The sequence below is a fragment of the Prionailurus bengalensis genome, chromosome D2 (assembly GCF_016509475.1).
Source record: "Prionailurus bengalensis isolate Pbe53 chromosome D2, Fcat_Pben_1.1_paternal_pri, whole genome shotgun sequence".
Classification (NCBI taxonomy): domain Eukaryota; kingdom Metazoa; phylum Chordata; class Mammalia; order Carnivora; family Felidae; genus Prionailurus; species Prionailurus bengalensis.
The window spans coordinates 6,864,614-7,008,792 of record NC_057351.1 but is presented as its reverse complement, the minus strand read 5'-3'; the positions used below and the strand labels follow the sequence as shown (position 1 = coordinate 7,008,792).

Genomic DNA, 144,179 nt, shown 5'->3' with positions numbered 1-144,179 from the left:
TGGTTTCACTCTTATGTGGATCCTGAGAAACTTAACAGGAACCCATGGGGGAGGGGAAGGAAAAAAAAAAAAAAGAAGTTAGAGTGGGAGACAGCCAAAGCATAAGAGACTGTTAAAAACTGAGAACAAACTGAGGGTTGATGGGGGGTGGGAGGGAGGGGAGGGTGGGTGATGGGTATTGAGGAGGGCACCTTTTGGGATGAGCACTGGGTGTTGTATGGAAACCAATTTGACAATAAATTTCATATATTGAAAAAATAAAAATAAAAATAAAATTTAATTCTGGCCTGTTTTATATTGTGCAGAAAATATTAGCGCAGCAGTCGACGGATATAATTCCTAAATATGTAAATACACATGTATTGGAGATTAGTGCACAAGGATTTGTTATTGATGAGAGACACAATCAACAAAGGTCAGAGATCGCTGCCTTGATGTCTCGTTAGAGGACAGTCAGGAAAAAAAAACTCAAGAAAGTTGATGTAAGAAAGTCATCAAGGAGTACTGACCTATCAAATTGTAGCTTATTTTCAGTACTCCCTGGTAATTCGTGTATATGATTAAAAATAAAACAAGTCTGAGGGGCTCTACTGGAAAATTCTCTGGACTCATATACACGATTTATGGATTCTAACTCACTTCAGTTTATCATGTGGTGGCAACTTGGCACGAAGCAAATTTCCATTCTGTGTTCCTCCACAGAAGAGGGTCACACCTTATATGCTGTGTACTAAAAATACATCCTTCGAGAATAATAATGTTACAGTTCCTTCTTCAGCTGCGTCCCTGCTAGCCAGGCGTTGGCGCACTTCAGCGATTCGGAGGGAACCGCAGACGTTGTCTGGTCCAGCATCCAATTTCTTTTCCCAGCCTGTCCTGGAAAAAGACAGTGGTGTCCCTGTAGTCTGTGAGCTGTCTCTTCAAATGTTTGCCTGACCTCATTATCCAGAACACTCTATAAATGTAGTCCCCCCGCACAGCACCGAGTCTGTGAAAGGGCAGGATACTCCATTGAAAGTAACAAAGCAAAATTGAAGGATCTGTCTGGCCAGGCTTGCAAAACTCAGTCGCCAGGTCGCTGTTGGCTTAAAGAAGACGCACGAGCAATGTGCCGGCTGCAGCCCTCTGTCCCTGAAGCCCCGGCGTGTGAGCACTTTATACAAGAACCAAACCCTGGGGGGAAAGCCTGCTCCGGAGCTGGCATACCTGCCCGCTAGCCGTCTTCAGGAAGTGCCTGCACCCACCCGCCCCCAGTGCCAGCCGGGGGAGGCCGAACCATCAGTGTCCTTCCTTTCAGCAGGCCGGTGCCGCGGGAGGAACACCAGCTAACGTGGGTTTAAATTCCAGTCTCCCACTGACTGGCCTTGGGAACGTCACGCAATCTCTCTGATCCTTGGTGTTCTCGTCTGTAAAATGGGAACCATAATGGCTGCGGCATATGGCTGTCGTGCGGCTGAAATGAGCTGAAACATACCTAAAGACAGCACAGTGTCAAGCACACAGCGGGTGCTCGACAAATGTTGGATTTCCTTCCCGCAAGTGAGCCAAACCACAAAATGCCCCTCGTCCAATGTACTCGTCAGAAAGCGTGAGTCAGTTCTAGGATCACTTCTGGAAAGTCCTAAAATTGGCTAGTCGTTTAGAGCCCGTGTATCACAAGGGGATCTGTTAGAAACAACTAGGTTTAAAAAATTTTTTTCCAGAGTTTATTATTATTTTTTTAATGTTTATTTATTTTTGAGAGAGAGAGAGTGTGAGAATGAGCAGGGGAGGGGCAGAGAGAGAGGGAGACACAGAATCGGAAGCAGATTCCAGGCTCTGAGCCATCAGCACAGAGCCTGATGCGGGGCTTAAACTCATAGACTGTGAGATCGTGACCTGAGCTGAAGTCAGATAGATGCTTAACCAACTGAGCCACCCATGTGCCCCAGAAATAACTAGGTTTTAATGAAGCAATTCATTTCAGAGTTGAAGCAGCGATGTGGGAAGTGAGCATCTTTGATTTCCGCAGGTTTCAAAATAAATTTTTGAAAAGCTGTGCTCTAACCTGGTACATAGGTTGGTAGAGCCCAACAGTTCACTTAAATAGATGAAAACTATAAATATATTTAACACATATCTGTCATTTTTACCGTACAAGGAATTTTCTAACAAAATGTAATTTTGAAATATCATGGCTAACTTTAATTTGTGGTTTTAATCTAGAAGACGTTTTTGCTGATTCATCTGGCACAAAAGGTTTCACCAAACGCCATGAAAATCCACTGGTAAAACAGGTTTTCCAGTGCACAGGTTTTGAAAGCGACTCCAGGTATGACACACAGCAAGCTCTGGGCTTCTTGGTAAATTTCTTTTTCCTGCCACGACATCTTGGTAGAACAGTTCCTCCAAAGGACACGTAAGAGAACAAAAACCACTGAAGACTGTCACTTAACGCTGCCAACTGATCGTCAGCAACACGCACTACTCTTTTTGTGCTGCAGGAGGTAAGTTACTCAAACGGTATGTGATCTAAGAAAGTCCAAGCAGAGCAAAGAGTTCGGTGGTTTTCCATTAACAAACTACGTAAAAATCAACAACAAAACAGTTTCTCGGACGGGCTTTCATTCGCCAGGAGCCCTGATGATGAGTAGAAGGTCACCACGTAGTCAAATGTGGACACAGCAGCCGCCAGATGGACGCAGGGACCACGTGGTCGTCCGGGGGCCTCCAAGCACTTGGCAGAGGCTGAGCGGCGAAGGGTTGGGAGGGTGGCCAGCAAAGGCCTTGGAGTCTACCACCGGGGTGCTTTTATCTACAACAGCGGAATCCTTCTGACGACAAACGTGTGTGTGAGTGGCAAGCAACTCTTCCGTTCTGTGCAGACACCGACTGGGTGCTCTGTCATTCGCTCCATTCTAACAGTAACTACCAGAAGTAGTGCCAGACCCCACAGGTTACTGGCTGAGTCCCACGAGACTGCTCCCTACTTCGGAATCCTGTCCTAAGTGGTGGGTCCCCTATTATCGAGTTGTCAAACAAAGTTCTAACTTACCAGGGATTACTTCAGCATGTCCTATCTCTGAAAGAAGAAACGAATCAAACCCTCAGCAAAACAAACTTTGCAGGATAAAATATCACTTGGGGCATAAGGGGAAATGGAAAACGGAATTAGCGATGATGACATTATCAAAGCGAAGTTCGTCCTATTTTTGTAACTTGGCCTATCCTAGGACGCTTCTACATTAGCAGTCCTAAATGTCCACTCCACCTAATCAGAACCCACTGTTTCGTGTTTTCTTTTGTTCCAGATTGAACAACAATCAAGCAAAACTCAAGGCTTCTCAATGTCACCTTAAGAATCTCGGATTTACTCATACTCAGCCCGCCCTGCCAAGCTCAGGTTTCAAACTAGAATTCTTAAGGGGGGGAAAAGCTAAATCCCGTCTAAATCCAAATTACAACTTTAACCTGATTACTGATCTCAGATTTCAAACGTTAAAGACAGAGTTTATTCTCATTTCATGCCACTGTTTAAGCTTCAGAATGTTGACCGGTGGACGCCGAGAGTCCTGGCCATTGTGATTTTCAAGGTTTGTCATCTTGGTCCCCCTTGCGATAATTCATCACGAACTTGATCATGACCTGAGCCAAAGTTGGATGCTTAACCGACTGAGCCACCCGGTGCCCCCTGAGCTTTCTAGAGTAAGACTTGAAGAGGAGGAAAAAGGAAAGTAACTTCCCGGCCCCTCTCCAGCAGAATGTAATTTCTTAGAACTATTTCTGAGGGTGCACAGTGCATTTTAGAAACCTCTCCACTTCATCCCCATGGGCTGTCCTGTGAGAAGACGGAAAGTAGAAAGAGAGAAGGGTGTTCTTGGTTCTCCCTCCCTGAGAAGCTTCCAGCTCTTGGGACGTTTATCTCAATTTGATCCAACTCATAAACAAAATTTTCCTGTTTGGTTCCTATGAGTGTTGGGGTAGAGGGTGAGCTCTCCAAGGACGGTATTCTCAAAATCCTCGAAGAAATAAATCGAGGTGGGAAAAAAAAAATCCATAAAACCAGAGAAAGTTTGAAATAAGAACGTGTTAGAATTAGAATCTTCACTGATGAAGATGGGATGAGTGAACCAACATGTCAAACAAAGTTCATCTACTAGAATGTCGCTCAAGGAGATAAAAAGAGTGAAAATATTAAGGAAAAGTTCAGAGAGAAGAGGACACACGCAGACCCTTCAAAATATATTTAATAAGAGTGCCAGGAGCAAAGTGGAAGGAATAGCGAAGAGGTAATATTGAAGAGATACAAGCAAAAACATCCCCAAACTGAAAGGGGGTCAGAAAGAGTCCTCAAATGGAATTATTTCCACTTAGGGTACGGCAGAATAAATAAAGAACACACTCTTAAATATGTCGTGTAATGGGGCGCCTGGGTGGCGCAGTCGGTTAAGTGTCCGACTTCAGCCAGGTCACGATCTTGCGGTCCATGAGTTCGAGCCCCTCGTCGGGCTCTGGGCTGATGGCTCAGAGCCTGGAGCCTGTTTCCGATTCTGTGTCTCCCTCTCTCTCTGTCCCTCCCCCGTTCATGCTCTGTCTCTCTCTGTCCCAAAAATAAAATAAACGTTGAAAAAAAAAAATTAAAAAAAATATGTCGTGTAACATTCCAGAGTGTGAGGGATAAGGTGAATATTCTAAAAGCTATCGGAGGGGAAAGATAGAATATCTAGAAGAAAGCAGAATGAGATTATTAGAAACATTGAAGGCCACGACTCAATGTGCTAAAGGAAAGTAATCTGGGACCCAGAACTCTATTTCTAGCCGAATTATCACCCAAATATAAAGGCAAGATGAAGACATTTTCAGACCTACAAATACTTAGAAAGTTTACTATCCAAAGATGGTCTCTGAAAGAACTACCCCAGGGGGTACTCCAGGGAGAAAAAAAAAGGGCATCTAAAGAAAGGATGCAAAAAATCACCATGAGCAAATAAAACACTAAACATATAGAGGCCAATCAAAAATAGATAGCGGTAAATCAAAATAATACGTTTTAAAATTATGTGTTTAAAAACAAGCCGGGACCCAAATTTCAGAAAGCAGTAACATGAGAGTTGGGAGAAGAAGTGTGTTATCTTTTTGGTTTGGAGAATAAGGAGACTAATTACATTTAGACTGTCACCAAAGTCTGCATAACGTGCTGTATATAACACATGACTCCAAACCTTAGCAACTTAAAATTAAAGAAAAAAAAACCCAAAACAACCTTTTATTTTCTCAGAACTTTCTGTACATCGTGATGCCTTTGGCTCAGGCTCCAGTCACTGTGTCCACTGGACCTGCTCACCCGGGGCAAGTTCCATGTCTCAGCTCCCTCGTGTGCTTGAGGGCGACCCCCGGGCGCTGATTGGCTGGTGGCCAGAGATATTGGCGGGAGGGGCTCTCCACAAGGCTGTGTACCACATGGCAGCCGGCGTTCCCCAGAGTGAGAAACCCAAGAAGGTGAGGGAAAGAGAGGGACAGCGTCCAAGATTGAAGTCACAGTCTTTCTATAACCTAATCTCAGGTCTCAGGTGCAACATCCGTTACGTCCACCATATTCTTTTTAGAGGTAGGTTACTAGGTCTAGTGCACACTCAAAGGAAAACGTGAAAAGCAGCACACTGGGTGGGGCATATTCCAAACAAGCCTATTTATTCCTGAAGAGTGATGGCATAAACTGGAGCCATCTTGGGGCCACCTAAAAGGCCAGGCAAACCTGAAGGCGTCTCAGTGAGGGGCACAGCTCAGAGATCCCTGCTACAGGCTGGCCGGTAGATTAAATAAGAAAACGTGTGTAGGGGCGCCTGGGTGTCTCAGTCTATTAGGCATCTCATTCGATTTTGGCTCAGGTCACGATCTCACTGCCGTGAGACTGAGCCCACATCGGGCTCCATGCTGGGCACTCTCTCTCCCCACTTCCCTTGCAGTCTCTCTCTCTCTCAACAAAACAAAACAAAAACATGTGTGCAACACTCTACCTTTATGTCTTTGCTATTACCCTTCCCTGTACATGGAGGTATATTCTTATATTCTCTCATCATCAAAAACCAATCCATCTGACCCTTTCAACGTCTCCCATTTCCATGAAGCCTTTTATGAATCCTTTAACCGTATGTAAATATTTCCTCGTATAAACCTGTAACATTCGGCTCGTGTCGTTTTCATAATACTAACCATTTTCTGCCTTGTACTTTGATTTCCGCATAGTTGTTTCTCGTTCATAACCTGAATTCCATATAGAACGCTGCCTAGCCCATTGACGCACAATGCCTCTGCTCTCATTAGGAGCCAAATCCTAAGGGGAATGGAGCAAAGTAGGCAGGATTCCACCTTTCTCTGTTCCTCAGGAAATCTGGGAAAATGTAACAGAAAGAAAGCCACCAAACAGACTCCTCCCTAACCCTCACCCCCGCCTGAAAGCAATGAGCAGACCACACAGGGCACCAGGATGTGGAAACACACATGAGCACTTCAAAGGTAAGGACTGAAGTTCCAACCTGACAAAGTGAGTGAGGTCAACGACCGACAGAGAAGGGAAATGTTCAAGAGAGCTGTCCTGCAGGCGGACCAATGGCGGACTTTCGGGTCACATGGAACGAACGGCGGAAGAGAGCTAAGAGGGTGCCGGAAAGACTCAGCACTGGACACGTACATAGCACAACAATGGTATTCACAGATACCCTTTTTTTTCTTAATTTGTCTTTTTATTTGAGAGAGACAGAGAGACAGAGAGAGAGAGATGAGGGAGAGGGGCAGAGGGAGAGAGAGAGGGAGAGAGAGAATCTCAAGAAGCTCCATGCTTCCCAAGCTCCCAGCACAGAGCCCAATGCCGGGCTTGATCTCACGACCCTGGGATCATGACCTGAACCGAAATCAAGAGTTGAACACTCCACCGACTGAGCCACCCAGGCGCCCCTTTATTGAGTTCCACTGTATGCCAGGTACGCTAAATGTTTTCTTTATATCACCTTACTGAATCGTTACAAGGTGAAGAAATTGAAGTTCAGATAGACAGGTACCTCCCCCCAGGTCTGTCGCTGGCAAGTGGTTGACCTGGGATTCCACCGCAGGCTTGTAGGATGCTCAGAATATGTACTCTAAGCTTCCATCATTCATGTTCAGCCAACCAGATAAGATGAAGTGGATAGTGCTTCAAATCCTCTTGGAAGCCTGTGACTCTGGGGAGAGTGACACTTGTTTCATATGTGCATGCATTTATTTTACCTCCCACTGTTTCCACCTTACTCCCATGATCTTTTGCATTTTGCTCTGTTTCCAATTATGACTTCCTCCTTCCATGTAAGGATTGGAGGTATTGCTCAAAAAACAGACTGCATTATCAAGACAGTGAAAAGACAAAGCATGGAATGGGAGAAAATATGTCGCAAGTCATACGCCCGATAAGGATTTAACGTCTAGAATATATGAAGAGCTCCTATCACTGACCCAAGACAAACAATCCGGTTAATAAATGGACAAAGGACTCGAATAGACATTTTTCTAAAGAAGATAGACAAATGATTCATAAGCGCATGGAAGGTGTTCACCACCATTCATCATTAGGGAAATGCACATTGAAACCACAATGAGACAACAATTCATAACAGCTGGGATGTAATCCAAATATGGAAAAATAACAAGTGTTGGCAAAGATACGCAGAAACGAAAGCCCTGCACAGTGCTGGTGGGAATATCAAATTCGTGCAGCCATTGTGCAAAACAGGTCGGTGGTTCTTCAAAGAGTTAAACACAGACTTGCCACGTGGCGCATCAACTCCACTTCCAAAATCCTCCACCCAGAGAATTGAAAACAGGGCCGCAAACACTCGTATGCCAGTGCTCATAGCAGCCTTATTCATGACAGTCAAGAGTTGGAAGCAACTTAAATGTCCGTCAACAGATAAAGGGATAAAGAAAATGCAGCGTTTTTCTTTATGAGATGTTATTAAGATGTTATTAAGCCCTGAAATGAGATGTTATTAAGCCCTGAAAAGGAAGGAAGCCCTCCTACCTGCTACAACACGATGGGACGTTGACAACAGTATGCTGAATGAAACAAACACAAAAGGAAAAACATTGTATGATACCACTTACACGAAGTATCTAGAACAGACACTTTCATAGAGGCAGAAAGTCGATGAGAGGTGACCAGGTGCTACGGGGAGGAGGGAATGAGGAATTATCACTTAATGGTACAGAGTTTCTGTTTGAGTGGATTAAAAAGTTTTGGAAGAGATAGTGGAGACGGGTGCACAATGTCATGAACGTAACTGATGACGCTGAATCGCGCACTTAAAAATGGTTATAAAAGGGGCGCCTGGGAGGCTCAGTCGTTTGAGCATCTGACTTCGGCTCAGATCATGTTCTCGCGGTCTGTGAGTTCGAGCCCCACTTTGGGCTCTGTGCTGACAGCTCGGAGCCTGGAGCCTGATTCAGATTCTGTGTCTTCCTCTATCTCTCAAAAATAAGTAAACATTTAAAAAATTTTTTAAAAAAGGAAATGAAACCTGATATATGCCATTTACACAGTGTGTTCGCATCCAGTTTGATCTGAGCCGACAGCGTGAGGGCAATTAAGTAGCCGTAAAATAAATTAGCCTCAGAGAGCTTATGTTCCAGGTCTAACATGCATAAGATTTCCAAGCAGAGGATTTCCAAATCTGTTTTATTCACATAGGAAAAGACGTCGGTGGCATTTTCTTTCCTGCGGCACTCGGCAGCCGGGAGGTTTTTCCCGGTCACATGGAGAATTAGAAACATTCCCTCCGGGAACCGCTCTTTCTCTGGTTACAGAGAACCTAGAGGCTTTGAAAAGTCCCACCATGGGTTTCTCTCTCCCTGGGGTGGGACTGGCGGTCTCCCGGCCCATTAGATTTCCGGCCTTTTTGCCCAGGGGCTGGGTCTCGGGATGGTTTTATCTCGGTGCCTAGGAAGGGCCTGGCCCCTAGTGGTGGCTCGGTGTGACGAGTGCATGAACGGGGCCACATGCTTTCCCCCAATATGCCTGAACATTTACTCCGTCATTTAGCGCCTCTCTCAGCCCCTCTCTGTCCTCCTCGCTCCTATCTGCTTTCTTCAAGGCCCAATTCCAGCCTTGTTTTCTCAGGAAGACTTCCCTAACTGACCCACCCCTCGGGGACCATCCTCTGCTTTTGTGTGTGTCATCGCTTTTGTTTTACTATTTTCTTGATGGAGGACTGTCCCCAGGCTGCATGGCCCCTTTGTGTCGATTACAAAAAGGTGCCCTTCGGGACCTGGGTGGCTCAGTCGGTTAAGCATCTGACTCTTGATCTTGGTTCAGGTCATGATCTCACAGTTCATGGGATTGGGCCCTGCTGGATCCCTGCTTGGGATTCTCTCTCTCTCCCTCTCTGCCTCTCCCATGTCTCTCTCTCTCTCTCTCTTTCTCAAAACAAATAATTAAATAAACGTAAAAAAAGAGAGCGGAAAAAAAGAGAGAGAGAGAGAGAGAGAGAGAAAGGTGCTCTTTTGGACGGACACACCAGGGCACATGGCTTTGGGGGCCGAGAACAGAGTAATCTCAGCCCTATTCAGCCCGTTAGCTTCACGCCCTTGTTCAGTGCACTGTGCGCCCAACGGCATGAGGCGGCTCTGCTCCAGAGGCTCCTTCCTGAACCAAACCACAGCTGGAAGAGGACTTGGTTGAACCCCCACCCCTTAAGTCTTTTTTGTTGTGTTTTAAACCCCTTTCGTACATTCCCAGCCTTCTGTCTACGACCTTCTCCATTCTCTGCGGTAAACTCTGCAGCAGCCGCTGGTAGTTAGTATATTAATTTGTTGAGTCTTACTAGGTTTCCGACTAAATAGGATAGTGAAATGAAATGCTGACACTATCTGAAAAACAGAGACAAAATTAGTGTAAACGAATATACCTAATCGCTTTTCATAACAGCTTTATAGCGACATAATTTGCTTAACATAAAATTCACCCTTTTTAAGTGTATAATTCAGTGGGGTTGTTTTTTTTTTTTAGCATATTCATAGTTATGGAACTGTTACCACCATAAAACTTCAGAATAAAAGTTGTATTTAGGGGCGCCTGGGTGGCGCAGTCGGTTAAGCGTCCGACTTCAGCCAGGTCACAATCTCGCGGTCCGGGAGTTCGAGCCCCGCATCAGGCTCTGGGCTGATGGCTCAGAGCCTGGAGGCTGTTTCTGATTCTGTGTCTCCCTCTCTCTCTGCCCCTCCCCCATTCATGCTCTGTCTCTCTGTGTCCCAAAAATAAATAAACGTTGAAAAAAAAATTAAAAAAAAAAAGTTGTATTTAAAAGAAGAAACCACCCCAAAGAAACCACATATCCATTAACAGCCACTCTCCTTTCTCCTCTCCTTCCAGCCTCTGGAAACCACTCATCTTCTTTCTGGATCTTTCTCAACGTTTATTTATTTTTGGGACAGAGAGACACAGAGCATGAACGGGGGAGGGGCAGAGAGAGAGGGAGACACAGAATCGGAAACAGGCTCCAGGCTCCGAGCCGTCAGCCCAGAGCCCGACGCGGGGCTCGAACTCATGGACCTCGAGATCGTGACCTGGCTGAAGTCGGATGCTTAACAGACTGGGCCACCCAGGCGCCCCTCTGGGTCTTTCTCTATGTCTATTTTGGACACTTCATACACAGGCAATCACACGACATGTGATCTTTTGTGACTGGATCCTTCCACTTCGCATAATGATTTCGAGGTTAATAATGTACCACGTTTACTTAAGTATTCCATTTCTTTTAAGGCTGAAAAACAGTCCATTGTATGAATCTACCACATTTTATTTGTCCATTCACCAATTGATAGTTATTTGGGTTGTTTCCATTTTTTGGCTATCATGAAGAACGCTGCTATGAATAGTCAAGTCCAAGTGTTGCATGGACACGTGTTCTTAATTTTCCTGGGTAGATACCGAGGAATGGAATTGCTGGGTCATACGGTAGGTAACTCCGCGTTTAACTCCTTGAGCAACTTCCAAACTTTTTTTCCAAAGCGGCTGTGCCATTTCCTAACCCCACCAGCCGTGAGGGTTCCGATGTCTGCTCACCCTCACCTGTACTTGCTACTGCCTGTCTTTTTAATTATCGCCATGCGAGTGTTTGTGAAGGGCTATTTCCCCAACGACGAATGCTGTTGATTTTCATAAAGAATCAGAAGGAAGGTGGGCCAGGGATGCAACGTGGCCTCAGAAACAACGAGAATCAGGATCGCCACTGCAGCCTGGACTCCCTCTCTCTTCCTACCGTTCGCTCCGCTTCCCTCTGCAGGTGAGCTGGGCTTCCTTCCCTCTCGCCCCTGACCAGCTTCTTGCACGTGGCTGCTTCCAGCTCCTTCCACCAGAGAAGGCCTGACTCCCTTTCCTCATCGGCCTTGGGTCAAGACATTCAGGAGCAGACCAGTCAAGCGTGAACAGGAAATCCAGGTGAGAGGAAAACACAGCAGCTCCCAGTGGAGACACATGGCTGGCACAGGGAAGGGGGAGACGATTCCCAAGAATGGGGAGGTGTTATTCCCAGTAGACAGAGGGGGTACTATGAATAAAAAGTAGCGTGTGTCCGTGTCACTATTGACTTTGAAGAGCAAACGGCAAGAGATCATTGGTCTAAAGTTTTAGAATAGCCTTAAAGTATTTTACCGACTTGGACTATTACCAAATATAAAGAAATGTACAGTTACGAGAGTAATAATAGGGGCGCCTGGGTGCCTCGGTGGGCTAAGCATGCAGCTCTTGATTTCGGCTCAGGTCATGATCTCATGGTTTGTGAGTTCGAGCCCCACCTTGGGCTCTGCACTGGGATTCTCTCTCTCTCTCTCTCTCTCTCTCTCTCTCTCTCTCTGCCCCTACCCCACTTGTGCTCAATCTCTCTCTCAAAATAAATAAACTTAAATAATGCATCATTAGGGATATTCCTGGTGTTGGCTACTTCGACAACAATATCCTGGGGCCGATTTAAGGTTATAACAACGTTTTTGAAGGAAATGCTCTTACAATAAAATGTAGCATCATTCTGCTTGTACCCTAATTCTCACTGACTTTATCAAAAAGGATTGTGAGGAAAGACTTAACTCACAAGTCACAATCTGGCAGCTCACAGACCTGATTTCACCTGATAACACTGTTTGGCTTACACAATTTTTTTTTTTTTTTAAGTTTGGATTAACTCCCCATACTAGAAAATCTGGAAATTTCACATAGAAATCCGGATTTCCGGCTTCTCTTGCAAAATCACACCGTTTGGCGGCCCTGGGCCGAATCCCGAATGGAGGAAGTGAGGTGTTAATAGTAGGAGAGATTACCACCCTCATCAGAGCATTCACATCCCAGCTCCCAGGCCTGCCCTCCTGTACCTGCTCCTCTGTGGGCACAGGAGATTGTAACCCCCCTGGAACTTTTGCCATCACCAGTCACTAACGGTCCCTGAGGAAGACAGGGTACAAAGGAGGGATTCACTTCACAGTTGAATGAAACAAAAACCTCTCCTACAGGCACTTAAACTTTGTGATGATTCTAAGGTCAAGCACTTTATTTGTATTTTATTTTAATTTTTGAGGGAGTGAGAGAGGCAGAGAGATACAGAGAGAGAGAGAGAGAGAGAGAGCACTGAAGGGGTAGACAGAGAGAGGGACACAGAATCCCAAGCAAGCTCCACGCTGTCAGCACAGAGCCCGACACGGGGCTCGATCTCATGAACTGTGAGATCATGATCTGAGCCAAAATCGAGAGTCAGCTGCTCAACCTACTGAGCCACCCAGGCACCCCTCTATGTTCAATCTCTTGTACAACATGTAGAGAGACAACAGAGACAACGTCAATTCTCTGAGAATCCAAGGGTCTCTGCATTAATTCTCCTTGTCACCACTCAAAGCAGGCAACACTTACCAGTTTGGTTAAAACTTACTACTAGGGGATTGTATTTATCTAGAGCTATTCTCTTTCCTCATCAGTTGTTGCCAACAAGGTTTTTAGTTAATAATGTAAGTATACATAGCTATAAAAATATAAGTAAATAAATAGGGTTAATAATACTGCACTGCATATGTGAAAGTTGTTAAGGGAGTAAATCTTTAACGTTCTCATCACCCGAAAAACAAATTTTTTTTGTAGCTGTGTAAACTGATGGACTTATTGTGGTCATCAGTTCACAGTGTCTACAAATATTGAATCATCATGTGGTACTCCTGAAACTAACATGTTATGTGTCAGTGTCAGTTACATCTCAATAGGAAATACACTTAAAAAAAATTGCTTTTGGGGACGCCTGGGTGGCTCAGTTGGTTGAGCATCTGACCCTTGGTTTCAGCTCAGGTCATGATCTCACCATTCATGAGTTCAAGCCCCATGTCTGCAGAGCCTGTTTGGGATTCTCTCTCTCTCCGTCTCTCTGCCCCTTCCCCACTTGTGCTGTATGTTGCTTGCTCTCAAAATAAGTAAATAAACTTTAAAAAAAAATTAAAAAAATGTTTTTAGCTTAAAGTACCCTAAACAATGTACGGCCATCCGGTTATTATCTTTTTTAAAAGTTATTTATTTTTTTAATGTTTATTTATTTTTGGGACAGAGAGAGACAGAGCATGAACGGGGGAGGGGCAGAGAGAGAGGGAGACACAGAATCGGAAACAGGCTCCAGGCTCCGAGCCATCAGCCCAGAGCCCGACGCGGGGCTCGAACTCCCGGACCGCGAGATCGTGACCTGGCTGAAGTCGGACGCTTAACCGACTGCGCCACCCAGGCGCCCCCATCCGGTTATTATCTTAACTCTAATCAACTGCAGGAAGTTTATAATCTTGTCCTTTTACCTTCGTCAACCCAGTGAAGATGGCACTCCGTGTCTTTCAAGCTAGGTCCTTCCTTAAGACTTGAGAGGTCAAAGTAGGGGGCTGTCATACCCAGCGATTGCCCAGGGTAGACACGGCTACCCCAGCCAGCTTCCCCTTCGGGAATGAAAAATTTATTCCCACAGCTCCTGGCGGAGTTGTCCACATCTGAACTCAGCTTCTGCCTAACCTTGCTTCCTTGTGTCCTTTCCGCAAGCTCTCCCTAGCGACTTCCTACACCCGTATCACCATCTCGGAGTCAGGTGGGCAGCAGCATAATTGTGCGACTACTATGGAGAGGGTGGCCTGGGAACGCAGGTGGTATTTCAGGGAGGAGGGTAAGAAACCAGGAGAACCGTAGCCCAGGATATGTATCTGGGAGCAGACAAATGAGAAAGTGCGAGAAGTTTCTGAAAGCCCAGCAGAAAAGTCTCCGTTGATTTTTTTTTTTTTTTTAGGTCTCCATTGGTTCTTAACCAAAACTTCCAGACGGCAGAAACCAGGCAACACTGATCACCTTTCTCCTACATCCTATGAAGATACCCATGAACCAAAGAGAGCAGATAAAGTTACAATGACATTCGAAACTAGAAATGCTGTGGTCATCTGCCAGATGTCTCTGTACCAAAGCCTGGAGTGAGACGCCCAGAGACACAACAGAGGGGCTCTAAGAGGAGTAAATACGGGCAGAATGGCCAGAGATTATTCTCCTCCGGGTTGAGGGGTGAATCAGTGTTGAAGACCAGAAGCTCTATCTTGGAAGGGTCAGGGATCTATCCCTTAAAGTGAATAAGGGATAAATGAATCACAGGCTAACAGAAAGCTGGGCCAGGGGGCGTGGGTATCCATTCTCCAGTCTAAGACGCAAATAAAGGATTCGGACACTGACCATCTCGCCATGATTACAGGCGTTCACTGGGGCTGAATACAGCTCTCCTTTTGCAAGGATAATATTTAAAAAGTAGCGAGGGAAGCCTGTGAAACATTAACCTACACAATAGAGAATTTGGCACTTGAGGTTTTCAGCAAAACAAGTGTTTGAAAAATATTTCTACAGAAAACCTAATTAACTTTACAAAACATCAGGGTTGAACTCTCAAGATTTAGGAAGATGTGGATCTTATGAAATAAAAGGCAAAATACAGATGGGACAACAAACAGATGAAAAAGGAGCTCGCTGAGAGGGAATCAGAAATCAAAAGCTGTATGAGCTAATGGGACCACTGTAAAAAAAAAAAAAGTTGGAAATACAGTCACACAGGGGCACCTGGTAAGTGGGTTAAGCATCCAACTTTGTCACCTCAGGCCATGATCTCACCTCATGGGTTCGAGCCTCACTTCGTGGGGCTCTGTGCTGACAGCTCAGAGTCCGGAGCCAACTTCAGATTCTGTGTCTCCCTCTTTCTCTGCCTCTCCCCTGCTCACATTCTGTCTCTCTCAAAATAAATAAACATTAAAAAAAAAAATTCAGGGGCGCCTGGGTGGCTCAGTCGGTTAAGCGGCCGACTTCGGCTCGGGTCATGATCTCGCAGTCCGTGAGTTTGAGCCCCGTGTCGGGTTCTGTGCTGACAGCTCAGAGCCTGGAGCATGTTTCGGATTCTGTGTCTCCCTCTCTCTCTGACCCTCCCCTGTTCATGCTCTGTCTCTCCCTGTCTCAAAAATAAATAAAACGTTAAAAAAAAATTAAAAAAAAATTCAGTCACACAATTAGTCACACATCGATGGGAAAGGAAACCAAGGCAGTGATTTGGAGAATAAGCTTGAGAAGAGGAAAGCATAACAAAAAACAGATACCCTATTTTCTTCTGAATAGTTTGTTTTTAAATATTTTTTTTATTAAAAAAAATTTTTTTTAAATGTTTATTTATTTTTGCCAGAGAGAGAAGCAGAGCATGAGCAGGGGAGGGGCAGAGAGAGAGAGGGAGACACAGAATCCGAAGCAGGCCAGGCTCTGAGCTGTCAGTCAGCACAGAGCCTGACGCGGGGCTCCAACTCACAGACCGCGAGATGGTGACCTGAGCCGAAGTCGGACGCTCAACCGACTAAGCCACCCAGGTGCCCCTTATTTTTTTTAGTGTTTAGTTTTGAAAAAGAGAAACACAGCACAAGCAGGGAGGGGCAGAGAGAGGGGGAGACACAGAATCCGAAGCAGGCTCCAGGCTGCCCGATGCGGGGCTCGAACCCACGAGCCCCGCGATCATGACCTGAGCCTAACCAACTGAGCCACCCAGGCGCCCCCGAATACTTCATTTTTCATCTGCTTACTCGTTCATTGTCTTCAGCCTAAAGTACCTCTTAGAGGCTGAAAATTCAGAATCTATGCTCCGTGTGCTTTCACTGACCAAGCTTCCCGCTAAGGCACTGGCTTTCCTCAGCAAGCAGGGGCGTGAACAGAATGACCCCGCGTAGAACTGTTCTCGGAATATCTGTTATCTTCAGCCTGTGGCTCTGGGGACCCTGGGGACAGTGCTTCGGTGGAGGGTCTGTATGTGAGTGGGAGCGGAGGCTACCCAAGGGGGAACAGAGAAAGGAAAAACGGAGAGGTGAAATGCAATAAATACATGGGGCAAGAGACTGGAGATCCAACAACAAGATAACAGCTATCCCACAGGCCGGAATTAAACATAAGCAGGGAATTAACAACAGGAGAAAACTTTACTGGTAAGAAAACTTACCATGTGGAATCCAAGAGCCCATCCTATCCCTGCAACTGAAAACAATAAGAAAAACATTAACACCTAGACCTACCCTATTGATTTTCTTTCTTTTTTTTAGTTTCAATTTTTTTTTAGAGGTGTTCTACATACAGCAGAAACAGATAATCTACAAAGGAAAAAATGTAGCCGCGAAACGAAATGTGCTCCTTACCTCTCCCATAGAGATTGAGGTCACAGATAGGAAGGAGGGCTAGAGAAAGAACCAAGGATCAAAGCTACGGTCACTCCCTGTCCAAGCGTGTCATGACACGAGGACTCGAAGGACACCCGATCTCCTGCGTAACTTCTTAGGCTCTGACCTGTCGGCCCCTTTCCCTTGTGCCCCCCACCGGTGCGGCTGTCCCCTAACGCACCATCACATCTACACCTGTGAGCTTCGGTTTATGGCCGTACATAGGTGGATTCGTTTGCTATTGCTGCTACAACGAAGGAGCACAAACTTGGTGGCTTAAAACAACTCGGATTTATTAGCTTACGGTTCTGGAGACCAGAAGCCTGAAATGGGTCTCACCGGGCCACAGTGAGTTGCCCCCAAGGTGTCCTCACTGCCTTCCGGGGCTCCAGGAGAGGATCTGTTTTCCTTCTCTTTCCAGCTCCCAGGGGCCACCCACATCCCTTGGGACTTGGCCCCTCCCACCTTCTACACTAGCCACAGCTGCTGAGTCCTCACACACCACATCACTCTGACCCCTTCTGTCTCCCTTTTCCGGATTGAAGGGCTCCTGTGATAATATGGAGCCCACCTCGATAACCCAGGCTAATTGGCCTCTCTTAAAGTCAACTGATTAGCAACCTTAATTTACCTGCTACCTTAATTCTCCTTTGCCAGGCAGCCCAGCAGACTTTCATGATTAGAGAATACAGCCGTCCTAGGGCGCGTGGGGGGCTCAGTTGGTTGAGCATCCGACTTTGGCTTCAGTCATGATCCCAGGGCCATGGGATCAAGCCCCAAGTTGGGCTCCATGCTGAGTGAAGAGCCTGCTTAAGATTTTCTCTCTCTCTCTCTCTCCACCACCCCTCCCCCCTTCAAAAATGAAGAAGAAAGAATTCCCCAAACGGGCAGTTCCTGGCGTGTGCAGCAACTCTGTAAATAAGACTACAGTTTGTACAAGGCAAGGTAAATTTTAATTCTTTCCTTTTAATGGCCAATTTTCAAAGTTAGGTATTAGTATGCTAGCCACCTTCAATGGTGAATGGTTTGTTACACGTTTTTGGATTTCCTTTTTTAAGGATCATTATAAACTCAGAGGTTTCTTTTTTAATTTTTTTTTAATGTTTATTCATTTTTGAGAGACAGAGTGTGAGTGGGGGAGGGGCAGAGAGAGGGAGACACAGAATCCGAAGCAGGATCCAGGCTCTGAGCCATTAGCACAGAGCCCGATGTGGGGCTCGAACTCATGAACCGTGAGATCATGACCTGAGCTGAAGTCAGAGGCTCAACTGAATGAGTCACCCAGGTGCCCCGAAGCCAGAGTTTTCTATATTCAATGTGTTTTAATCGACTGCAGTTATTATTTTTGATGTTCAGATTGTCTCCTCTCTGGCCAGTTAGGAGCTGCTCCAGGTTGGCATGAGTCCTGTTGACCCCCATCGGTCTGACATGTCTGAGACTTGCCTTGGGCACAAAAGATGTCTCAGGCTCATCTTGTGGTTCCTGCCCCAGACCGGGAATCAGCCATTTCTCCAAAGTGCCCTGGTTCCTTCTAGTGGGAAATGGCATTTGGGGAACACGAACTGGTTTTCACTACTGGGTTGTCATTGTTCTCAGGCTTCAGTGGACACAGCTATTAATTATGCATTTTTTTGGAAAAGTGAATCACAAGTTCATACTAATAATTTCAATTCAATTTTAAGATTGCAAAGATTGTACTTAATAACTTCTATTTTATATTCTCTATTTGCAGCTCTCTTAGGCCAAAAAAATTTGATTCCTAACAACATGATAAGCAATATACGTAAATAATAATATCAAATATTTAAAAACCAATATAACCACAAAGACTCCTGTGTATACATTACGTTTCTGTGAAGTTATTTATTTTTTTTACCCTTAGAATATTTCCTAAAATATTGTGCATTTCTTTTTTTTTTTCTTTCCTTTTTTTTTTTAAATGTAAGCTCTACACCCAATGTGGGGCTTGAACTCACAACCCTGAGGTTGAGTGTTGTACACTCTACCCATTGAGCCAGCCAGGCACCCCAAAATATTATATTTTATTACTTTTTAAGTTTATATATTTTGCGAGGGGGGAGGGCAGAGATATGGGGAGATAGAGAATCCCAGATGGGCTCCACAATATCAGCCTAGAGCCCGATATGGGGCTCAAACTCATGAGCCACAAGATCATGACCTGAATCGAAACCAAGAGTCTGATGCTTAACCAACTGAGCCACCCAGGTGCCCCAAAATATTGTGTTTTAAATTACTGTGAAACAATTCTTCTCACTGTAACTACATCACCACCTTAATACCTAGGTAGGTTTTCTTTCGTGTTTGGTTTTGAATTTGAATTTTTTTTTTTAGGTTTATTTATTTTTGAGACAGACAGAGCATGAGCAGGGAAGGAGCAGAGAGAAAGGGAGACACAGAATCTGAAGCAGGCTCCAGGCGCTGAGCTCTCAGCACAGAGCCTGCTGTGGGGCTCCAACTCAGTAACCATGAGATCATGACCAGAGCTAAACTTGGACACTTAGCTGACTGAGCCACCCAGGTGCCCCTGGTTTTGAATTTTAGAGATTGTGTATTTTTCTTTTTAACTTAATTTTGTTTTTAAATTATAACATTTACCTCATCACAAATAAAAATTTTAAATGAAGTATATTTAGAAAAGCCTAGGTTCCCTTCCTCATAGCCAATTCTTTTTATTAGTTTTAGATTTATCTTTCCATTATTTAAATTTTTTAATGTTTATTTATTTATTTATTATTTTTTTCAACGTTTATTTATTTTTGGGACAGAGAGAGACAGAGCATGAACGGGGGAGGGGCAGAGAGAGAGGGAGACACAGAATCGGAAACAGGCTCCAGGCTCTGAGCCATCAGCCCAGAGCCTGACGCGGGGCTCGAACTCCCGGGCCGCGAGATCGTGACCTGGCTGAAGTCGGCGGCTTAACTGACTGAGCCACCCAGGCGCCCCATAATGCTTATTTATTTTTGAGACAGAGATAGACAGAGCATGAATGGGGGAGGGTCAGAGAGAGAGGGAGACACAGAATCTGAAACAGGCTCCAGGCTCTGAGCTGTCGGCACAGAGCCTGACACAGGGCTCGAACTCATGGACTGCGAGATCATGACCTGAGCCGAAGTCAGATGCTTAACCGACTGAGCCAGCCAGGCACCCCTTTAAAAAAAATTTTTTTTTAAATCTTTCCATTATTTAAAAAAATTTTTAATGTTTATTTTTGAGATAGAGAAAGAAACAGAGAATGAGTGGGAGAGGGGCAGAGAGAGAGAGAGGGAGACACAGAATCTGAAGCAGGCTCCAGGCTCCGAGCTGTCAGCACAGAGCTCAACGCAGGGCTTGAACCCACGAACCACAAGATCACGACCTGAACTGAAGTCGGACGCTTAACTGACTGAGCCTCTCAGGCGCCCCATGGAAAATACATTTTAATTCAAGTATGTTTGTGGATTATGGTGGTATTTTCTCACTTTTAAAGTTGGAGAACAAGAGGGGCACCTGGGTGGCTCAGTTGGTTGGGTGACTGACTTTGGCTCAGGTCGTGATCTCAGTTTGTGAGTTCGAGCCCCGCGTCGGGCTCTGTGCTGACAGCTCAGAGCCTGGAGCCTGCTTGGGATTCTGTGCCTCCTCCTCTCTCTACCCCTCCCCTGCTCATGCTCTGTGTCTCTCTGTCTCTCAATAATAAATAAACGTTTAAAAAATTTTTTTTTACAGTTGGAGAATGCAAAGGGAAAAAGAGAGAGAGAGAGAGAGAGAGAGAGAGAGAGAGAGAGAGAAGCAAACCAAGAAACAGATTTAACTACAGAGAACACACTGATGGTCACCAGAGGGGAGGTGGGTGCAGGGTGGGGATTGAGGAGGGCACTTGTCGTGATGAGTACCGGGAAGTGCTGAATCACTATATTATACCTCTGACATTAACATAACACTGTATGTTAATTATACTGGAATTAAAATAAAGTTGGAGAGAACATGATGGGTGTGATTAGAAATAAAACACCCAGCAGAAACAAGCTTATACTGAGCAAAGGTCATGGTCATCGTGGTTTTTTTTTTAGAGTAGAGAAGGTTCTGTAAAGCTTTATGTCAAAGACTGCATAGAGGAAATTTCATCCGTGAGACTATAGCAGGGTCCATATACACTTCCCTCACAGTGGTATGCCTTCCAGGAGATTCCCCAGCTTCAGCTATGCATTACAGTCACAGAATTTGTTTTGCAATTTTTTTAAGTTTATTTATTTATTTATTTAGAGAGCATGTGTGGGGGAGGGGCAGGAGAGGCAGAAAAAGAGAATCCCAAGCAGGCTCTACACTGTCAGCACAGAGCCTGATATGGGGCTCGACCCCACGAACCGTGAGATCATGGCCCAAGCCGAAATCAGGAGTCAGATGCTTAACTGACTGAGCCACCCAGGTGTCCCCATAATTTTTTTTTTTTTTTTTTTTTTTTTTTTAAAGAAAAGGAAGAGATGCCTGGGCTCACCACTGGATGTTTGGATCTGGAAACTCTTGGGCAAGTTCTTGACGGCTGTTTTTTTGTCTTTAGGTGTGGGTTTTTTTGTTTTTTTGTTTTGTGTTTTTTAAAATATTTTTTTAACGTTTATTTTTGAGACAGAGAGAGACAGAGCATGAACAGGGGAGGGGCAGAGAGAGAGGGAGACACAGAATCGGAAGCAGGCTCCAGGCTCTGAACCGTCAGCCCAGAGCTCGACGCAGGGCTCGAACTCACGGACCGCGAGATCGTGACCTCAGCCGAAGTCGGACGGTTAACCGACTGAGCCACCCAGGTGCCCTGTTTTTGTGTTTTTTGGCTGAGGAGATGATTCTGTGCAGACAAATGTACTTGTTCAATGAATACTTACTGGGTGTCCACTCAGTCCCAGGGAATGAGTTGGCTGGTGGGTGCTGGGAACACAGCAGTGATAACACGGATATGACCGCTGCCCTCGTGAACCTAGCCCTCACCGACTGATTTACCATCAGGTGTTTGTCAGGGGGCTGGCTGGGCTCTGGGGTGCCCTTGCTAAGGCTGACCTGGCCTTCACAGGACAGAAGTTCCAGAAGTGACTCGATTCAACAACGAATCTATCTTTCCTTTTGCAGACTCGGCAGCATCGCCATAAACTTTTAGAGGGCAAGGGACTTGACTTATCCCTTTCTGCACCCCCTCCCCAGAGTTCCTGGCGTAAGCTCGGTGTTCTGTCAAGTGCCAGACTCTGGGCTCTTAGCTGGTCTGACGTACACCGTCCTCTCCTCAGCCAAGGAGACCAAGGCCTGGCAGTGCCATTAGGAGAGAGAAGGGAATACATGTGGAGTCTGACACGTTAAGGGCCCGAAAGCTATCTTTATGCCTTGAAAAAGGGCCAACAACTCTGTGGTTCCAGTTTGCTAAGACGTTTGAAGCTGTAAAGTGCCAAATCTCAGATCCTGTTGGCATGGCTTTTAAACGAATGGTTCTCACAGACTTCTTGGTTCTGTTGTTGTTAACGGACTTGAAAAATAATTCGCAAGAGAATATGTTCAAAATCCTGGAGAAGCTTCTGAATGCCCTACATTAACTAATAGTTCTCCCATCCCCACGTATGAACACTCACATCCATATACCACGCAGGGTCCATACTTGTGTTTCAAAACTCCTGTTTACTCCAAGTCAGTACGTCCCAGTCTCAGAAAACATCCATTATGCCAATGACTTATTGAGTTACAGTTCACGTATTATTAGGTAAAATAATATAGGATGCCCAGTTAAGTTTGCATTTCAGATAGACAACAAGTAATTGTTTCGTGTAAGTGTGTCCCATGCAATTTGGGACATACTTATACTTTATTATTTGTTGTTTTATGAGACTCTAATTTCACCGGGTATCCTGTATTTTTATTTCCCAAATCGGGCAATCCTACCTGGCTTGCCATGTGCTATCCCTCGTAACCCCTAAAACACACACACACACACACACACACACACACACACACACACACAGAGGGAGTACCATGCTAATTTGACAAATAAGGAAGCTGTGGCTTAGAGAGAGACAATAAGATCCTCTGGGTTACAGCTGGTACGGGGTAGAGTCAGGATCCGAAGCTAGGTCCGTCCAAACACAAAGGCCCTGTTTTTGGGCTTCTTGGGAAAAGCAGCGATTGCTCTGGCTGTTTTGTTCAGATCTACAGCAAGAGTGTTAGAGTGTTACCGCGGTGAGATTAATAGACACAGCTCTTTGCCATGCTGAACCCTGGTGCCGTCCGCCCCTTCTCATCAGGTGGGTGTTATTCGGCCCTCAAGGCTCAGCCCAGAGGTCACCTTCCAGCCCTGAGGTCAGGAAGCTTCCCCGGCCATCCTGGGGAGAGCTGACCGCCCTGTGCCTTCATTTTGACACTTGCCCAGTGTCCGAGGACCTTCTCAAGGGCCCGTCTCCCTCAGAAGACCGGCAGGGGCCTGTGTCATTTTCTCAGTGCCCAGCATGGGGGTGGAGCGCAGGACACGCGCAGGGAGTGCCTGAGGGATGAAGCACAGCTTCTGGGCATCAGATTTCGACACAGTCCACTCGATCATGTGTGCGGTTACCGACTGGGAACCAGTGGTTCTCCTGGGTCTCTGTGAAAAATGCCATCAGAGGACGGACACCAGAAGCTATGGCAAGAAAGCCATCACCTCGGGGCGCCTGGGTGGCTCAGTCGATTAAGCGTCCGACTTCGGCTCACGTCATGATCTCTCGGTTTGTGAGTTCGGCTCCTGTGCTGGGCTCTGTGCTGACAGCTCAGAGCCTGGAGCCTGCTTCGGATTCTGTGTCTCCCCCTCTCTGTCCCTCCCCTGCTCACGCTCTGTCTCTCTCTCTCTCTCTCTCTCTCTCAAAAATAATAAACATTTAAAAAATTTAAAAAAAAAAGCCATCATCTCTTACTGTTTAACTTGGGAACAATCCTACCAGTCACATTTCTTTTCACAGTCCCCTTTCCCTGTGCCCTTTGACATTCGTGTAACTCGTGTTATTGCACAACCAACCTGGATTATCTGAGAATGAATCAGTCTTAGTTAACATTCAAAAATATACAGAAGGGAAGGAGGGAGAGGAAGAAAATACGAGCCTCACCTTTCCAGCTCAGCAAAGTTCAAGCCAGTCATTTTTAAAAGTCAATTTTATGGGAAAAATGAGGTCATTTTATGTGCTAAAGATACATGTGCTTGGCATGGAAGGATGTTATTCCTTGAAGTATTTCCTTGAATATATTCCAGAGACTTTTTCTTTTTTTTTTTTTCCAGTCATCTAAAAGTGGATGAAAGTTCTAGTGAACACAGGGTTTCTCTATGTGTTTCCTCCTCTGTGCACAGAGCTCGTGATTTCCAAGGGCACCCAATACGATTACTGAAAAGAAATACGGTACCCTTGTCCCTTGGCTGACCAGGTCAGCATCCTGAACTGAGACTCACTTCTGTGCCAATAAAGCACCATGTCGCTGAGAACAGAAATACACCCATTCCCTCTGGCTTTGGTTGTCCGCGCACATCCATGCTCTTTTGTTGAAATAGTCCAGATAAGAATAATTATGGGCCAAGGCCCTTTCCAAAATGACACGTAAACGCTACAAAAAGGTAGCTGTTTAAGCTAGTCAGTGTTTTAGGAATGATTGACAAACTCGTGTTTTGCTAATTTTTTTAAATGTTTATTTCTAAGAAACAGAAGAGACAGAGTGTGAGTGGGGGAGGGGCAGAGAGAGAGGGAGACACCGAATCGGAAGCGGCTCCTGGCTCTGAGCTGTCCACACAGAGCCCCGTGTGGGGCCCGAACTCACGAACCGTGAGATCATGACCTGAGCCAAAGTCAGACGCTTAACCGACTGAGCCACCCAGGCGCCCCAGATTTTGATTTCTATTGAGACAAATAGACCTAAGGGGCGACTGTTCTTTGGCGGGAATGATCCACTCAGAACAGCCAAGTTGTTCTTTCACGATGAGGAACTGATGGATGCAGCCTGGTGGGCCACTCAGTGCACTGGACAAAACTCTAAGTCAGAAGGGAGTCCACCTAATGGTGGAGTCCCAAACACCACAACCACACAGTGTGGACGGTGTCTTGGGAGACAGACACAAGTGCGTATCCGCGAGGCTGGGCCGCGGCAGGCCCGCTGCTGGCTGTTCCTCAGCATGCGGGGGACACACACAGCGGACAGAACAGCAGCTCTGGACTCAGACTGCCGGACTCTGCCTGCTGGCCCTACTGCTCCCCGACCTTGGACGAGGTGCTTCTGTCTGAGCCTCACCTTCCTGGTCTGTGAAATGGGAATGGGAAACGTGTCTACCCCACGGGTTCTCAGGGGGGTTAGTGAGACTGTGGGCGAGTGGCCGAGTCCAGGGCTAGCACCTTGCGGCCACAGGACATCCGTTCCTCTGGCCCGTCCTCCTTGCCCGTCGGCATGGCTGAAATCAGCAAGACAGGAAGTTGGCGCTTCAGACCTCAGCTTCCTCCAGACAGATTTTCATGAACGATGCACGTCGTAGGAAAGAGGAGCGGGATTTACATAGGGAGAGATGGCAGGGACTTGGGGTTTCAAATGCGTCTCTACTTCCCCTTCCCTCCTCTTGGCCTCTTTCCCACCTTACACCCTTGAGGGAAGCAAAAACGAACGCACAAAAAACGAGGCCAGGCAAATGCACCTCATAAGACTTTGGCCCCCAACTGCCCGCACACCATAGCGGGCTGGGCCGACCCTTGTGGAAGGTCCCCTCCATGTGGCCAGAGGCAGGCCAAAGGTCTCCGAGCAAAGGAGCCCTCACGTCCCCTCCCTCCCAAAGCCCAAACCCAGGTTCCTCTGGATCAGAACACTGCAAGAACACAGAAAAGGGAGTGCGGGGAGAACTGGCAAGTCAGCAAAGAAGCCACACGTCCTAAAGAGCATGTGGCCCTACCTAGCGCTCAGCTCTCAGGAGGTGAGAGCGGCCCCGGGACTCTCAGGCTAGGTGAGCCCCATCATCCGAGGGACAGAGAGTCAGAAGACTCGAGAGCACCCACCACACCTGGCTCAGAAGGTTCTCTCGCTCAACGCATTCAACATTTAGTTTACTGAGCCCCTGGCGTGTGGCAAGCATGTGTTCCAAATGCATACACCCCACACACCCCAGTGTAGAAGCCAGTTTCAAAGTCAAAGAGGACACAAGCCCTTGACCCCACGCCTTTCAAACCTGCCCTCTACTCTCTCTGAGCTTAACTCCTTCCCTTGTCAAAGGCTTTTTGCCCTTTGCCCCCGACCTGTGCTGAGGCCAGGGTGTGGAGGAGGGAGGAGAAGGGGCCCAAGGGAGGTTCGAGCTTTCGAAGCTAGCAAGCATCAGGCATCGAGATGGACCTTTTTGGCTGGTTGCCCTGGTTTCTTTCTTTTTTCTTTTCTAATATATATATATATTTTTTTTTTTTTTTTTTGAGAGAAAGAAAGAGCACAAGCAGGGGAGGGGCAGAGAGAGAGGGAGACAGAGAATCCGAAGCAGCTCCAGGCTCTGAGGTGTCAACACAGAGCCCGAGGTGGGGCTCGAACTCACGAACCGTGAGATCATGACCTGAGCCAAAGTTGGACGGAGCCACCCAGGCACCCTGGTTTTACTTTACCAAAGAGCTCAGAACAGGGTGTCCCAGCAGGGTTGGGGGTGGGGTGGGGAACGGGACTGGCTCTCACAAAGCCTCTTTAGATTTGTAACGTCAGGCACAAAAGCCTCAGTTCTTCTCCCTGGGTCCCAAGTCCTCATGGACCTCTCACTGCGGTCACTGGCCTGAAGGAGAAAATCGGCACTTGCTGTGGACTGGGGAGAAAGTGGACAGCCTTGCAGATGAACAGACTGCACTTGTTTGCCTTGGGAAATGATTTGCCTGCTTCACGTCACAAGCAGGAAGATGTTAGCACAGGACTGGCGGAGAGCAACAGTAATCCGCTCAAGTGTGGTGAGCTGAGGTGAGGCCAAGTGCTGGAGACAATGCAAAGAGGCCCGACCAGATGTTTCCTTTCCAGGCCAATCCAGATCATCGGTTATGCCAGTGCGGGTCCCAAAATGCAGCCGGAGGCACAGTGGAGGGAAAGCTGGGCCCAGGCTCGTCTGAATCGCAGCAGGACTTGGTTTGTCCAGCTGTTCCTTTAAATTGCCATTTTCTTATCCTCACCATTTCAAATTAAATCAGCTTTCATTAACACGCTTATATTTTTGCCTTTGAGGTTTTGAAACTGAACGAACTCAGTTGACCAGGACCCCTTTGTGCTTAAAAAAACCAGAGGATGGAATTCACAAGGGAAGAAAGACCCTCCAGATCTCATGATACAAGGGCTGTCTCCCTTGTTCTATCATGAAGATACTCGCTCAGGAGCTCTCTTTGTTTTCCAGAGGAGAAAGAGGTGAGAATCACACTGCTAGGCAGATCCAGAGATCGCACCAGACCCTGATGAAGTGTTGGGGAGGTGGGGGGCTCGTGGGGTCTGGAGCTGATGGCCAAGAAAGAATTCTTCAATGTTTATTTATTCTTGAGAGAGAGAGAAAGCGAGAGAGAGAGAGAGAGAGAGAGAGAGAGAGAGAGAGTTAGAGTATGAGCAGGGGAGGGGCAGAGAGCGAGGGAGACACAAAATCCCAAGCAGGCTCCAGGCTCAGAGTGGTCGACACAGAGCCCGACGCGGGACTCGAACTCACCAACCGAAAGATTGTGACCCAAGCTGAAGTCGGACACTTATGTGACTGAGCCACCCACAGGCACCCCAAGAAAGAATTCTTGAAGACGTCTTTGGTACAAAAAGGTGATTTTATTAAAGCTTGGGGTCAGGGCCTGTGGGCAGAAAGAGCTGCACTTCAAGTATTGGGGGTGACTGTTTTAGGGAGTCAGGGGAGATAGTCAGGAGGGAGTTTCCAAATAGACTTTCACAGGCTAAAGACTTACTGGCGGTCTAGCTATGGCCAAGCTAAGGTTGTTTTCTCCTCTAGCAAAGCATTAACATTAAGACAGTAGGGAGTTCCTGGACTTTAGGCCACTGATGGGATTGCCTTTTCCTTGTAAACGGACAGACTCTTTTTTGTTTCTTGTCCTTTCCTGTTTTGGGGTAGGTGGGAGTGTCCAAGGAATATCACACAGATCCCATCTGATCTGCGGGGCAGGAAGGGGGGAGCTAGCTTGTGCTTCGCCCCTCAGCCTGTCTCACGCTCCCTCATCAGACCCCAGGACTGAACTTCAGTCTAGCACTCTTGTTCTGTCCCCAAACACAACAAAGCCTTCTCATTGTCCACGGCTGGTGCCTAAAGCTACTCTAGGAGTCAGGACCTGAGCCTGGGCTTTAATTGGCTGAAAAAAAAAACGTTAGCAGTTTTCTGAAAGTTTCAGGTTTTGTGGCTTTTAAAAGACTATCTCTTTAGTTTGTCTCGTTGGTAAATGAGAAGGCAACAGGTAGTTTTTGCCAGGCCCCGCTTCCTTGATGGTGTGGTAACTGTGACCGTTTTTTTACGACCTAAGAGCGGTCTGTCACCCTAACTGATGAGGGAGCCTAAGGCAAGTTGACAGGCTGCAACCCCCCCCCCCCCCAGGCGGGATACACGTGATACACCCTCCAGGCTGCCCAAGAAGGAAAGGGGAAAAACAAAGGGTTAACTGATAGATCACAGTCCTGCAGGACCTGAGTCTCCATCTATTGACAAGTATCTTAGTAAATCACCAGAAACAGGCAATCTTATCAATAGCCAAATCTCCAGAAACCTATAGACGCCATTTCCTGGAGCCCCAACATCACCTCTCCACGGTGGTGTGGGGACAGAGGCAGGAGATAATGGCAGATAGAACTAAGTTTCCTTATACCCTGCAGCCCATTGACAAACAATTGAGGCCGGCAGAGCAAACGGCAGAGCAAACGTTTCTCTCTCGGGGAAGGCCCTGCTGTCTCAATGCTAATGCTTTGCTGGAGGGAAAACCACCCTAGTTTCTGGCCTCCACCATCCTGGGAATCTTCTCTAGCATATGAAAATCTCGCTGGAAACTTCCCCTGGACTTTACCTCCCCCAGTCTCTCCTCCTGGTCCCCGGGCAGCTCTTCCTGCCCACGGGGTCCTGTCCCCGAGCTTTCATAAAATCACCTTTTTGCACCAAAGACGTCTTCAAGAATTCTTTTTTGGCCGTGCGCTCTGGACCCCGCGAACCCCACTATCGCCCCCAAACCTCGTCACTAACTACCTATCACCTCTTCCGTTTCAGGCCTGTTGCTTGCCCTGACTATTGCTCCCAGTTTTCTGAGACTGTAAGAACCACACTAAAAAAGCTTCTTTCTCAACTGCTGCCCTTTGCTCTTTCCATAAAAGTCCACTTTTGCGTCAGAGAGGTTCTACTTTTGAAACTCTATCCAACCTGCTGTTTGTAATCATGGCAGCAACAGCTCCGGAGTCAGAAAGCAGAAAGCGTGGTTCCAAGCCCGCCCCGCGGCACATGGTCCCAGTGAATGTGGACACAATCAGAGGCTGCCTGTCGGTAACATCAACCACAGAACTCAGAAGCAGGAGGGACTTTAAAGACCTCGGTCCGAAGACCTCGTTTTACAGAGAAATAAATGGAGGTTCAGAGCAGCTCAATAATTTTCCCCAGATTTGGGAGTACCCACTGGTATTAAAAATACGTACAGTACTTGGGTTTCTGGTCAAGATGGTTCAGTAAGTTCATACTTTGACATACTTCTTCTGCTTAAGTAATAATATGGTATAACATTAAAAAAAAAAGGGGGGGCACCTAGGTGGCTCAGTTGGTTAAGCATCCAACTCCGGCTCAGGTCATGATCTCACAGTTCGTGGGTTCAAGCCCCGTGTCAGGCTCTGTGCTAATGGCTCAGAGCCTGGAGCCTGCTTCAGACTCTGTCTCCCTCCCTCTCTGACCCTCCCTGCGCTCTCTGTCTCTCAAAAATAAATATTTTAAAAAATTTTTTGTGTTTTACATTTATTTTTGAGACACAGAGAAAGATAGAGCGTGGGGGGGGGGGGGCAGAGAGAGAGAGAGAGAGAGAGGGAGACACAGAATCCAAAGCAGGCTCCAGGCCCTGAGCTGCCAGCACAGTGCCCGATGCGGGGCTCCAACCCACGAGCCGAAGTCAGATGCTCCACTGACTGAGCCACCAAGGTGCCCCAAAAATAAATCAACATTTTTTAAAAATTAAAAAAAAAAAAAGACAAGACAGAAGGTCTGAAACACAGACTACATATTCCATGAGCCAGAACAGAAGAGTAACACGGAGTAGCGAGATGGGCTGGCGCTCCCCAGGAAGCAGCAGAGGGGGCTCGGCTTGTAAGTTCTGAAATTTAATGGGGACCAAAAATGTTTCAAATGAGGTGAGAGATCAATGATTTGCTGCTTGAAAGCAGGGTCCTGGGCTTCAAAGGATGAACAAAAGTGCTGTACAACCACAGTCTCCCTTGGGCTGGGAGACACAGCCCAAGAGGAAGGGGTGTGCCTTGGCCCACGGAGGGACGGGACGGTGGGCCATGCTGAGGGCTAGGAGTGGCTTGGTGACACAGCCACCCCCCCCAATATCGCGATAAGTGTGGCTTGGGACCGGGAATCTAGGTTGTGGCAACTGTGAAAACACTAGGCATGTCGAAGTGAGGACAGAAAGACTGGGAAGAGGAAAAGGCAGGCAGAAATAAACACAAGTTCCATGCTAAACAAGTGTGCCCACGACATTTCCAAAAAGAAATCTAACTAGGAAGAGAAAAATAAATACATACATAAAATAAAATCAACAGGGGAACATGAATTCATTCAGGAGGAAATGAAAATTAATTTTAGGCCACAGGCTGACAAAGACTTAAAATAAATGTTCAGAATGGCCAAAGAGACAAACTGAAGATTAACCTTCAGTGTAAGGAACAAAAAGAAAACATAACAAAAATATGGAAATTAAAACAGGCAGATCTGAAAAAGAACCAATTAGAAGTACTGGAAAGTATTTTTAGTCATTGAAGCTTTTAAAAAGTAGTAATGAATTAAAAAAAAAAAAAACCAAAACACTTCACCAGATGGATGTGGTCAGAACATCAGTTGGAAAGCAGTATCCACAGACAAAGGGTTAAAAAAGATAATGCAAGCAGCAGCGAAGAGGCTTGGGGATCAACTTACAGGTGAAGAGATTGAAAGGATCCAACAGAACATCTAAGGGAAGTTCCAGTAGACGGGACGGAGAAAATGGCAGAGAAATAATATTTAAAGAAAGAAAAATCAAGATGGTTCCGGAACCGGAGAAAGACATGAGCTTGGAGGTCTACCCTATCATACTGAACAAAGACAATTCCACACTTACAGTTACACTTCATCAAGGGTAAAGAGAAAAATCTAAAAGCTACCAGAGCCTACAGATTAAAACAAACAAACAAAAAACAAAAAAAGGGCGGATAATCCAACAGAAAAAGGGGGAAAGACTTAAACAGGCACTTCACCAAAGAAGCTATGTAATGGCCTTTGAAAAGCAGCCCAATCTCATCAGTTACCTGAGAAATGCGAATTAAAACCAGAATGAGATAACAAGCCCCGCCCCCCCCTAAATAGTTAAAGTGAAAAGATGGGCAATACCAAGCAGTATTGTCAGCCCAATGGCACTGTCACATGCTGTTGCTGGGGCTGTGGATTAGTACAACTGCTGTGGAAAAATGTTTAGCAGTCACTACCAAAAGTGAACCCAGACATACCCTATGACCTAGCAATTCCGCTCCAAATGGAATCTATACAGATTTAGAAATGCATATATATGTTCACCAAAGGCACAAGAATTTTAATGACAGCACTACGCTCCTAGCCAAAAACTTGAAACAACCCTAATGTCCGTCAAGAGATAAATGGGTGACTTATGGTATATTCATATAATACAATACAATGAGAGTGAATGAACCACCATTCGTGATCCATGAATGAGCCTCATAACATCGTGTCGATTGAAAGAAGCCACATACTAGAACAAAATGTTTACAAAACATTTATTTGATAAAGAATCTGTATTCAGAATCTGTAAAGAATCTTTACACATTTCAACAACTAGAAGACAGACAACCCACTGTTGGGCAAAATATTTGAACAGGCACTTTATCGAAGAAGAGACAGGAATGGTGGTGACCCTCTAAAAGACTTGGGGGGCATCTGGATGGCTCAGATAAGCATCCGACTCTCGGTTTTGGCTCAGGTCACGATCTTGTGGTTTGAGACCCGTGTCTGGCTCTTGCCGAGTGTGGACCCTGTTTGGGATTCTCTCTCTCCCTCTCTCTCTGCCCCTGCCCCACTTGCACCGTCTCTGTCTCTCTCAAAATAAATACGTAAAAAGTTAAAAAAATAAAAGGCTTGGGAAAGAGAATCTGAGAAGATGGCAAATGGTGGCATAATGTTTTAGCTTTCTCCGACCCGTTGACTCCCATAAAAACAGAGCAACAAAGATTATAAAACCAACAGCCCACAGACAACATCCACAGTACAAGTTGATGAAGTAGCCCCAAGAGTTCCCCAAACTGAGAAGGGACACAGAGCCACAGGGCCCATAACCATACAAGCGTCGTCTCCATGGGAACAGTGGGGTAGCTGATGGCATGGGGACTCACCCACAGGTACTCACTGAAAGTAGAGAGCCAGTACCCGAATGCAGCTGGGTTACCTTCAGCTCTGAAAGGACTTGAGCAGAGGCCCCGTGAACCCCTGAACGTCAGCTGCTGGTGCTCCTTTCTAGGAGATGGCCCCACTTTGAGGAGACTCTCCTGGGAATAAAAATCCATAGAAGGTAGAACGGGAGATAAAAGAGAAGGTCCAGATGAAAATGGGGGCTGGGACTGAATCAGGAGAGCTCACGAAGTGCAAAGGACAGCCCTTCTGACCAACCCCCCACCCTGTATACCCTGCCACCGCAGCCTAGGTGCAGGAAAATGAATTAGCAGATTATAGGAAGATCCCACATATAAGTGCACAAGCTCCCATGTGAGGTCCGTGCTGCTGGTCTGAAGGCTACACTTTAAAGTGATAACATGATCACTGAGAGATCAACTTTTGTGTTCAGGTCCTCAGATTGGGAAGTATTTTCTAGCAATGCCTGTATGGAACAGGATTCTGACATAAAACCACCCAGTAGTCACGTGGTCTTTTGCTCTAACCCACGTTGTTCTTGCAATGGGAATGAATCTAAGAGGCACGTTTATATGATGGAGTGGGGCAGAGATCATTGACGGGGCGTAACCTATGCAACTTGCAGTAAATTCTCACCTTTTGCACCTCCCACCCACCCCCTTAGAATACTGCATCACAGATATCTGGTAAAGGATCTGCCCGCTGCCGCCGCTGAGGTGTGCTCAAAGAACCTGGCTTTATGGACTCAGAGGGTAAGTCATGAGAGTGAGGCTACAAGAGTCCATGTGAATGGCTGCTTTCCTGAACGAAGCAATGGAAGGGAAAATAGTACGCAGTGAATGATCATTCCCATTATTTTGGGACTGAAATTGACCTAGAATCTCCAACAGGGTCTGACTTGCTTGAAATACTACAGATACATGGAGCGCCCGGTGGCTCGGTCGGTTAGGCGTCCGACTTTGGCTCAGGTTGCGATCACACCGTTCGTGAGTTCGAGCCCCGCATTGGGCTCTGTGCTGACAGCTCAGAGCCTGGAGCCTGCTTCCGATTCTGTGTCTCCCTCTCTCTCTGCCCCTCCCCTGCTCACACTGTGTCTCTCTCAAAAATAAACAAATTGAAATACCACAAATACAATTTTAAGGGATGGTCTGTGATGCAACAACTAACCCGCCCTTCAGAAAGCCTTCTCCACTAGGTGCGTGGTGCAGTCAGCTGAGCCTGGGGAGACGGAAGGAACCCATCTGTCTTGGGAAAGGTCATCTGAAAGGCTCTGATGACATTTTGTCTCCCTTGGGCCCAGCAGTTAGAGCCAACGGCTTCAGAGAAGGATAGAGGAAGGCAGCATTTTCATTGCACTGGTGAGCAGAATTAAGAGATTTATGTGGTGTACAGAGTGCATGACTCAAACAATCTGCGCACCGAAGTGCCTCAGATGAACTTGGGCGAAATTCCATTCTTACCACTGATAGAACGAACACATCTGAATAGAGCTTCAAGTATTAAAACAAAAAACACAACGAAACAAAAAACCAGGCACTTTCAGGCTCGACCTCATTTCTGCATCCGCAAAATGGATTTCACGCTGACTTCACAGTCCGTAACAGAGATTAAGCGGAATAACAGTAAAATACCTTCTAAAGTACGCGGTAGGGGTAGGTATTTCCCTTACCCGATGGTGACTATTAGTTTACACACTATTTTGTAGGAACCTTGTTAACACCAGGTACGTTGGGAATTATCTAATCTCTCATTACATTATGGCTCTGTACCACGAGATGATTTTTCTCTGAAGGCGAGACTTGGCGGATCCGTTTGGGCAAATGCTAACAAATACGTGCACCCCGATCTACAACAGTGCTTGTAAAATACTGAGGAACCCGAGCTTTTAGACCTGTCAAAGTAAACAGTTCTTTGAAGCTCTTGGAGGCAAGTCTCCCAGCTAGGCTTCTGTTTTTTCAAGAATGAGGTTGCTGACAGCCAGACTTGAAAAGCAAGTACAACTTAATCTCCTCCCTCCAGCAGGTGATGAGGCAAAAATCAGCACTACCTGTTTGGAAAAGCTGCACGGGGCTGGCTGTGCCAGCCCATTTCCCTCTCAGACAGCCCTGAAGACTTGGCAACCAGGCTAACACAGAATCCCAGCAGCTTCCGGCTCCTTATAGGTACCTGGGAGTCTCAGGCACTGGTCTCAGCGAGGAAAAGGCCCCAGGGCATTGCTTCTATCTGTCCCAAGCATCTCAATCTGTCCTCAGACTCTTTTCCAGGCATCTTAGCAGTGAAACGGCCAAAAAGCCTCTGAAAGCCAATTGTTTTTTTCCCCACCAGGGAGAGAACTCAGGTAGGGGAAGGAGACTACAAAACCTTTAACTGTCTAAAAATAGTCAAGTCAGGAAACCGGGCTCTCCTCGTGATCCCCCCAAGGCAAAGAGTGACAGAATGTCAGGGAGCCGCCACTGCAGACAGAAGAAAGAGCAGTCTCCTGTCCGCGCCATCTCGGGAAGGCAAGGGAAAGGGCAGACATCAGGAAGAGAACTAATGGTCTGCCAGGGGAAGAGGGACTATGGCTAGGGCACTGCCAGTGTTCTTGCCATCTCCACGAAGACTGTGTCTCACCAGTTAAAAAGAGCTTTCTCATCTGGAGGTATACAAAGACATACGCCACCATCTGTAGAATCTGTATCAAAACCGGATTTTTATCTTTAAAACAGAGTATCTGTTGAAAAAGTCTCCAAAAGCACCCATATTGTCAACGTTTGGTCAAAAGACAATCAGAACCAAGGTCGGCAGCATGAACTCTAAAGAAAAAAGCAGGTAGTATCCATAGACTTCCACCCCAGCTTGATTTTCCATGTTAGCTATTTCAGAAATCCTGTACAATATTCTCATGGAATTTTCTCATGATACAAGGAGGATTATTGAATTTGGAAGGCTGTCATTTTAGTGAACAAACATTTGTTCTCCCAGTACATCAAACAAAAGCGTGAACACGAACTGCTGGAGTCTAAATAATGGCTCAAAATCCGGGAAGAGATGGAAGGTGTTGAGTTGAGACTAGTTTTAGAATAAGATGAAGAATCCCTCTATCTTACAATGTATTACTTCAGTAATGACCAAACAGTTTGGTTTTTTTAGGTAAACTCTACAACTTGGAGATCAAGAGTCACATACTCTACTTCATACTGAGCCACAAGTTCCCCATATGGCTACAGCTCTAAAAATTAACGTCCTCCCAGGTTGCTAGATAGGATGCTCAAACTACAAATCTTTTCATTGGAACAACATGACTTTTTTTTTTTTTTTTTTTGCTGTGGCATTTTCTCAAAAATACTATTTTACACACACACACACACACACACACACACACACACACACACTAAAAGATAGCTTAACAGGATGTGAACGTGCTTAAGAGTGGCCAGAGCGGCTGGGTGAGTGGAGGGAAATGCTAAGGGAGTGGGAAGAATGGTTAGGAGGGAACGCAGTAATCTGGGAAGTAAGTTCCAGACAGCTACATATAGGCAAATTGTATGGTAATGCAAATATTTATTTTCAGCTTCCATTTGGCAGAAGACAGTCCGAATTCCAAGGATCATTAATGAACCACATGAAATACCCATCTTAGAGAAATATATTCTGAAAACTTACATCTTCTGGTTTGGTCGTATGTGTGGCTCCCAGATATTTAAGGGCATGCATCAGTTCTGCAGGTGACAAGAGGAAAGCAGCCAAGGGAAGATACAAAAGTTGGTTGTGCCTGGAAAAAAACAGCTCTTATTTCTTTACAAGTTCAGTGCTGCCTTCAGTGTTAAGATGACGATCAGGATCAAGTGAATGATGACGGGCTGGAGAGCAGAAACCTCAAAATGATAACAGGACTATAAAAAACAGTAAGTACAACGCACACATACATCAAGTTGTAGATTAGACAGAAAAATGGATCATGGCCACAGCCTGTGGCCAAAATGTCAGACCAAAATCGACCAAAATGTCAGAACCAGCAGTCAGTAAATTTTGGCTTAACTCAGTGATTTGGTCACCTATTATGAATGAACTTGTTAGCCAAAGATCATTTTTCGATGTTCAACTTTTTACATATCCCATCCTGGAGAAGACCGCTGGATTTTACCATAAAATTCTTCAGTTTCAGGCATATCCTAAATGGGAGTAATAGCACCAGAATAAACACGATCTCTGTAGCATTAGCTAAACTGGACCACACTTACCTTCCAGCCTGAAGAATTCACTGTTAAGATGACTATATGGTCCTTTTAGCAATAAAATTAAACGATTCTTAAACATGAGACCTTTAAACTTTCAGGAGAAAGTCTGTAAATCAAAAATTCTTTAGTCGATGTGTCAGACACCAAGTAAATGTTAAGGGCTTGTAGGATAAGCCCCTTGGAAGAACTACGTCCATTCTATTTTATATACTTATATTCTGAGTCTAGTGTACGTACTTATAATGCGTACTCAAGTACTGATGTATTGACAATATTAATTTGTGACAAATAACCAGGCTCGAGGAAAATCTTCAAGAGAAGACACGGCAGTTAAAGTAAATCCCTCATTCAAGAATGAGATGTACCATATGTCCTTTCACAGAAAATTGAGTCCCCGCAACAATACTGCAAGTTTCCACGAGTCAAGCGGCAAGGGAATGGTGAGAATACTAAATTTTATGCTGGTTACCCCGAGGCACAGAACACAAAAAAGACCTTAACTGTCCTTATTTGGATCTACAAACAGGATGACGGACACGAACGCTGGTTATAGTATTCTCTTCTTTGCCCATTTACCAAAAAAAAAAAAAAAAAAAAAAAAAAAAAGAGAGAACACCAGACCTTTGCAGGGACAATCAGAGGCATATTGGTGCACCAGCAGTATTTACCAGCTAATCATCTATTTTATGAACGTAATTCATTTGAGGATCAATCGTCAACAGATGGTCTATGCAACTTCTTTTATAATTTCAGTATATAGTTGTGATACTTCTTATCTAGATTTTTAAGAAAATGCATTTCCATTTCTCTTAAAGAAGTGGAAATTTACTTGAGGAAATTTCTATCAGAATAAAACTGCCTTATATTGCTGGATTTAGTCAAAGCTGCTTGAAAGTCCAACTTTTTACCATCATTTACTGCCTGTATCAACACAGCAGAAAAGACCTGATAATAAAGTCACAAGAATTCTGTTTATTATTATAGCAAACACTTTCACAGCATCTGACAAAACTCAGAAGTATCTGAGAAATGGGTTCAGATCTATGAAACTAAGCCAGCCAGGATGAAATCTTTATGGGGGGTGGGGAGGGAAAGGGGGAGAATGGAAAAGCAATAAATAACCAAAAGATACATTTCACATAGAGGCAAAATATAAAAAGAGGCAAAGTGATAGAATGAAAAAACAAACAAACCAAACTGCGAAGCAACGGACTAAGAAACTTTGATTCTTTCCGTCTTACTCGCTGCTAATGGTCCCCTTTGTCCCTCCACGGTTACAAATGCAGAGCAGCTAAGGTAGTAATTAAAGAACGGCCTCGCGAGACTCACCAGGAGGTCAAAAGGAATTACTGAAAAAGTGTTCAGATACTTTATAAAATATCTATTTTATTATACTCTGTCTTCCTTCGGTGAAGGTGTCCTTTGAAAATCACACTCTATTTCTTAATATCATTTCAAATCCTTAACTAGAGAGGCTAGCTTCTTCCAGAGTGACGCTCCCGGGGCTCCGCCTGTTTTCCGTGGCACACGGATGACAGCAGAGCCGTGCCACCTGCGGGAAAGCGAAGGGCAACACAACCGTGAAGTTACGATCATCCCTGGGGCAGACGCTGTGACTCCAGCACCCTCAAGGATCACTGTGAAATCATATTCTGTGTCAGTGTGGGAGTTCTTCTACAAACAGGAAGAATCTAATTTCTGTCAACACGTGCAGTGCCGGCTATTTTTCCCAACAGACTTTTCCCCTGTAAGACAGCTGCCCCAGGAGAACCGCTGCTTACACATCCCTGTCCAGATTCAAAAAGAAAACTCGACGTCTTTCTGTGAAAAGACAGCAATACACAGGTACTGGGAAAGCTTCCTGCAACCGCGGCTTGCCCAGCCACTCCAAGCGCGGGGTCACTCCCTGACGCACGGAAGATCCCGTCCGGTGACTCATAGCTCATCAGACGTGTTGTTCACCTTTGGTAATTCACACTCGTCACTGGCGCGACAGCTCTGGAGGAGGTCCCTGTAGTGCTCCTTGAGATCCTCATATAGGGAAGCGGTTTCCTGGGAGTGAGCCAATGGCAACACCTTTTCATTCAATAGCATCTGCACCCGGAACTCTTCTTTGGGAGTCTTCGCATTCTTACAATGGTAAAGCACAAACATGAGGTTCGAGGCATAGGGCACAATGTGGCCACTTCGGAACTTCCGATGCATCTGTTCCTTGTAATTGTAAGCTGTCAGGGGCTCCTTGTCTTTGAAGTAGCCCATGAGAGAGAGCAGTGGAAGAAGGGTCTCCGCGTGACCAAACTGCAGGACGACTGGAGAGGAAACTGGCTGAGACCTCGAAAGACAAATGGAGAAAAAATATGTGTATGTATTCATGTCGTGGAGGTAATATCTACAGTAGTGAGAAGGAGCACACAACGTTCTCACCTTTTCAAATCTTTACGTACAGACGCCAACAATACGGCTAAGGTTCTCTGTGGCTGAGAACTGAATGTTTTACACTCAGGGTTAAGTTCCCAGTTCAGGATCGATGTGGTATTGCAAATCCATCGAAAACACTGCACACACACTATTCTTTATATAGAGAGAAGAGAGTCTTTACTAGGAGATTAACGACCTCGAAGCAGATGTGGATTTCAAAAGTGTATGGCCCTTCCGTGAAGGAAACTGAGCACACTGGCCCTTAGTAAACACTGATTACTCCACGGAGGGCTTCTGAACGAACCTCAGGCGCTACCGTATCTATATCTGGGAAATGGGGACAAGCAATACTCAGTCACGGTCTTGGCTAAAACCTGTCTGAACAGTGAATGGTAACTCATGTACTCCTTCAATGTTTTAGAAGACCTGCCTTGGGCACTACATTGGGAGAGAACCGCAAACAGTAGAGAGACAACCTGTTCCAGCCGCCCTGCTGTGTTTGTGGCTGGAGTGGAGTCTGCACAGGGCCAGCAATACAACAGCTTCCCACACCATGAGCTAGGTCACCTTTTTTTACTGCAAGTTTTCTATGCCTTCTATGCCTTTTTTTGGTAAAGGCTTTTCTTTTTAAATATATATACAGCAGCAAATGACTTAGTTTTCCCCCAACTTTAATAGAAAGAATATAACTTTGCTCTTAAACAAAATCTGTAAATCTACTCAAACACACTGAGCCGTCTAATCGATTAGCCTGCCAGCCCCACACCAGATTACACACTTGGGGCACCTGGGTTTCCCAGTGGACAGCAGCATTTGAGCAGGTTTGGACCTTCATGATTCCCCACAAATTCAGACGGAACTAGAGAGCAGATCCCAAACCCAACGAAAACATTTACAAATAATGGGGAAATACAAATAATAGGGAAAGGTTTTCTCAGTGAATCACCAACAGCCTCAGACCTGAACATGATCAGTGTCCGTGTGGAAAAGCGTGTTGAAAGAGCTCACACCTGGTGGGTGCTAAGAGAACTCACACCTGCAGGGTGCAGAGAGAGCTCACACCTGGTGGGTGCAGAGAGAGCTCACTCCTGGAGGGTGAAGAAAGAACTCACACCTGGTAGGTACTGAGAGAGCTCACACTTGGCGGGTGCAGAGAAGACCACGACAGACCTCTCCCAGGGCTGGAGAAATCTAGCCACCAGGAACTCTCGAAACAGCCACTCCAAAGGCCCCATTCTAGCCCACAGGCTGCACACACTAGAAGCTGCTGGGAGGGAGTCAAGACTGAGTCGGACAGGGACAGCAAAGACCAAAAAAAGCGCCAGTCGGATCAAGGTCAGGGCAGCAAACCAGAACCAGGAGATCTCAGAAAGCAACCTGCCATTTTCTGAACAGCACACACATACAGTACCAAAGAAGGGAGACCCAGGAGGTTAAAGAAGCAACCTGACGTGAGCCGCCTTCTAAATATTCAGAGAAACTAAATGCATATTAAAATGAGCAATAGAAAAGTAAATAGAGGAATAAGGAGCAGAAAAACATCCCTACAAAAAATAGAAGTATACAGTACTAGAAATACTCAAAAAATACATAGAAACTGTAACATACTATTTCTCAATTATCCACTATTCTGAGATTAATATTCTCTAAAAGGGAATAAGCACTTTAAGAAGAGGGAGTTGGGGGGGGGGGTTACTCCCTCTTCTTAATTGGTGTATTTTTTTTTTTTTAATTTTTTTTTTTTTTCAACTTTTTTTATTTATTTTTGGGACAGAGAGAGACAGAGCATGAACGGGGGAGGGGCAGAGAGAGAGGGAGACACAGAATCGGAAACAGGCTCCAGGCTCTGAGCCATCAGCCCAGAGCCTGACGCGGGGCTCGAACTCACGGACCGCGAGATCGTGACCTGGCTGAAGTCGGACGCTTAACCGACTGCGCCACCCAGGCGCCCCTGGTGTATTTTTTAATTCAGTCATCTAAAGTATTTAAAATCTGTATTTATTTCCAAGAAGCATCCCCTTAGGCCCAAAGTTACAAAGCACTATCATTTAGACCATAGTTATATTTGGTTTCATCTGCATAACTAGTTTTGAATTTTGCATTATTTGTCAGTCTTTAAAGATTGGGTGGATCTCAGATTCTTAAAAATCCACAGATTTTTGGCTCCTCTTGAAAACCTAAAAGACCTGACAACATATGCTCCCATAAGGCAATAATTAGCTGAACAGGAATAAGGGTTACTCCGGACAGGACATATATACCCACTGCCCAGGACATCCATCACTGCACACTGTCTAACCAAGATGGATTCATTCATTACTTACCTGGTGCCTTTATACATTTGAATAAATGCAAGCCAAAGCTAATACCACTGTCATAATGTAAATATAATGGAACTTAATAGTAATACAAGTAAGTAAGTTATGTAAAAATATAGTTGACCCTTGAACAATGCAGGACTTAGGGGCACCAAACCTCTGTGCTGTCGAAAATCTGTGTACCGGAGCACCTGGGTGGCTCAGTCGGTTAAGCATCCGACTTCCGCTCAGGTCATGATCTCGCGGTTTGTGAGTTCGAGCCCCGCGTCAGGCTCTGTGCTGACAGCTCAGAGCCTGCAGCCTGCTTTGGATTCTGTGTCGCCTTCTCTCTCTGCCCCTCCCCGACTTGTGCTCTGTCTCTATCAAAAATAAATAAATGTATTAAAAAAAATTTAAAAAAATCTGTGTAACACTTTTTGACTTCCAAAAACTTATCTACTAGCTACCTGTTGATTGGAAGCCTTTTCGATGATAACATAAACAGTTAACTGTTTATCATAGACTACTGATTGACTGTATATAATACATTGACTGGAAGCTTTTCTGATAACATAAACAGTTGATTGCTGTTTTTTATAATATGCTATTGACTGTATATAATACATGTAACACACTTTGCATGTTACAGTGTATACATACATAATGCAACATATTACATATTTTGTATGTTATATGCATTACACGCTGTATTCTCACAGTAGAGAAAAGAAAATGTTAAGAAAGTCCTAAGAAAGAGAAATTACATTCACAGTACTACACTGCATTTATTGAAAAAAACAAACAAACAAACAAAAAACAACGCCCATGTAAGTGAACCCACCCAGTTTAAATCTGTTGTTGTTTGAGGGTCACCTGCTCTGGTTTACGTTTTAAGTCATCTAGTACAAGGAAGCAACTGCAAAGCCAGGACAGGCTCTCATCCTGATGCTCCACTGCCGTTATCTACAGGATCCATCAGGATGGGAAGAGGTCAGGAAGGATCGCAGCAATACCTCCAGAGTCCTGCAGAAAGACCAGTCAGCAACTCTCCTCTCTTCCCCACTGAGGAACTCCAACAAATGTAAGACAATATACGATACAAAATTTTCTAGTTTCAACAAATTACAGCAATATTATCAATGAACTATTTTACACTCTTTTTCTCTACCAAGTCTTCGAAATGCAGCGTGTACTTCACGCTCACAGCACCTCTCCATACAGACAGCCCCGTTTTCAAGTGCCGAATGAACGAGCACGTGTGGCTCGTGACTACTGCGTAGAACTGTATACAGCATACACACATAGGAGTATATGACAGACAGTGGTGACGACAGCCCCATGTACTTGGACTCAAAAGTCAATCAGATAAAGAGAAAATGGGAAGAAAGATATGAGACAAATAACAAGCACATGTACAAAAAAATGCGTGCTAGGGAAAGGGAAGAAACCAACACGGCTATGTCCAAATCATGAGTCCAAAGTCGCAGTAATGACACCCAAGCTACAGAAAAAATTAAATTTAGGTTGTGACCCACATGTAAGTTTTAAAACTGAAGGCTCTTTATGTAGAAAGAGCAATCAAACTTCGTTTTCTGTTTTGACTTGCTTTACTGTCAGTTATATGTGAAAATCAGCTATTTTTTAGAAGAAAGTTGAGGAAAACTATGCTTTGAAAATACTCAGGAATTTTATGGGAAATCAAGTTAGTTTATATATTAACAAAAATTAATGTCTTCTGCCATTTGATACATCTAAATTAAAAAAAAATGTTTTACATTTATCACAGCGTTATTTATAGTGGCCAAGATAAGGAAGCAGCCCAAGCGTCCATTCACAGATGAATGGATAAAGAGGTGGTCTATACGTGTGGTATATACACACAATGGAATATTACTCAGCCATAAAAAAGGACCCATTTGCAACAATGTGGATGGACCTAGAGGGTATTATGTTAAATGAAATTTAAGAAACAAATGAACAAACAGGAAATAAAAGAGACAAAAAACCCCAGACTCTCGAATACAGACAACAAACTGGTGGTTGCCAGGGGGGAGGTATGCGTGTGATAGATAAAGCAGATTAAGAGGTACAAACTTCCAGTTACAAAATAAATAGGTCACAGAGATGAAAAGTACAGCATAGAGAACATAATCGGTAAGGTAACGCTGTCGGGTGACAGATGGTGGCTATACTTATGGTGACCACTGAATAAGGTACAGAACTGTTGAATTATTACATTGTACACCTGGAACGAATATAACATGGTATATTAATCATACTTCAATAAAAAAGTATTCCAGGCAAATAGTTAATTCACCAATAGTTAAATTCACCAATACAATAATAATAACTTGAGACAAGGATAACTACTAACTATGGGGCGAAAACTAACATAGCCTTCCCCAAAACAGTCTTAAACACGGAAAACACTAATTTGCTTAGAAATCCAAATGTGTATGTAGGAAATAAGGAACTTACAATTATTTGCAGGTTGTATTTTCTACAATAACCAGATAAAAATATTTTAAGCTTATAGGGGTGACAGGTGTGATCACTCCCTGCCAAGTGCCAGGTACCATGCTAGGTGTTTTTTGCTGTTTGTGCTTATCTGTTTTTAGAAGGGGAGGAAAAAATAAGAAAGGTTATAAAGATGAAAGAACAAAAAATCTGAATAAAACACGTTCCTGGCTCTTGCAGATTAGCACTCGTGTAAGTGTTAAGGGAACTGAACAAAGGGAAGCAAACCCTCCTGGCTGGGGAAGAGCTGGGTGAACTTAGAGGAGACGGTGTCTCAGCAGGGTCACAAATACATTCCTAGTAAGTCTTACAACAGAAATGCTGCCCACTGTGGCTCAGTAAAGGGTCACGGCTGGTTTACCCTACGACGTGGGTATTATCATTGCCCGTTAACAGACGAAAAAACTGGGGTTAACTTACTTATCTAAGTGATCTCTTAACTCGCTAGAAAAACACTAGCTATTAATTTGTTTCATTCATTAATTTGTTTCATCCACACCTGAAAAGAAGGATCATTTCATGGGCTATATGTAAATCAGTCATAAATGTGTGTGCACAAATCTGTATTGAGCATACAAGGCACTTAACTGGTTTGGTTTATGGCTTTTCAAAAATGTCAAGAAAGCAGACTATCAAAAATCTGGCTTAGAGAAATTTTAGCCCATAGAGAAAAAGCTTATTAAATAGAAAAGAATGCCTTAGGAATATTTTATAAAATATATTATCAACATGAACATAAAACTGAAACCCTGAAGTGGCCTAAAAATTCTTTAAGCACTTCCAAGTTTTACACAATTTTAAAAATCTCTTTCTTGATTTTGGCATTAAAAAATTTCAGGGACACCAGCGTGGCTCAGTCGGTTAAGTGGCCAACTTCAGCTCAGGTCATGACGTTGCAGTTTGTGAGTTCAAATCCCATGTCGGGCTCTGGGTCAACAACTCAGAGCCTGGAGCCTTCTTCGGATTCCGTGTCTCCTTCTCTCTGACCCCTTCCTGACTTGTGTTATCTCTCTCACTCAAAAATAAATAAACATTAAAAAAAAAAAAAGAAAAGAATTAAGAGCTCACTAAATGTCTAGGTTGGGTTAAGGTAAAAAGAATTTAACACACTCTTAAATAAGGTAAGAAATCTAAAAGAATGTCAAGTATTTTTTGTACTAACTCAAAAGTAGTTCCATTAAATTATAGCTCACAATATAAATCACTTCAGCTTCCAACATAATTGTTTTTCTTCACTATTTTATGTTTTCCTAGCCAAATTCATCTTAGTAATCCTTAATGGTTCCAGTGTTAAAACTAAATGTAATAATGTAATCTTCTTCAAGACTCCCCAAGAAAGTAGAAGTAAAACATCTAACTTATAATTACGAGGTATAAAATTCCAAAGAATAAAGCCAATAATTTTTCAGCCATTTTATACTCTCTAGTACAAATCAGGTATCTCCTTATAGTTAAGAACGTCAGAATGCTTTTTTTCTTTTCTTACAATGATTAAGCAACAAGTTAATTGATTTTTACTTTATTGTTTGAAACTCAACTGCCAAAATATCAAACTCTAGGTATATATTTTTTTAATGTTTATATATTATTTTGAGAGAGAGAGAGCATGACAGAACCCTATGCAGGGCTTGAACCCACGAACCGTGAGATCATGACCTGAGCCAAAGTTCACAAGGCAAAGTGATACCCCCCAAATTGGAGACACAGGCGGCGGGCACCGGGGCATGCTGGGAAAACCTCGACTGTTAGTGACGAATGGCTAGGGGCTCAATATGGGCGAGTCAGAGTTAAAAACACCGAGGGACTCTGGGGAGCACCCACACTTAGTGAATGTTACCTCCAGGAACCCAGCCAGGTCCTCACAGTGAATCCCTTCTTGTTTCTGGCAGGGGGAGGGGAAAGGAACCACTGTGAAAGACGCGGAGCTTTCTATTCCTCTTAACAAGGCCTACCCTCAGGAGAAACTGTTCTACCAGAGTCTAACTTACCTAGGGGCAGGGAAATACCTGGTTCTAGCCACCTCCATCCGTCCTGTGCCACCTAAGGATGGGGAAGTGAGAAGCACTGGTGCCGTTCACAGCCTGAGCCACAGACTCATCAAAAGGCTGAGACCTCATCCCAGGTCTACAGGACTCTACACCTCACCACCACATTACTAAGGGCTTATCTACCACAGGTCTTTGTATCCAGTACGTCATGTCCACTGTAAACAAAAAAATTACAAGGTATACTAAAAGGCAGAAACATAGTTTAAGGAGACTGAAAAAACATCAGAGCCAGAATCAGGTATGGCAGATAAGGGTGGAATTACCAGGAATTTTTAACTATGATTAATATGTAAGGGCTTCACAGGCGCCTGGGTGGCTCAGTTGGTTGAGCATCTGACTCTTGATTTCAGCTCAGGTCACGATCTCATGGTTCATGGGATCGAGTACCACGTCACATGAGCATGGGGCCTAAGATTCTCTCTCTCTCTCTCTCTCTCTCTCTCTCTCCTTCTGCCCCTCTCCCCAGCTTGTGCGTCCACCCCTTCCATGATAAAAAAGAAAAACAACAACAAATATTAACATGCAAAAATGGATGCATAATGTAAGTAGGGAGATGGAAATTCTAAGAAAGAATCCAAAAAGTACTAGACATTAAAAACATGGTACAGAAGCGAGGAATGTGTCTGTAACCTGGACACAGATAGAATCTCCAAGTTGGGGCATAACAACAGAAACTTCCCAAACTGAACAGTACAGAGAATAAAGACTGGGAAAAGCAGAACAGAATATGCAAGAACTGTGGGGCCATCACAAAAGGGTTAATTAACATGTGTAATGGGAATACCAGAAGGAGATGAGAAAGACAGAAAATGATGCAATATTTAAAGCAATACTGACTGAGAATTTCCCCAAACCACAGATCCAGGAAGCTCAAACGCCAAGCAAATAAAAAGAAAAAACCACAAAAAAACCACCCACCGTACCTGGGCATACCATATTCAAACTTCATAATATCAAAGATAAAGAAAAAAATCTTGAAAGAAGTCATGCAAGCAAGACAATGAAGTATTTTTGTATTGAGAGAAAAAGCCCACCGACATAGAATTTTGCACATGCAGAATCATCCTTCCAAAGTGACGGAGAGATAGCGGCTCTCTCCGACAAAAATGGAGGAAATCTGTTGCCAGTGGACACGTCTCACGAGACATGTTAAAAGAAGTTCTTCAGAGAGAGGGAAATAGTTGTAGGTCAGAAACTCAGATCTACATAAAGAAAAACAGTGAAGATGAATAAGTGAAGGTAAAATAAAAATGTTCATGATTCTTAAAAAAATTTTTTAGCACTTCTTTATTTTTTGAGAGACAGAGTGTGAGAGAGAGAGGGGCGGAGAAAGAGGGGAGACACAGATTCCAAAGCAGGCTCGGGGCTCCGAGGTGTCAGCACAGACCCCGACGTGGGGCTGGGACTCACGAACCGACAGATCATGACCTAAGCTGAAGTCGGACACTTAACCCACTGAGCTACTGTATTTTTTTATTCTTAACTGACCTAAAGATAATAAGTTGCTCAAAATAATAATAGGAATAACACACTTGATTATATATGCGTGCTCACGCGTGCACACACACACACACACACGTATGTGTATGTGCAAGTAAAATGAATGGCAGCAATGACGCAAGGGACAGGAAAGAAGCCTGGGAACAGTTTGTTACAAGGTGCGTGCACTACCCCTGAAGTGCTAACAGTGTTATCTGAAAGCAGACTGAGGTTAGTTGTGCAGGCATATGGCAAATTCTAGGGCAACCACCAAGAAAAGAAATACAGCTGATATGCTACGAAAGAAGAGGAAATGGAACGATACAAAATCCTCAACTGAAACCACAGAAGTTAGAAAAAGTGTGGAAGATAAAATGGGAACAAAGAACAAGGGCAAGAAACAGCTAATAGTAACAAATATGGTAGATATTAATCCAACTGTATTAATAATCACTGGAAAAGTCAACGGACAAAATATACCAACTAAAAGACAGAGATTGGCAGAGTGGACCAAGCACAAAACCCAACTACATGTTACCTACACGAAACCCACTTTCAATGCAGATTAAAAGTAAACTAACGGAGACAGATATAGCACGCCAATGAACACCGATCAAAAGAAAGCAGAAGTAGCTATATAAATTCAGACAGAGCCAACTGCAGAGCAAGGAAAGTTATTAAGGATAAACGGGGCACTGCATATTGATGAAGGGGTTACTACCCCAAGCAGACAGAATATTCCTGAATGTGTATGTAGGTATGTGCCTAACAGAACAAAATGCATGAGGCAAAAACTGACAGAACTACAAGAGTAAACAGATAAGCTCTCTCTTATAGTTGGAGACGTTAACAATCCTCTACCGGAAATGGACCAATCCAGCAGGCTAAAAAGTCAGTAAAGAGAAATTGAGCTCAACAAGACCATGAATCACCGGGATTTAACTGACATCTGTAGAGGACTTCATCCAACAATAGCAGATTATACATTCTCCTCAACTTCACATGGAAGATTCACTAAGAGACCACATTTTGTGACACAAATCACATCTTAAAAAATTTAGAAGAACAGAAATTGTGTGACATTCGCTCAATGGAATGAAACTAGAAATCACTGACAGGACAACTGGAGAACCCCCAAATACTTGGAGGTTACACACCACACTTCTAAATAACACATGGGTCAAAGAAGAACTCTCAAAAGAAATTTAACTCCAAAGAAATTCGAAAACATTGTGAATGAAATGAAAATGAAAACACAACTTATCAAAAATTTGTGGGATGCAGTGAATACAGTACCTATAGGGAATTCTATAGCACTTAATGCCTATATTAGAAAAGAAGAAAGATCTAAAATCAACTATCTAAGCTTCCATTTCAGGAATGTAGAAAAAGAAAAGCAAATCAAATCCAAAGTAAGCAGAAGAAAATAAAATTAAAAATACAAGCAAAAGTCAGTGAAATTTAAAACAGAGAAATCTTTAGAAAAAAATGAACAATATCAAAAGCTAGTTCTTTGAAAAGATCAATAAAATCAGTAAGTCTCTAGCCAGGCTAAAGAGAAGGCACAAATTATTAATATCAGAAAAGAAGGAAAAGAGATCACCAAAGATCCCATGAACATTAAACAGATAATGAATATTATGAACCCCATACCTGCTAAGTCTGATAACCTAGATAAAATGGACCAATTCCATGAGACACAATCTGCCAAAACACAAGAATAGATGATCCAAGTAAGCCTGTATCTACTAAAAACTTGAATCAATAATTAATAACCTCCCAAAAGGATTCCTTCCAGAAGGATTCACCGGTGAACTCTACCAAACCTTCAAGGAAGAAATTCTACCAATTTTCTACAAGCACTTCCAGAAAACAGAAGCAAAGAGAAAGAACTCCTAACTCATTCTGAGACCAGTATTACCCTAATACCAAAGTTAGGCAAAGATACCCCTAGAAAACACAACCAATCACTATACATGAAGACAGAAGCACACAAAAATCCTAAGCAAAATATTAACAAGTTGAATCCAACCAACAATGTATAAAAAGAATTATACACCCCAACCAAGTAGGATTTATCTCAGGTGTCAAGGCTGGCTCAATATTCAAAAGTCATGCGAACAATCACATCAACAGGCTAAAAAAGAAAAATCATGTTATCAAGAGCTTCAGAAAAACCATGTGACAAAATTTAGCACTCGGTCATGATCAAAATTCTCAGCAAACTAGGAACAGAGCAACTTCCTCCACTGCATAAAGAACATATGCAAAAAGCTACACTTAACATCATACTTAATGCAAAGCTTTCTTGCTAAGATCAGGTACAAGGAAGGCAAAGATGTCTCTTCTCACCACTAGTTTTCAACATCATACTGGAAGTCTTAGCTAACACTCCAAGACAAGAAAAAAGGGTATACCTTTTAGGAAGGGAGAAACAAAACTGCAAACTTTGTTTGCAGATGACATGATTGTGTCTGTAGAAAATCCGAAAAATCAACAAAAAACTCCTGGAACTAATAAGTATGTATAGCAAGTTTGCAGGCTACAAGGTTAATACATAAAAGCCAACCGCTTGTCTATATGCCAACAATAAACAAGTGGAAATTTAAAATTAAAAACACATTGTTGTTATATTAGTACCATCACAATGAAATACTTAGGTATAAAATAAAATATGTCTATGATCTATGTAAGAAAAAGTACCAAACTCTTACGAAAGAATCAAAGAGGACTCGATACCGTCAAAATGTCAGTTCTTCCCAATTTGATCTATGGATTCAATACAATCCTAATAAAAATCCCAGCAAGTGATTTTGTAGATAACAACAACTGATTCTAAAGTTTACACGGAGAAGCAAAACAATATGGATGAGCCAAAACAACACTGAAGGAGAAAAAGAAAGTTGCAGGATCGACACTACTTGATTTCAAGACTTACAGTAATTTTACAGTAATCAATATAGTGTGGTCCTGGCGAAAGACAAACAGACCAACAGAAAGGAACAGAGAGCCCAGAAACAGACCCCTATTAATAGAGTCAACCGGTCTTTGACAAAGTAAAGATCAGAAAGCAAAGGTAATACAATAGAGCAAAGACAATCTTTTCAACAAATGGTGCTGGAAGACCAGACGGGAAAAAAATTGCACCTAGACACAGACCTTGTACCCTTCACAAAAATTAACTCAGAAGGATCACAGACCTAAATGTAAAACTCAATACTATAAAACTCCTGGAAGATAACGTAGGAGAAAAACCTAGATGACCTTGGTATTGCAAGGACTTTTTAAATGTAACACCAAAGGCGTGACCCATTTAAGATAAAATTAACAATCTGGGCTTCATTAAAAGTAAGAATTTCTGCTCTACTAAAGGCAATGTCAAGAGAATAAAAAGACAAGTCACAGACTGTGAGAAAATATTTACAAGAGACATATCTGATAAAGGAGTTATCTAAAATATACAAAAAACTCGTAAGACACAATAAAAAAAACAACCAACCCTCTAAATTTAAAAATGGGCCAAAGGCCTGAACAGAAAACCTGAGCAAAGAAGATAAATGGATGGCAACTAAGCATATGAAAAGGTGCTCAACATTATACATCATTAGGGAATTGCAAATTAAAACAATGAGACACCACTCCACTATCAGCAGAAGTCCAGAACACTGACAATGCCAAAGGCTGACAACAGAAACTCTCATTCATTGCTGGTGGGAAAGCAAACTGACAGAGCCACTGTGCAGGTCAGTTTGGAGGTTTTCTCACAAAACTAAACATATTCTCATCATACAATCCAGCAATTGTGCTGCCTGGTATTTATGCAAATGAACTAAAGAGTTATGTCCACACAAAAACCTGAACGTGGATGTTTACAGCAGCTTTATTCATAATTGTCAAAACCTGAAGCGACCAAGAAGGCCTGCTGGTAGGTAAAGGGGTAACTAAACTGTGGTGCATACAGATAATGAAATACTACTCAGTTCTAAGAAGAAATGCAGTATCAAGCCATCAAAAGACACAGAGGAAACTTCGATGCGTATTACTAAGTAAAAGAAACTATTCTGAAAAGGCTAACTATTGTACAATTCCAAATATGTGACATTCTGGAAAAGGCAAAACTATGAAGACAGTATAAAGATCAGTAGTTGCCAGGGGTTGGGGGAAGGGAGGGATGAACAGGCAAAGCACAGAGGGTTTTGAAGGCAGTAAAACTATCGTGTAGGATATTACAACGGTGGGTAGACGTTGGTGTGTATCTGTCCAAACCCAGAGAACGGAGAATGCCAAGAGTGAGCGCTAATGTAAGCGTGGACTTTGGTGACCACGAGGTGTGTCAGTGTAGGGTAATCAAGTGTAGCGAAGGTCCCGCTGTGGTGTGGTGTGTGTTGGGGTGGGGGAGGGAATTTATGGGAACTCTGTACTTTCTGCCCGGTTTTGCTGTGAACCTAACACTGCTCTAAAAAATTAAGTTCGTTAATCAAAAAAAACAAAGGAACAAACTACTACCACGAGAATACGGGTGACCAAAAGAAGAGTACATTCTCCCTCCAGAGAGCTAATACAATTCCCCTTTAAACAGCTGCTCATGCGTATACGTGTTTGCCCCCCTTTTAAGACTTACTCACATCTCAGTTTTCTTTGACAAAGTTAAGCAGCATTAATGTTAAATGGAAAACATATTGTATTTCTATCCTAAATTACATCCACGCACTAAAAGTAGGGACTTGGATAATCTTCAATTAGTGGAGACTAAAGAGCTGTGGAGTTTGTGTGGACATACGCACAAAGGGTTTTTTGTTTGTTTTTCTAGCTCTAAAGATGACAGAGCAAATACCTAAGAGTATTTATTTATGGCCCTATTTTTATCAGAAGCCGTTAAAGATATGTACCAGGTTCTCTAAAGTAAATCAATAATTTCTCTGAAGTTAAGTGGTTCTATTTCAAGAACACCCCGCTCTTTGCTCCGTCTCCCAACAGAAAATAAATCTCAGAAATGCTCTGGGCCGTCCGCTAGGAAAGTGAGGCCCGCCTGCTACTGAAAGAACCAAATCCCCAGCTTCTCCTTGAATACACCAGAGTCCTGAGGCGGCGTAAGAACTTTGGTGGGTTTCATTCCCAAGCTTCTTCAAAGCAAAGCTGGCCTATGATTAAGCCCGAAATATTGGCAACGGGAAATGGGTAGGACGTGTGTGTGTCTGAATGAGGAAGTAAGGGAGTGTGCGTGTGTGTTGGCGTGGGCGGTCAGAACACGAGGAATGAGAGACTATAATGTGCGGGAGGATAAAAGGGGAAAGAATGTGGGGGGAAACACCACTTCTCAGTTTATTCGATTCCTAATTTAAGACCGCGGCACATAATGTTTTTCATTGGACTGTTGAAGGCAATCCAAAGACACTACATCCCACTCTCTCTCTGGTTCCGTGTGGCCTTCTCTGTCGTGACCATCCCAGGAACAAGGTTGGGAGGTTCAGGGTGTCCCCACGGGAGGTACCAAGTTCTGATCTGTAACAAAAGAACGCAGTCTTCTGGCGGAAAGACGTCAGTGTTGTTAGAGCAGGAGCCGCCGGGCCCTCGGTACCGAGGCATGGATTCGATACCTACTGAAGCCGTAAGCTTCTGGGGACACACGACCACTGAGAATCTGACCCACGGACAGGGACTTCATCCCTGAGAAACACACGAACCCACGGAACCGAGAGTACAGCCTTGGGAGCCGAGACTCCCCGCGCTGCGTGTCACGGTCTGACGTCCTGAGGGACAGCGCGGCACGTCCAGCCCGCCCCTGTTTGTGCCTCCTGCACCACGTGGGCTCCAGGGAAGCCTAGTAATCTTACCCTAATGAGGCCTGTATTTCAAATGTCTGAGCCGATGAAATCTTTCTGTATTTTCCATATTCTTTTTTTTTTTTTTTATTTAAAAAAAAAATTTTTTTTTTTCAACGTTTATTTATTTTTGGGACAGAGAGAGACAGAGCATGAACGGGCGAGGGGCAGAGAGAGAGGGAGACACAGAATCGGAAACAGGCTCCAGGCTCCGAGCCGTCAGCCCAGAGACCGACGTGGGGCTTGAACTCACGGACCGCGAGATCGTGACCTGGCTGAAGTCGGACGCTTAACTGACTGCGCCACCCAGGCGCCCCTATTTTCCGTATTCTGATCCATCAACCAACACAGACTTCTTTTCTTTTTTTTTTTTAAATTTTTTTCTTTCCAACGTTTATTTATTTTTGGGACAGAGAGAGACAGAGCATGAACGGGGGAGGGGCAGAGAGAGAGGGAGACACAGAATCGGAAACAGGCTCCAGGCTCTGAGCCATCAGCCCAGAGCCCGACGCGGGGCTCGAACTCACGGACCGCGAGATCGTGACCTGGCTGAAGTCGGACGCTTAACCGACTGCGCCACCCAGGCGCCCCACTTCTTTTCTTTTTAATGTTTGTTTGTTTATTTTGCGAGAAAGACAGCACACGAGTGGGGGAGGGGCAGAGCGAGAGGACGACAGAGAATCCCAAGCAGGGTCCACACTGTCTGTGCAGAGACCGAACTCACGACGGTGAGATCATGACCTGAGCCGAAATCGAGAGTCAGGCGCCTGACTGAGCCACCCAGGTGTCCCCAACACAGAGTTCTATGATACATTGGTCACGTTTGTCAAGTTCACGTCTATCCCTGACTTGTAACAACTATCCTTTAGAATTCTTAGAACAGTCTCCCAAACAACAAGGAATACAAAGACGTGAAATAGGATACCAGTAACTCTGTTCTCTTCTTTTGATAAAAATGCATTTTTATCAAATGCATTTTGGAATGTCACATTTTCCAAAACGTGACAAAACCACTTTTTAAAAAGAGGCACATTTTAGCTTTAAGAAGGAAAAAACAGCATAGAAAATGTAAACTATGAATACAAATATAAGGAAACAAATCAATATTCTGTATTAACAAATATAGAGAACCACAGAAAAAGGCAGGCAGATTACCTAACGCTATCTAGCGAGGTAAGAATGTTCTCCAAATTAACAGCCCCCTTTTACTTACACAAGTTGGTAAGGAGATTTTACTAAATCTTCAATAAAAAACAAAATTGAATTTGAAGTCTCAAATTATGCTGTTACACGAGGGTTGATGACTATGTATGTTCAATGTACACAAAACACCTCAAGAAAGTACTTAAAAATCACACAAAGAAGCTCAATCATAAAAACAACTGATAACTGCAGGTTTTTCCTCTACACGTACTCAGCTTAGATCTTCCTAAACTCTTAATTCATGTTTCACTCTCAACCAATATGACACAGAGTACGTTTTTAATTGCGATCCAGGAATTCAAACCCAGCTTTAGACAACTCGAACAATTCCCATACTTACGTAAGGACACAAACGTTAAGTGCCAGACACAGGAGATGCTCTGGGAAGAAAATTACCAGGGAAAAAAGATATTTTTTAAGTCTGTTTATACATCCGACTGAAACATCAGCCCCGTGAGACATCTGGGGAAGCATCAGTTTGACTGAGAGCTTAGCACAAATGTAGAACTAAAACGGCCTGAGCATCAAGTTTTTTCTCAGGCAAAAATACAACCGAAATAACCCGCTTTCAGCCAAGACAGGGCGACAGGGACCAGATTTACCCGAAGCCTGAAAACCTACAAGGGGCGGTGTTTCTGAGGCGCTCAGCACGAGGCAGAGGAGGAGCGAGAAAAGCTAAGTGGCTCCCCCAGCTCACCGCCCAGGGTTTCCAGGCGGCAGCACAGGGAAGGGGAGCCCGGGCGGAGCGTGACTGCGTTCCAGTGTGGATGAGACAGGACCCAGAGCTCAGGGAGGCCACACTGGCCGGAATTCACAGGACCGAGTTCCAGAGAAGAGAGACCGGCAGGGGCCCACACCTCGAGGTTGCAGCTGGCACCGATCCGCACACACTTGAGAAAACCATCCAAATCCAGGGAAAAAACACTGGGAAGGAACAGGTGAAACCATTCCCAAAGCTAACCCAGGGCCAGGAGTAGTCTGTTTCTCATAATGCAGACTAGGAAAACCTCCCAACGTACAGGGACCAAACACACGCTCGGGGGCACCATCAGCCCCAAAAGGACATTTTTACAAAAACAAAAAGGCAAACCCCAGACTAGGAGAATATATCTGTAGGGCATAAATCTGAGAAAGGACCTGTACCCAGAATATATACAAAGAACTCTGACAACGATAAAAGATGAGAAACAACCCGCTTACAAAACGGCAAAAGGTGGGAAGACACTTGGGCAGATTACACTAGGGTGGTAAAAGAGCACCTGGAAGGGCGGTGCAGGTCAACAGTCTTTAGGGAAATGCAAACTAACACTACAATGAGGAGCTGCGTGCCCATCAGAACTGCTCAAATTACAAAGACCTACCACACCAAGCGTCAGCCAGAATGTAGAGTAAGTCAGCTCTCACCCGCGGACAGGAAGAGTTTGGCCGATTCTCAAGAAGGGGAAACATTCACCGACAGGGGACTCAGCTATTCTCTGAGTAGGTGTCACCCGGCAGGAAAGAAGGCACAGGTCCACAGCAGGACAACCGAAGTTCACAGCAGCTTCACGTGGAATAGCCTTGAACGGGAAACCACCTAACATCCACCGCAGGGGGAATAGATCAGCGAACTGGCGTGTGTCCGTATGATGGAATACCATTCAGCTTTAAAAAGGACTGACTGCCTAACAACCCCTAACAACATGGGTGAATCTCCTAACCATTATGCTAGAAGAAGTCAAATCAAAAAATGTATACAGTAGATGGTTCCATTATCTAAAATCTAGAAAAAATAGGTTAATCTAGAGTGACAGAAAACAGATCAGCGGCTGGCCTGGGGATGGGGGCAGGTGGAAAGAGTCACAAAGAAATCTTTGCACAGGATGGATATTCCGTTATCTTGCTTTCGCTGACGGTTTCACATATACGTACGTATGTAAAAACTCACCAAATTGTACACTTTAAATACGTACCACTTAACTTTACATCAATGATAGGTCAATAAAACTTCTTAAAGAAATTAAAACGAGTATTAAGGGTGGATACACTGAGGTTACTGAAAGAAGCCTTCAGTGACCAACCTCAAGGACTCGTCCCATAAAGCCTTTACCAAATTCCAAAGTTCAAATTCATTCTCCTTGAGCACTTTCTTAAAAACCGGTTTCAGCGCTGTTATATAAATATCCTCCAAACTAGGACATGAGCTCCCTGAGACAGTAACTTAGATGTACACCCTCTACCGCCTGCATAATACACGGGAGTCAGGCGGGCGGACGCTGAGGCCAGGCAAGCACTTAGAAGCAGTTGCTGAAATCTAAGAGAAAGATACTGGCCTGAACTGAGGGCGGAGCGGTGGGGTAAAAAACGTGGAAGGAACAGATCTAAATCTGGAAGCAAAACCAAAAAACCCCACAAAACGACAAATACAGAACGCAACACGGTGAGTAGAGGTAGAAGGGGAGGGAGGCAGAGTCCGGAATGAGGCAGTTTGCGGCTGGGACGCCTGCATGACGGAAGCCCGGACTAAAAGAGGGACAACGGACGGGAGAGAAAGAGAGGACTGCAGACACTCCTGTGATGCGTACCGACCACCTACTGTATGTGCCCCGTGCTCGTTCTAGGCACTGAGGAGCGGACACCGAGATAAAGTTCCAGACACCACACACCTATGCTCTACGGAGAGTCCAAAAGTTTTTCCCAAAACCAGATGGACATTGGCACAGCCAGACTAGTTACATTTTAATCTTTATTTAGCCAGTTTCTTTCGACAGGCAGCACTCCCAGAGTTTGCTGGAACATCCACCTGGACTCCATGGAACCCTGACTGTAGAAAGGGAGCAAAAAGACCGGCACACAGGTCCTGAGGACTTAGAATCTGCACACATTTCCAAGAACTTTAAAAGACAAGCCCCCCTCCCTAATTCCCACGGGCCAAATGACCCAAACAGCTATTTAAAATCACCCGTTGGGACACCGGGGTGGGCCAGTCGGTTAAGTGTCCGACTTCAGCTCAGGTCATGATCTCACGGTTGTTGAGTTCAAGCCCCAAGTTGGGTTCTGTGCTGACAGCTCAGAGCCTGGAGCCTGCGTTGGATTTTGTGTGTGTGTGTGTGTGTGTGTGTGTGTGTGTGTGTGTCTACCCCTCCCCCACTTGTGCGGGCTCTCCATGTCTCTTCCTCTCCCGGAAATAATAAATGAACTTTAAAAAATTATAAAAACTAAATAAAAAATAAAATCACTTGTTGCCACGTGAATTTCAATGCTGCCATCTTATGTTAAAATATGGAACTACACAACGTTAAAAAGCCATACCCTTGTTCAACGGTAAAATCTGAAAATATCAAGATTTGAGAGTCAGTGAAAAAGTAGACAAAGTTAGTTAAGTTTAATGATAGTAACAAATACTGACAGCAGTCAATTTCAGCGTCTGAGATGATCCATGATGAAATGAAAGCTCTCATGAGGCTAAGCAATTACAGTCCAGAATATAAACCTTATTTTAAAAAAGAAGTGACTTATTGAATTACCCCGATCTAAAAAGATAAAAATATATCAACAGAGATAATGGGGAATGGGTACAGTAGAATAAAATCCATATAGTCTCATCCCTTTAGTAAATCCAGTCTTTTTTTTTTTTTTTTAAATTTTTTTAATGTTTGAGAGAGAGAGAGAGAGCAGGGGAAGGGCAGAGAGAAAGAGAGACACAGAATCTGAAGCAGGCTCCAGGCGCTGAGCTGTCAGCACAGAGCCTGATATGGGGCTCGAACTCACCAACTATGAGATCATGACCTGAGCCAACAGAGGACGCCTAACTGAGTCACCCAGGCACCCCTCCGCAATCTGCTTTTCTAATCACAGCTGCTCAAAAGGCAAAAGCTGCTTAAATTTGCTTAAACAGTGAATGTACTGGTTTTAACTTTAATCCCATCACTGTGGTGATGGTTCAAGGAGGAAAATAAAAATCAAGATCCTAATAAGAGTAAAGGACCCTGAGCTTGAAGGGCAGCTATACGCAGCCAAAATGCGGACCCTCGCCAATTAACATTGTTTGTAATCTCCAGTTTTTCTGTGAAGTAAAACCAGGCTCCTAAAATTACGTTGAAGAAGTATTCATAAACTCGGAAGCCGATCTCTGATTGACCATGAACATAAAGAGGGAACAGCCTGCCTACGCAGCAGTACACGGAACGCAAACGTAGCCTGGGGGCTCCACCATGAAGTGAGAGACATCTCCCTCAGACAACAGGATGACAAAATACTGCTCATAACCCCACACACAGACTCTAAACACAAATACAAAAAAGATTTTAAGAGTCGCAAAGAAAAAAGGCTAATGTTCTGATAGAATGGGTCAGAAAAATCTACTGAAGTCTTATCTTACCACCGTGTGTGTGATATTAATGTTGAGGGAGGCTGTGTATGTGGAGGGGAAGGTAGTTGGGAACTCTAGAATTCCCACTCCAAACTGGTGTGAACTTAAAACTGCTCTAAGACACAAAATCTATTAATTTTTTAAAATGCTATTATTCTCTTTGCTGAGCATATGTTGGTTTTCTGTAGAAGTATTCTTTTTTTTAACTGATAACCAATTTATTAAAAGGCCGATTTAAGCATCTGCAATGGTGACTTCCACCTCAACTCCTGGCTCAATACTGATGGAAGTAATCTGTTTAACAATCTCAGATGGACTGTGCAAATCAATGAGCCGCTTGTGGACCCTCATCTGAAAACGATCCCAAGTCTTAGAACCTTCACCACAAGGAGTTTTTCTTGTAGTGATTCTCAGAGTCTTGGTGGGCATCCGAACCGGTCCTTTCACTTTGAGATTCTTTTCCTTGGCGCTTCTGATCAAGTCGGCACACACCTTCTCCAAAGATTTTACGTTGCGGCTGGTTAGAGTGATTCTAATTCGGTGAATCGCCACCTCCGGTTCCACGGGGGTCTTCCCGGTGTCTTTAAAAGCCATGGCTGCGGCGCAGCTTCCTGACCGACTTGTTCCTCGGCGAGAGCGAACAGCGGTGAGTCAGGAGCAGGCGAGAGAGCCTCCAAAGCACCGCTCCGGCTGCGACCGCGTCTTCCTTAAAGAGAGCTGTAGAAGTATTCTTAAATGTAGCACTGCTCCTAAAATCCTATCAATCGGCTTTTTTGGACAGAAATAGGATAGAAGTCTCTAAATATACCTTCTTCCCTCTATTTAAGAAGATTTAATTTTTTTAGCTGTTTTTTAAAATTTTTATTTAAAAAAAAATTTTTTTTAATATACATCCAAGTTAGTGAGCATATAGTGCAATGATTTCAGGATTCGATTCCAGTGATTCATCCTCTACATGTAACACCTAGCGCTCATCTCAGCAAGTGTCCTCCTTGATGTCCCTTGCCCACTTAGCCCATCCCCCCCACCCACAACCCCTCCAGCAACCCTCAGCTGGTTCTTTATATTTAAGAGTCTCTTCTGTTTTGTCTCCCTCCCTGTTTTTATATTATTTTTGTTTCCCTTCCCTTATGTTTATCTGTTTTGTATCTTAAATTCCATATATGAGTGAAGTCATATATTTGTTTTTCTCTAACTTCACTTAGCATAATACACTCTACATTGTTGCAAACAGCAGAATTTCATTCTTTTTGATTGTCGAGTAATACTCCATCACACACACACACACACACACACACACTACATCTTCATTCATTCATTCATTCATTCATTCATTCATCGATGGACTTTTGGGCTCTTTCCATACTTTGGCTATTGTCGATAGTGCTGCTATAAACATGGGGGCGCATGTGCCCCTTCGAAACAGCACTCCTGTACCCTTTGCATAAATACCCAGTAGTGCAATTGCTGGGTCATAGGGTAGTTCTATTTTTAATTTTTTGAGGAACCTTCATACTGTTTTCCAGAGTGGCTGCCCCAGTTGGTATTCCCACAAACAGTACAAAAGAGATCCTCTTTCTCCGCATCCTTGCCAACATCTCTTGTTGCCTGAGTTGTTAACGTTAGCCATTCTGTCAGGTGTGAGGTGGTATCTCATTGTGGTTTGAATTTGTTTTTCCCTGATGATGAGTGACGTTGAGCATTTTTCATGGGTCTGCAAGCCATCTGGATGTCTTCTTTAGAAAAGTGTCTCTTCATGTCTTTTGCCCATTTCTTCACTGGATTATTTGGTTTTTGGGTGCTGAGTTTGGTAAGTTCTTTATAGATTTTGGATACTAACCTTTTATCTGATATGTCATTTGCAAATATCTTCTCCCATTCCATCGGTTGCCTTCTAGTTTTGCTGATTGTTTCCTTTGCTGTGCTGAAGCTTTTTATTTTTTATTTATTTATTTTTTAAATTTTTTAATTTTTTTTTTTTTAACGTTTATTTATTTTTGAGACAGAGAGAGACAGAGCATGAACGGGGGAGGGTCAGAGAGAGGGAGACACAGAATCTGAAACAGGCTCCAGGCTCCGAGCTGTCAGCACAGAGCCCGACGCGGGGCCCGAACTCACGGACCGCGAGATCATGACCTGAGCCGAAGTCGGAGGCTTAACTGACTGAGCCACCCAGGCGCCCCTGAAGCTTTTTATTTTGATGAGGTCTCAATAGTTCATATTTTGCTTTTGTTTCCCTTGCCTCTGGAGGCATGTTGAGTAAGAAATTGCTGCGGCTGAGGTCAAAGAGGTTGTTGCCTGCTTTCTCCTCTAGGGTTTTGATGGTTTCCTGTCTTACATTTAGGTCTTTCATCCATTTTGAGTTTATTTTTGTGGTGTAAGAAAAGTGATCTAGTTTCATTTTGTTGCATGTTGCTGTCCATTTCTCCCAGCACCATTTGCTAAAGAGACTTTTTTCCATTGGATACTCTTTCCTGCTTTGTCAAAGATGAGTTGGCCATACATTTGTGGGTCCAATTCTGGGTTCTCTATTCTATTCCATTGGTCTATGTGTCTGTTTTTGTGCCAGTATCATACTGTTTGGATGATTACAGTGTTGTAGTAGAGGCTAAAGTCTGCGATTGTGATGCCTCCTGCTTTGGTTTTCTTTTTCAATATTACTTTGGCTATTTGGGGTCTTTTGTGGTTCCATACAAATTTTAGGATTGCTTGTCTGGCTTTAAGAATGCTGGTGCAATTTTGATTGGGATTGCATTGAATGTGTAGACTGTTTTGGGTAGTATTGACATTTTAACAATATTTATTCTTCCAATCCATGAGCACGGAATGTTTTTCCATTTCTTTGTGTCTTCTTCAATTCCTTCATAAGTTTTCTATAGTTTTCAACATATAGATCTTTTACATCTCTGATTAGGGTTAGTCCTAGGTATTTAATGGTTTTTGGTGCAATTGTAAACAAGATCAATTCCTTGATTTCACTTTCTGCTGCTTCACTATTGATGTATAGAAATGCAACTGATTTCTGTGCATTGATTTTATATCCTGTGACTTTGCTGAATTCATGGATTAGTTCTAGCAGTTTTTTGGTGGAATCTTTTGGGTTTTCCAAATAGAGAATCATGTCATCTGTGAAGAGTGAAAGTTTGACTTCCTCCTTGTTGATTTGGATACCTTTTATTCTTTTGTGTTGTCTGATTGCTGAGGCTAGGACTTCCAATAGTCTGTTGAGTTAACAGTGGTTAGAGTGGACATCCCTGTCCTGACCTTAGAGGGAAGGCTCTCAGTTTTTCCCCATTGAGGATATATCAGCAGTGGGTCTTCCGTTGAGGTATGATCCTTCTATCCCTACTTTCTTGAGGGTTTTTATGAAGAAAGGATGCTGTATTTTTTCAAGTGCTTTCTCTGCATCTATTGAGAGGATCATGTGGTTCTTGTCCTTTCTTTTATTGATGTGATGAATCACATTGGTTGTTTTGCGGATATTGAACCAGCCCTGCATCCCAGGTATAAATCCCACTTGATCGTGGTGAATAATTCTTTTAAGGCATCATTGGATCCGATTGGCTAGTATCTTGCTGAGGACTTTTGCATCCATGTTCATCAGACAAACTGGTCTATAATTCTCCTTTTTAGTGGGGTCTTTGTCTGGTTTTGGAATCAAGGTAATTTTGGCAAGACAATTTAATCTTGATTCAGCTACGTAAATACTTTTTAAAACTCTGATCAGTCTTTTAGTATAGAGATAACCGGTCCCTGAAAAGCACCTGCCAGTTTCTTCACAATTACTGCTGTCTCTCCTTCCTCAGATGGAAAAGGAGGCAGTGGCCAACATGATCAGCTGTCATACAAGCTCAAACTCTCCTTCCTTTGACTGTTTATACTGTTTCACAATCTCACATGAACAGTTACACCATTACCCGTGAATTTGATACACATTTCTATTTTTTCTAGATTGTAAGTCACAAGCGCAATGAGTCTGTCTTACTCATCATTGTTTGCTGGTCCTGAAACACTGCCTGACATGTATCATAGCAGGTGTTTTAATTCACAAATAATTCACAACTCCACAAATAAAGGAGTAATCATCCAAAAGAGGGTAAAAATTCCTTCATCTTGCTGATGGAAACATCATATTACACTAAGTGCTTTGAAGACATTATCTCATTTCATTATCACAACAACCCTGTCAGTCAGCAGACGCAGCCCCCTTTCAGAAGTGAGGAATCTGCAACATCAATAAAGCAGAATCAGGACTCACACGAAATCCAAGTACCTGCCTACAGCATCACACTGCCTCTGTATTACCGCACCTGATCCCAGGAGCCATGCACGACAATTAGCCTCATTAGCTTCTGAGGACAGAGTTGGCTACTACCTAACGTAATGATTCCTCAATTAGTTCCATTTTTCCATCTGTATTTCATCTGTGGGTAAGATAAACAAATTGTAAGAAAATAAGCTAAAAACTGGAATTTCACTTTAAGATAAAAACAAAACAAGGAAAACCTCCCAGCAGGTCATCTGGATCACTGTAAACAGGGCAACCTCGACTTGGAACGCTTTGTCTACAGATCACATCCAGGAACCAGTGCATGTCAGAGATTGCCTACATGGCTACAGTTTCAATACTCTTTAACAATTCCCGAGAGGCAAACTTCATGACTCCCTAGAAATTCCATTCTGGGCATATACCCGAGCCAAATGAAAACGTGACCACACAAAAGTCTGTATGCAAATGCTCACGGAAACATTACGCACGAGAGCAAAAATGTGGATAGGACCCAGATATCAATTAATGAACAAAATATGGTATATTCATACGACAGAATACTATTCAGCCATAAAAAGGGCGAAATACTGACACATGCTACAACACGGATGAACCTGAGAACGTTACGCTGAGTCAAAGAAGCCAGTCACAAAGAACCACATATTACATGATTCCACTTATATGAAATGTCCAGAAAACCCAAATCCATAGAGAAAGAAAGTAGATTAGGGGCTGCCTGCTGCTCAGAGCGTTTGGGTAAATGGGGAGAGACTGCTAATGGGCATATGGTTTCTCTCTCAGGTAGTGAAAATGATCTAAAACAGTGGTGATGGCTGCACAACTCTTGAATATACTAAAAGCCACAGAACTGCACAATGTAAATGGATGAACTACACGATATAGAAACTATTTCTCAAACCTGTTTTTAAAAAGTAACTCTGGTAGGCGATTGTGATAGTAGGGACGGCTATGGGGAAGGGAATGTTGGGAAGTCTCTTTACCTTCCGCTCAATCTTGCTGTGAACCAAAATGGGCTCTAAAAAACAAAACTGTTTAACACAAAAACCGGCTTGTCCCGTCTACAGTAATCCAGACGATCTCATGGAACTGCAAGAGCCCTGATTTTTTGTTTTGACTCCTCGATTATTTTGGTGTATTTTATCAAGGCAGGGAAGCGAACTGATAATTATCTTAGAAGCCATTCATTTTGCTGCATCTGTCAGTAATTCATTCCTTTTCATGGCTGAGTAGTATTCCATCACACGGACGTAAGACCTGCGTTTACTCATTTATCAGCTGGTGGACAAAGGAATTGTTTGCAGTTTTTACCTACTATGAAAAATACTGCAATAAACAGTCACAGAAAAGTCTGTGCAGACATGTATTTTCATTTCTATTGGGTACTTTTGGACTCAATTTGCTAAGTCATGGTAGATTTATGTTTAACTTTTTAAGAAGCCGCCAAACTTTTCCCAAGTGGCTGTATTAAATTTTACATTCCCACCCGCAATGTGTAAAGCTTCTAGTTCCTACACATCTTGCCAACTTTTAGGACAGTCTTTTTTCTTTTTAACTTAAATTTTAGCCAGTGAGTATGAAAAACACCCAGGCTTCCCCTCCTGTGTTTCTCCTCTTCTCACACTACATACTGCTACCACTTCTGATACCAAACATGTGGGGCTTTTTCCCCACACCCAGCGATTCTGTGATAGCAGCCGGGTATCCTACAATTTAACTCAACTCTGACACCGTGTACCTGGAGCCAGTGTCAGATTCCACTCAGGACTCGGTCCCACGAGACTGCTCCTCCCTCCCCTTCCAGGCACCAACTGCAAGTATGAGTGTTAGTCCCAGGTTACACACAGCTTCTATCCAACTGGGCTACAAATCAAAGGATTTGTAGGTTTATTAACTTGCCAGAGCAGCTCACAAAACTCAGGAAAACACGTTACCAGTTTATTACAAAAGGATATGATAAAGGATACAGGTGAATGTCCACATGGAAGCAATGGGTAGGGCCAGGTTTGTGGGATGGGGCACGGAGCTTCCACGCCCTCTTGAGGCATGGACTACATAATAGTTCACTCTCCCGGCACATCTACTTGTTCATCAACCCAGGAGCTCCCGAAACCACAAACGTTTTTTTGGATTTTTATGACATCTTCATCGCACAAGCATGATTCATCATTAACTCCATTTCAAATCCTCCTTCCTTCTCAAGAGAATGGGGCTCAGGGCTGAAAATTGCAAGCTTCTTCTTACTCAAGGCTTGGTCTTTCAAGGCTCATCCTGGAGCTGTCCAGGGTGCCACCCAAAGTTGCCTCATTAGAACAAAAGATACGCCTATCACCCAGGAAATTCCACGGGTTTCAGGAGCCCTATGTCAAGAACTTGGGGAAGAGACCAATATATATATATATATATATATATTTTTTTTTTTTTTTTTTTTTTCCCAAATCATTTCAAAACCAGTTTGGGAATATACTGGTGGTATTTCACTGTGGTTTTAACATCTAATGATGTTAAAAGCATCTTTTCTTGTACTTATTTGCCATCCACATATCTTCTTAACTGTCCATTTAAATCTTATGCTCTTTTTAAAAATTAGTTTGTCTCCTTATTGGGAGGTAACATCTCTATGTATTCTGGATTCAAATCCTTAAACATATATGTATATTTTGCAAATATTTTCTCCAAGTCTATAGCTTATCTTCTCATTTTGCAAATAGTATTTTTAGAAGCATAAACATTAAAAAAAATTTTTTTTTAATGTTTATTTTTGAGACAGAGAGAGACGGAACATGAGCTGGGGAGGGGCAGAGAGAGGGAGACACAGAATCGGAAGCAGGCTCCAGGCTCTGAGCTATTAGCACACAGCCCGACGCAGGGCTTGAACTCGTCAACCGTGAGACCATGACCTGAAGCCGAAGTCGGATGCTCAACCAACTGAGCCACCCAGGCACCCCAAGAAGCACAAAAATTTTTAATTCTGAGGAGGTCCATTTTATCAATTTTGCTGTAGATTGAGCTTTCAGGCTTTTTAGCTATGAAATATTGACCTAATCCAAGATCACAAAGATTCACTTCCATGTTTTCTTCTAGGAGTTTCACAGTTTTATCTCTTGTATAGTGTGAAGTAAGGGCCTAAGTGTCATTTTAAACACATGGTTATCCAACTGTTCCAGCACCAACTGCTGAAGACTATCCTTTTTTCCAATGCATGACTTTGGCATCTTTGTTGCAAATTGACCATGTAAGGGTTTATTTATGAGTTTATTTATTGACTTGATTCTATTCCATTGGTCTTTTTGTCTATGGCTATAGATTTATAGTAAGTTTTGAAGTGAAATATTTTTAAGTTTTTATTGTTTTTTCTTTCAAAATTGTTTTAGCTCCTTAAGCTTCTTTGCATTTCTGTATAAATTTTATAATAAGCCTCTCAATTTCTACAAAGAGACCTACGGACTGTGATAGGGATTGCATTCAGTCTACAAATGATCAATCTATCTTCCAATCCATAAAGATAGTATATCTCTTCATTTATCTGGGTCATCTTTAATTCACTCTGTAATGTAATATTCATTTTGAAACATGAAGATAGGGGCGCCTGGGTGGCGCAGTCGGTTAAGCGTCCGACTTCAGCCAGGTCACGATCTCGCGGTCTGTGAGTTCGAGCCCCGCATCGGGCTCTGGGCTGATGGCTCGGAGCCTGGAGCCTGTTTCCGATTCTGTGTCTCCCTCTCTCTCTGCCCCTCCCCCATTCATGCTCTGTCTCTCTCTATCCCAAAAATAAATAAAAACGTTGAAAAAAAAATTAAAAAAAAAAAATAAAAGAAACATGAAGATAAACTTAACCTTAAAATCTGGCATCAAATTATAATAGCAAATCTTACAAAAAGTTATTCAAGAATCTTTCTGACACAATTTCAAGTTTCCCAAAACACGTTCAACAATGAGACAGAAACAATGAACAAATAGAAAAGATCCGTTATCTTATGAAGTCTATGGGTTATAAACCACTCGTAAAACTAAGTAGGAAAAAGTTCATGCTTACCTCAAAGATAGAACTTGCCTTGACTATTTTGCCCCACAAAAATCATCTGGTAGCAGAAACTAAATACTCAATTGAGTTTTCTCCCTAACTCCCATCAAACCCAAGAAAACTTCATGAACTGGAGCTACACACACACACACACACACACACACAAATTCTCTCTCTACATGTATATATGAAAAACTTAATATTGCAAACACAATCAAACACACAATCTTCCATCTTTCTGTCTCCATCTTTATAGCATTTTTGTCTCTAATTATGAATGCATAAGCTTTCATGGAAGCATATTTGTCAAATAAAATGGGGTTTAGACTCTATCAGGTTTAAATTATGAGTTTTTAAAAAAAAACTTGAAAAGTATGATTAACAAAAGATTTTCCATGAGAGAGTCTTACTCAAAAACATTTTGCAATTCCTACCACAAGCCATGTACAATTAATTACACTATTTCATAACAGCAAAAAATAGAAACTACCAATGTCCACTGACAAGAGAGCATAAACTGTGGTATTTAGTTACTGAATATCACATATCATTGAATCTTGTACTATAGTAAAAATGTTTATGTTTTTAAGTTTATTTATTTTGAGAGAGAGAAAGAGAGAGAGAGAGAGAGAGAGAGAGAGAGAACGCATACACACACGCAAGGGAGAAAGAGGATCCCAAGCAGGCTTTGTGCTGTCACTGCAGAGCCTGATGTGGGGCTCGAACCCACAAACCATGAGATCATGACCTGAGCAGAAATCAAAAGTCAGATGCTTAACCGACTGAGTCACCTAGGCGCCACATAAAATTGTTTATTTTCTGACTTTATAGTATAGGTAACAATATGATGAACACTGTAAATGTAATGCTGGGGGGGGGGGGGGGGGGGCGGCGGGGAAGTCCCAGAAGACAACAGGCATATGACTCTAAGCAAAACCAAACATATTGTTTGCACACATACATTTACAATAAAAACTACTTTTAAAGAGGCAAAGCATTGATATAGAGCAAATTCAGAACAGTGGTTATAGGGGACACGGAGTAGAGGGAACACAAGGAGGCAGGAAAAGGGAAGCACTGCAAATGCGAATTATTAGTAACGTTCTAGGTCGTGGGTTGAACAAAGGGTATATATATCTCATAACTCACATATGTCATCTCGTTCTTTTGTATGTCTAGTTATTATTTTTTAAAAACACAAGCAAAACCTATTAAAAACATTTTTTTTAATCTTTAGTTTTGAGAGACAGAGAGACAGAGCACAGGTGGGGGACGGAACATAGAGAGGGGGAGACACAGAAACCGAAGCAGGCTTCCAGGTTCTGAGCTGTGATCACAGAGGCCAGCACGGGGCTCAAACCCACGAATCGTGAGATCATGACGTGAGCCGAAGTCGGATGCTCTACCGACAGAGACAGCTACGGGGCCCAAAACTATTTTTGAAATCACCCATTATAAAACATTTTCCAGAAGTTCAGTTGAGCATTTAAGAAGACACATTAAAAAAAATTAAGTTTTTACCTTTGTTTCTGTTCAATTGCTTTGTCCAAGTGTTGGAAGATATCCTGAAACAGGGTGCAGCTGGACCGACTATTAATAGTGTACCCGTATCCTCTTTTCCAATATTGCTTCAGATCATTTAAATATTCTAATACCTAAAAATGAAAATTTCAAAAATCGTTATTACATTTTTTTAACGTTAAACAGATTCCCCGATTTAACAGTGATTCCCAGAAAAGATTACGTTGTTTAACTGCCATGCTACACAAAGTATGTCGAGTTTATATTTGCCATTTTAAGTCCATGACACATACAGATTTATGATGACACAAAAACTCAAACCGTGGGAGTGTAGAGGAGGGCATGCGAGAGCAAGTGAGGAGCACTCATGCCATAACCCAGCACCCAGGACACCGCGGGACAGAGGGTTAAAGACATGCTCACTTCCCCTTTCTGCGAAAATTAAAGTGACAGCAAATATATATACAGAAAAAAGAAAAAAGGATACACATAGGAGGTTATTTATTACAGCGCAGAAAGATGCCAACAGCAGATTAGGAACTTTTAAGAACTTTATGAAGATAGAAACCAGACAGAAGACAAGTTACTTTGGTTCATGTGTCAGTACGGCAAAATTAGTAATGAAATTTGACCAAGAATACAGAAAAGGAATGTACACTGGCATAGTTGTTCTAAAGGGCAAGTCGGCAAACTCCATAAAAGCATACATCTCTATGACCCATTTAATTCCATTTCTTAGGAAGTTTTAGTCACAGAGGAACACAAGAGAGAATGTGTAAGAATGTCTTAACACCAGCACTGCTTATCGAACGGAAAAAAGATTCCTGGAAATACTGACATTTCGTTAATAGGCAGATGGTTGACTAAACTAGGGTATACACATACTATGGAACACTATGCAGTTATTTAAAACTTCTGTATTATAGATCTTTGTGCACTGATGTGGAAGGATCTCCAGGATGTACTGAATGAGAAGGGCAGGTTGAGAATAATAAATACAGTATAATACCTTGTATTACCAAGACATACATACTTACATGTATACATTATGCTGTTTATAGTTCTAAGAATGACATAGATTATCAACAGCAGCACAGAAAAGGGTTAAAAGGTCCATATTAAACTGACAGCAATGACTGATCGCTATGGAGAGAGGTCCTGGATTAGAACTGGTGATTAAGGCAGGCTTTCTCTGAATGTTAGACTCTGCACTCACATATCATTTGATCAGATAAACACCAAAACTAGAGAACTAAAACGTGCAATTAAAAGAGACACAAGAGAAGCCTCTGTAGTAATTATAAGTTATTCTTCTCTGAAAAAGCCCCCAGAGAAAACTAGTAGTAGTTTTATTGTAACTTTAAGAGCAAGAGCCAGGGTAAGTCATTGCCATAATCCAAAAACAAAACTAAAGAGATATTAAAAAGGCAATTAAATCAAGAAGTTAGCAAAAGGGACAAAGTAAACATTTTTTTAAAAGGAAGGAATTAACATTAAAAGAATTAAAGTTCTGTCAAATCCATTCAAGAAAATAAAACAAAAACTGTCAGAAATAAAAAAGGAGATATGACTAAAGATTTTTAAAAAATCATACATGCACACTATTGAAACTTTATCTCAAAAAGATTTGAAAATGTAAATGAAATAAGTGGTTTTTCTAGGAAAATACAAATCACCCAAACTGACTCAGAAAAATCTGATCATACAAAATAGAGACAAAGGTCTACCTAAAACATACCAGGTATATTTGTTTTCTTTTCTTTTTAAATAATTTTTGTTAAGTTTACTTATTAATCTTGAAAGAGAGAGAGAGAATCCCAAGCAGGCTCTGCACGGTCAGCGCAGAGCGGGATACAGGGCCTGAACTCACGAACTACGAGATCCTGACCTGAGGTGAAGTCCAGAGTTGGATGCTTAACCAAGTGACTGGGCCACCCTGGTGCCCCCAGGTATATATGGTTTTAAATAGGAGCTCTACGAAACCTTCAAGAAGGGTTAGTTCCTAATATTTAAATTACTCCAAGGTACAGGGAAAGATGGAAAGCTTCTGAACTCATTTTAGGAAGCTACTAGAAGCCTGTACCCAAACCTGAACAAATAAAGCCCTAAGGAAAGGGGCGAGGAAAGAAAATCCGGACCACTGCACTGCAATTCCTGTGCCCTCCACTGTGTGTCCTAGTCACTGCTACAGACACAAATTCCCCCTCACGTTCTAAACCCATCGAAGGAAAAAGAATGGGCCCAGGCCAGTAGTACCACCCACAAGGGAGAGGCCACTGCCATAAACCAGCCTCACTACAAACAGGCTTTAATGAATCTGAAATAAAACATCACCAAACAACATACAACAGCATATGGAAAGAAATGCCATAATGCCAGGATGGACTACCTGATACCAAGCATGTCCTCTGGACCAAAAAACAAAATATGTAAACTAAATATTTTCAGTCATTGAGTAATCAGCACTGAACTGTGATCACTGAGAGAAGAGAAACCAACCCAGCAAACCCTACAATTTGTCCCAGGTTTGTGCCCAGAGGCACAGGGAAAGGAATGTCAGGCAGAATCCTGCTGAGCAGAGGAGGGAGAACAGACTCTTAGGGAATGGAAGTAGCAGGGCAGAGTATCAGAAAGGAGGAAGCTGCCCAGAAGAGAGCTCTAGGAATCTGGGGGTCCCCTTGAGTCTGTTGCTGAATATTGTGGGCGTTACAAGCTGAATTCCAGAGCTATCACAAAAGTGGGAGATCATCAGGTTCCAAGCAGCCTAAGTAAGAGACTTTCAGGGCACACTCAGACATCCACAGCTTCAACGCAGACCCCAGAAACGTCACACTTTAACAGCAGAAGCATGTTTACAAGATTTGGTTTTGAGTTTTGTTAAGTTCAGATCTAGGGCATGAAACTCAGAAATAAACGTCAAAAGGATCAAGCTGATCCACAAGTAACTAAACTGTAAACTAAAACAAAATTCAAAACTCTTTAAAGTTATATGACAAGGGGCTCCTGGGTGGCTCAGTCTGTTGAGCATTCGACTTCACCTTGGGTCATGATCTCCCAGTCCGGTCCGTGGGTCATGGCCCTGCTTGGGGCTCTGTGCTGATAGCTCAGAGCCTGGAGCCTGCTTCGGATTCTGTGTCTCTGCCTCTCTCTGCCCCTCCCCTGTTCATGCTCTGTGTCCCCAAAATAAATAAATGTTTAAAAAAACCCTGCTACAGATGAAACAGCCAGATGAAAACTGTGAGTAAATAAAGTATCATGAATTCCAAAGGCTTAAGAAAATAAAAAAGTCAAAAGCAAAAAAAAAAAAAAAAAAAAAAAAAGATATGAAAAGAAGCATAATCACAGAAACAAGCTAGAACAACATCAAAAATAGTTTGGCATCACTATCTAGTAAATTTCAAGTTCTCTACACCCTGTAATCCAGCAATTCTACCACACACACAGACAGAACTTCACAAACGTGTGTGTGTATGCCCCAATTCACGTACAGAAGAATGTCCGTAATAGCCCTAAACTGAGAACAACCCAAATGTCTACCAACAAAATAATGGATTAAAAAAAACCTGTGGTAATTCATATAGTGGAATACAATACAACAATGAAAATAAGTGAACTATAGCTACATGCAGCATCATAGGTGAAACTTAAAAACATGTTAAATAAAAACTAGATAGACAAAAAAAGGTGGGTGATTTCATTATATAAACTGTTACTTGTGAAAAAAATGACATCAGTAAATACTAAATTAGTGTAATGATGAAAAATCCAAGCACACAAGTAATAATAGTGGGGAAATAATCTCAGATACAGAGGGGAAAAATTTTGTTTAAAAAACTGCAAGAGGGGCACCCGGGTGGCTCAGTCGGTTAAGCGTCCAACTTCAGCTCAGGTCATGATCTCGTGGTTTGTGGGTTCAAGACCCACGTTGGGCTGTGCTGACTGCTCAGAGCCTAGAGCCTGCTTCAGATTCTGTGTCTCTCCCTCTCTCTGCCCCTCTCCCGCTTGCACAGTCCTCTCTCAAAAATAAACATTAAAAAAATTTTTTTTTAATTGCAAGAAAAATTTGCCAACCTCTGCAAATAAATCTGAAAACCTGAATGATTTTTATAAGAAAATATTAAATACCAAAACTGACTCCAGAAGAGACAGAAAATCAAGATATGCTCATTATAGTATAAAATATATACAAAGTTGCAAAAAGCTATCCCACAGAAAAATACCTATTTCATATTTCATCTATTTTTTTGAAAACTGCCATTAAATCAACTTTCTCCTTTATGTATCACTATCACATATATATATATATATATATATATATATATATATATATATATACAGCCATGTTCTTGTTTCTATTACAGCCATGTTCTTGTTTCTTAGATGCATACCCAAGTATTTAAGGATGAAGTGCTTTGATGTCTGCCAAGATTATATGTGGTAGACAGAATAAATGGCTGCCCAAAGATGTTTCCATCCTAATCCCTAGACTCTATGAATATGTTATTATCTTGCATGATGAGAAGGAATTTGCAAGTGTGATTCAGGTAAGGATGTTAAAATGAGAAAGCTACCCTGGGCTATTTAGGTTGGCCAATGTCATCGCAAACATCCTTAGGATAAATATTTAGCGAGGACAGTCAGAGCGGAAGCTTAGCCACAGAAGCAGAGGTCAGAGTGATGGGGGAAAATGTAGGTAGTCTCTAGAGACTGGAAAAGGCAAGGGACAGATCGTCCTCTTGAGCCTCCAGAAAGAACACGGTGCTGATATCCTGATTTTAGGCCTGTTAAGATTCATTTTGAACTTCTGACTTCTAGAACTGGAGGATAATAAATGTGTATTGTTTTAAAACCACTATAAGTCTGCAGTAATTCATTATGGCAGCACCAGGAAACTCCCATATATGGAGCAAAGGAAATGTGGCAAAAAAAAAAAAAAAAAAAAAAAAAAAAAAGGTTAACAACCAGTGAATATAGGTGAAGAATGTGAATGTTTATTGTACTATTCGCACAACTTCTGTCAGCTTCAAATTTATCAAAGTTGCAGAAAAAAAAAAAAAAACTCTTCACAAGCAATAAACAGATATAAGGATAACCCTAAAAAAAAATAAATAAATAAATAAATAAAACAGGAAAAGCCAAGTAGTACAGAATCTTAGAATTACAGGGGTGTTCCTGAGTAATCCAACAGTTGCATCCTTTAACAGATAAGGAAATCAAGGCACAGGAAGAGGAAGTGGAACGTTACCCAGATCATGAGCTCCAGGGTTTCTGGAGCATGTGACACTACATCTCCCAGAAGAGACAGAGGCACAAAAAGCAAGAGCAAATATTTAAGAGGAGAGGGACTCGGGAAGGGACAGGGAAGGAGATAAGCAGGTGGAGAGAAGATGAGTCAGTGGAGGCCAGGCCGGTTAGGCTCTGAGGCACATCTGCACCACTGGGGGGGGGGGGGGGGGGGGGGGGACGGGGTTTGGAGCTGCACTTCAACCGGAAGCCTCTAGGCCTGGGAAGGGAGCAGGGGGACGCAGCACCTCCTAACCGGAGAAGGATGGCCAGCAGAGGCATGTGGGCACCTGCCTAATAGTCCACCAGCTGTAGTAACTAGTAGCTGTAGTTGTTCTGCTAAAAGGTAAATTTCCCTTTGACAACACTCATCAATCATTTGTACGGCACTGAAAATTACTGCTTTATCGACTTTTTGCCCTAGAGCAGTCTGGGTAGGGAGAAAAAGGAGGTATCTTGACACAGGTGAATGGGGATCAGAAGTTTCAGTTTATACCTATACTGGGCATAATTAATTAATTTTATGGTCCAGAAATTTCTTTTAAAATTTCTTGTTTTTAAGTTTATCCATTTCCAGAGAGACAGAGAGAGCAAGTGGGGAAGGGGGAGGGGGAGGGAGAGAGAGGTGGGGGGGCGGGGAGAGAGAGAATGAATGAATGAATCCCAAGCAGGCTCTGCACTGTCAGCACACAATCTGACACGGGCTCAAACTCACGAAATGCAAGACCATGACCTGAGCCAAAACCAAGAGCCGGATGCTTAACCGACTGAGCCACCCAAGCACCCCAGTGGTCAAGAAGTTTCTAAGTGATGAGTTTTTGAACAGTTACAGGAGAGGAGCAGACAGGGAGGAAATGGAACCCACCCGTCAGCCCTGGTGCTGTGTCCTAGAACAGCCACCCACCCAGGGCCCTCTCCTCTGTTTCCCACTCACCTGCTCTTTCCCGCATGAGCACACTAACACATCACATCACCCTTCATCTGGCTGCTGGTCACCTTGGTCTTTGAGTTACAGAACAAAGCATTTGTTTACCCTCAAATGTACATTAGCTCTCAGCTTAAGAGCCTGTTTCTATCTGGCAAGTAGTACCCTTCTTTTCAAAATTTGAGGTTAATAATGGATTTCTGCGTGGAGTACTGGACGCTTTGTGTGTATGCAGGAGACGATGAAAGTTTCAGACGTCCACGTTCCTGAATGATCCACACAGACACCAGCACTCTACCGGCTGGTGCTATTCTCAGTGCTGTGAAAACAATGAACTCTCCTACCCACCTCTCTGGCTCCCAACATCCCAGAATTGACCAGAATTCACCAGAGGCCTGTCTGCCCTTCTCTTTCTAGAGTCTGAAAGTCCACAAAAAGGCAACATGAATGAGGAGAAAAAGAAGGAAATAGGAAGCAGACAGACAGAAACCATAGAGGAATTACTGCCATGGAACTCAATTTGTCACAAAAACTGTTATAAAAGAAAACTTGGATTTTAACAGCTCTGTAGTCCTTTCCAGAAGTAAAATCTGATGACAGGCAAAATAGATTTTTAACCGGGTGGACCCAGAAATCACATCACCATGGAAGAATGTTTTCCAAAGTTTTCTGAACCTGAACTATTTATAAGTGTGTGGGCCGTATCTGAACAATTCATCTCTTTATGCAAGGAACATTACAAGTAATCAAAGGCAGTTCATGTTCCCTACTCTGCTTATTTTTTGAAAAGCTGCTTCAAGTAACAACAACAACGATAAAAATCATGCAAAAAAAGCAAATAAACTACAAAAGTAATACTTACCTTTGCATCATCTATGTCAAAAACATCACACCAAGGAGATTTAACACCTTTAATTGCCAGGTCAAATGAACAGGTAAAAAAAGCTACCTGAATTAAATCTGGGGGGGGAAAAAGAAAGGTAAAATTTGTGAGTTACTGTTTTCTGTAATCTTCCAAAGGCTGAATGTCTACAGAATGTCACGTGCAGCCAGTCAGAGGACCTGGGCACGTCTAGCATGGAGAAAACACGACTCAGCTTCTTCCTGGCCATCACAGACGACTCACTGTGTACTATCCCTAACATAAGGAACTGTCAGGAAGAAACCATGAGGAGGTACAAATTTCAGTCCAATGAAAATAAGATGCTTTCTCTCTACAAAACGGTAACTTTTTCAGGTTTTACAAGTGAGGTGTTTGTTAAGGGCATATTTGCCTAACGAACCCAACAAGAAGTTTAATCCAAGAACTTATTAAACAGAACTTGCTTTTGTTCGTTTTACAGGGCTGGAGGAGGGGACATAAAGTTATAAGCTTTCAGTCCTCATCTTGAAAACCAGCAATAAGTTCTGAACAGTTCTCTTCATTACACAATTCACACTGTAACTGTTACGAAGGAGCAGAGAGAGGCTATAAAAAGGGAGAGAAGAACGCAGAAGGCGGTGAGGCAAGAACGGGCAAAGTGGATCAGGTCAGGAGGAAGGTGAGACAAAGGTCAAGAAGGAGAGAAACAAGCAGGGAACTCACACACTGGAGAGAGGGGCGGCTAACAGCATCCGTTTTTCAAACTTGGCTGCTCAGTCAGGCAGATTTCCGAGCAAGGTACCTGGATTTTTACGCTGCTAACTAGCCGATTACATTTAGATGCACCTGGAATTTGACACGAAGGAAGAAGGCAACAAGTCCCCAGGCCCTGAAAGGTGGCTATGCCAGTACCAGATGAGAGCAGTGCTCTCCGGTCACGGCAAAATGGGTGACACTCGGTGTCAGAGAGAGAGAGAAAGAAAGTCCGCTGCGAGGCTGCCTCCTACGCTTTACTTTTATTCTTTAATTTCAGAGTCTTTCCGCATTCCCAAGAAACCAGTTTTGATTTTAAAGAACTTCCCTAAAGCAGCACATAGTACAAAAAGAATATTTAATTGAGAATACACGTAGAAGTCACTTAAAACCTTTCTTATGGAAACAAAAGGGTTTATATTCCTAATACCTAACATACCATAGTGACTCCTAAGTGCCAAGGACCTTTGATGAAAGAGCCGGACTCATTCACACCCAAAGTTCCAGTTCTGAAACTGTGAAAGTCAATCCTAATGATCTAGTCTTCCACTAGAAGGGAGTCGACAGAAAAATCTCACCAAAAAACACTTACGATGATGACAAGCTACGGAACCTAACTCTGCCACTAATCATCCTGACCAAGTGACTCCAACCTCTCAGGTCTCAATCTCCCCACCTGCAAAACAGAAATGTGAGGAAGTCTCTCAGGAGTTACAGCTCTGACCCATCTACTATGACCACGCTGATCTCTTGGTCAGTCTTGTGGAACCACAAAAATATTTCAGATGGATCAGAGATTTAAATGTTAAAAAGCTAGGGGCGCCTGGCTGGCTCAATCAGTTAAGTGTCCGACTCTTGATTTCGGGTCAGGCCACAATCTCATTGTTCGCGGGATTGAGCCCCACATCGGGCTGTACGCTGACAGCGTGGAACCTGCTTGGGGTTCTGTCTCTCTCTCTCTCTGCCCCTCCCTGGCTTGTGCTCACACACGCTCACTCTCTCTCTCTCTCTCTTTCAAAAATAAATAAAAATTAAAAAAAATAAAACATTAAACAACTAAAATAAAACAAAGGAGAACATAGGAAAATATAATAATCTTGGGTTAAGGGAGGATTCCTAGGCAAAATACAACACTGAACAGCCATAACAAAAGACATACATGGCTACGTAAAAGATGTAAAGTGTATAATCAAAGGCACCATAAACACAGTTAAAAAGTGTGCAACAAATTAAGAGAAAATGTTAGCAACGTACGATACGGAAAAGACTTATCCTTTGTAAAGCAAAATTAAAGGACATATAATTGACATATCCATAACACATAAAGGGTACCTATGACCGATAAGAAAAACAAAAAACAATCCAATAGAGAATGGACAAGGTAATGAAGAGGCAATTCCCAGAAGGAATGCCAACAGCCAACACACATATGAAGAGAGGCTCATCCTCACAAGTAACCAAAGACATGCAAATCAAAGCTACATACCATTTTTCATTAATCAAATTGGCAAAAATCAAAATGACTAAAGGGGCGCCTAGGTGGCTCAGTTGGTTGTGTCTGACTCTTCGGTTTTGGTCCAGGTCATAATCTCGTGGTTCCTGATTTCGAGCCCCACATCTGGCTTTGCGCTGACAGCGTGCAGCCTACCTGGGATATATTCTCTCCCTCTCTCTCTGCCTCCACTCCCCTACTCCCTCTCTCAAAATAAATAAAAAATTTAAAAAATGACTAATAGTAACCACTGTTGGATAAAATAGGAAAAGTGAGCATCTCATATATTGATATAAATTTTTCTACACTTTCACAGAACAATTTGGAAATATACGTCGAGGTAAAATATGCACTGTCCTTAACCCAACAACTCCAACCTACAGTATTTATCTTACAGATAAATTCTCCAGGGCAAAACCCAGACTGTAAGAATGTTCACTGTAGCATCATTCAAAAGAGTGACAAACTACAAAAAACCTCAGTAGGAAAGTGATTTCCTATAAAAAGAATTTGCACTGTATTAGCTCCAGCTCCCTCCACCAGTAAAATCTGAAGGGTTAAATAAGTTTTTAATTATCACTGACCTAGAAATTCAATTATATAGCCTGCGAAATAACATAAAATTCAGAACAAGACAGATCTGCATAAGACAGATATTCTATTAGGTAAGAATGATTATATACATCATCATCCCTCTACGTTTAAAAAAAAAAAAAAAAAGAAAGAAAAAGCATTTAAATAGCTACAATATTTTTGAGAAGTTACTCTGCCAGGCAGTGTGCTAACGCTTTATGTGAATTAAAGAATCCTTGCGATAATCCTAAAAGAAAGGTACAATTCCTATACCCATTTTACAGAGGAAAAACTACGGCCTAGAGATATTAAGGAACTTGCCAAAGACCAGAGAGTTAGTCGATAGTATAACAGGGTCAAGATTCAAATGGAAACAGTCCAACTCCAGAACCCATGACTTCAACAACCACGCTTAGAGCCTCCAGAGAGAAGTTGCTCTCAGCTACTCCAAGAGTAAAACACAACACCTGTTTCCAGAGACCATTGTTTTTACAAATTTTTTTTTTAATGTTTATTTATTTTTGAAGGAGAGAGAAACAGAGCATGAGCGGGGGAAGAGCAGAGAGAGAGAGAGGGAGACACAGAATCCGAAGCAGGCTCCAGGCTCTGAGCTGTCAGCACAGAGCCTGACGTGGGGCTCGAACTCACAAACGGTGAGCTCGTGACCTGAGCTGAGGTCGGCTGCTTAACCGACTGAGCCACCCAGGCGCCCCTAAATATCGTTTTTTAAAAAATCTTCGGTCTTACCACCCACTAACAGAATAACGGCTAGACACTACTATAGTTATATAATGGAATTCCGTACAGAAGTTTAAAATGTAAGACTAAAATCACACACATTAAATGAAAAATAAAAAGGTGAATTAAAATTGAATTTCAGACTGCTATCATAGTTTGATACCATTCACGAAAGTTTTAAAACCTGCAAAATGATATCCCATTTATGTACAGGAACCTAAATATAATAACTGGCACGGGATGATTTAAACGCTCAGTTCGTGACAATGGTTACCGCTGGGAAAAAAAGAAGAAGAATGAAATCCTGAGAAGGACCAAAGGACCTCAAAGGATTTAAAGCGACTCACTGCAACATGTTAAAATTTGATTAAAACTGAGTTGTGGGTATACTGACGTTCATTAGATTAGACTTTATGACTATTTATATGTTTAAATGGCTTCTCATTAAATAATTGATTGTTTTAAAGGTTTTATTTGCAGGGCGCCTGGGTGGCTCAGTCGTTTAGGCGTCTGACTTCAGCTCAGGTCATGATCTCACACCTTGTGAGTTCCTGCCCCGCGTTGGCTCAGAGCGTGAAGCCTGCTTTGGATTCTGAGTCTCTGTCTCTCTCTGTTCCTCCTCTGCTAGTACCCTGTCTTGGTCTCTCTCTCAAAAATCAACATTAAAAAAAAAAAAAAGTATATATATACAAGATATATATATATATTTTTTTAATATATCTTGTGTGTGTGTGTGTGTGTATATATATATATATATACACACACACATTTTTTTTTTTTTAAACAAGATTTTATTTTCAAGCAATCTCCACATTCAACGTGGGGTCTGACCTTACCACCCTGTGATCCAGTCACATGCCCTACTGACTGAGCCAGCCAGGTGCCCCTAAAATAAATAATTTTTAAAGCTCTATAGGTGATCTCAATGTTTAGCACCTTTAAGGAAAGAGAAAAAATTCAATTTTAAACGCTAGTCTCGCATCTTTGCTATTTTGATGCTTACAAAGCATTCAGGCTCCATGATTCTAATCTTTTTCTCCCTCATCTGCTACTTCTAGTCTTTTGGAAACTTATTTACAACATATGAAATCCACAATCTTTGTATGCACATTTGTCAACTTCTGTAGTGTGATTTATAAATTCTTAGAAATCAGGGGAAAATCTTATTACTTTTTCTTAAGTTCCTATAGGTAGGTGACCACGTGCCCTGGCTTTCCACCTGCGTTCCCAGCATGAGTGTTAATAGTGTCTTTCAAGAGTCCCAGGTTGCATAACAAATTGCCAGTCAGCCCATCCACTGCAATACCTACTGAGAGACACAACTGTTCATTTTTTTTTTTAGCATCTCTAGGCTTAAAAGCCTCAAACAAAATACCCACAGCACTTTGCTTTTCACTTTCTAATACCCTCTTGAAACATTAATCTGGATATACTTCTCAACGGCTTCAAAAGCTGAAAAATTAATATAATATTTCACTTGGGGAGATAATTCAAAAATACATTTTTGTTTTATAAAGTATGCTTACAGTTAAAGCTTTATATACGTCTGCCCTCAATAAAAAAGTTCCAGGATATTGCAAGACTCTTGTATATTAATTTACATACAGTTCAAGGAAGAATATGACTCTAAAAACACTAAGCACGGGACACACAATTTTCTTGACCTAGAACACATTATCTTCTAAGTGTAAAATCAATTGTGGGCCTTTAAAAGGAATAACTTTATGCTTCCACATTTTTTCATTTTCAGACTTCAAGAAACATTTAAATTATTTCAGAGTTCAAATGAAAGATAAGGGCACATTACCTGCATTTAAATTGTTGACTGGCACTTGCAAAGTAGCTGCGACCTTTTTTAAAATGTTCTGCATTTCTGGTCCCGTTTTGAAGGCTTCTACATGATAAAGTGCCGTGGCATTCTTTTCCACTTCAGTTAAAAACTTCTCACAGTGATCGAAGAACCTCATTAATTTATCATTAATTCTTGGAGGTCCACACTCCATATCTGAGAGAAAAAAAATTATTTATTTATTATATATACCCTTGACCTAAATGACGATCTCAACTTATTGAAAATTTCGTTTCAAGTGTGAAAAAGAACACTAAAAACCTGCTGACTTATTGGCGTGTCTGAAATAAGTGCACACTGACCAAGCAAGGGTCAAACTGTGGAATGACCGTAATTCACAAGAGTCTGTGGTAGAGAAGACTAAAGAAACAGAGGATCAAATACAAAATAAAATGTTACCGCATGCAGTACCACACAATGAAAAAAGGTAGCTGAAATAAGTATTTTCTTAAAGAAAACAAAAATAGAGACGAAAATCATCAAAAGTGCAAAAATGTGTTCTATTACGTATTACTTCTGCCAGGCACGGAAAACTTGGGGAAGCAAATTGAAAACTAGCAACATTCTTAGTTACAAAGTGAGAGACGAGTTCAACCGATCAAATCTGTTTTTCTACCCTAAGCCAAAATCTAAATAGGGTGTTTTATTTTCTCGATTAACGTGCCCAACGCTGTTACTTTCCATAACATTCCGCTTTGGACAAAAACTACTGACAACAGCACAAAATACAGGAACTGAGTTTCAGGTCTTCCATTTCACGGTGCTTCTAATTTTGGCTTATTTTATAATGAAAGTTCCCAAAGACCTTCCATTTAGGTCTTGGGAATTACATATTTCGCTGATTTGGCAGTGAATGTGTATTGTAAAAGCATCTGCAATCATGCGTTAACTACCGGGTACCCTTTAAGTTTTTTCGGTCATATTCAAAACACATCCATTTCAGTCCTCATTTCTCCAACAATTTACCATGAAAAGAACACCAAGAATACTACTTCTGTCTACAAAATGAGAAAATGAATGAAGTTATTATTTTGCTTTGGATGTGGGTGTGAAAAAAATATACGGATGGATGTGTGTCTATCCATTTTCAGAAGATCCTGAAATGGATAATTTTGCCCACTTTAACTGCCAATTGGATTACAGTTCCAAAAACATCTTGACTTGGAAGTAAGTGACCTTTGTCATCTTTCTCTGTGGACTCAAAATATGGTTTCCCAAGTGGACCTGGATATTTCATCCTTGCTATTATCTCATTAAGGCTGCTCTTTAAACAGAAAACAAAAAAAGCTATTGTCCCGTTTCTGTAAGAATACAAAACCTAACTCAGTGGCCTCTCTCAAAAGCCTGGATGTACACAACAGGCAAAACAACGGTCTATGGATTATAATGATGTAGCTAGACAAAGAGTTCAATCTCTAAGAACTCATCTCAGGAGGTCCAGGAGCCCGCTTTTGGTATATACTGTATATATTGTGCTACACTGAAGTATGTTCTGCTTTTAACGCTCAGCTCACAGATTTGTGGGGCATCTTCACTCATGTTAATCATTAAAAAGCACAATTCAACAAGTGACTAAACACAAGTCTGCCGACGGTTACCCGCACAGCAGTAACAGGACGCAGGAATGACCTCCTGGAAATGGTTGAGCTTCGTTGAGAGAATGCTACTGGAGAAACGGCAAACCAGTCTACTCCTAATTTACTTTTCACTGGGGTTTAAAGCTAAACAATGTCTCACCTCATCTCTGACCTTAAAAGTGGCCAAGAAAACATGAACACGTGCCCATCTCTTTGGCACAAGCACGTTGTATTTTTCATCTTCATTCTTAAGTCACGGGACAAATGGAAGGTAGAATGCAGGGCATAATGGTTAGGAGCCCACGTGCTGAATCACATCTCCCGGGCCCATACCTAGCCATATGAAAGTAGGCTAATTATTTAGTGTTTCTGTGTCTCAATTTCCTCTTCTGTTACGTGGGGAGAAAATACTGCCAACCTCAGAGAGCTTTTGTAAGGATTTGGTGAAATAAATGTTAGGCATGCCTGGCACATAGCCTACACCGTAGCTGGCCTTAAGAGTATGTGATTAGTATCTGTGACTATTAAAAATTTTCTGAAGGGGGAAAAAAAGGCACCGGTTGGAGGGAGAAAAAGAAGACACTGATTCCTGGCCTGACTCTAGTCCTCAAACTCACCAAGGACAATCAATAAGGCATATTCTGGGGCCCGGCTTCTTCACCTGCGGAATAGACGGTCTCTCTTATTTTGCAAAAGAGTAAGTGATGGAATAAATTAGGAGAGAACTGAGCGCGACCGTGAGTCACAGCTAAGGGATGGTACTCTACATACAAGAACAAAACAGAGAAAAAAGTGATGAGGGAGCCTGGGGCGGGCTGAGGACAAAATGCAAGCTAGCACATCCTCCCCCCCCCATTCTGCCCCCTGCAGGTGGGATCTGTGTGATAATCCTCAGGCTCTCCTGGTGACCAAGGACAAAGGACAGGAAAGGAAACAAATGGCTAACTGATAGAGATCACAGTCATACGGGACAGGAGTCTCCATCAGTTTACAAATATCTTAGTAAATACAAGAAAAAATCTTATCGACAGCATAATCTCCAGAAACCTGTAGACTCAGTTTCCTGGAGCCCCAACACCCCCCTCCGTAGTGATGTGGGGAACAAAGGCAGAAGGAAATGGTAGGTAACATCAAATTTCTTTATAAACCTGCAGCCCATGGGCAAATACTGGAGACAAATACAGAGTAGAACATTTCTCCAGAACCCCCTACTGCTAATGCCTTGCTAAAAGGAAAAAACCTTAGCTAGAATGGAGTCCTCTGGAGCATCCAAGTCCCTCTGGAGGCCTCCCTTTTGACTTTATCTCCCCATCTCCGGAGTATAAAACCAGCCATTCTTCACAACCCCAGTGCAGCTCTTCCTGACCACGGGTCCTGTCCCCTGCTTTAATAAAATCATCTTTTTGCACCAAAGACGTCTTCAAGAATTTTCTTGGCCGTAGGCTCTGGACGACCCCACCATCGCCCAAAACCTCATCAAAAGCACAGCAGTAAAGAAAGTTTGAGAGTAGCTTCCTTATAGCAGGATGTGGGTCAAGAACCAGCACGTAAAAAGGAAAACAAAACAAAACAACCCAATAGTATCAGAAGCAAAGCCCGAGGAAGAAAAGTCCTAGGTTGTATTTACCAAGTGCACGCGACTACACAACTATGGAACTAGCAGCCAGGGAGGGAGGAAAGGCGAAGGTGGGTGCTCAGAGGGTGCGCACTTCTATTAGGGAATGGTGGATCAAAGAGTGCCCCCCTCCGTCTCCTTTCTGGTCGAACGCCCCAACACCTACGGCTGTGTCCCGCCCACACCTGATCAAAGGACAAATGAATGTGTGCTGGAAGCCGGAGGTCGCTAAGTCTTGAAGGGGTGCTGGGTGGGGGGCGGGCGAGGTGAGCGGAGTCCGGGGAGGGGCGGAGGCTCCGGGGCACAGAGGGAGGTGAGGGGAGCCCGGAGAGGAGCCGGGGCTCCGGAGACGGGGGGTGGTGAGGTGAGCCGGCGGCTGGGGAAGACACGGAGCGCGGAGGAACCCAGGCAGGGGGCCCCGCCCCGGGCCCGGGCTGTCACCTGCGACGTCGGGCGGCGGCAAGCCGGGGTGGTAGTGCTCCCACAGCCCCTGCAGGAAGGCGGCGCCGCTGTCCACGCAGCGGTGTTTGGAGCTGGTGACCAGCTGCAGGCGGCCGTAGTTCTCGAGGCTGAACAGGGCCGGGAAGAGGGAGGCCAGGCGCAGCGCCAGCTGTCGCATGTCCTGCCGCCCCTTCTCCACCAGCTGCCCGTCCATCCAGTCCGCGTACCACAGCGGCCAGTCGGCCAGCGCGGCGCCCAGGTCGCGGCCGCCGGCGGGGCCCGCGCGGCCGTCGCCGGACGGGCGGGCCTGCAGCAGGCCGTGCAGCTGCCGCAGTTTGCGGATCTGCTTGGCCGTGGGGTAGCGGGTGCCGTGGCGGATGAGGGCGACCAGCTGCACCGGCGTGCAGGCGTCCTCCAGCAGCTCGGGGTCCCTCCGCGGCGCCTCGGGGTCCGGCAGCAGCCCGGGGTTGGCATCCTCGTAGCGGGTCTTGGTGCCGAAGTAGGGGCTGAGCGCGGAGGCCGCGGGGTCGTCCGGCTCCAGGAGGGAGCAGCGCGAGAGCGACGAGAGCAGCGCCACAGCCAGGGCCGCGACCGGTGCCACGGAGACCTTGAGGAGGCGCGGGGGGCCACGGAGCATGGTGCGGCGCGGCCCGCGAGGGGCGACGTGCGGGCCGGGGTCGCAACTTCCGGCTCCGGCGGGCAGGGGGCGGGTCCGGACGGCGCTTCCGGCCTGCGCCCCCAGGATTCGCCGCGCGGCGCGGGCGCGCGGGCGGGGAGCGCCGAGGGGCTCGGGACGCCTGTGGCTCCGGTGGCGCCGGGACGGCCGCTCGCGGAGCTTCGGAGACCTGTGGCTGAGGGGCAGCCGGCGTCGGCTTGGCCTCCGGCGTGGGCGAGCTTCCGCGTAGCAGGCGCCTCCCAGGATGACTCGAGGGCGCCCCCGCTCTTTGAATTTCTACGGCGGGAATGCGTCGGGACTGAGCCCGAGTCTCCCGAGGCTGACTCGTGCCCCCGCCCCGCCCATCTGCGTGTCTGAAAACGTCGTGTTTGAACCACCCACGGCCAGGGCACCTGAGGCGGTTGTTCAAAAATGTAGCTCCTCGGGCCCCGCCCCGGCGTGCCTCCCGAAGTCCCAGGCTCTTCTCGGGTTGCAGTCTGAAATTAGCACACGGCGAGGCGCAAGGGGGACCCGAAAGGGGCTCTGTCCTGCAGGAAGTCTAATTCCCGAGCCTTTGGTGGTATCGGGACCTGGGCCAGAGGAGGTGACCTCAGCCAGACAGCACCCCGGGATTGTGCTCGTTGATACCAGAGGCTTACAGAGCGGAGACACAGCGACCGTCATCTCCTGGGCGCACTGAGTCACAGCCCAGCAGGTTGACTGCGTTACTAAGTGTGAGCTAACCTGCTATATGGAGCAAACTCTGCGCCCATGTAATTACATACTCCAGTCAGCGGCTGGGTTTGTTCATACGTTCTTGCTCAGAATCTTTGCTCCAAGAAAAAGGCGGAAATGATAAATCGGAACCACACTTTGGTTTCTCCACTTGAACACCATTTCGTGCGCCAGTTGGGAAAAGAGTAAAGATTGAAGAAGTCCTACGGTGATGAAAATTGAAGGAAATTTGGATCCTGTTTTTGTAAGGTCGCGTTTCTTTCAAAGACGCTAGCTACCACGCTGCCCCTGGTAAGCCCGCGTCTGTCTTTACCTCTTTTCTCCTTGCGTAAGTGGCTCTCTGGTTCAGAGAGGTGTGCCTCTGAATGTTCGCCACTGAAGAAAATGGTGGAAAATCACCAATAGATTCTAACTTGGGACGCTGCAAATTTTAAGACATTCGTAGCAGGAAGTCATCTTCACATGGACAAGTGTTCTTTTTTGTTAGGCCATTTTGTAGAACGTCTGAATATTTGTGGCCACTGATCAAGAACTTGACTCAAATTAACATTTGGTGAACCTTTTCTTTGCAGACTTCCTAACCCTTACATTAAAAGCAAAAAAGTTTATTTATTTTGAGAGCAAGGGGTGGGGAGCATGCGAGCAGGGAAGGGACGGGGAGAGAGAGAGAGAGAAAGAAAGAATCACAGGCAGGCTCCACACTGTCAGTGCAGAGCTGGGCTCAGGGCTCCGTGTCACTAACAGTGAGATCATGATCTAAGCCAAAATCAAGAGTCAGATGCTTAATGGACTGAGCCATTCAGGCACCCCTAACCTTGACATTTTATAGGCTGAAATGCTTGATAATACTTCTAAGTGCATTCAGCAAGCATTTGTACCAGATGCATGTCGTTATATTTTGCTTAATATATGCGCCTAATAACGATTGCCTCCCATGACTGATCTTTAGATCTGTATGTGTATGTAACCACATACAGAACCACTGGCATACATTCTTTTACACTAAATTTGTCCCCAGCTTGATTTTTTCCTTAAATTAAAAAAAATTTTTAAATGTTTATTTATTTTTGAGACAGAGTGGGGGGGGGGCGGGGGGCAAGGAGAGAGAGGGAGACGCAGAATATGGGGCAGGCTCCAGGCTCTGAGCTGTCAGCACAGATCCCGATGTGGGGCTTGAACTCATGAACGGTGAGATCATGATCTGAGCTGAAGTCAGAGGCTTACCCGACTGAGCCACCCAGGCGCCCCCAATTTTATTTTCCTTCTCATTCTCATTCTTTATCTGCTAGTGTTATGCTGATTTATGTATTTGTTAAACCTATTCCCATCATTTTGATGTTATGACAAGGTAACAAATGATGAAATTAAGCAATGCCTTCATGGTTTTTGCTAGGAAAAAGCCAGAGATAGTATAAAGAGGACAATGAATATATATAGAAGCTTTAGATCCAGACTCCAAGCTCGGCCCAGCATTAACTGAGTGATCTTGGGAAGTAACTCAAGTGCTCTGAGCCTTAGTTTCCTTATTTGAAAATTAGGAATATTAGAACCTATAGTGTGGGATTATTGTGCGAATCAGAGATGACATTTAAAATTCATATAAGAGGGTGCTATAAATAGTATTTTTATCATTAATAATGGTCACTGATATTATGTATTATTATTCCTGCACTAAGATGCAGAACTCTCTAACAATTACAATGTATCACCTTACTTTTGAACATTAAAGTGAATGACTTTCAAAAGACATGCATCAAAGATCATTTCATAATTTTTTGGGGCGCCTGGGTGGCGTAGTCGGTTAAGCGTCCGACTTCAGCCAGGTCACGATCTCGCGGTCCGTGAGTTCGAGCCCTGCGTCGGGCTCTGGGCTGACGGCTCAGAGCCTGGAGCCTGTTCCCGATTCTGTGTCTCCCTCTCTCTCTGCCCCTCCCCCGTTCATGCTCTGTCTCTCTCTGTCCCAAAAATAAAATAAAACATTGAAAAAAAAAGAATTAAAAAAAAAAAGATCATTTCATAATTTTCTAATAATAAAAATCTCATCTTAATTAAAATGTGTTTCTTATTTTTAAAGCAGTGAGTAGCTTTTGAGAAGTCTTTTTTTTTTTTTTGGCATTCTTTTTTTTTTTACATCCAAGTTAGTTAGCATCTAGTGCAACAATGATTTCAGGAGGAGATTCCTTAGTGCCCCTTACCCATTTAGCCCATCCCCCCTCCCACAACCCCTCCAGTAACCCTCAGTTTGTTCTCCATATTTATGTGTCTCTTCTGTTTTGTCCCCCTCTCTGTTTTTATATTATTTTTGTTTCCCTTCCCTTATGTTCATCTGTTTTGTCTCTTAAAGTCCTCATAGGAGTGAAGTCATATGATTTTTGTCTTTCTCTGACTAATTTCGCTTAGCATAATACCCTCTAGTTCCATCTACGTAGTTGCAAATGGCAAGATTTCATTCTTTTTGATTGCCGAGTAATACTCCATCATATATATATATATACACACATATATACACACACAATCTTATATATGTGTGTGTATATATATATATATATACATATATGTATATATATCACATTTTCTTTATCCAGTCATCCATCGGTGGACATTTGGGCTCTTTCCATACTTTGGCTATTGTGGATACTGCTGCTATAAACATGGGGGTGCATGTGTCCCTTTGAAACAGAACACCTGTATCCCTTGGATAAATGCCTAGTAGTGCAATTGCTGGGTTGTAGGGTAGTTAGATTTTTAGTTTTTTGGGGAACCTCCATACTGTTTTCCAGAGTGGCTGCACCAGCCTGCATTCCAACAATGCAAAAGAGATCCTCTCTCTCCGCATCCTCGCCAACATCTCTTGTTGCTTGAGTTGTTAATGTGAGCCATTCTGACAGGTGTGGTATCTCATTGTGGTTTGAATTTGTATTTCCCAGATGATGAACGATGTTGAGCATCTTTTCATGCATCTGTTAGCCATCTGGATGTCTTCTTTGGAGAAGTGTCTCTTCATGTCTTTTGCCCATTTCTTCACTGTATTATTTTTTTTTTGGGTGTCGAATTTGATAAGTTCTTTATAGATTTTGGATACTAACCCTTTTTCTGATATGTCATTTGCAAATATCTTCTCCCATTCTGTCGGTTGCCTTTTAGTTTTGCTGATTGTTTTCTCTGTGCAGAAGCTTTTTATCTTGATGAGGTCCCAATAGTTCATTTTTTGCCTTTGTTTCCCTTGCCTCTGGAGACGTGTTGAGTAAGAAGTTGCTGCGGCCAAGATCAAAGAGGTTTTTGCCTGCTTTCTCCTTGAGGATTTTGATGGTTTCCTGTCTTACATTGAGGTCTTTCATCCATTTTGAGTTTATTTTTGTGTCTGGTGTAAGAAAGTGGTCCAGGTTCATTTTTCTGCATGTCACTGTCCAGTTTTCCCAGCACCATTTGCTGAAGAAACTGTATTGCACTGAATATTCTTTCCTGCTTTGTCAAAGATTAGTTGGCCATACGTTTGTGGGTCCATTTCTGGGTTCTCTATTCTGTTCCATTGATCTGAGTGTCTGTTCTTGTGCCAGTACCATACTGTCTTGATGATGACAGCTTTGCAGTATAGCTTGAAGTCTGGGATTGTGATGCCTCCTGCTTTAGTTTTCTTTTTCAAGATCGCTTTGGCTATTCGGGGTCTTTTCTGGTTCCATACAAATTTTAGGATTATTTGTTCTAGCTCTCTGAAGAATGCTGGTGTTATTTTGATAGGGATTGCATTGAATATGTAGATTGCTTTGGGTGGTATCGACATTTTAGCAATATTTGTTCTTCCTATCCAGGAGCATGGAATCTTTTTCCATTTTTTTGTGCCTTCTTCAATTTCTTTCATAAGCTTTCTATAGTTTTCAGTGTTTAGATTTTTCACCTCGTTGGTTATATTTATTCCTAGGTATTTTATGGTTTTTGGTGCATTGTAAATGGGATCGATTCCTTGATTTCTCTTTCTGTTGCTTCATTGCTGGTGTATAGGAATGCAACTGATTTCTGTGCATTGATTTTATATCAAGCAACTTTGCTGAATTCATGAATCAGTTCTAGCAGTCTTTTGGTGGAATCTTTTAGGGTTTTCCATATAGAGTATCATGTCATCTGTGAAGAGTGAAAGTTTGACCTCCTCCTGGCCGATTTGGATGCCTTGTATTTCTTTGTGTTGTCTGATTGCAGAGGCGAAGACTTCCAATACTATGTTGAATAACAGTGGCGAGAGTGGACATCCGTGTCTTGTTCCTGACCTTAGGGGGAAAGCTCTCAGTTTTTCCCCATTGAGGATGATATTAGCGTTGGGTCTTTCTTATATGGCTTTTATGATCTCGAGGTATGATCATTCTATCCCTGCTTTCTTGAGGGTTTTTATCAAGAAGGGATGTTGTATTTTGTCTACATCTACTGAGAGACTCATGTGATTCTTGTCCTTTCTTTTATTGATATGATGAATCACATTGATTGTTTTGTGGATATTGAACCAGCCCTGCATCCCAGGTAGAAATCCCACTTGGTCGTGGTGAATAATTTTCTAATGTATTACTGGATCTGGTTGGCTAATATCTTACTGAGGATTCTTGCATCTGTGTTCATCAGGGAAATTGGTCTACAGTTCTCCTTTTTAGTGGGGTCTTTGTCTGGTTTTGGAATCAAGGTAATGCTGGCTTCATAGAAAGAGTTTGGAAGTTTTCCTTCCATTTCCATGTTTTGGAACAGCTTCAAGAGAATAGGTGTTAACTCTTCCTTAAATGTTTGGTAGAATTCCTCTGGAAATCCATCTGGCCCTGGACTCTTGTTTTTGGGGAGACTTTGATTACTAATTCTATTTCTTTACTGGTTATGGGTCTGTTCAGATTTTCTATTTCTTCTGTTTCAGTTTTGGTAGTGTATATGTATGGAGTTTGTCCATTTCTTCCAGAGTGCCCATTTTATTGGCATATAATTTCTCATAATATTCTCTTATTATTGTTTAGGCAACAGGCCCTGCTCATCGTTTCATGTCTGTATGTTGGCTGCTCTTTGAGATAGTTGCCACCCGTACTCAGTCAGCTAGTACCCAGGAGTTTGCATGGTATAAAACGTGGCTGCCCCTTGGCAAAGACCATGGATGGGTTGCCTTCTCTCCTATGGCGTTATGAGCATGATAGCAATGTATTTGACAAATCTACCATAACACAAGAAGTTGAATGGAAAATTAATGGTTTGGGTTCCTTGAAGAGGTGACAGAGCATGGAACCAAGAGCACAGAGAACTTGATTTGGACTGAAACAAGAGGAGACCTTATTTTCCAAGAGAAGATTGGAGGGATGGACGCACAGGTTGATAAATTTTCTTGGTTTAGCAGGAGGGAATTAATGGATTTCAAGCTGATGGCCTCAGTTTCCTCAATGACTTAGGATGCAAGACTAAAGAGATGGGACAGTAGGATTTAGGTCTTCAGAATATGGAAATGGCTTGGATTTACAACTGAGAGGAATGGGAAACACAGAAAGTTAGGTGGTCAGCTCTGGGAATCCCACAGAGCGTAGAAGACTTGAATTGCTTGCGGTAGTGCAATGTTATCCAGAAGTGGACGTTGCCTGTTGTGTCTCCCAGAGTGGAAAAGAAAAAATTTCAATTCTGTTGTTCTACATTATTCTAATTTGTCTTAAGCAGAACTTTTCTGGGACATCTGGATGACTCAGTGGGTTAAGTATCTGACTCTTGATTGCAGCTCAGGTACGGTCTCACGGTTCATGAGTTGGTTCAGGAGTTTGAGCCCCACATCAGGCTCTGCGCTGACAGCATGGAGCCTGCTTGGGGTTCTCTTTCTCCCTTTCTGTCTGTTCTTCCCCACTCTCTCAATCTCTTTCTCTCTCAAAATAAATACATAAACTTAAAAAAATGTAGAGCTTTTCTAATCCATCCATTATATTAAAGAATACGGTATTTTTCCCAGATTATTCATAGGATTTCTAAAATAGTCATTCCACTTTTAAGATTGCATGATGTCAAATATAGTATTTTAAGTTACATCTATAATGCTTTTAAAAAAGGTTCCTAGGGGCGCCTGGGTGGCTCAGTCGGTTGAGCGTCCGACTTCGGCTCAGGTCATGAGCTCACGGTTCATGAGTTCGAGCCCCAAGTCGGGCTCTGTGCTGACAGCTCAGAGCCTGGAGCCCGCTTCGGATTCTGTGTCTCCCTCTTTCTCTCTCCTCCCCCCCTCATGCTCTGTCTCTCTCTTCTCAAAAATAAATAAACATTAAAAAAAAATTAAAAAAAAAAGGTTCCTAAAGAAGATGGCTTTCTGATGCAGAAACAATAAAGAAAGGAAAAGGGTAAATACTATGGGGGGAAGGGTAGACTGTCTGTGTAAGCATAGAAAATATTGATTAAAAAAATGGTTTCTGGGGGCGCCTGGGTGGCTCAGTCAGTTAAGTGACTGACTCTTGGTTATGGCTCAGGTCCTGATCTCAGGGTTCATGAGTTCAAACCTGCATCAGGCTCCGTGCTGACAGTGTGGAGCCTGCTTGGTATTCTCTCCCTCTCTCTGCCCTTCCTCCATTTGTGCTGTCTCTTCCTCTCTCAAAATAAATAAATAAACTTAAAAAAAATTTAAACCGTGGTTTCTGAAATTAGGCTTTCTGGTTTTCAAATTCCAGCTGCATCACTTAATATCTGTGAGATCTGGAGCAAGTTAAACTGTTGCCTCAACTGAGGATAATATCTATATCATAGGGTTGTTGATAGGATTAAACGAAGCAGTTTACATAAAGATGTGCTATAGTTCCTGGCCCCAAATCAGTATGTAATGTTTACTGAGCACAATTAAGATGTTTCTTATTGTCGCTTTTCCTTTAGCCAAGTAAACTGACAATGGCCAGCTTGTCATAGATCTTTGTGATCTCACAACTACATTAAGCAACTAACTTCGTGCCTGTGCCAAGAAAGCTTTAACTCTAGTATCTTACTGCCCTGCTGTTTCACTTTTCCTTTCCTGGTCATTGATTTAGTGCTTATTTGTTTTTTATTGCAGTAGAAACAGCCAAAAGAAGAAGGGACCATATGTATGTATGGGGCTGGTACGATCCATGCTTCAACAGCAGTCCCTTCAACCTTGCTTGAATGTGGAGGTTCGATAGACCACCAGACTCCAGAGATAAACTACCTTGGCTTGAAAGGAACGCTATCATCACTGATAGCTGACCACTATGTTTCTCGCCAGCATATGAAAGCTACGCTGAATTGTTTAACAACGTTGTGTTTCAACTGATGAGTAGAAAACTTCACTGAACCGTGCACAATAATGGAGGTGACCTTCTATTTTACATTCTCTATTATACCTTGCTATGGGAGTTATTTTGCAGTGACAAAAGTTCCCGTCTAGTGTCTTGACACATCTTAAGACTTTGATATTGGGAATTCTTCCTTCCCATCGAATGTTGGTTCTAAATCCATTGAACTATTTTAAGTGTTTAAATTGCCAGTATTCTTTTTGTGCTTTGCTATTTACTTTCTGGTCCTGGTCTACAAGGATTTTCCTGTACATGCCAGTACTGTTGTTCAGAGACATCATTTCCTTGAGAAGTCCCCTCCAAAATGTCTTGTTATCCCATCACAAAGATGAATAATGGGTTCTAAATCCTGGTAAAAATTTCTCCTCTTCCTTGTGTTTTTCAAGGACAAGCATAGACAACGGCAATAATTTAAACATCTTATTTTTCCCCGAAATGTTAGCTTTCCAAAACGGGAAGATCTCTTTGAGTGATTAGATCTTTAAGATAATTGGTTAGCTGACTTTAAAGCCATCGCTATTTCCTTATTCCCAAGAACAGAGAACTTTCAGAGAAAAGTTTATTAGTTCTTCTTTAATACATTAATAAGTTTCACGTTGTCTCACTGGCCCACGCATGAACCAATCTTTCAGGTTTTGTCACTGTTTTCTTGTAACATAAACCCGTATTTCTTGGGTTGGGTTGCTTTGCCTATCCTGTGTATCAGTAGGTGTTTCTAAGCTAGGAAAGCAGTGTAGGCATCTATGAACTCACATACTTGGTGGCAGCATCTTTAGTAAACAGGATAACTGCTCCAACTGAAGCAATCATTATGGTTCCATAAACAACACCCGTCATTCCCCCGCCTTTTTTGTCTTATATCTTGCACTGCCTTGTCTGATTCTGTACTCTAGGAGATAAAGCAGTTACTGCTAAATCATTCATTAGTTAATACCTTAGATGCAAGAGCCATGGTGAAAACTTGGTTGATTCTCAGATATTCATGCCTTGCATTAAGTAGACTGTCAGCAATTATTTGTTAAAAGGGTGTAAGTATGAATGAATAAATGACATAGAGCAGACAGTATGGGAAGGTGAAATGTGGTAATAATATTGCTTTGTATTTATGCAATGTAATTACCTTCCCAGATATCCATGACATTGTGGATGTGGAAATCAAAACAAAGGTTAGGTGCCTTGTCTAAAGTCATCTCATCTAACTACTACTTAGTAGAACCAGTTCTGGAATGTTTCAGTGGAAACAGCCATCTTTGTGTTTCTTTTCCTGACACCTACCCCATTCCTTACAAATGAACAGTGACCTCAAAAAGTGTCATTTGTAGCTGAGGCTAAAAGTATAAATATTGCGTATAACGCTATAATAGTTACTATTAGTAAACCACTCAACATTCATTCTGCCTTTTTTCTTGGAATCAATGTGTGTACGTATTCACCTTCAAGGAAGGTCACTCTGTCCCCACTTAAGGGAAGAGTCCTGATTGGTTTAAACCAATCCTGGTAACTATATTGTTCTTGCCAGTTTTGGTTAAATAAAGAGCATGTCAGGCACCTGGGTGGCTTAGTCATTAGGTATCTGAATCTGACTTCAGCTCAGATCATGATCTCATGGTTTGTGAGTCTGAGTCCCTCATGGGAGTGATCTCGAGCCATGCTTTGGGTGAGCTCATGCCCCACTTCAGGTGAACCCTGCTTCTCTCTCCCTCCCTCTCCCTCTCTGCCTCTCATAGGATTCTGTCTTTCTCTTTCCCTCTTTCTCTCTGCCCCTCACTCACTTGTGCCCTCTCTCTCTCTCTAAAAAAAAAAAAAAAAAAGAACATGTCATTCAATTCTAGGCACTGAGATATGAAGGACCATCTACTGAGCAGTTTCTGAGAAAGTTGTTTTGGTTCTAAAAAAGACGAGTGATGGGGCAATAAACACTCAACACTTTATAGGATCAGTGGATTGGAGATCCTAATGACTCAAAGGAGTATTGCAGTTGGCACAGTTCAATATTCTGGAAGGAAAGAGATGGTATTCAGTGAATGAAATGCCTAAAATGGGTATTTGAAAGATGGTGGAGTACTTCTTATTGATTAAATGAGACAGTTTAGAATATAAGATTAAGAAAACTTAGCCAAGGCAAGTTATAGAATACAATTCTTTTAGAATTAAGGAGATACAAACAAAGAAACAAAAAACAGGCCAAGAAATCCTGACTCAAAATTTTTCCTCCGGTTCCAAATTTCTGTTCCTGCAGGATTTAAGCCCCAGTAGATCCTCACCTTCTAAAAGTCTATGCACTTCTCCCTCTGTGCACCTCAAATCCCCAGCTCACTCAACAACTATTCCGTGAAACTTATTTAAAAAAATTTATTTTACACCAACATTTTGTTTTTGATAGATTGGACTGATGGTTCGCAAAGACGAAAGAGATGGACAGCACAGAGATGCCAATAATTTTAAACATAATCTTAAAAAAAACTTCATTCTTAAAGTGAGTGAGAACAGTATACATAAGGAAGAGGCAACTGCCCTGGTCATTGTCACACCCAGATGTGATGACGGGACCTGCCGCGGGCATCTTGCAAGCAGACAGGAGCCAGCTTGCAGACAAGACCAACACAGCAAGATGGCACGGCCGAATGTGGACCTGAGTCCTTCGTGATACTGTGGAGCTGATCAAGTAACCCAGGAGTGTGCTTACCGTGGGCTTCCTGGCGTCTAAGGTAATACCCATCTTTACTGTTTAAACTACCCTTTGTCTCATTATTCTCCGCAGAAAGTCTCCTAATTGGTATAAGTGCCCATTAAGCCTCATTAGCCCCTTAGGTTAAACGTCCTGTTGTGCCTTTCTTGATCTTGCTGAAGTCACCTCTTGAGAATAAAAGCAAATCCCAGATGGTGACTTTCTTATCCCAGCTCCTTAGACCGAGGTCTCTCACTCAGAATGATCATGGTTTAGGAAGCATGAAGAAGCACAGGGAAGAAGAGGAGGTGTGTGGGCGGTGACGGTAATCTGGGTCAGACAAGGTGAAGTGTGAAGGCTAAGCAGGAGATCCAATTGAACCTCACAGAGAAGGCGACTCTCCCAAGCACAGCCCTAGAAAGCCAGTCCTAGGGACTTATGAGCCACATCTCTGGGGAGAGTGGTGGAATCCACGTTACCGTACTGGCATCACTTAGATCCATGCTTTTCCCTCAAGGGGAGGAATCGTTGTTCATAGGATATCAGACTCTTGTCATGCTTGTCTTCTTCAGAACCAGACCCAGTTATAAGGTGTTTCATGATGACATCATAGTCTAAAAATGAGAGGCTTGGTTTCAGTTTTTCCTGTAAATACCCAAGAGGCTCATGGCATTGGTCTCTCTCAGCTGGACACAAGTCTTAAGCAAATGGCTTAATCCAGTCTGGGGCTGTTCTCTCCCGTGACGTTAATTAAGCCTTTTTTGAACATCTTCATAAAGACATAGTAATATTCTATTTGTTATATGAGAGCTGTTCATGTGGATTAAGCAGTAAATCTAACAAATAGGCTATTCTTTCTCTGATGGCACAGAGGTATTTATTTATTTTTATGTTTTAGGCATTTAAGGAAAAAATTAATTCCTGGATATGTTAAATTGAGTTTGAGGGAAAAAGTAATAATAATAAGGATTAGAGCAGAAATAAATAGACAATGCAAAAACAATAGAATCAATGAAACCAAAAACTGTTTCTTTGGAAAGATGAACAAATTGACAAACCTTTAGTTAGATTAAGAAAGTAAAAAAGGAATACTTAAACTACTAAAATCAGAAGTGAAAGAGGAGATATTACTACTGACTACGGCAATAAAAAAACAGCATAAGAGAATACTAGGAATAGCTGTATACCAAATAAATTGTATATCCTGGAGGAAATGGACAAATGCCTAGAAACACTCAAACTACCAAAACTGGCTCAAGAAGAAATAGAAAATCGGAAAAGACCTTTAATAAGATTAGATCAACAATCAAAAATCTCCCAACAAAAAACCAAAACCAAAAGCAAAACAGAACAAAAAAGTCTCCCAACAAAGAAAGGCCTATTAAATGAATAGAAGAGGAAAACATACTTCTTAATTCCTTCCTTGAGGCTGGCATTACCCTGATATCAAAGTCTGACAAGACACTACAAGAAAAGAAAACTACAGACCACTATCCTTTACAAATATAGACACCAAAATCCTCAACAGATGCTAGCAAATGAAATTCAGCAGCATATAAAAAGGATTATACACCACGGCCAAGGGGGGATTTAGGCAATAGTGGTTCAGCATACAAAATCAATCACTACATTAATAGAATGAAGGTTGGGGAGAGCCACATGGTCATCTCAATTGATGTGGAAAAAGCACTTGAGGCGCCTGGTTGGCTCAGTCGGTTGAGCATCTGACTTGAGCTCGGGTCATGATCTCACAGTTTTGGGTTCCAGCCCTGCATGGAGCTCTGTGCTGACAGCTCGGAACCTGGATCCTGCTTCCGATTCTGTGTCTCCCTCTCTCTCTGCCCCTCCCCCACTCATGCTCTGTCTCTCTCTCTCTCTCTCTCTCTCTGTCTCTCTCTCTGTCTCTCTGTCTCTCTCTCAAATAAAAATGTTAAAAGAAAAAGCACTTGATAACATCCAACATCCCTTCATGATACAAATATTCAATAAACTAGGAATAGAAGAGAACCTTCTCAGCATGATAAAGGCTATATATAAAAAACCTACAGCTAACATCATACCCAATGGGAAAGGATAGAAAGCTTTTCCTGTAATCCTGGGAACAAGACAAGAATGCCTGTTTTTGCCACTTCTGTTCAACATAGTGTTGGCAGTTCCAGAGCAATTAGACAAGAAAAAAGAAATAAAGTACACCCAAATTGGAAAGGAAGAAGAAAAACTGCCTATATCACAGATTACATAAATGTAGAAAACATTAAGAATTCATGCAAATATGCATACATACTCCCCCACATACTCCTTTTAGAGCTAATTAATGAATTCAGCAAAATTGAAGACTACAAAATGACACAGAAATCAACTGAATTTTTATATACTAGCAATGAAAAATCTGAAAAGGAAATTAAGACAATTCCATTTGCAATAACATCCAAAAGAATAAAATACTTAGGAATAAATTTAACCAATGAGAGGCACAAAACTTCTATACTGAAAACTATAAAACATTGCTTAAAGAATTAGAGAAACCGATGGAGTTAAGATTGCAAAGCAGCATGGAGCCTTTAAGTTTGTCTTATTCCTGAAACTCAGCTAGATCACCACCAAATCACTTTGAACACATAGGAAATTGATCTGAGGATTAAAACAACAGTCTGCATAATGTGAGCTGCAGAACTTGGTACATACACAGTGTGGAGAGGTAAACTGAGGGAGGCAAAAGTCATGGAAGATAGGGAGCTATTTTCACAGAGAGAGAAAGAGAAAGGGAGAGAGTGAGGCGTATGGAGATCATGCAAGAAAAGCACTGTCCCCCCCCCCCCCCAAAAGTAGCTGGAGAGAAAGAGTGAAAACACTCACAGGGGACTGAACAAGAAATCTATTCCTAAACCACTGATGGGAAGAAAGGAGAGAGTTTCTGTACCACCAAGATTCTACAAACAGTGGAACACAGAGTCTGAAGTTTTGGAGCTCAGTGCCTGGTGCTGTTCTAGTGAGGAAGTAGGGTGAATCCCCAGGAGCAGGCAGCAGGGTCTAAGAGGTCCACATGCCACACAAGAGAAGTGGTTCCCCTGCTAGGAGGGCATTTGGTAGAGGCCCTATGGCCTCCCCACAGGCAAAGGTTCTAGCAGACCCTGGAGAGCACCCACGTTTGCTGGTATTGGGACAAAGACACCAGAGTGTGGTGAAACCTGGCGCTGGCTGTGTATTGTGGTTTGCCATAATCTCTGCCACTGCAGGATCCCACAAATGTTTTCTGGGGCAAGCTTGCACCGGCCATTGCTCAGTGATACCCTCCCCCAGAGAGTTGGGGGTCCAACCCACAGGAGTCTCTGAAGTGTGGGGTTTTGAAACACAACCCAATCTGAGACAAAACTCTGGAGGGAAGTGCTCCCTGGCAGGAGGATGGCTTAGACATAGGGTAAGGGCGGGAGTGGATGGAAGCCTGAGACAAAGGAGGGATGTGTGATTGCGGGTCAATGAGACCACAAAGTTCCTGTGCCAGAGGCAGGGGAACCGGGTGAAGCCATTTCCACCTTTCCAGTGCATGCACATACATGCCACACTGATTCCACCCCAGTAAGCTAAGCAGTGCCACCCAGTGGAGAACAGAGCCGTTACACCAAATTGCGCCCAACTGCACCCGCCAAGCACATCCCACACAAGACCAGCACAAATCACTCCACCTGCTTAGTATGCGGACTATAGAGGGCTTCATAGTGTCAGTTTTAGGGGAAACTGGATGTAACTTCATTTGGGTTTCATTCTGTTTGCTGGTTAGCTTACTTGTTTGTTTGCTTTTGTTTTTGCTTAAATTGTTTTCTTTCTTCTTTCTTTTCTTTCTCTTTCTTGAATATAGAAAGAAAATTTTGTTTTTATTTTTTAATTTTATTTTTTAAGTTTTTTATTATATTTCATTTTCTTTATTTTATTTTATTCTGTTTTATTATATACATTTAAAAAAATTTCTTACCCTTTTTTTTCTTTCCTTTCCCTTTTTACTCTGTTCTATGAAACTTCTTTCAACAAGCAGACTAAACCACACCTAGGATCTAGCCTCCTTTATTTGATTTTTTGTGTTTTTTTTATTAAAAATTTTCATTTTATTAATGTTTTTCTTCCCCTCAAATGACAAAATGAAGGAATTCACTCCAAAAGAAAGAACAGGAAGAAATGACAGCCAGGGACTTAACACAGACATAAGTAAGATGTCTGAACTAGAACTTAAAACCATGATAATAAGAATACTAGCTGGGGTTGAAAATAAGCAAAGAAGATACCAGAGAATCCCTTTCGGCGGAGATAAAAATAAAACCTAGATAGGCAGAAATTAAAAAGGCTAAATTCAAGATGCAATCTCAAATGTATGCCACAATGGCAAAGATGGATGAAGCAGAGCAGGGAATCAGCGATATAGAAGATAAAATTATGGAAAATAATGAAGCAGAAAAAAAAACAAAGGCAAAGGATCATGATACAAGACTTAGAGAACTCAGTGACTTATTAAAAAGGAATAACATCTGAATCAAAGGAGTCCCAGAAGATGAAGAGAAATAAAAGGGGACAGAAGGTTTATGTGAGCAAAGTATAGCAGAAAACTTCCCTAATCTGGGGAAGGACACAGACATCAAGATCCAAGAAGCACAGAGAACTCCCATTAGATTCAATAAAAACGAAACATCACCAATGCATATCATAGTCAAATTCACAAAATACACAGACAAGGAAAGAATGATGAAAGCAGCAAGGGGGGAAAAAGTCCTTAATGTATAAGGGAAGACAGATCAGGTTTGCAGCAGACCTATCCACAGAAACTTGGCAGGCCAGAAAGGAGTGGCAGGATATATTCAACATGCTGAATTAGAAAAATATGAAGCCAAGAATTCTTTATACAGCAAGGCTGTCATTCAAAATAGAAGGAGAGAAAAAGAGTTTCCCAGGCAAACAAAACTAAAGGAGTTTGTGACCACTAAATCGGCCCTGTAAGAAATTTTAAGGGGGACTTTTTGAGTAGAGAAAAGATAAAACAAAATGAGAAAGAGCAATAGCAACAAAGTCTAGAAAGGACCAGACAACACCACCAGAAACACCCAACTCTACAGGCAACACAGTGGCACTAAGTTCATATCTTTCAGTACTCACCCTAAATGTCAGTGGACTTAAATGTTCCAATCAAAAGACATAGAGTATCAGAATGGATAAAAAAATCAAGTAACATCTACATGCTGCTTACAAGAAACTCATTTTAGACCTAAAGACACCTTCAGATTGAAAGTAAGGGGATGGAGAACCATCTATCATGACAATGGTTGTCAAAGAAAAGCTGGAGTAGCCATACTTATATCAGACAAACTATATTTTAAAATAAAGATTGTAACAATAAATGAAGAAGGGCATTATATCATAATTAAGGTGTCTATCCACCAAGAAGATGTAACAATTGTAAATATTTATGCCGCCAATGTGGGAGCACACAAATATATAAACCAATTAAACACAAACATAAAGAAAGTCATTGATGATAATACCATAATAGTAGGGGACTTTAAGACACCACTTACAACAGTGGACAGATCATCGAAGCAGAAAATCAACAAGGAAACATTCTCTTTGAATGACACGCTGAATTGGATGGACTTAACAGATATGTTCAGAATGTTTCATCCTAAAGCACCAAGTACACGTTCTTCTTAAGTGTACATGAAACATTCTCCAGAACAGATCACAAAATGGGTCACAAATCAGGTCTCAACACGTACAAAAAGATCGAGATCATACCTTGCATATTTTCAGACCACAACCCAGAAATGGACCCACAAACATAATGGCAAACTAATCTTTCATAAAGCAGAAAATAATATCCAATGGAAAAAGACAGTCTGTTCACCAGATGGTGTTGGGAAAATTGGACAGCAATATACAGAAGAATGAACCTGGACCACTTTTTACACCATACACAAAAATAAGCTCCAAATGGATAAAAGACCTAAATTGGAGACAGGAGACCATAAAAATCCTAGATGAGAAAACAGGCAACAACCTCTTTGACCTCAGCTGTAGCAACTTCTTACTTGACATGTCTCCAGAGGCAAGAGAAAAATAAATTAGAGGCAAAAGCAAAAAATAAACTATTGGGACCCATCGAGATAAAAACTTCTGCACAGTGAAGGAAACAACCGACAAGAATGGGAGAAGGCAGCCTACAGAATGGGAGAAGATATTTGCAAATAACATATCAGATAAAGGGTTAGTATCCAAAATCAATAAGGAACTTATCAAACTCAACACCAAAAAACCCAAATAATCCAGTGAAGAAATGGGCAAAAGACATGAATAGACACTTTTCCAAAGAAGACATCCAGATGGCCAACAGACACATGAAAATATGCTCAACATCACTCATCATCAGGGAAATACAAATCAAAACCACAACGAGATACCACCTCATACCTGTCAGAATGGCTAAAGTTAACTCAGGCAACAACAGGTGTAGGCAAAGATGTGGAGAAAGAGGAACGCTTTTGCACTGTTGGTGGGCATGCAAACTGGTGCAGCCACTCTGGAAAATAATATGGAGGTTCCTCAAAAAGTTAAAAGTGGAACTATGCTACAAGCCAGCAATTGCACTTCTAGGTATTTATCCAAGAGATACAGGAATGCTGTTTTGAAGGGACACATGCACCCCAATGTTTACAGCAGCACTATTGACAACAGCCAAAGTATGGAAAGAGCCCAAATGTCCATCAATAGATCAGTGGATAAAGAGTATGTGGTATATATGCACAATGGGATATTACTTGGTGGTCAACAAGAATGAAATCCCTTCATTTGCAACAACATGAATGGAACTAGAGTGTATTATGCTAAGCAAAATAAGTCAGAGAAAGACAAATATATGATTTCACTCATATGTGGAACTTAAGAAACAAAATAGATGAACATAGGTGAAGGGAAACAAAAATAAGATAAAAACAGAGACAAACCGTGAGAAACTCTTAAATGCAGAGAACAAACTGAGGATTGTTGGTGGGGTGTTGGGTGGGGGGATGGTCCGAATGGGCGATGGACATTGAGGAGGGCACTTGTTGGGATGAGCGCTGGGTGTTGTATGTAAGTGACGAATCATTAAATTCTAATCCTGAAATCATTATTACATTGTATGTTAACTAACTTGGATTTAAATTTTACAAAAATAATAAAGTAAAAAAAAAAACTAGAGAAACCTAAATAAATGGAAAGGCATCATGTGTTCATAGATTTGGAAGACTTAGTATTATTAAGATGACAATATTACCCAGAGTGATATGCATATTTGGTGCAATCACTATCAAAGTCCCAACAATGCTTTTGCAGAAATGGAGAAGCCCGTCCTAAATTCTGGGTCAAGGGACCCAGAATAGCCAAAACAATCTGAAAAAGAACAGAGTTATAGCACTCACACTTCCTAGTATCAATACTTACTACAAAGCTATCATACTCCAAACCATGTGACCCTGGCATAAGGAAGACATACAAACCAAAGGACTCGAGAGAACTGAGAACTCAGAAATAACCCTCAAATCTATGATCAATTGATTTTCGGGAAGGTAACTAAGACCATTCAGTGAGGAAAGGACAGTCCTTTACCAAATGGTGCTGGGGTATCCACATTCAAAAGTATGAAGTTGGACCCTTTCTTTGCACCATGTACAAATATGAACTCAAAATGGATCAAAGACCTAAATTTAAAAGCTATAAAATTTAAAAATTAAACACTATAAAACTCTTAGAGAAAAAACATAGGAAAAAGTCTTTATGAACTGAGGTTTGGCAATGGTTTCTTAAATATGAAACCAAAATTACAAGTGACAAAGAATAAATAATTTGGACTTCAACAAAATTAAAAACTGTTGTACAAAAAGAGCACCTTTAAGAGAATAAAAAGACAACCCATTGAATGGGAGAAAATACTTGCTAACCCTAACCCTAAGGGACAAATATCCAAAATATGTAGAGAATCCTTTAACTCAACAAGAATACAAAGGACTTAATTTTTTAAATGGGCAAAGGACTTGCATAGACATTTCCCTCCCAAAAGATATACAAATGGCCAATAAGCATGTGAAAAGATGCAAATCAAAACCACAATGAGATACCACTTCACACCTATTAGAATGGCTAAAATTAACACAAACTAGGGTTGGTTAAAATGTGGAGAAAGTAGAGCTCTAGTCCATCACTTGTGGGTGTGGGGAAATAGGTTTGAGAATTCCTTATACTTACATAAATGTGTTAAGAAAGCTTAGGGCAGAAAGTCACTGCCACAAGGTGAAAGTGCCCGAGGTTACCTAGCAAGATATTGTAATGGGATCATGAGTAACCTGTTATATCACCTGCAGGAAATTACTTTCCATCTGATGCCAATATACTATTGTGCTTTGATCACAAACTCCTCTTGCCCCCCAGATCCTTTGCTTCTTACACACACCAAGTTAATGATTACTGTCTGATTGTTTTCTGAACGTTCACCACGTGTGTAAGGTCTTGTTTTCGTCACATTCACCACATGGGTAATACCTTGAGGGCCCAATAAATACAGAGATGAAACCCCTGTTCAGGGCTCTTGTTTCCTCCTGGACATTAGCCTCTCTCGTATTCAATTCTGCATCTATTCTCTTGATGGACAAAAGAGAACTCCAGACTCATAGTCTGTGACAGTGGGAATGTGAAATGGAACAGCTGCTGTGAAAAACAGTTTGGCAATTCCTCAAAAAGTTAAACATAGGATTACCTTATCATCCAGCAATTCCATTCCTAGGTATGTATCCAGAAACAAGGACTCAAACCGATACTGACATAACAATATTCATAGCAGCATTAGTCATAATAGTCAAAAGGGGGAAACAACCCAAATGTCATCAACAGATAGATGGGTAAACAAATGTGGTATTATATATACAACAGAATATTATTCAGCAATAAAAAGAACAAAGTACTTACACATGCTACAACATATTGGATCCTGAAAACATTATGTTAAATAAAACAAACTAGAAGGAAAGGACAGCTATCATAATGTACCACTTAAATATCTAAAACAGGCAAATTCATAGAGACAGAAAGTAGATTCAAGATTTCTAGGGGCTGGGAGGAGGAGGGAATGGCAGTTAGTGTTTAATGGGTACAGGGTTTCTGTTTGGGGCGATGAGAGGGTTTTAGAGATAGATAGTGGTGACGGTTACACAACATTGTAAGTAATAATAATAATAATGCCATTAAATTGTACACTTAAAAATGTTTAAAATGGCAAAATTTATGTTTTGTATATATATAGAGAAATATATACATTTTCTGATATATATATAGACACACACATTTTCTTACGATATCGATTATATATATACATATATATATATATATATGTATATATAATCACAATAAAAAAAAGTTTGGGGATGCCTCGGTAGCTCAGTTGGTTAGGCATCTGACTTCGGCTCAGGTCATGATCTCATGGCTCGTGAGTTCGAGCCCTGTGTCAGGCTTTGTGCTGACAGCTCAGAGCCTGGAGCCTGCTTCATATTCTATGTTTCCATCTCTATCTCTTCCCCAGTCATGCTCTCTCTCTTGTCTCTCAAAAATAAACAAACATTAAAAAAAAAAAAGCTTGTCTTTCAAGTTGGTGAGTACATTGTTTGGGAGTACGAAATAACTCACCCAGAAGATAAATATCATGATAGCTGTTTGCTTCTCAATTTAGCTTGATTACACAGAATACATATTTGCCATGAAATTGTAGTATGCTATTGTATCAAAACATTGATAATTAACCAAAATAGAAAAAATACATTGAATCAGCAATGGCATTATTTTTATCAACTGGTTACATCTAAAGAAAAGCAAACTTTATTAGTGAAAAATGAGAAAATAGAAAGTTTTGTGTAGATTCTGGGGAAATTTAAGGGCAGTTTCCAGAAGGTCAAATAGCCTGATTTATTTTATTTTATTTTATGTTATGTTATGTTATGTTATGTTATGTTATTTTATTATAATTTACTTATTTTTTTAATTTACATCCAAGTTAGCATATAGTGCAACAGTGATTTCAGGAGTAGATTCCTTAATGCCCCTTACCCATTTAGCCCATCCCCTCTCTCACAACCCCTCCAGCAACCCTCTGTTTATTCTCTATATTTAGAGTCTCATGCTTTGTCTTCTCCCTGTTTTTATATTATTTTTGCTTCCTTTCCCTTGTGTTCATCTGTTTTGTACCTTAAATTCCTCCTATGAGTGAAGTCATATGATATTTCTGTTTCTCTGACTTAACTTTGCTCATTGTAATACCCTCTAGTTTCATCCTTGTAGTTGCAAATGGCAAGATTTCATTCTTTTTGGTTGCCGAGTAATACTCCATTGTGTGTATATGTATATATATATATATATATATGTATATTGTGTGTATATATACGTATGTATATATGTATATATATATATTAGAGGGTATATATATACATATATATGTGTATATATATATGTGTGTGTGTGTATATATATATATATATATATATATATATATATGCCACGTCTTCTTTGTCCATTCATCCATCGATGGACATTTGGGCTCTTTCCATACTTTGGCTATTGTTGATAGTGCTGCTGTAAACACTGGGGTACGTGTGAAATGGCCCGATTATTTTAAATGACTGTGATAGTCTAAATAATAGCCCCAATCATATCCACATCCAAATCCCCGGAACCTGTAAATATGTTACCTTACACGGCAAGAGGGACTTTGCAGTTGTGGTTAAGTTAAGGGAAGATTGTCCTGAATTATCTGGTGTAACCAGGTAATCACAAGGGTCCTTCTAAGTGGAGGCAGGAGGGTCAGAGTAAAGGAAGATGAGATGAGACAACGGCCATGGGAGAGAAGGTGATGTGATGGCAGACACAGAGGCCAGAGTGATGCGGGGCCACATGCCAAGGAATGTGGGTGGCCTCTAGAAGCCAGCCAGAACAGGCAAGGAAGTGGGTCCTCCCTCTAGAACCTCCGCAAGGAAAGCTGCCCATGGATCCATTTACACTTCTGATCCCTAGACCGGCATGATAATAAACTTGTGTTATTTTAAGCCACCAAGTGTGTCATAATTTGTTACAGCAGCCACACGATTAGTACGAGGACAGATTTTACTTCCAAAGTCATTGTTGCTTTTTCAAGGAACAGTTTTATCACAAGCACAATTTTTATATCACTCAGTGAAGATCATGGGTTTAGGAAGGACTGTTACCCTTGTTGAAGATAGTCCTGGAGATAATTCTACCATTTACAGTGCATTTGCCAACAAAGCATTGTGCTAAAAGCTTTGCATGCTTTATTTTAAAAGTCCTTACCACCTTTTCAGGTAGGTACTATTATCTCCTTTTATAGATGAGAAAAAAGTCTCTCACAAGGTAAAGTAATTTATTTAAGATCATACAGTAGTGGTGTAACTGAGCGTGCACTGAAAGAGAATAGACAGGAGCTCAGCTTTTTCTGTTTCTGGTGTAGATTAAAGACAGTTGTTACCAGTAAGGGAATGGAAGTCTGGGAGAAGAGAAAGAAGATGGAAAGAGATGTTGGGTTGGGCAGTTCCATGAATTCAGCATAGCATGGCTGTGGTTCACACGGGGAGATTAGGAAAGCAGGAAGCAACCAGCCCTATGTTGGGCATTTGAAAGTCAAATATTCACATACCTTAGATGTTCTCAAAAGAAAGATTCATTTTCTTACAATTTCTAGAAATAGAATGTTCTTGGTATTAAAACTACATAATGACATCGTTACATGGTACATTAGTCACAAGTGTTATTTGTTGAAGCTTTTTGTAATTGTTGCTGTTCATGTAATTGGAATATATATGTTTTGCAAACAACAGAAAACCTAGAGGACCTTCTTTGTTGTTGTTTTTTTTAGTGTAATTAATTGTCAAATTGGCTAACATACAGTGTGTACAGTGTGCTCTTGGTTTTGGAGGTATATTCCCGTGGTTCATCGCTTACATACAACACCCAGTGCTCATCCCAACAAGTGCCGTCCTCAGTGCCCATCATTTGTTTTCCCTTCTCCCCCACCCCTCCATCCACCCTCAGTTTGTTCTCTGTATCTATGAGTCTCTTATGGTTTGCCTCCCTCCCTCTCTGTAATGATTATTCCCCTTCCCCTCCCCCATGGTCTTCTGTTAAGTTTCTCAAGATCCATATATGATTGAAAATATGTGATTTCTTTCTCCGACTGACTTATTTCACTTAGCATAATACCTTCCACTTCCATCCACATTGCTGCAAATGGCATGATTTCATTTTTTCTCACTGCCAAGTAGTATTCCATTGTATGTATAAACCACATCTTCTTTATCCATTTATCAGTTGATGGACATTTGATAGTTCTGCTATAAACATTGGGGTACATGTGCCCCTATGAATCAGCAATCCTGTATTCTTTGGATAAATTCCTAGTAGTGCCATTATTGGGTCATAGGGTAGATCTATTTTTAATTTTTTGAGGAACCTTCACACTGGTTTTCAGAGCGGCTGCACCAGCTTGCATCCCCACCAACAATGCAAGAGGGTTCCCGTTTCTACACACCCTCACCAACATTTGTTTTTTCCTGAATTGTTAATTTTAGCCACTCTCACTGGTGTGAGGTAGTATCTCAATGTGGTTTTGATTTGTATTTCCCTGATGAGGAGTGTCATCGAGCATCTTTTCATGTGTCTGTTAGCATCTAGATGTCTTCTTTGGAAGTTTCTATACATGTCTTCTGCCCATTTCTTCACTGGATTATTTGTTTTTCAGGTGTTGAGTTTGGTAAGTTCTTTATAGATTTTGGATATGAACCCTTTATCTGATACATCATTTGCAAATATCTTTTCCCCTTCCATCAGTTGCCTTTTAGTATTGTTGATTGTTTCCTTTGCAGTGCAGAAGCTTTTTATCTTGATGAGATCCCAATAGTTCATTTTTGCTTTAAATTCCCTTGCCTCTGGAGACATGTTGAATAAGAAATTGCTGTGGCTGAGGTCAAAGAGGTTGTTGCCTGCTTTCTCCTCTAGGGTTTTGATGGTTTCCTGTCTCACATATCCATTTTGAGTTTATTTTTGTGTATGGTGTAAGAAAAGTGGTCTAGTTTCATTTTGTTGCATGTTGCTGTCCAGTTCTCTCAACACCATTTGCTAAAGAGACTGTCTTTTTTTTCCATTGGATACTCTTTCCTGCTTTGTCAAAGATGAGTTGGCCATACATTTGTGGGTCCAATTCTGGATTCTCTATTCTATTCCATTGGTCTATGTGTCTGTTTTTGTGCCAATACCATGCTGTCTTAATGACTACAGTGTTGTAGTAGAGGCTAAAGTCTGGGATTGTGATGCCCCCGCTTTGGTTTTCTTCTTCAATATTACTTTGGTTATTCGGGGTCTTTTGTGGTTCCATACAAATTTTAGGATTGTTTATTCTAGCTTTGAGAAGAATGCTGGTGCAATTTTGATTGGGATTACATTGAATGTGTAGATTGCTTTGGGTAGTATTGACATTTTAACAATACCTATTCTTCTAATCCATGAGCATGGAATGTTTTTCCATTTCGTTGTGTCTTCTTCAGTTTCCTTCATAAGTTTTCTATAGTTTTCAGCATACAGATCTTTTACATCTTTGGTTAGGTTTATTTCCAGGTATTTTATGGTTTTTGGTGCAATTGTAAATGAGACTGATTTCTTGATTTCTCTATTTGTTGCTTCATTATTGGTGTATAGAAATGCAACCAATTTCTGTACATAGATTTTGTACCCTGCGACTTTGCTGAATTCATGTATCGGTTCTAGCAGACTTTTGGTGGAGTCTTTTGGGTTTTCCATGTAGAGTATCACGTCCTCTGGAAAAAGTGAAACTTTGACTTCATCTTTGCCAATTTCGATGCCATTTATTTCATTTTGTTGTCTGATTGCTGATGCTAGGAATTCCACCACTATGTTAAACAACAGTGGTGAGAGTGGACATCCCTGTTGTGTTTCTGATCTCAGGGGGAAAGCTGTCCATTTTTCCCCATGAAGATGTTATTAGCTGTGGACTTTTCATAAATGGCTTTTATAATGTTTAAGTATGTTCCTTCTATCCCAACTTTCTATCCCGTTTTTATTAAGAAAGGATGCTGTGTTTTGTCAAATGCTTTTTCTGAATCTATTGACAGGATCATATGGTTCTTATCTGTTCTTTTATTAATGTGATGTATCACATTGATTGATTTGCAAATATTGAACCCGTCCTGCAGCCCAGGAATGAATCCCACTTGGTCATGGTGAATAATTCTTTTTACATGCTGTTAAATTTGATTTGCTACTGTCTTGTTGAGAATTTTTGCATCCATTGCATCAGGGGTATTGGCCTGCAATTCTCCTTTTTGTGGAGTCTCTGTCTGATTTCAGAATCAAGGTAATGCTGACCTTGTAGAATGAGTTTGGAAGTTTTCCATCTGTTTCTATTTTTTGGAGCAGCTTGAGAAGGATAGGTATTAACTCTACTTTAAATGTCTGGTAGAATTCTCCTGGGAAGTCATCTGACCTAGAACTCTTATTTGTTGGGAGATTTTGATAACTGATTCAATTTCTTCACTAGTTATGGGTCTGTTCAAATTTTCTATTTCTTCCCATTTGAGTTTTGGTAGTGTGTGGGTGTCTAGGAATTTGTCCATTTCTTCCAGGTTGTCCAGTTTGTTGGCATATAATTTTTCATAGTATTATCTGATAATTGCTTGTATTTCTGAAGGATTGGTTGTGGTAAGCCCATTTTTATTCATGATTTTATGTGTTTGGGTTAGAGGATATTCTTGGAAGTGAGAAGCAGTGATGCTTAATGCTGCTTTATATATGAATACAATGAAACATTTTTTAAGAAATTCAAAAATTTTAAAGAGAGTGGATAAAAAATATTTGATGATTTGGGATGTAGATGAGGGATGGCTGGCTGCACGTGCACACACACATATATATGTATATACATATGTATGTATATGTATATATGTATGTATGCATTTTTTAAATTTTATTTTTTTAAATTTCAAATTAATTAGCATATAGTGCAACAATGATTTCAGGAGTAGATTCCTTAATGCCCCTTACCCATTTAGCACATTCCCCCCTCCCACAACCCCTCCAGTAACCCTCTGTTTGTTCTCCATATTTAAGAGTCTCTTATGTTTTGTCCCCTTCCCTGTTTTTATGTTATTTTTGCTTCCCTTCCCTTATGTTCATCTGTTTTGTCTCTTAAAGTCTTCATGTGAGTGAAGTCATATGATATATATAAAGACATATGTCTTTCTCTGACTGACTAATTTCACTTAGCATAATACCATCCACATAGTTGCAAATGGCATGATTTCATTCTTTTTGATTGCCGAGTAGTACTCCATTGTATATCTATATCACATCTTCTTTATCCATTCATCCATCGATAGACACTTGGGCTCTTTCCATACTTTGGCTATTGTTGATAGTGCTGCTATAAACATTGGGGTGCATATGTCCTTTGAAACAGCACACCTGTATTCCTTGGATAAATACCTAATAGTGCAATTGCTGAGATGTAGGGTAGTTCTATTTTTAATTTTTTGAGGAACCTCCATACTGTTTTCCAGAGTGGCCGCACTGGCTTGCATTCCCACCAACAATGCAAAAGAGATCCTCTCTCTCCACATCCTCGCCAACATCTGTTGTTGCCTGAGTTGTTAACGTGAGCCATCCTGACAGGAGTAAGGTGGTATCTCATTGTGGTTTTGATTTGCATTTCCCTGATGATGAGTGATGTTGAGCATTTTTTCATGCGTCGGTTGGCCATCTGGATGTCTTCTTTGGAGAAGTGTCTATTCATGTCTTTTGCCCATTGCTTCACTGGATTATTTGTTTTTTGGGTGTTGAGTTTGATAAGTTCTTTATAGATTTTGGATACTAACCCTTTATCTGATATGTTGTTTGCAAATATCTTCTCCCATTCTGTCAGTTGCCTTTTAGTTTTGCTGATTGTTTCCTTCGCTGTGCAGAAGCTTTTTATTTTGATGAGGTCCCGATAGTTCATTTTTGCTTTTGTTTCCCTTGCCTCCGGAGACACGTTGAGTAAGAAGTTGCTGTGGCCACGATCAAAGAGGTTTTTGCCTGCTTTCTCCTCAAGGATTTTGATGGCTTCCCGTCTTACATTTAGGTCTTTCATCCATTTTGAGTTTATTTTTTTGTGTATGGCGTAAGAAAGTGGTCTAGGTTCATTCTTCTGCATGTCGCTGTCCAGTTTTCCCAGCACCACTTGCTGAAGAGACTGTCTTTATTCCATTGGATATTCCTTCCTGCTTTGTCAAAGATGAGTTGGCCATACGTTTGTGGGTCCATTTCTAGGTTCTGTATTCTGCTACATTGATCTGAGTGTCTGTTCTTATGCCATGTTTGTTTGTTTGTTTGTTTGTTTTAAAGAAAAAGGGCCTTTCTTGATTCTTAAAGTTTGGACTGTTGACTCCAATGGAGTTTCTGCCCTCAGGCCAAATCCCAGGGATAAGAAGAATTGTGAGGCATCTGACCAAACAAAGAAAAGATAAAGTTATTATAGGATTTGGGGTAAGAGTAGAATTTGAGGGACATATAAATGAAGCAGCGTTTGGGTAGACTGAAAGCAGATCAGAGGTCAACATCAGGTCTGAGAAGGATCCCCAGTCCTATTTCCGTGGAAACTACAAAGTTAAGATAGATGCAGAGTGGTATATCCAGAACCCCCTTATGTTAAGCTCTGTACCTGGGTTGGGAATCGAATTTGATTCTCTGTGTCAAAGTGTCTTAGAATCTCCAGACAGAGTGGGATATTTTATTCTTAACATGAAGTTTCAAATACCAAAGCTTCTAATAGTCTATAGTTTTAGAGGACAGAGTTTTTTTAACAAGTCAGAAGATAGTAATCACTCAACAAAGACGTTGTTATGACACTTGTCCTTGGGAGAAATAGCATGTTCTTGGGAGAAGTTGCTTCCTGTAAACTTTGTGGCTGGCTTTATCCATGTATAGTATTCCAGCCAGATAAGTGATGGAAGTGATTTTCACTATCTAAGCCCCTGCTAGTGCTTAGCGTAAAAGAGATAACCAGCCACGAGAGTGGAAGAGAACTTCCCAGGCAGGAAAGGGCAAGTGTGAAGGTTATGAACTGGAATAGATCTTAACACATTCAAGAACCTATAAGCTAATACGATAGTAACACAGCAAATAATTAGAAATGAGATGGGAGAAATAGGCAGGGGTCAGATCTTGCAGGACGCTGTTAGCTTTATTAAGGATTTTGCATTGTATCAAAGAGCAAAGAAACCATTAAAGGGATCTAATCGGAGAAATTACCTAACCTTGTCTTTCTAAGACGGAGAATGCATAGTGGAGGCAACTGGTGGAAGCTGGTGAAGACAGTGGTTTTTATTCGGGTGACAGCAGTAAAGGACACATATGGAGAGATTCGAGATCTGGGGAGAGCTAAGCTAAAAGGTCTTAGTGAGAGTTTGAATGTGTAGAAAAGGAAGAGGGAGGAATTAGGAGTAGTTTCCAAGTTCTGGCTGGAATATCCGAGTAGAGGGTGGTGTCATTAACGAAGATGTGGAAGGACGGGCTTCAAGGCAGTATTGACATGGCAGAGCGAGCACAGCTCTCTCTGTCTTCCATGTGTGTGACGTTCAAGTCAGGATAGCACGAAGGCACTTGGATGTATGCATTTGGGGCTCAGAAGAGACGTTCAAGTTGTTGATAAACATAGTCTTAAGCGTCTCTATTTGAGGCCATGAAAAAAAGAAAGTAATGTTTGTTTGTTTGTTTAAGAAGAGAGAGATTCAGGACAAAGCTTGGAAAAACTACCAAATCCAGAGGTGGTCAGAAGGAGAAGAGCCAGGAAGGACGTTCTGGCATCATGAAAATGGCCAAATTCATTTATCAAAAGCTTACTTTGATGCTTTGGTACTATCTCAACTGTACCTGTCATTGGTTTCTTAGATGAATAAAAAATTGAGACAGATCCTGACCCAGCTTCTGTTTCTATCCACTGTTCCACATTGTCTGTATTCATTTTTACTTAGGCATTTCCTTTCCTGAAATTCCTGTGACTAAAGCCAGTACAGGTTTATTTATTTGTGAAGAGCTTGAAAAAATGCAGGCATGCATGTGACATGTTATCACAGCACCAAAGAGATGGTTTAAATTTTATTTTAATTGTATGTTCTACCTACAGCATTTACCTGGGAATCCCCAGACGCAATATATATTTTTCACGCTTCTGATCCTGTGCTCATGCTGTTCCCTCTGATATGAACGCCCTATCTTCCCTGTTTTTGACCAACCAAGTCGTACTCAACTTCTACAACCCCGCCCCAGTGCCATTCTCTTCTCTGAGCTGTTTGCTGTTCTAACAGGCAGAATGAAGCACTCCCCCTCTACACCCCTCCCATCTTCAGCTTATCCTATCAGTAGAGACCTTGTCATATTTCATATTGATCAAGTATAGACAGGTATAGATCTCTCTGTCACTCTCATTAGACTGTGAGGCTCTTAAAGGAAGCAGCCATATGTTACTCAACTTGACATCTGTGATACTGAGAACAACGCTCCTTGAATTTAGTCGCATGTAGTTGGGGGTGACATGGCAAAAGATACCGTGGATGTACCTCTTTCAAGTTCAGATAAATGTTGTGACATATGCAAACAAAATATTCAGCTGAGTTTTTAACTTTAAATCCTATTTTGGCTTGTACAGCATGTAAGTTACATATATATATGCATACTTCTCCAGGGCTTGGAACATGCTGTTTCCTGCCTGCCATATGCCTCTCTCTTTCCGCTCCCACAATTCCACCGCACCTTCCAATTTTAGTTTCAACCAAACTTCATCAAAGAAACTTTCAACGAACGTCTCTCTCCACCTCCAGGTAGCTTGCTCAAGTTGTGAGGTCTGCTGCCACCCTACACTCTCATTTTTATTAAAAAAAATTCTTTTATCTGTTTATTAATTTTTTTTAATTAAAATTCAAATTAGTTAACATGCGGTAGTCTTGGCTTCAGGAGTAGAACCCAGTGATTCATCTCTTACATAGGACCCCCAATGCTCATCCCGAAAAGTGCCCTCCTTAATGCCCATCACCCATTTAACCCACCCCCCCCACCAACCTCCCCTCCAGCAACCCTCAGTTTATATTGAGAGAGAGAGAGAGAGAGAGAGAGAGAGAGAGAGAGCGAGCATGTGCACTAAGGGGGGAGGGGCAGAGAGGGAGAGAAAGAGAATCCCAACAGGCTTTGCTCAGCGCAGAGCCCAATTCAGGGTTTAATCCTACGAACCATGAGAACATGACCTGAGCCGAAATCAAGAGTCAGAAGCACAACTGACTGAGCCACCCAGGCACCCCTGCACTCTCATCTTTAACTCTCATCTTTTAGTTACGCAGTGAATGTTGCTTTATCTCTAAGACTGAAAACTCCAAGAGGGTAGGGAGAAAATCTATATCTTTGTTTTTCCCCGTGAGGCAGGGAGGGAGGGCAGGTTTCTAAATTTTTTTGAAAGTAGACGAAAGAAACCAAATAAAATAATAAGCTCCCTGTACCATCACTCAGCCGTAGTAATCATGAACCCATAGCCAGTGCTATCTCTGCTGCACCCCTACCCATCCCCCACACCTTTATATTATCTTGAAGGAAGTCTCAGACATCATATGATTTTATTTGCAAATATTTCAGTGTGTTTGAGAAAGCACTCCTTTTTATAACATAACCACAATGCTACTGTCACACCTAGAAATGAATTAAACAGCTTTAATATCATCAAGTATCCAGGAAGAATTTAAATTTCTAATTAACTCATCATTTTTAAAATGTGCTTTCTGGACTCTGGATATAAACAAGGTTCAACATCTTGAACTTAGTTAATAGTCCAAAGACATTAGCTTTTTAGCTTTTTTAAGCTACAGAGTCACCCTCTTTTTTTTTTCTTTTTCTTTTTTTTTATTAAAAAATTTTTTTTTATGTTTATTCATTTTTGAAAGGCAGAGACAGAGAGAGCACAAGCAGTGGTGGGGCGGAGAGAGAGGGGGACACAGAATCTGAAGCAGACTCCAGGCTCTGAGCTGTCAGCACAGAGCCCGACACGGGGGCTCGAACTCACTAACTGTGAGATCAAGACCTGAGCTGAAGTCGGATGCTCAACCGACTGAGCCACCCAGGCGCCCCTTTTTTCCTTTTTGTTTCATACGTTTGTAATTGTAGCGTAAACACTACTTTTTTTTAAAACAAGTTAAAAAAAGATTTGGGTATATGCCCAAATCTTAATCCAGTCCTGGTCATAGTATTTATTTTGGTAAATATGGTATTTGATGAGTGGATGGATGGTGAAAAATGGGGTTCATGAATGAGAAATCCAGAGAAGAGATACCAAAAGAAGTAAAACTTAATAGCAGTCTGATTTCTATGATCTCATATTTCTGTAGTCTCCTCTGAATGTTGAAACTTATTTGATATACAACAAATACATGATTTTGAGGTAAATAGTATCATTCTTTGAAAATATCTAAGAATTTAAATCACCTTTGAATTCTTGTATCACTTCATTTTAACTACATCTGCTGGATAAAAATGGCCATTCAAGCAACAGAATGAAGGCAGCCTAAAAAGGGTTTTTATTGTTTAATAAAATTTACTACCCCCACCCCCCCACTTAAGAAACTGTCATTAGTAGACCATGCACCCCTATTTTACTATTGTTGGATGTATCAACTGCTCATGCAGGGCCTGATGAGAACACTGCAGCCTTTAATGCAGTCAGATTCCTCGGTAAGGGATCATATCTTCTTACCAGGTGCTGACACTATAGAAAGGGGAAAGGAAGCCCAACAGTGACTCAACATAGACAACGATATTATTGAAAACAGAGCAACTACTGGAAGAAGGAATTCTCAGTCAACAACAGAGAAAACATGAAACAAAAGTTCAACTCAACGCTTAATTCACATTGTTAAAAACAAGACAACAGGACCAAAATGGAGTCACTTTATGGTAAGCCCATGTCGTCACACCAAGACTTAATTACAGTTTTCATCTCTCCCAGAAATGGAATCTTAAACCAATGAATCACTAATCACCTGATCAGCACTAGTGAAGAAGTTTGCCTGAGAGACTCCTATGATCCCCTAAAGAAAAGTGACTGTGCCCCAGCCAGTCCACTTCCTGCTAGTATAACTTTCTTGTTACTGCTCCCTTCCGGCTATAAAAGTTTTTATTTTGTACAGCCTCTCACAGCTCTTTTCTGTCTGCTAAACAGGATGCTGCCCATTTCATGAATCACTGAATAAAGCCAAGAAGATCTTTAAAATTTAAAATGTACTCAGTTGAATTTTGTTTCTTACCAACATTAACGAGCACAGAAATGAAACTATTTTCCCTGAGATAATATCAACAGTACCTTTAATGTTTATTATTATAACATGTTATAAAGTGAGAAGTAAAAGTCTTCCTCTCTGGAGCCTCCCCCATTCAGATTTCCAGAGGTAAAGCCACTGTTTCTTATATATCCAGCCATTTGCTATTAGAATGCAAACATGTGTGTCTCTGTATATATCCATATGTGTGTATGTATATATCCACGTATACATGTACACAGGTATGTATACACGTACATACATACATACATAGTAGTCTTAAGAAATTCCATACACATAAAGCCTTCTGACTCTCCATTTTTGTTAACGTTTCATTGATTACGTTTTAAAATTTGTGTGTTGGCTTTGTGCTGCAAGGCATTTCCTTCATTATTTTTCCACGTAACTTTTTTTCCTGTAGTGCTTTTATTCCCCCCAGGTTTTCTACCGAATTTTGAAATTTGAAATCATGTATTAAGTTTCAGGAATTATTTTGTGCTCTCTAATTCTTTCTCCCTGAGAGTTCTTGTTACATTTCGGTGGGAGAGCTCTTCTGTTTCTTCTGTTATTTCCGTATCAGTGTGAGTCATCTGAGTGTCAAGTCAAAATCCTTTTTTTCAAACTGTTAGGTTCTCTTAAATGAGCAGAGGTGCCTTTAACACAGAACTCTCCATGAAAAATACCGTAGAGGTATTCTTCTCTCCTAACTGGCAGCAAATTGATTTATAAGCTAGGAGCTCTCATGAGAGGTGTGAGAAGGATACACCCTCTGTTCTCAAGTTTCTCTAGGGCGTTTCTCTCTTTCATGTCTCCTTCCACTCTCTCACTTCTAGTCCCTAGAATCACCTTCAAATAACGTGGCTGGTCACAGGTCCTCCTTGTTGAATGCTGTGCTCTAGGGTAAACCCAAACTAAGACATTTACCGCATATTAGATTCGATCCTGAACAAGAAGTAATAGTGGGAACATTTTTGGTTAAAAACAGTCTTCTCCAGCTTCCCTCAAACTATACCCTCAAGGCAGCTGCATATTGCATGCAGATATGAGTCTGTTATCACCTTCTCATGAGCCTTCATAGTGAAATGACCTGGGCTGGAGATGCTCCTGTTCCATGGCCCCTGTAGTGAGTGTATGTGATAGGATGTAATGCCTAAACTAGGAAGCTTTTAAAAGTTCTCTCATAATTTTTATTATCACCTTTAAAATTATATGGAAAAGCTAGATAATGTGTCACTTTTGTTCAGTCTACCTTGAGCTGCACATCTGGTAAATTGACTGATTTCAGTAGCAGGTTTAGATGGATGGAAAGATCAGGCACAGATCCCACCTGGACAAATAAGAGTCAAGTCACTTGAAGGACACAGAGGGAAGTCAACACAACTAAAATACATGGTCAGCTTTCCAAAACAGACCCAAGACATGCAGCTTCCTGGTCCCAAATGCCTCCCCAGAGGATGTATACTTGCAGATGATAACACCTGTTTAGTGAGGGTCCTATAAGATGTTCTGGAAGCAGAGAAGTCTCCTCAAGTGTAGTGTCACATACATACACGTACGTACGTACGTATGTACATACATGTACATACATACGTACATACATACGATGCAAAATGTAATTGCAGGGTGCAGGGTCTTTAGGCATGAACAAAGCCCTCCTCCATCACTCTCACTTTCTCCGGTCTAGTACAGGTGGAACTCCACCCCTGAGGAAACACAGCAAGGGTCAGTTTTCCAGCCCTTTCCAAGAAGCATTTGGGCAAGTAGTTAGACCAACTATAGGGCTTGGGTTGAAGGGGTTTTCATAGCAGCCTGCATTTACCTCTGTAGCGCTTAGCACGAGTAGACGTTAAGCTCTGTGAGCACAGGGGTTTTTATGTTTTGTGCATTGCTGTATCTCTAGTGCCCAGGACAATGCCTGACACATGATAGAACCTCAATAAATATTTGTCGATAAATAAATGAATGAGTTAGAGATTATATATCTAATGCCTCTGTCCTTCCCTAGATCATAAACTCCACAAAATGAGGGATCTCTTACCTTGTTCACTTCTGTATCTAACAGTGCACCTAACATAGTACCTGCTTCACAAAAGATGTTGCATAAATTTTTGATAAGTTAGTGAATGTCTGCATGAATGAAATTTGGTAAAACCCATTCAGCTAAGATTGAACTAAAAAATAATTACATATTCTTGTCTCAAGACCCCCTTGAAGGTAAACATCTTGGGCTAAATAATCATTCAGTAATATGTCTTCTCAGCTTCTGGGACAAAACGTTTTGTTTACCTCAACACTTTATCTCAACTGTTTATCTCAGTCTTGCCTTTCCAGAGAAAATGATTTTCTCTCTTGGATTTTTCCAAAATACGTAGGAATATACATGTCTCTTTTCTGCCGCCTCCTTTTATAGATTAGTGTTTACTTTAAAATTTTTATTGATAGTTTAAAATTTATAATGGAAAGGAAAATACTGACAAGGTCTTTGGCTCTGGTAATAAGTATTACCGATAACTCAAAAAATAAAGCTTTTCTACATTACATCAAAATTCATCTCTTGGAAAATGATACAATATGGTTGACCGGAGATGAGGTAATTTTTCAATTCATTTGGTTGATGCATATTTCATGATCATAATATTCCTAAAATTAAATCTGGATACTGGATACATAACAATTTGGAGCACCTTAATGCTGAGCCTTATTACTTGGGTGAGTCCCTTTTTATCAAACTGGAACTGTAAAAGTATTAAATGTCATTTATCCTCAAGATGTAACACATCAATGGCTTACTTTCTGTCATTGATTTTCATAATACATCCTGCATGAAAAATATTACCGAAAGTGTTTACCACAAAAGTGAGTGAAACTTGAAGACAGGGAAAATTAATAGAATTAAAAAGAAAGTACTCAGAGGATGGGAGCCATTGATTCAAAAAGACTAGATAAAGGATTTATAGAAGCATCTTATAATGTTCAATTATTGGATCTTGGTAAAAATTCATTCTGCCTATGTAAAGAAGTGGTTGAATTATTCACAAAGAAATCGTCTGAGATATGAGTGAAGTTGGAGGTCAATATGGGCATTCCAGGGCAAGAGTATTAAGTCCTCTAGAGGAGAAGTGCAGGGTAGTTTCACAGAGAAGAGCCAGAGTATACTTCATTGTTGTTGAGGACTTCCTCTAAAATAGATTGCATTTATGATCCTATCTCTCACCTCCGAAACATGCCAAAGATATACAGAGCATATATTATGAGTATCAATTTCCAAAGAGTGGGGAGCCTGGGTGGCTCAGTCAGTTAAGCATCCAACTCTTGGTTTTGGCTTGGGTGATGATCTCACGGTTCATGAGTTTGAGCCCTGCATCAGGCTCTGCGCTGTTGGTACAGAGCCTGCTTGGGCCTCTCTCTCCCTCTCTCTCTGCCCCTCCCCCACGTGCACTCTCTGTCTCTCTCTAAATAAATAAACTTTTGAAAAATTTATAAATTTCAAAAGAGAGGGATACTACAACCCCTTTAGTAACCTGTAGGTGTATCCGACTTTTCTCTCGTCTTCATTACACTTCTGAAATGTCTTGAATTCCTGTTCTCCTTATCCTTTCATTGCCACGGACCCCATCACCTTCCCCAGAGACTATGCAGGTAGCTTCCTAAATGGTGTCCCTGTACCCAGGTCTTCCTCTCTTCAGTATGTCTTCTATCTTGCTGCTCTTTACATCCCTAAGTAAATAGCAAATCATGCAACCACCCACTTACAAATGTTTTATGGCACACCACTGTTTATTTTCTTAAAGTCCCAAAATGCTTAATTCATCTTTTGATCTGACCCAGCCAACTCTTCCAGCTTCACTCAGTAACCTACGCCGCCCCCCCCCCCCGCCCCCTGCCAAGGTTGAAAGAGGCAACATTCCTTAAACACATGACATGTCATGTTGTCAAGGCATTACCACTGCTTCCACCAGAAATGCCCTCCTTCCAACTCCTTCCTCTCTTCTTTGTTTGCAGAGATTTGGCTGTTCTTTCACAGCATCTTAAATGTCATCTCCTCTGTGAAGCTTTCTCAGGTCCCCATCTTCAAAAGGGACCGTTATTTCTTCTTGACAGTGATGACTCTTAGTTTAAATTCTATCAGAGCACTTAGCAGTGTGAATTTAAATGAGAATAAGACTCTGTAACTCTTGGGTTGAATAAGGAATGCAACAGAATCACAGGTTTATTACCTTTTTATGTATGAGGGGAGAAGAAGGACATTATGAAGCTCTTCATGCTTAGCTAAGCTTTCATGCGTAGAAATATTGCAAGCATTTATCCTTTTTAGAAAAGAGAGATCAATTTAAATGTTGTTCCTCGAGCAAGAAATTACTACAGAAGCCAGGCAGTCAGAATGACAGAATTCTAGTAATTATAAGGTTCTTTTCACAGGATATAGCAATACACTCAGCAGTCCAGGTGTCTTTGAAAGACTTTTCTGTTAAACCAAAGAAGATTAGAATAAGATTACATAGTTTTTATGCAAGTCTTCACATTGGGTAAGAGACTAAGAGTGATAATTTTGTGAATGGCCTGAATTCTCTACTTTATCACAACTGGCTTTACAGTATGGAATGATATATGTTCTTCTGCACATCTAAGGGAATATTTTCTTCTCTTTCTGAGATCGTTTGTTTTATTTTAAGACTTATTTTTATTATATTTTATTTTTATTTATTTTTAGAGAGAAAAGGAGAAAGTGCATGCATGTGCAAGCGAGCTGGGGGTGGGGCAGAGGAGAGGGAGAGAGAGCATCCCAAGTAGGTCCTGCGCTGTTAGGGCAGAGCCCGACGTGGGACTCTATCTCACAGCCGTGAGATCATGACCTGAGCTGAAATCAAGAGTCGAATGCTTAACTAACTGAGCCGCCCAGGTGCCCCTCTTTCTGAGATTCGTATCACAAGAGGCATTCTCAAAGCTATTTGATTAGAGAATAGAGTATGCTTGAGAGTCTTGAACTTTACAGTGTGGCAAAGAAAAGAGCAGGGCAGCCGTTTGACAAATGGAACATCTGTTCCCTATGGAGTTAGAACTCAGTAAAGATTTGTCCTTAACATTGTTTAACCTTGTACTTCCATCCCTAGCATAAAGAGGCTGTTCGAATATTTGAATTGACTGAAATGTACCCTTGTTTGTCAAAGGGGAAGGAAAATATAATCATCCTGTTATTCAAGTCTCCAATGCAGTACATGATTTACAGAGAGCAGTTCAAACACTGATCCAAAGTGAGTATCTAGCACATTTTCCTAAGATTTGCCAGGAACTCAGGGAACAGAACTCAAGAGACTTCATTCTAACTCTGTTAATGTTTTCCTCTTAGTTCAGCAGGATTTATCATGTTCAAGAAGATGCTAGATTAAAGAGTAAAAAGCGGCCAATCTATGCATTCAGATTTCTTTATTCCTTTGTGAACACTGCCTTTCTTTGGCACCCACATATACCCGCTGAGTTCAGGGAACTTGCTTGAGTCTGGAGCCTCCCAATTTAGAATCTTTACCAGCCCAAGGTAGCATCCCAAACCTAAACTCTTTTTATGTATCAGAACTTACTGATTTTTTTCCAGTGTTCCCAGGGTCCTGCCAGCTGACTGCCTAGTATGATCAGTTGAGCAAATGCTGCTGTTTATCTCAGGTAACATTTGCGTTTGTGCTGAGGTCCATTAAATGATTCACGTGGGATATGTCAGGATCAGTAGAGACATTTTATGTTGGCGGGGCGGGGGGTGGGGGAAGCTGTCCTGGGATCCTTAAAAATCTCAGCTTCTTAGTCTCCTCTTTAGTCTGGACCGGCTTGAAATTTCCATCAACTCAAGGCCTGAGGAGGAAACATCTTTCCCTTTTCTTAGAATTTCTTTTTGTAGGCATCAGCAGCAATGATGGAGTCCCTGTAATCTTTTTTTCATCAACCACACATAGGTAGCTCATACGTCGACTTTCCACTGTAAACACTCCCATGATCAGGCTGTGAAGGGCCTGGTTACCATCAACACTTAGCAAGCTCAACCCAGTCAGCCCCCAGACATCAGCTCAAACAAATAATTTATAGGTGACAAGGCAGCAGGGGAAGTGAATCCAACCTGGAAATTTTCTATTTCCATTGTGAGAACACCCCTGGACAAATAATGTAACAGTACTGTGCACTTACAGGAGGGGGCCGTCCGGTATGAAACTTCATTATCTCAGCAAGTTACACACGAATAGTGCAGATGGATGGATGGTCGTTTAATGATGGCTGAATCCTACCTTCCAAACCATACACAGTCTACACGGAATGCGGGGGTGAGAGAGGTCCTTCGTTCTCTTCAACCTGCCCTTGAAGGGCAGCTGCTATAGTCTCTGAAGGTCCCTCATTCCCTTCGTACCCTTCCCATCCTCCCTCCCCTCTCTTCACAGCCCCTGAGATCCTTAAAGCCAGTGATTCTCCATGTATACCCTGCGTTAGAATCTCCTAAGGAGTTTTCCAAAGATATGGATACTAGGCCCCGCCCCCAGAGGGTCTGATTCATTTGGTCTGGGATGAGGTCTGGGACATGCTTTTTCCCCTCCTCCTTCTCCTTCTCCTCCTCTCCTCCTCTCCTCCTTCTCCTCCTTTTCTTTCTCCTTCTCTCCCTTCTTCTATTTATTTTTTTCCCCTTAAAAGTACCCCAGGGCAGTGCACAGTCCAGTTGAGAACAGTCACCTCTTCTGTTCCTCTCACCCAGGGTTTCCCTCTTTCTCCAGTGAACCCTCCAATCACTCGATTCTATCAGGGGCCTCTCTGGGTAGAGTGAGAGTCCTGGAAACTGGGAGTGGATTTCTCGTTTTAACTAGACAGAACTGCTCTCGCCATTTCTTCTCCTCATTTTTAGGCTGGAACAGCCACTCTCTCCTCCACCACTTTGAATTATTTGCCCAAATGTGCCCTTTTATTACTCTTGTTCCGTGCATGTAAGCAATAGCCTTCGTATCTGATCCTGCACCAACTTGACATGCATATTTCTGGGCCAAGAAAACCTGCCTTCATTTAGCCCTTTGTAATTATCCCAGGGATTTCAACAAGGTACCATTGACTTTCTACTCTATAATTAAGAAATGGAAGGGCCAGCAGCAATACGAAGTTTGCTTGCTTATATGTTTATACATGCCTGAATTTTAATTACTATCTTTGTAGCCTTTGGATTGGCCCTTCAAATCAGAGTTTAATTTGTAAATGCTTTTCTGGTGCTCTCCAGATGTCCCCACTAAGTTGTTGGATCATTCTTTTGGAATCTAAAAAATGGAGGCATTTCTTCAGCTCTAATCTTACCTTTGTGGTCGTTACTGCTGAGTGCTTCCTGCTGCTTTCATTTGCTGAATTTAACTTAAATCCAAGCTGGGTTTTGTTTTAGCCCTGCCGTCCGAATCAAACCTGGGCTAATCTGTTGAAGTAGTGTCCTGTTGGCTCAAGAAGAGAATTGCTAGACGCAAGCTGGAAAAACAGAACACTCGTGTTCATTGTGGCCATCAGGAAGAGGCTCCTTTCTATTTGCTTTCTATCATAAAGTAATATAGTACATCTTGGGCCAAAGCTTTAAATTAAAATAAAATAAAACCCTCCGAGTTTTACATTTGGAAATCCACAACTGGGTCTGCTGGGATAGGTTTTGGGGACAGGTGGTGGAGGAAATCCTGTGGCTGGTCCCAAGTGGCTTTGGGCCAGCTACTTTGCCTCTCTAAGCCTTGGTTTCCTCATCTGTAAAATGGGCTAATATTAGCTCTCTTGCAGGATTGTTGGGACAGATAAGTGAGATAAGGAATACTTGGCATTTAGTAAGATAAATAAGTAGAAACTAATGTTCTTGTTTATATCCAGAAATAACAACGTGTGAGTTCATAGCAAAAACTTTACGATATATGCACCTGTCCTATACATCAAAGGCATTTTTGCCTAAAAGCACAAAGCTCCAAATACTAAGTACAGTTCTAAAACCCAAGCCGCAAAACAAAAGCAAGGGAACATGTCCATATAGCTCTGACCTTTTACCTGTTTCTGGGAGATACCCAATCTCCTTCTCACCTCACGAGTGTGATTTCCTTTCTCTTCAGCCTGGAAAGCTCTTACTCAAGCTGTTCAGGTGGCTGACTTCTCATCTTTTAGGTGTCAGCTTAATGTCACCTCCTGAGACAGGCCCTTCCTGATCACCTCAGCTAAATAAGGCTCTCCCTTCCACTAGCCCCTGTTAGAGTGCCTGTTTATTTCCTTCAGGGACCCTGTTGCAACCTGTATTGCTTTCCTTGTTTGTTGACTGGTTTGCTATCAGCCTCTCCCACTAAGACGGAGGGCCATGTCGGTGCTATGGAACACTGAAGAGCCACTCCCTAGGACCAGTCGAATGGCCAATAAATACTTGTTGAAACAATCAACTAATAAACATTGTCCAAGTCCCCCATTTCATAGATGAAGAAGCTGAGGTTAAAACATGACGAATGGCACTGAAATAGTAGGAAAGCCAAACCTCTAAGAGTCATTCGAGGGCCCTTGCCAGGGTGTTAAATCCTGTGTCCCAGACAGTGCCACCATTATATCCATAACCTCTCCCTTTCTCGACTCGTACTCTGCCCACTTGATCCAGTGCCCTTGGGATCCACTCCAGACTCGTTCTCTGGGTTCCTGCTGGTATACATCAGCCAGATCCTGCAGCTCCTTTGCCTCACATTCCTCTCTTCCCTTAGCAAACCCTGCACGTCTGCATTTGACTCATACTAAAATGTGATCCTAGAACTGGCTGGTGGCCAGGAGAGAAGGGGGCGAATTCTGAGCAGGGCCAGCATTATTTTGTAAGATACTCGATTCATTGGAAGCTTCTGTATAGTTGTCAAGCAAGGAGAAGTTCTTCTATCTTCCAACAAGGGAGTGGGCCACCTCTGTAGGTCCAGAGGGCTTGGGGAAAACTGGGTGATTAAGGTCCTTGAGTGTCTAACAGGGTCCGTGCTCCATGCCTCACAGCCCCTCTCCTTTCCTGTGGGGCCCCAACTCTGTCAAAGGGATTTGCCCAGGCAGAGGATTCACCTCCGAAGTTCTGCCACTCTTCATGAAGGCTCACCTCTGGTTTCAGGTCCGTCATCCCTCTGGTTGCCAGTGAAGAGGGCCTCTTTGAGAGCTGCCGGTGAGGCCCTTTGACTCCCACATTTGGGTTTCAATTGGTGCTTGATAAAACTGCTCCTGTCATCTACACTGCTCAGTACATCAGGAAAGATGTAAAAATCAATGCCAAACAATGTCTTAATCTATCCATTATGTGCCCTTACCAGGAACACTCTGAGCAGTTCTAGGAGAATGCCTCCCCTTGAAAGAATAAAGATCTATGATGTGAAAAATAAAATATTCGTCATTCTAAATTTGTTAATGAGAAATGATGAATAGAGATGTGTACTCAGGATCTAAGACCTCCTAGACGAATTGAATGAAGATTATAGGCTACAGAGGAGAGCTCCGGAGACGGGGTTTAACAATGAAAGGAATATGAATTGTTTTAGAGATACCATGACTTGAAACTATGGGAAATGTGTCCACCAGAAGACGAGGACAGACACGAATGAAATACGTTGCTTTCAGGATGACAAATGTCCAAGACAGAGAATATCTCCATCCAGAACAAGGCAACTGCTTGACCTGAAGATGGCTTCCTGGAAGACTGGGGGTCCGGGGCCTTTTATCTCAAAGGAGCTGGGAGAAATAGCTCCAGAGTTAGATTAAATGTAGGTGTCAGGATGAATTAGATGAACTGAAACTGAGAGTCATACCTATAAAACTCCTAAGTGCATATTAATTTTCACCAAGCTAATGTGAAGGATGAGGTAATGTTTGCAATGATCTGTGCTTTACTTGCAACCACGGAATGTGGTACATTGTGTATTCTGGGCTGGACCCTTGAGGCTATGAGGCTAACAACGTTGGGAAGAGGGGAAGGTTGGAGAGAAAGGGACGTGGGAAGTCCTAAAGTTTGGGGATCTTTGGTTACATGCTGGGATGTGCATGAAGTAATGGGCATTGGTGTTAAGAGCATGGAGCTTCACAGGGCCATCAGCACTCAGCACCAGATAGGTGCCCATCGCAAGAGCTCACTGAGGGTTTCCGCCCGGACACAACAGCAGGACAATTGTCATGCTCAGAACAGCTTTCCTTCTGCACTTAAGGGGATCTTTTATGGAAGAAGATTCTGAAGGAGAGGCAAAAGAGAAAAGATTATGTCCTGGATGTTTGGAAGGAGAACTCCAGCCAACATCCCACGAAGCCCTGTGCAATCTCAGTACCACCAGCCTCTACGCCAGTGGTGGAAAGTTACCTAAGGGGTGGGAGCAGCTCAGGCTACTAGTTTAAGGTATTATCATCACTCTCTCTCTCTTTTTTACATTTTTAAAAATGTTTTATTATTTTTGAGGGGGGGAGGGGCAGAGAGAGAGGGACACATGGACTCCAGAGCAGGCTCCAGGCTCTGAGTCGTCAGCACAGAGCCCGACACGAGGCTCAAACCCGTGAGCAGTGAGATCGTGACCTGAGCTGAAGTTGGACGCTCAACCGACTGAGCCGCCCAGGTGCCCCCACCACTATCTTTATTTCCTCTTATCCGCAGGCATCCTGGGAAGGACAGTCGTGGCCACCATCCTCCACCTAAGCGAAATGACGAGGGCGATTGGAACTGGCTTTGTGGACAGCCCGTGTGCTGGGACTCACCTATGAGAAAGGTAGAGATCTGAGGGCGTGATCGAAATCTGGACAGCTGCGGAGAGAGTACACGAGGAGACACCCCCTTCTGCTTACCAAACCCTAGAATGATGAGACGAAGGGGCATCCCTAGAAGGTTGAAAAAAATGTTTGAGTATATAAAATGAGAGCAGTAAACTTAGAAACTCCTTACTCCAAGTAGTAGTGCAGGCTGGAAATATATAGAAGTCTGTATTTACTTAAACTATGAGGAAAGTGCTGGGAATGAAGTCACGAGGCTTATTGTCTGAACGGGAAGATAAATGTGAAACAATCCCCAAAGTAATTAGCTTAGTTTTGGGAAATCAGAAAAAGTAAATAAATTTAAAAAACATGATGATAAGAAAGAAAGTCTTTTTCAAATATAGCAACATCCTGAATACGTAAATACTGATTTCCTTATTAAAGGTTTTACTGCCTTCAGTTTTCTCTGCAGTTTCCAGGCTTACCAGAAATAAGATGTGTGTGAACTTTTCAGATTGAAAACATGCTTCAATATAGATTTATCGCTTATCATGTCCCTTTCTTCCCTGAGAATGGTGATTATCAGGCAGGGAATTTAGGACAAAGGAGTCAGAAAATATTTATGAGACTAAGGAACAAAACTCCTATTCCAATTTCAAGGTTTCTTTAAAAAAATTTTTTTAATTAAATTTTTTTTAATGTTTATTTATTTTTGAGAGAGAGAGACAGAGTATGAGTGGGGGAGAGATAGAGATAGAGGGAGACAGAGAATTGGAGCAGACTCCAGGCTTGGAGCTGTCAGCACAGAGCCTGATGCGGGTCTTGAACTTATGGACCTCGAGATCATGACCTGAGCCAAAGTCAGAGGCTTCCCGGACTGAGCCACCCAAGCACCCCATATATATATGTTGTTTAATTTACATCCAAGTGAGTTAACATATAGTGTAATAATGATTTCAGGAGTAGAATTTAGTGATTCATCACTTACATGTAACACCCAATGCTTATCTCAACCAATGCCCTCCTTAATGCCGGTCACCCATGTAGCCCATCGCCCCCACCCCACTAACACCCCTCCAGCAACCCTCAGTTTGATCTCTGTATTTAAGAGTCTCATGGGGTGCTTGGGTGGCTGAGTTGGTTGAGCGTCCATCTTCTGCTTAGGTCATTATCTCATGGTTAGTGAGTTTGAGGCCTGCATCAGGCTCCATGCTGTCAGCACAGAACCCACTTTGGATCTTCTGTCCCTCTCTGTCTGTCTGCCCCTCCCTCACTCATTCTCTCTCTCTCTCCCCACCCCCCCCCCAAAATAAATAAACATTAAAAGAGTCTCTTAGGGTTTGCCTCCCTCTCTGTTTTTATCTTACTTTTGCTCCCTTTCCCCTATGTTCATTTGTTTTGCTTCGTAAGTTCCACATATGAGTGAAATCATACTTGTCTTTCTCTGCCGGACTTATTTCACTTAGCATAATATCCTCTAGTTCCATCCACATTGTGGCAAATGGCAAGATTTCATTCTTTTTGATGCCGAGTAATACTCCATTGTGTGTGTGTGTGTGTGTGTGTGTGTGTGTGTGTGTGTGTGTATGCCACATCTTCTTTATTCATTCAGCAGTTGATGGACATGTGGGCTCTTTCCATACTTCGGCTAATGTTGATAGTGATGCTATAAACACTGGGGTGCATGTGCCCCTTCGAATCAGCATTTTTGTATCCTTTAGATAAATCCCTAGTGATGCAATTGCTGGGTGATAGGGTAGTTTCCATTTTTAATTTTTTGAGGAACCTCTATACTATTTTCCAGAGGGGCTGCACCATTTTTCATTCCCACCAACAGTGCAAAAGGGTTCCTTTCTCCACATCCTTGGAAACATCTGTTTTTTCTAAGGTGTTAATTTTAGCCATTCTGACAGGTATGAGGTGTTATTTCATTTTGTTTTGGATTTGTATTTCCCAGATGATGAACGATATTGAGCATCTTTTCGTGTGTCTGTTAGCCATCTGGATGTCTTCTTTGGAGAAGTGTCTATTCATGTTTTTTGCCCATTTCTTCACTGGATTATTCCTTTTTTTGGTGTTGAGCTTGATACTAACACTTTATCTGATATGTCATTTGCAAATATCTTCTCCCATTCTATTGGTTGCCTTTTAGTTTTGCTGACATTCTTCTGCATGTCTCTGTCCAATTTTCCCAATACTACTTGATGTGGAGACTGTCTTTTTTCCATCAGATATTCTTTCCTGCTTTGTCAAAGATTAGTTGGCCATACATTTATGGATCCATTTCTGGGTTCTCTATTCTGTTCCATTGATCTGAGTGTCTGTTTTAGTGCCAGTACCATATTGTCTTGATGATTACAGCTTTGTAATACATCCTGAAGCCCGGAATTATGATGCCTCCCACTTTGGTTTTCTTTTTTAGGATTGCATCGGCTATTCGGGGTCTTTTCTGGTTCCATACACATTTTAGGATTGTTTGTGCTAGCTCTGTGAAGAATGCTGGTGTTATTTTGATAGGGATTGCATTGAATAGTTACATTGCTTTGGGTAGTATTGACTTTTTTTTTTTTTTTTTTTGAGAGGGAGGGCACGAGTGAGGGGAGAGAGAGAGACAGAGAGAGACAGAGAGAGACAGAGAGAAACAGAAACAGAGAATCCCATGAGGGGAAGAGGGAAAGAAAAAGATGGAGAAAGAGAGAAGTGGGGCTCCAGCTCACCCGATACAGGGCTCAAACTCACAAACTGTGAGATCATGACCTGAGCCAAAGTCAGATGCTTAACCAACTGAGCCACCCAGGTGCCCCTATTATCGACATTTTAACAATATTTATTCTTCCAATCCATGAGCATGGGATGTTTTTACATTTCTTTGTGTCCTCTTCAGTTTTTTTTTCATAAGATTTCTATAGTTTTCAATGTATAGATATTTTACCTCTTTGGTTGGGTTTATTCCTAGGTATTTTATGGTTTTTGGTGCAGTTGAAAATGGGATCGATTCCTTGATTTCCCTTTCTGCTGCTTCATTATTAGTGTATAGAAATGTAACTGATTTCTGTACATTGAATTATGTCCTGTGACTTTGTTGAATTCATGGATCCGTTCTAGTAGTTTTTTGCTAGAGTTGTTTGGTTTTCCATGTGCAGTATCATGTTGTGTGCGAAGAGTAGAAGTCTGACTTCCTCCTTGCCTATTTGGGTGCCTTTTATTTCTTGTGGTTTTTTTTTTTCAATATATGAAATTTATTGTCAAATTGGTTTCCATACAACACCCAGTGCTCATCCCAAAAGGTGCCCTCCTCAATACACATCACCCACCCTCCCCTCCCTCCCACCCCCCATCAGCCCTCAGTTTGTTCTCAGTTTTTAAGAGTCTCTTGGATGCCTTTTATTTCTTTGTGTTGTCTGATTGCTGAGGCTAGGACTTCCAATACTATGTTGAATAACAGTGGCGAGAGTGGACATCCCTGTCTTGTTCCTGACCTTAGGGGGAAAGCTCTCAGTTTTTCCCCATTGAGGATGATATTAGCGGTGGGTCTTTTGTATATGGCCGTTATGATCTTGAGGTATGATCCTTCTATCTCTACTTTCCTGAGGTTTTTTTTATCAAGAAAGGATGCTGTATTTTGTCAAATGCTTTTTCTGCATCTATTGAGAGGATTACATGGTTTTTATTCTTTCTTTTATTAATGTGGTATATCACGTTGATTGAATTTGCAGATACTGAACCAACCCTGCATCCCAGGAATAAATTCCACTTGATCATGGTGGAATTATTTTAACATAGTGTTGGATCCGGTTGGCTAGTATCTTGTTGAGAATTTTTGCATCCATGTTCATCAGGGAAACTGGTCTTTAGTCCTCCTTTTTTAGTGGGGTCTTTGGTTTTGGAATCAAGGTAAATGCTGGCCTCGTAGAATGAGTTTGAAAGTTTTCCTTCCATTTCCATTTTTGGAACAGGTTCAAAAGAATAGGTGTTAACTCTTCTTTATATGTTTGGTAGAATTCCCCTGGAAAGCCATCCGGCCCCGGACTCTGGTTTGTTGGGATCAAGGCTTCATTATAAGCGTTTAAACACAGTTAATGATGAGTTAACGCTGTCTATAAAACCAAAGATGCTGCTTACTTGGCTAGACCCAATCAATATATGTTTACTGTTCTTTTAGCTTTGCTTCATGTACACAGGCACTTTATTTCTTACGGGAAATCAATGTCTGGAACCAAAAAAATAACTGTGAAATGGTTTTATTTAAATCAGCCTTTTCTCGTTATTGAACATTTCATATGAATAAATTAATCTTTATGCACACGACGATGACCTATCTGAAATAGCTTCCCAATTCTTTAAAATGTCAAAGGCATTTCCTAGCATAAAAAATAATAAAGGCATTTTGCTATCACATGGTTTATTAGTAGACTGGGAAAATCAATCTTATCCTAAGCAAAAGCAGAAATATTATTAGCTGAATCAAGAAAAGTGAGACATTTTGCCCGTGAACTCTTTTTCTTCCAATAATATATCTATTTTGGGAAATCATAAGACTGGAGCGAGACAAAAATGTGGGAGGATATTAGGCTTCTCTAGCTATTGTTAAGGATTAGGAAATGAATGTAGCTTTTACCTGTGACTTTTCCAAGATCCATATGAAAAGAAAGTAATATGTGAAATAAAAAAGCTCTGCCCATTATTAATAGCAACCGTCTGTCTTACAGAGAGTGACTAGGAGTGTCACTCTTGGCAGTTAGTTAGGGGAGAGACCGGATGTGCCTGGTTCCCCCTCCGGCGCTCACTTCCTGTTCTCGCTCTAAACCGCAGGCAGTGTGCAGCGCACCACCTGCGGACGCCCCCAAAGGTTCTGCTGGGAGCCCAAGAAACCCTTCACTTTAAAATGTGAAAAATTTAAGGGGCGCCTGGGTGGCTCTGTCAGTTAAGCCTACGACTTTGGTTCAGGTGATGATCTCGCGGTCTGTGGGTTCGAGCCCCACGCTGGGCGCTGTGCTGACAACTCGGAGCCTGGAGCCTGTTTAAGATTCTGTGTCTCCCTTTCTCTCTGCCCCTCCCCCACTCACACTCTGTCTCTCTCTCTTTCTCCGTCTCTCTCTCTCTCTCTCAAAAATAAGTAAACGTTTTAAAAAATGTGGAAAACTTAAGGGCTGATGTCCCCAATTTGCCCCTCACCCTCAAACTTGCTTCGCCTCTAGTTCTAGGACAAATGAGTTTATTTTGAGCCTGAATTCGCTAGGACGGAAGGCCTTCTGTTTTTGTTTTCTCACGCTGAGCATATTTACCAAGTTTCTTATGTTGGAGAGCCTGACCCTATTGCATACTGCCTTTCTGTCCCAGCAAAAGAGCTTCTCCATTGTGGAGGGAGCTGTCGTGCCACATTTCATACAGCGTCGGGGACAATTCTGAGCGTCTGGGATTTGTTTCCGTAGGGGTTCGGCTTTGTGTGTGTGCTTGCTTGCGTGCCCGTAGAAAACAGAAAATCTAGATTCAAAGAAAAGCGCTGACAGTGTTTAAAGTGCCTCTTTCTGAGGACTGAGATTGCCTTCAGTATGTTCCTCTTTATTTTCCGGAGGTTTTGCAGTAAGCATACCGTACTTCATGGTGAGGGGGAAAGAAAGCTATTTCCCTCAAAATGATTGAGCATTTGGTATGAGCACAGTACTGTACTAAGTAATCTGGGAAGTAAAAAGAACAGACTTCCTTCCACTTAAAGCCTTTAACAAGACATAAGTCAGTTGATGTACTACGTGATCGTCTTTTTATTGCCTGTTCCGTGTCCGATAACTCATTTTACTTCGTGCACTCGATTCTCCCTTAATCCAGTCATACAGAAAATGTGTAAGTTCACTTGATGGTACATTATTATTCAGTAATTTCAGATGATGTTGGTGACAAACATGGCGATACATATTTTATAGTAGCAGATCACAAACACAAGATCAACACGGGCGAAAAAAAGGTATGCGTAACACAGAAAGCAGTCTAGATAGTGGTAATCGTTTCCTACCTTTTAAATTGACTATTAAGAGCATGTATCCTTCTCATAATGAGAGAAAAATTAACTTCTAATGATTTTAATAAATTGATCACCCAAGAACAATTTTGTCCTAGCTTTGGGGCACTGGTACACAGTGTAATGGACGTTTAGTGAAAAGGGAGACCAGGGGCGCCTGGGTAGCTCAGTTGGTTGAGTGTCTGACCCTTGATTTCACTCAGGTCACGATCAGGGTTGTGGGATTGAGCCCCCAGTCGGGCTCCATACTCAGTGTGGATAATAAATAATTTTATTTCTCTAAAATAAAATTTAAAAAATTTAAAAATTAAAAAAATAAAAGAGAAACCTGTGTGAGACAGTGAAGCTGGAAGAGGCTTCAAAAAGCAACATAGGGTGCGGTCCCTGGGTGGCTTAGTTGGTTAAGCGTCGACTTGGTTAAGCATCTGACTTCAACTTAAGTCATGATCTCAGGGTTTGTGAGTTCAAGCCCCGCGTCAGGCTCTGTGAGCTAGGAGCCTGGAGCCTGTTTCAGATTCTGTGTCTCCCTCTCTCTCTGACCCTCCCCCACTCACACTCTGTCTCTCTCTCTCTGTCTCTCTCAAAAATAAATCAACATTAAAATAAAAATTAAACTGGGGAGTGTTATGCTAAGTGAAATAAGTCATGCAGAGAAAGACAGATACCGTATGTTTTCACTCTTATGTGGATCCTGTGAAACTTAACAGAAGACCATGGGGGAGGGGAAGGAAAAAAAAAGTTAGAGAGGGAGGGAGCCACACCATAAGAGACTCTTAAAAACTGAGTATAGACTGAGGGTTGATGGGGGGTGGGAGGGAGGGGAAAGTGGGTGATGGGCATTGAGGAGGGCACCTGTTGGGATGAGCACTGGGTGTTGTATGGAGACCAGTTTGACAAATTTCATTAAAAAATAATAATTAACAAAAATAAATAAAAAATAAAAATTTAAAAAGCAACACAGGGCTCCCTGAGTACTTCAGAGGAAGGGTGAGATTCCAGAAGGATACGGAGAGAGGACATCCTAGAAAGAGCTTGCACAACAGCAATTAGACCTGGGCCGTCTGTGAAATAGGGTAATAGCAACTCGCGCATACAGTGGCTGTTTGGATTAAGCAAGGTGGTGCACCCATCGTCATCTGGGCAAGAGACACTCAGGAAATATTAGCCAGCATGATGATGGTGACAGTGAGGAGAGAGAGGAGAGGGACTCGAGAGAGAGTCCAAAAGAATGAACGGCAAACCTGGTGATAGTCTGCTTCCTTGAATGGAAATAAGAATGCCAAATCGTTGGAGAACAGGAAGCTGGAGGCACCGTAAGGATGTCCTGAAGGAAAGGGACGGAGCAGCAAGAAACTGAAAGCAGTTTCATCCCCAGGACGGAAGGCCGTCGGGACTGCTCGTTCTCTGCGGGACCTCGCACGGGCGCCAGGCCTGGGGGTAAGAATGTTCCATCTGGCGCCAGATGTAGTCGTGACCCGGTATGGAATGCAGGTGGATGACTGTGCAGATGCCAAATACTATGTCGTGTGTGCTTGCTCTTGTTAGACAATTTGCAAAAATAAAAGAGGCTTGAACCAGGGGACTGATGTTTCACCTCTTGGAGAGTCTTGGCCCCCTGCTTTTCCAGGTTTTTTTTTTTTAATTTTCTTTTTTCTTTTTTAAAATTTACATCCAAGTTAGTTAGCATCTAGGGCAATAACGATTTCAGGAGTAGATTCCTTAGTGCCCCTTCCCCATTTAGCCCATCCCTCTTCCCACAACCCCTCCCGTAACCCTCAGTTTGTTCTCCATATTTATGAGTCTCTTCGCTTTTGTCCCCCTCCCTGTTTTTATATTATTTTCGTTTCCTTTCCCTTATGTTCATCTGTTTTGTCTCTTGAAGTCCTCATAGGAGTGAAGTCGTATGATTTTTGTCTTTCTCTGACTAATTTCGCTTAGCGTAATCCCCTCCAGTTCCATCGACAGCTTTTACAGTTCTCACCGCACCTTTGGGACCTGTCTCTCGACACCAAATAGACCTTTGTTGTTTCTTCTCTCAGATATCAGAAGGAAGGCACCCGAGCCAGAACCGTAGCTGGTGTGCAGGGAAAGTAATGGGTCAAGTTTAGGACATTTGGTATCAAAATTTTAGTGGGATATTTATCAAATAGTAGTAAATAACTATGAAATCTTGTGGGGGTGCCTGGACCACAGGGTTAGATCTGGGAATGGTCTGCACAAAAGCAAGTATTGGTTTTGGTTGCCTTGAGCCTTGGTGTGGTTTAAGGTAGGAGAGGGGACGAGAAGCCAGCTCAGGAGGCAGAGGGAGAGTGGTCAGCGGGATGGAGAATACAGCAAGACGGAGCCGGCACCAGGGACACAGGAGAGGCAAGATGGTCTCTAATGTCCTCCACTGTTCAGGCCGAGGAGTCTGGGGGGAGTTGAGTTGATGCAAGAGAAGCCACCAGCCGGACACTAATTGTGCCACCACCGCGTCCTGCCACCCCTATTCTTGCATCCAGTTGCAGGCCCCGGTGATGGAACCTCTGTTCACTTTGCTGGTCTGCTCAAAGGGATGCCCTGACTGTGAACTTGATCGCTGAAGGCCAAATGCTGGGGGCCATTACATTACTTACCCCTGAAGCACTGTATGTAGGTCAGCAGTTAGTTTCGAGAGAAGAAGTTCAGAGTCACTTAGGCAAGAGGCCTCGCAGGTCAACCGAATACGAATGAGGGAAACGTAGAGCTCAATTCTCAAAGAAGCAGACGGAAGCCTCCATCCAGGTCTTTTCCCTTTCCACTGCTTTGTCGTTTAGGGATTGAGAAGCTGAGTTGGGTAAAAGGTTGCGTAGAAAATGAAAAAGGAAGCTAGAGACGTGGTGGAGAGACAGGATCTTCTATAGCCCCCAAAGCCCAGCCGGGGTACCGTTTTTCAGGCACTTTCCCTGTCCCAGACACTCTGCTGACTTTTCACACACTGATGTGACCCTCACAGAAGCCCTGAGGCGGTAGTGTCATCAGCCTAATCGCTGCTGAGGAGACAGGTGAGGGGCCCAGCAGCTTGCTCAAGGTCTCCTAACGGGAGCAGCCCAGGCAGCACATGTGTCGGGGGGGTCCTGCCGCATACAGTGGCTCTCTCACTGTGCCTCACCGCCTCTCGGTGCCGTGGCCTCAAAACCACCTCAAAAGGAAACCACCTGCCTCCTGGGAAGCGGAGAATGATCCGCAAGATGGCTGCCACCAAAAAGTATGAAAGTTAAAAATTAGTCAGAAGTAAGAGGAATAAACTACTGACACAGTCGTGGATTACTCTCAAAAGTATTATGCTAAATGACATATCTGATAGAAGGTTAGTATCCCAAACATATAAACCACTGATCAAACTCAATACCCCCAAAATGAATAATCCAATTAAGAAATGGACAGAAGGCCTGAGTAGGCATTTCTCCAAAGAAGGCATACAGATGGCCAACAGACCCATGAAAAGATGTTCAAAATCACTCATCAGGGAAATACAGATCAAGACCACACTGAGATATCACCTCACACCTGTCAGAGTGGCTAAAATCAACAACTCAAGAGACAACGGGTGTTGGCAAGGATACGGAGAGAGGGGAACTGCCGTGCCCTGTTGGTAGGAATGCAGACTGGTGCAGCCACTCTGGAAAGCAGTATGGAGGCTCCTCAAAAAATTAAAAATAGAATTACCTTATGATCCAGTAATTGCACTATTAGGCATTTGCTCCCAAAATACAAAAATACTGATTCAAAGGGATACGTGCACCCTGATGTTTATAGCAGCATTATCTGCCATAGCCAAGTTATGGAAATGGCCCAAGTGTCCACTGACTGATGAATGGATAAAGAAGAAATTATATATACAATGGAATCTTACTTGGCCATGAAAAGAATGAAATCTTGCTATTTCTGGCGATGTGGATGGAGCAGGAGAGTATTATGCTAAGTGAAATGAATCAGTCAGAGAAAGACAAATACCACAGGATTTCACACCCGTGGAATTTAAGAAACAAAACAAACAAGCATAAGAGGAAAAAAGCGAGAAGGAAGCCAAGAAACAAATGCTTAACTATAGAGAATAAGCTGATGGTCACCAGAGGGCAGGCGGTGGGGTGCTGATTTGCTGTAACAAGCACCGGGTGATGTATGGAAGTGTCGAATCACTGTTTGTACACCTGAAACTAATATTACACTATATGTTAACTAGCTGGAATTTAAATTAAAAAAAATTTTTTAAAGTATTATGCTAAGTGAAAGAAGCCAGACACAGAAGACGTCACATAGGATCCCATTTATGTAAATTCTTGAAAGGCAAATTCTAGAAAAACCAAGACGATACTGACAGAAAGCAGGATCTCTGGTTGCCTGGGGCTGGGAGGGGACTAGGGAACCGACTTTTTAAAAAGAAAGAACTTTTTATCATGATGGAAAATTCTACATCATGGGTGTGGCGGGGGTAACTCGACTTTGTCAAAGCCCATGCAACTGTGCAGCTGAAATGGGTGAATTTTATTGTGTTAAGATATGTGTCAATCAAACGTGCCACAAAAAGTTCCATTTCTTTTCATGAATGTTCTCAAAGAAGTGTTACCTTTAAGTTTTGTGTTTATTAGTGTTGTCTGTTTTAGTAAAGAAGAATGTTTTCGCAATGGAGAATTATCATTTGGAAACTACAGTGGTGCTTCTGGGGGCAATTTACAATCAAAAGTGATCAAGTGAACACAGCAAGAGCAGACTAACCACACACAAATGTAACTGCCTACGGTCTCCTGGTGGCAGCAATGTAGGATTTCACTTGATGAATTCATTCAGCAAATGTTCATTGTGTCAAAACAATTTAAAGCTGCCATTTTTGTAGGTCAAACCTGGTCATCTGTTAGCAATTCCAAATGGTTCAGTCTAATAGAAAGCGCCTTCTGTGTGCTCAGGTAATATCCTGGGAGCTGCAGGGGATATAGTGTTACGTGAGAAGGACCAAAGTCCCAGCCTCGCATTCTTGCTTGCATTTCTGGTCGCCCAAGACATGAATGAGCAGAGAGACAAGATAACAAAATCATTCCAAACTGTGATAGGAAAGAGGTAGGACGAGATGATTGGCCCTCACTTGGGGTGAGGTGAAGGCCACTTTGGAAAAGATCAGAAAAGCTGCGATCATGACATGGAACGTCAGGGGAAGGTCGGTCTAGGTAAAAGGAACAGCAAGGTGAGCGACCTTAAGGTGGGGTGGACGCACACGGGGGCTGGGCTGAGTGAGGAGCTGTTATTCCAGTAGTTCAGAAAAGGAAGCAGAAGTGAACCCCGCAGGGCCTCGAGGGCTTGGAGAAGGAGGATGGGTTCTACTCAGATTTGGGGAAAGTCACGGACGGACAGCCTTTTACCAAAAGGGCTGAGGTGATGCAGTTTGTGTTTTAAAATAGAGCTTTGCGGGCAAAGGAAATAAACATGCCATACCTCGACTGTGGTGGTTACAGGACTGTCTACATTTGTCGCAAGTCACTGAATTGTAAACCGTAAGAGGTGAATTAATTGGTGAGCTTTACTCTATGTCGATCACACCTTCATAAACCTAACCCCCCAAAATAAGACACCTCTGAGCTCAAGCACTAAGAATGGTTTCTCTGGAAAATGTTTATGGGAGGGGTTTTGGGTTTGGGATTGTTTGTTTTTGGTGACATTGTTTCTTGATCACTTTGCCTCCTTAAACTCTGGGCATGTATGATTTTTGGTAGAAGATCACATTTAGGAAAGAGAACTCTGGCTACTGGATGGAGAAAAGATAATAAGACAGAGTCAAAGATCGTAGACACACAGGGAGGCCGTTGAGGGGACTGTGGCAAGAGATCATCCTGGCTGAGCCTGGGGTGGTGACGGTGAAAGCAGGCGATGGAGAGAGCATAAACAGTCTAGTTCCGCTGGATTGGACGTGGGCAGAGGGAATAAGGAAATGGAAACAGAGGACGACTTTTAGGGTGGGGATGTCAGCATGGATGAGGCAGGGTTGGCAAGAAGGAGCCGTTCAATCAAGGTTTTTGGACTTCTAAATATTTTGAAATGCCTATTGTTTATCTGAGTGGAGGTGTGAAGAGGGCACTTGGCCATATGAGCCCGCAGCAGAGGGAAGAGAGGACAGGGCTCGGGCTCATCAGTGCCCCGTGGTATCTCCCGCCCTGGGCCTGGTCGAGGTCAAAGGACAAGGGAAAGGCTGGAAACAGAGCAAAGCAGAGGGCCCTGGAGCACTCCAGATTTGGAGCTTGGGTAGCAAGGCAGAGATAGCTGGGCAGGGGAGCACCACATGGCCCGCTCCCAAGAAGGGTGTATATTTAACCCTTTGAGTGTTGAATGTGTGCATCTGTGCGGGCTGCCACACAAAATACCAGAGACCGGGGGGGCTTAAACAACAGACACTTCTGTCCTCAGAGTTTGAGGGCTGGGTTTCTCAGATCAGGGTGCCAGTGTGGTAGGTTCCTGGTGAGATCTTTCTTCCTGGCTTGCAGATGGCTGCCTTCTTCCTGTGTCCTCCCATGGTGCAGAGAGACAGGCAGACAGGGAGAGAGACACAGAGAGAGAATGAAGAGTAAGTGAGAGATTTCTCCCTCTTATGAGGCCAAAGTCCTCTCAGATTAGGGCCCTGCTCTTATGAGCTCATTTAACCTTAATTATCTCTCAAGGACCTTACCTCCAGGTACAGTCACAGTGGAGGTTAGGGCTTCAATATGTGAACCGGGTGAGGAGACACAGTTCAGTCCACAGAGACCTGTACGTGGACATCATGGTGACCTAGAGTACAAACCATGGCCACAGTCTTGTCACGTGGCCAAACTGCAAAATGATGACCTCGCTGTGAGCCTCCAGCTATTGCAACAGTGCAGTGGCCCGTCATCCAAAGCCTCCCTGCCCTCCACAGCATGCTTGTGATAAGTGAGGACACTAATGACAACATTGATGATGACATTTGTTGTTTGACCACTGTGTGTCCGGTACTGTTGTCATAAGCACTTTGGCATTGAGTAGCTCAGCCTATCCTCACAACAAGCCTTTGACGTAGATATTTTATTTACAGCCAAGGGGGCACAGGCCCCAAGAAGTTAAATAACTTGCTCAAGGTCACAATATTAATAAGTGGCAGGAAAGGGATCCACGTCCTGCCGCCTGGCTTTAACAGTCTGGGCTATTAACCACTGTTCTAGCTCTGACTTTAAGGGTCCGCTTAACATTTACTTAGATTCCATGGAGTCGCTGGGGCTGGGTTTAGCAAGTATCTTCTCGTGGTCAGTTCTGTCATCTCTGAGAGTTCAACATGTGGCAAAATTCAGATCAAAGAAGTCACTGGGCATTTTGATGTCAGAAACCACAAGGCCATTACATTTCATGGGGGATATATTAGTGTCCAAGGGCTTCTGTAATAAAGTCCCTGAAACTGGATGGTTGGGAGTCTGAACTCAAGGTGTCAGCAGATGCACGTTCCCTCTGAAATCTGTAGGGGAATCCTTCCTATCTTCTTAGCGTCTGGTAATTTGCCAACAACCCACATTGGCCACTTAGCCAACACTGACACAGAGTACACGTGTAAGAAGGTGTTTCTTGACTTGTGGCTATGCAACTCCAGTCTCTGCCTTTATTGTCACATGGCAGCCTTCACATGATGCCTTCGTATAAGGACATCAATCATACTGAATTAAGAGCCCACCCTTCTCCAGAATGACCTCATCCTTTTTATTGAGATAGAATTGACATATAACATCATATTAGTTTCAGGTATACAACATGATCAAATATTTGAATATGCTGAGAAATGATCACCATGACAGATCTGGTTAACATCCATACCATACATGGTTACGATCTTTTTCCGCTTATGATGAGAACACTTAAGAGTTGCCTTCTCAGCAACTTTCAAATATACAATACAGTCTTATTAACTATAATCACCAGCATGGTGATTACACCCCCGTGACTTATTTATTTTATAACTGGAAGTTATACCTTTTGACCCCTTTCACCCATTTCACCCATCCCCCATTCCATTGCTTCTGGTGACCCACCAATCTGTTCTCTGTATCAGTTCAGGTTTATTTGTTTTTTTATTTTTCAGATTACACATATAAGTGAGATCATACATACATATACATATACATATACCTGTAAATATTTTCCTTATCCATTTCCTTTCCACATTTCACATCTTCTTTATCCATTCGCCCATCAGTGGACACTTAGCTTGCTTCAATACTTGAGCTGTTATGAATTGCTGGATCATATAGTAGTTCTATTTTTCTTTCTCTGAGGAGCCTCTGTACTATATTCCATAGTGGCTGCACCCATTTACATTCCCACCAGCAAGACACAAATGTTCCCTTTTCTCCACATCCTCATCAACATTGGTTATTTCTAGTCCTTTTGATAATAGTCATTCTAATAGGTACTAGGTGATACATCATCGTGGTGTCAATTTGTATTTTCCTGATGATTAGTGAAGTTGAACACCTTTTCTTATATGTGTTAGCCATCTGTATGTCTTCTTTGGAAAAAATGTTTATTCAGATCCTCTGCCCATTTTTAAGTTGGATTGTTTGGGATTTTTTTTTTTTTTTTTGCTATTGAATTGTATGAATCCTTTATATATTTTATAAATTAACCCCTTGTCAGATATATGATTTGCAAATATTTTCTCCCATGTGGTTGTTGCCTTCTCATTTTGTTGGTCGTCTTCTTTGCTGTGCAGAAGCTTTTTAGTTTAATATAGTTCCACTTGTTTATTTTTGCTTTTGTTCCTTTGCTTTTAATGTCAGAGCCAAAAAATCATCACCAAAATTGACACCAAGGAGCTTTACCATCTATGTTTTCCTCTGGGGGTCTTAGGGCTTCAGGTCTTATGTTCAAGTCTTTAATATATTTTGAGTTAATTTCTGTGTATAGTGTAAGGTAATCTAGTTTCATTCTTCTGCATGTGGCTGTCCAGTTTCCCAGCAGCATTTTTTGAAGAGGCTGTCCTTTCCCCATTGTATATGTTGGGTACTTTGTTGTAAATTAACTGACCACATATGCATGGGTTTATTTCTGGGCTGTCTATTCTGTGTCATTGACCTATGTGTGTCTGGCTTTATGCCAATACAGCACTGTTTTGATGACTATAGTTTTGCAATATAGTTTAAAATCCAGAAGCATGATGCCTCTAGCTTTCCTTCTTTCTCAAGACTGCTGTGGCTAGTTAGGGTCTTTTGTGGTTCCAAACAAATTTTGGGATTTTTGTTCTATTTCTGTGAAAAATGCCATGGAAATTTTGATAGGGATTGCATTAAATGTGTAGATTGCTTTGGGTAGTATAGACATTTTAACAATATTAATGGTTCCAATCCATGAGCACAGACTATCTTTCCATTTATTTGTGGTATGACTTCATCTTAATTTAACTGATTACATCTTCAATAGCCCTATTTCCAAATAAGGTCACATTCTGAATATTGGGGGTTAGGACTTCAACATTTCTCTCTCTCTCTCTCTCTCTCTCTCTCTCTCTCTCTCTCTCTCTCGGTGGGAGTTACATAATTCAACCCAAACAGGGGCTATATAGATAGAGTTTAAAATCTTAAGAATAAGTATCTCTCTGCAAATCTTTAATGCACAATCCCCACTTTCTCAATCTAACATCCCTAGAAAAACTTCCTGACAGCAAAGTTCCTTCCTCAGGCTTAAGGATTCTCGGCACCAGATGTTAAGTCCTCTAGAAAATCTGCAAATGGCAGAGGAAAAATGCAAAGAGAAAATAAAGTTCTCAAGTGCAACTAGCTTCTACTCTAAATTAAAGCAACGTCAGAATTTTTTCCAAGTCCTCTAACTTCAAAAATACCAACAAACACTGTTCATAGTGTTGGGTTCTATCATTTCTCTTAATTTTTTACATTCTGGAAGTTGAACTATAAAGCCACATGCTAATTACGTAACAGTATTCTCTGTTAATAAGTGTTTTTGAACAGTTTTGCCACCTCAAAGTAATTCAATGAAGATTTAACGTAAGGTGGCCTTTCAAATGAACACAGAAAAGATGGGGCTTTTGGCTAACCATTTGGGTTACCATTTGGGAAAAAG

The 144,179-nt window shown here is 42.3% G+C and overlaps 2 protein-coding genes across 2 annotated transcripts; both read right to left on the bottom strand.

The window, feature by feature from the left end:
- Positions 1–35,846: 35,846 nt before the first annotated feature.
- Positions 35,847–85,626, bottom strand: MINPP1 (multiple inositol-polyphosphate phosphatase 1). Its single transcript, XM_043596151.1, has 5 exons — positions 84,617–85,626; positions 80,942–81,139; positions 75,579–75,676; positions 68,509–68,642; positions 35,847–38,872 (listed from the first exon to the last, which is right to left on the bottom strand). Exons 1-5 carry the CDS (start codon positions 85,251–85,253, stop codon positions 38,476–38,478), a joined length of 1,464 nt encoding a protein of 487 aa, XP_043452086.1. The 5' UTR covers positions 85,254–85,626; the 3' UTR covers positions 35,847–38,475.
- Positions 58,872–59,381, bottom strand: LOC122492667 (40S ribosomal protein S20-like). The gene has a single exon (XM_043596152.1). The coding sequence runs from the start codon at positions 59,267–59,269 to the stop codon at positions 58,910–58,912; it is 360 nt and encodes a 119-aa protein (XP_043452087.1). The 5' UTR covers positions 59,270–59,381; the 3' UTR covers positions 58,872–58,909.
- Positions 85,627–144,179: the final 58,553 nt, after the last annotated feature.

Bases quoted from the DNA above. Each gene is read 5' to 3' on its own strand.
- LOC122492667 (XM_043596152.1), bottom strand. From the start codon at position 59,269: ATGGCTTTTAAAGACACCGGGAAGACCCCCGTGGAACCGGAGGTGGCG.
- MINPP1 (XM_043596151.1), bottom strand. From the start codon at position 85,253: ATGCTCCGTGGCCCCCCGCGCCTCCTCAAGGTCTCCGTGGCACCGGTC. The intron at 81,140-84,616 runs GTGACAGCCCGG...TTTTTCTCTCAG, and splicing joins GCCGCCGCCCGACGTCGCAG to ATATGGAGTGTGGACCTCCA. The intron at 38,873-68,508 runs GTAAAAACTTAA...TTGTCTTTCGAG, and splicing joins GCAATTGAACAGAAACAAAG to GTCTCAGCCAGTTTCCTCTC.